General features: G+C 36.9%; 1 pseudogene; it reads right to left on the bottom strand.

The window, feature by feature from the left end:
- Window positions 1-19,591: 19,591 nt before the first annotated feature.
- On the bottom strand, window positions 19,592-101,084 carry LOC113183367 (succinate--CoA ligase [ADP/GDP-forming] subunit alpha, mitochondrial pseudogene; annotated as a pseudogene).
- Between the last annotated feature and the right edge of the window lie 43,095 nt (window positions 101,085-144,179).

Here is a 144,179-nt window from a genome sequence, read left to right on the forward strand (position 1 = left end):
ATGTATTAAAATACCTAACATAGAAAATAAGGAAAGAATATTAAAAGCTATAAGACAGGTCAATTTTAGAAACAAACCAATAAGGTTCACTTCTGATTTCCCAATTTAGATCCTAAAATGAAGGAGGACCTGGAAAGAGATATTCTAAACCCTAAAAGAAAACAATTGCCACCAAGGTTACTATACCCAGCAAAGCTCAGGTTCAAATTTAAGGGCAAAATAAAAATTTTCATGACAAGAATAAACTAAAAGAATCCATGACCATTAAACCAACACTGCAAAGATTAATTACCCAAAGATAAACTGCACACAGAGGAACTAAAAATCCCAGATTTCCCCCAAAGAGGAAGATCAATAGAAGAATAATCTACTAAATGAGAAGACAGTATTAAATATAGCAAAAAATCAAAATGGCAGGAAATCACAAATATATATCCATACTAACACTGACTGTTAATGGTCTCAACTACCAAATTAAAAGACATAGATTAGCAGAATGGATCAAAAAACAAGATCCAATTACATGGTGTTTTTACAAGAGACTTATAGGCAAAGACACCCACAGGCTGAAGGTAAAAGAATGGAAAAAAATTTGATGCAAGCAGACTCCGAAAACAAGCAGGAGTAATTGTTCTCATATCTGACAAAGTAGAATTTAAGCAACTAACCAAACTAACCAGAAGAGAAAAAGAAGACCACTATATCCTAGTAAAGGGAACAATCCAATAAAAAGATATAATGAGAATAAATATTTATGTCCCAAATGTCAGCACACCCAATTATATTAAAAAGAAAAAGTATTCCATGACATTAAATCTCAGGTAGACTCCAATACAGCAATACTGGGTGATTTCTTTTTCTTTTTTTTATTGGTTGTTCAAAACATTACAAAGCTCTTGACATATCATATTTCATACAATTGATTCAAGTGGGTTATGAACTCCCATTTTTACCCCGTATACAGATTGCAGAATCACATCAGTTACACATCCACGTTTTTACATATTGCCATACTAGTGACTGTTGTATTCTGCTATCTTTCCTATCCTCTACTATCCCCCCTCCCCTCCCCTCCCCTCCCCTCCCATCTTCTATCTCTACCCCTTCTACTGTAATTCATTTCTCTCCCTTGATATTTTTTCCCCTTTCCCCTCACATCCTCTTATATGTAATTGTGTATAACAATGAAGGTCACCTTCCATTTCCATGCAATTTCCCTTCTCTCTCCCTTTCCCTCCCACCTCTCATCCCTGTTTAATGTTAATCTTTTTCTCATGCTCTTCCTCCCTGCTCTGTTTTTAGTTGCTCTCTTTATATCAAAGAAGACATTTGGCATTTGTTTTTTAGGGATTGGCTAGCTTCACTAAGCATAATCTGCTCTAATGCCATCCATTTCCCTGCAAATTCCATGATTTTGTCATTTTTTAGTGCTGAGTAATACTCCATTGTGTATAAATGCCACATTTTTTAATCCATTCATCTATTGAAGGGCATCTAAGTTGGTTCCATAGTCTAGTTATTGTGAATTGTGCTGCTATGAACATCAATGTAGCAGTATCCCTATAGTACGCTCTTTTAAGGACTTCAGGGAATAGTCTGAGAAGGGCAATAGCTGGGTCAAATGGTGGTTCCATTCCCAGCTTTCCCAGGAATCTCCATACTGCTTTCCAAATTGGCTGCACCAATTTGCAGTCCCACCAGCAATGTACAAGTGTAACCTTCTCCCCACATCCTCGCCAGCATTTGTTGTTGTTTGACTTCATAATGGCTGCCAATCTTACTGGAGTGAGATGGTATCTTAGGGTGGTTTTGATTTGCATTTCTCTGACTGCTAGAGATGGTGAGCATTTTTTCATGTACTTGTTGATTGATTGTATATCCTCCTCTGAGAAGTGTCTGTTCAGGTCCTTGGCCCATTTGTTGATTGGGTTATTTGTTTTCTTATTGCTTAATTTTTTGAGTTCTTTGTATACTCTGGATATTAGGGCTCTATCTGAAGTGTGAGGAGTAAAGATTTGTTCCCATGATGTAGGCTCCCTATTTACCTCTCTTATTGTTTCTCTTGCTGAGAAAAAACTTTTTAGTTTGAGTAAGTCCCATTTGTTGATTCTTATTTTTAACTCTTGTGCTATGGGTGTCCTATTAAGGAATTTGGAGCCTGACCCCACAATATGTAGATCAGAGCCAACTTTTTCTTCTATCTGATGCAGAGTCTCTGATTTGATATCAAGCTCCTTGATCCATTTTGAGTTAACTTTTGTGCATGGTGAGAGAAAGGGATTCAGTTTCATTTTGTTGCATATGGATTTCCAGTTTTCCCAGCACCATTTGTTGAAGATGCTATCCTTCCTCCATTGCATGCTTTTAGCCCCTTTATCGAATATAAGATAGTTGTAATTTTGTGGATTGGTTTCTGGGTCCTCTATTCTATATCATTGGTCCACCTGCCTGTTTTGGTACCAGTACCATGCTGTTTTTGTTACTATTGCTCTGTAGTACAGTTTGAAATTTGGTATCTCTATACCTCCTGAATCACACTTCCTGCTTAGAATTGCTTTTGCTATTCTAGGTCTTTTATTTTTCCATATGAATTTCATGATTGCTTTATCTATTTCTACAAGAAATGCCGTTGGGATTTTGATTGGCATTGCATTAAACCTATAGAGAACTTTTGGTAATATCGCCATTTTGATGATGTTACTTCTGCCTATCCATGAACAAGGTATATTTTTCCATCTTCTAAGATCTTCTTCTATTTCTCTCTTTAGGGTTCTGTAGTTTTCATTGTATAAATCTTTCACCTCTTTTGTTAGGTTGATTCCCAAGTATTTTATTTTATTTTTTTTTGATATTGTGAATGGGGTGGTTTTCCTCATTTCCAGTTCAGAAGATTTGTCGCTGATATACAGGAATGCCTTTGATTTATGCGTGTTGATTTTATATCCTGCCACTTTGCTGAATTCATTTATTGGCTCTAGTAATTTCTTTGTAGACCTTTTTGTGTCTTCTAGGTATAGGATCATATCATCCGCAAATAGTGATATTAAATTCTTCTTTTCCTATCTTAATGCCTTTAATTTCTTTTGTCTGTCTAATTGCTCTGGCCAGTATTTCGAGAACTATATTGAATAGAAGTGGTGAGAGAGGGCATCCCTGTCTTGTTCCAGATTTTAGAGGAAATGCCTTCAGTTTTTCTCCATTTAGAATGATGCTAGCCTGAGGCTTAGCATATATAGCTTTTACAGTGTTGAGGTAAGTTCCTGTTATCCCTAGTTTTTCTAGTGTTTTGAACATAAAGGGATGCTGTACTTTGTCGAATGCTTTTTCTGCATCTATGGAGATGATCATATGGTTCTTATCTTTAAGTCTATTGATGTGGTGAATAACGTTTATTGATTTCTGTATATTGAACCAGCCTTGCATCCCAGGGATGAATCCTACTTGATCATGGTATGTGTATATATATATATATATATATATATATATATATATATATATATATATCTTTTTGATATATTTTTGTATCCGATTTTCCAGAATTTTAATGAGGATTTTTGCATCTAAATTCATTAGGGATATTGGTCTGTAGTTTTCTTTCTTTGAGGTGTCTTTATCTGGTTTGGGAATCAGGGTGATATTGGCCTCATAGAATGAATTTGGAAGTTCTCCCTCTTTTTCTATCTCCTGAAATAGATTGTGGAGTATTGGTATTAGTTCTTCTTTAAAGTTCTTGTGAAACTCTGCTGTATATCATCCGGTCCTGGGTTTTTCTTGGTTGGTAGTCTTTTGATGGCTTCTTCTATTTCCTCACTTGATATTGGTCTGTTTAGGTTGTTCATATCTTCCTGACTCAATCTGGGTAGTTCATATGTCTTAAGGAATTTATCGATGCCTTCACTATCTTCTATTTTATTAGAGTATAGGGTTTCAAAATAATTTCTAATTATCTTCTGTATTTCTGACTTGTCTGTTGTGATGTTGCCTTTTTCATCCCATAAGCTAGTAATTTGGGTTCTCTCTCTACTTCTCTTTGTTAGTGTGGCTAGTGGTCTATCAATCAATTTTTTCAAAGAACCAACTTTTAGTTTTGTCAATTTTTTCAATTGTTTCTTTTGTTTCGATTTCATTGATTTCAGCTCTAATTTTAATTATTTCTTGCCTTCTACTGTATTTGCTGCTGATTTGTTCTTTTTCTAAGGCTTTGAGGTGTAGTGTGAGGTCATTTATTTGTTGGCTTTTCCTTCTTTTAGGGAATGAACTCCATGAAATGAATTTTCCTCTTAGTACTGCTTTCATAGTGTCTCAGAGATTTTGATATGTTGTGTCTGAGTTTTCATTTACCTCTAAGAATTTTTTAATTTCCTCTTTGATGTCTTCTGTAACCCTTTGTTCATTTAGTAGCATATTGTTTAATCTCCATGTGATGTAGGCTTTTTCCTTTCTCATTTTATTATTGATTTCCAATTTCATTCCATTATGATCAGATAAAATGCATGGTAGTATCTCAACTCCTTTGTAGTTGCTAAGATTTGCCCTGTGACATAATATATGGTGTATTTTTGAGAAGGAGCCATGTGCTGCTGAGAAGAAAGTGTATCTGCTTGATGTTGGGTGGTATATTCTGTATATATCAATTAAGTCTAAATTATTAATTGTATTATTGAGCTCTATGGTTTCTTTATTCAACTTTTGTTTAGAAGATCTGTCCAGTGGTGAGAGAGGTGTGTTAAAATCTCCCATGATTATTGTGTTGTGGTCTATTTGACTCTTGAACTTGAGAAGAGTTTGTTTGATGAACGTAGCTGCACCATTGTTTGGGACATATATATTAATGATCGTCAAGTCTTGTTGGTATATGGTTCCCTTGAGCAGTATGTAGTGTCCTTGTTTATCCCTTTTGATTAACTTTGGCTTGAAGTCTATTTTATTTGATACAAGTATGGACACCCCTGCCTGCTTCCGTGGTCCGTATGAGTGATATGATTTTTCCCAACCTTTCACCTTCAGTCTGTGTATGTCTTTTCCTATCAGATGAGTCTCTTGTAGGCAGCATATTGTTGGATCTTTTTTAAAAATCCATTCTACTAGCCTATGTCTTTTGATTGGTGCATTTAAGCCATTAACATTTAGGGTTACTATTGAGAGATGGTTTGTATTTCCAGCCATATTTGGTTATGTATGTTGTTTAACATGATTTGTTTTTCCTCTATGCTTAGTTTTTCCTTCACTGTGCTACCTCCTGCTGTTGGTTTTCTTTGTTATTTTTCATTTCCTCTTCCTGTAATGTTTTGCCAAGGATGTTTTGAAGAGCTGGTTTTCCAGCTGCAAATTTTTTTAACTTTTGTTTATCGTGGAAGATTTTTATTTCATCCTCAATCCTGAAGCTTAATTTTGCTGGATACATGATTCTTGGTTGGAACCCTTTTTCTTTCAGTGTTTGAAATATGTTGTTCCAGGATGTTCTAGCTTTCAGAGTCTGTGTTGAAAGATCAGCAGTTATCCTGATTGGTTTACCCCTAAATGTAATCTTCTTCCTCTCTCTTGTGGCTTTTAAGATTCTCTCCTTATTCTGTATGTTGGGCATCTTCATTATTATATGTCTTGGTGTGGATCTCTTATGATTTTGTACATTCGGTGTCCTGTAGGCTTCTAGTATTTGGATTTCTTTTTCATTCTTTAAGTCTGGGAAGTTTTCTAGTATTATTTCATTGAATAGATTGCTTATTCCCTTGGTTTGGACCTCTATACCCTCTTGTATCCCAATAACTCTTAGGTTTGGTTTCTTGATGTTATCCCATAATTCTTGGATGTTCTGCTCATGATTTCTTAACATTCTCGCTGAGCTGTCTATGTTCTTTTCAAGTTGAAAAACTTTGTCTTCGTTGTCTGAAGTTCTATCTTCTAAGTGTTCTACTCTGCTGGTAATACTCTCGTTTGAGTTTTTAATTTGGTTTATTGTTTCCTGCGTTTCCAGTATTTCTGTTTGTTTGTTTTTTATATCCTCTATCTCCCTATAGAGTTGATCTTTTGCTTCTTGGATTTGCTTATGTAGTTCATTGTCAAAGTGATTTTTCATTGTCTGAATTTGCTGTATAATGTTTTCCTTGAAACTCCAGATCATCTGAAGCATGTATTTTCTGAACTCTTTGTCTGACATTCCATCAGCTGCAGATATTACCTCGTCTAATGTTGAATTGACCTGTATTGTTTGTGGTCCTTTCTTTCCTTGTCTTTTCATACTGCTCATGATTCTTTCTAGTTTTGTGAAACTGTTGTGTTAATGTTTTTCCCCTTATATATTTGTATTGTTCTTGTATAGCTCCAAAATCCCTCTTTTGAGGAGAAAGACAATATTAACAGTTCCCAATATCAACAGCACATTATCTAAGCACAAATTTTCATTCTTAATACATTTATAGTTAGATTCTAAGTCTATAGATATTGGTTTTAATTATTACTTAAGAATATATTCATTAGTTTCATAAAAGGCGTTCCATATCTGGTGGCATATAGAAAACTTAATTTCAGACGAAGGATGTTATACTTAGAGGGAAAGGAGTGAGGGTATGAGGTTAAACTAACTTAGCACCTTTGGAGAATTCTAACCAATAGGCTGGTAATTTATGGAAGAATTTTTAGATTCAACCTCCTATCTGTATTTAGATAGTTACCCTACGTATAGATAGCAAAAGTGAGGAGATTGAAAGTGGGATAGAGAGAATATGAAAGAGAAAGAAGGAAAAAAAATAACAAGGAAGAAAAGAGAAATAAGAGAAGGAAAAGGAAAGTAAGATAGAAATAATTTTAAAAAATGGGGGGGAGGTGCGGTATATGCATTTCCTCTATATTATATTACTTGGTAATTTGATTGTTCATGCACAGTTCTTGGTTTCACATATGTTGAAGTTGTGGAAGAGAGAGAAGAAAAGAGAGAAAGAAAGAGAAAAAAAAGTCTCTCAGAACTCTGTTTTCCTTGCTTCCAGTAGGTGACGTTGTCTATTCCTAGCTTGAGCCTCTGTTTTCAGGGTGGTGGGTATAGCCAGTGTGAAAGGAAATGAGCTTCCACCTGTATCTTCCCTACTCTAGTCTCTGAGGTAGAAACCAGGTGCTTGTACAGATGTTGTTTTGCGTTGATAGCTACAACCCCCAAAAGCTTGTGGGAAATATTTTGAGTTATTGCAGCTAAGGGTGGGGGAGTTGGAAACCCAGTACCTGGATCAGCCGCAGAAAGGTGTTGGAAGCCACACCCCCTTTGATGGGCTTTAAGAATTGATGGGCTTCCTCCAGACCAGCACACAGGGCAGGGCCAGACTTCCTCCTCCGGTCTGGCTTGGCCAAGCGTCTTCCTCCTCCGGGCTGGCTTGGCGCGAGGCGGGAGCCTTACCTCCACTAACCCCCCAAAACCACAGTTACTGGGTGATTTCAGTCTACTTTTATCACTAATTGACAGGTCATCAAAACCTAAAATCAATAGAGATAGTTCCAACCTAAATGAAAGAATAAATCAGGCAAACCTAACAGACATCTACAGAATATTTCACCCCAAAATATTGGAATTTACCTTGTCCACAGCTCATGGAACTTTTCTCAAAATAGATCATACTGTAGGTCACAAAGTAAATCTTAACAAATACAAAAAATAGATATAATCCACTGCATTCTATCATGTCATAATGAAATGAAACTAGAAATCAGCAGCAAGAAAATAATATAAATCCCAAAACACTTGGAGATTGAACAATATTCTTTTAAATGAAGACTGGGTCAAAGAATGAGACTAGAAATCAAGAAATACTTAGAAACAAAAACAGAAACAACACATCAAAATCTCTTGTACACTATGAAAGCTGTTCTAAGAGGAAAATTTATAGCATTGAGTGCCTATGATAAAAAAGTAGAAAGATGCTGAATAAATAAACTTGTGTTCCACCTCTAGGTCTTACAAAAAGAAAAAACTGATTTCAAAATCAGTAGAAGACAGGAAATAAGATCAGAACTGAAATTGATGAAATTGAGAATAAAAAAAAATACACAGAATCAATGCAGCAAAGAGTCAGTTCTAAGATAAGATAAAAAAGTTTGATAAACCCTTAGCCAAACTAACCTAAATAAAGAGAGAGAAGACTCAGGTTGATTAGAAATAAGAAAGGAGATATAACCAAAGACCATTCTGAAATCAAGAGAATTATTAGAAACTATTTTGGAAATTTATATTTTAATAAATTGGAAAATCTACAAGATATTGACAAATTTCTAGACACACATATCCTGACTAAATTGATTCAAGAAGATGTAGAAAACCTAAATAGATCAATATTAAGTAATTAAATTGAAACAGCAATTAAAAGTCTTCTAACAAAGAAATGCCCAGAACTAGATGGTTTCTCAGCTGAGTTCTACCAGACCTTTAAAGAAGAACTAATACTAGTTTTCTTAAATTATTCCATGAAATTTAAAGGGAGGAAACATTCCCAAATACACTCTGTAAAGCCAGTATAACCCTAATGGAGAAACCAGACAAAGACAAATGTGGGAAGAGTACAGACCTGATGAGTACAGATCCAAAAATCCTTAATAAAATATTAGCAAACTGCATTCAAAAATATATCAAGAAGATAACACACCATGATCAAGTGGGTTTTATTCCAAGGATGCAAGGTTGATTCAACATATGCAAATCAATAAATGTAAGTCACTACTTAAATAGAACTCAGGTAAGAATCACATGGTTATCTCAATAGATGCAGAAAAGGCCTTTGATAAAACCCACCACCCATTCATACTAAAATGCTGGAGAAGGTAGGGATTGAAGGAACTTACCTCAACATCATAAAGTCTGTTTATGACAAACCCAAAGCCAACATCATACTAAATGAAGGAAAACTAAAAGCTTTTCCTCAAAATGAAGAACAAGACAATGCTGTCTGCTCCTACCACCCCATTCAATATAGTCCTCAAAACATTAGCTAGAGCAATGAGGCAAGTGAAGGAAATCAAAGAGATACCAATAGGAAAACAAGAAGTCAAACTATCACTGTTTACTGATGACATGATGCTATATCTACAAGACTCAAAAAAACTCTACCATAAGATTTCTAGAGCTTATAAATGAGTTCAGCAAAGTCACAGGATATAAGTCAAACACTCATAAATCCTTTCCTGTATTCCAAAAGTGATTCATCTGAGTAAGAAAGCGGGAAGACCATCCCATTCACAATAATCTTAAAAAAAATCCTGGGAATTAATCTAACAAAGGAGATAAAAGAGCTCTACAATGAAAATTAAAGAATATTGAAGAAATAACATGAAAATAAAAAAAGACCTTAGAAAGTGGAAAGACTTCCTATGTTCTTGGATAGGCAGAATTAATGTTGTCAAAATGGCCATGATACCAAAAGCAATATACAGATTCAATGCAATCCCCATTATAATATCAATGACATTCCTCACAGAATTAGAAAAAAAACAATACTTAAATTCATTTGAAAGAATAGGAGACCCAGAATAGCAAAGCAATACTGAGCAAGAAAAGTGATGCAGAAGATGTCACAATACCTGATCTGAAATTATACTACAGAGCTACAGTAACAAAAGCACCATATTATTTGCATCAAAATGGATATGAAGACCAATAGAACTGAAGACACAGAGACAAACTCACACACAACCAGCTGATACTTGACAAAAGTGCTAAAATTATGTTTTGGAGAAAAGACATTCTTTTAAACAAACAATGTTGGAAAAACTGGATAACTATATGTAGACAAATGAAACTAGATCCCTATCTCTTACCCTTCACAAAAGTCAAATTGAAATGGATTAAAGACTTTGGAATTATACCAGAAATCTTTTAACTGATAGGAAAAAACATAGGGTCAACACTCCCTCATATAGGTACCAGTACTAACCTCCTTAACAAAATCCCCAAAGCACAAGAAATAAAACCAGGAATCAATAAGTGGGATGTCATCACTTTAAAAAGCTTCTGCACAGCAAAGGAAATGTTTAAGAGTGTGAAGAGAGCTTATAAAACAGGAGAAAATCTTTTACAGCTACTTCTCCAAAAGGGGAGACTATATTCCCTATATCCAGACTATATAAAGAATTAAAAAACCTTAACAGGACCCCCTCCTTCCCAAATAAATCAATGAATGCTTATCAACAAATTGGCCAAAGAACTAGACAAATTTATCAGAAGAAGAAATACAAATAACCAACCAACATATGAAAGAATGTTCAACAAATATAGCAATCATGGAAATTCAAATCAAAGCTACAATAAGATTTCATCTTATTGTAGAATGATGATGATCAAGAATACAAAGAATATTAAATGCTGGTGAGAATATGAGAAAAAGTATAACTGTACATTGTTGGTGGGACTGCAGACTAGTACAACCACTCTGGAAAGCAGTATTGAGAGACCTCAAAAAACTAGGGATAGAATCATCCTAAGACCCAATTATCCCACTCCTTGGTGTTTTCCCAGAAGAATCAAAATCAGCATACTATAGTGATATGTCCATCTCAATGTTTATAGCAGCACAATTCACAATGGCTAAATTATGGAATTAACCCAGGTGCCTGTCAACAGATGAATGTTTTAAGAAGATGTGGTATATATATATATATATATATATATATATATATATATATATATATATATATATGATGGAGCCATAAAGAAGAATTAAAGTATGGCATTTGCTGGTAAATGGATGGAAATGGAGAACATCATGCTAAGTGAAATAAGCCAGACTTTGAAACGTAAAGATCAAATGTTTTCTCACATTTGGAAGCTAGAGTAAAATAAAGGAAAAGAGGATAAAAAAACAGGATATCACAAGTATATGGGGAGATTAATACTGTAGAAGGAGATTGAGAGGCAGAGAATGGAGGGCGGAAAGTGGAGGCAATGCAGGATGAATTCTTAAAAAAAATAATGTTATGTGCATATATAAATACTCCACAGAGAATTTCACCTCTATGTATGAGTAAAAAGAACCAATCAAATGTGAATAAATAGATGAGTGAAAGGAAGTCTAGCAGAGTAGAGGAAGAAGAAAGGAGGAGGGGAGAGGGAGGCCAGAGGGAAAAGGGGAGATCATAAACTGAAATGGAATTCCATGTGTGCATGATTTTATTGGGATGAACCCAACTACTATGCATAACTATAAAGCTCTAATAAAAAATATTTCCTCAGAATTTGAGGCCATAGTTTTGCTATCTTCTAGTATTTAGATGATGAATCTGATGCTGTTCTGGTTCTCATTCCTATGTTAGAAACCTGGTTTTTGTTAGTTGGTTTGTCTCCAGGAAGACAAACTTTTGAAACTTCCTTTTTATTCTCCAGGTTCTTAAATTTCACAAGAATTGGTTCATGTCTCCGGCTTGGCTCTCGCTTGGGCTCCCAATACAAACTCTTGTGTCTTCCTTCAGTCCTGAGAGCCTTTCTTCAATCATTTATTCTCACTGCAATCTGCACAGATGAGACAAACTGGGTTTAAAAGGGCTGGCTGCAACACTAAGCTAGGAAAGCAGCGAAAAATCACACAACACAGACATAATTTCAAATCAGGGGCAGGAAGACTCTTTGACTTTAAGGTTCAGCTTATCTGCTAGAAAGTGAGCACTAGAAAGAGAGCATGAATGTACCTTTTCCCCCACATCCTTACCAACACGTACTGTTGTTTGTCTTCATAATAGCTGCCATTCTGACTGGAGTGAGACGAAATTTTAGAGTAGTTTTGATTTGCATTTCTCTAATTGCTGGAGATGATGAACATTTTTTTTTCATATATTTGTTGGTTGATTGTATATCCCCTTCTGAGAATTATCTGTTCAGGTCCTTGGCCCATTTATTGGTTGGGTTATTTGTTTTTTTGCTGTTTAGCTTTTTGAGTTTTTTATACACCCTTGAGATTAGTGCTCTATCTGATGTGCAAGTAGTAAAAATTTGCTCCCAAGATGTAGGCTCTCTATTCACCTCACAGATTGTTTCTTTTGCTGAGAAGAAACTTTTTAGTTTAATCCCATCACATTTATTGATTCTTGATTTTAATTTTTGTTGCTATAGGAGTCTTATTAAGGAAATTGGGGCCTAATCTGACATGATGAAGTTTAGGGCTTATTTTTTCTTCTATTAGACACAGGGTCTCTGGTTTAATTCCTAGGACCTTGATCCACTTTGAGTTGAGTTTTGTGCATGGTGATAGTTAGGGGTTTAATTTCGTTTTGTTGCCTATAGATTTCCAGTTTTCCCAGCACCATTTGTTAAAGAGGCTATCTTTTCTCCAATGTATGTTTTAGGCACCTTTGTCTAATATAAGGTAACTATAATTTTGTGGGTTAGTCTCTGTGTCCTCTATTCTGTACCATTGGTATACTAGTCTGTTTTGGTTGCCAATAACATGCTGTTTTTGTTATTATTGCTCTGTAGTATTGCCGCAGTCTTGGCTGGGCACAAAATCACGAGCCACTCACAGCTTTGTAGATTCAAACAGCAATTCTTTATTCCCGAACTTACACCGGCCTCTACACACGTTCTGGGGAAATCCAAGTTCTGCCGCACAATTCACGTCCCAAATACTTTCTGAATTCCACAAGAACTCAACGGGAACTCAGGCAGCAGGATATGCCCTATTCCCAGCAGCAATAACCTTAAACCTGGAACTGCCTTAAATCCAGATTGTCCTAAACCAGGAACGCCCTAAACCCAAATTATCCTAAACCGGGATACTTCCTAAAACCCTGCAGGATACACCCTAAACCTGGATCCACCCTCGTCCTTGAGCAGGGTCACCTTTCTCAAACACACATGCAATGTCACAGCGAATTTCCAAGGCAAGTCCATTTAACATGGGGTTCGCTGGCAAGGAAATTTCGATGCGTCATTCCTACTTGGCAATGGCCCTCAGCATAGTATAGTTTGAGGTCTAGTATAGTGATGCTACCTGCTTTACTCTTCCTGCCAAGGATTGCTTTAGCTATTCTGGGTCTCTTATTTTTCCAGCTGAATTTCATGATTGCTTTTTTTTATTTCTATGAGGAATGCCATTGGGATTTTGATCAGAATTGCATTAAATTTGTGTAGTGCTTTTGGTAATATGGTCATTTTGATAATATTAATTCTTTCTATCCAAGAACAAGGTAGATATTTCCTTCTTCTAAGGTCTGCAAATTGGTACAGCCAATATGGAAAGCAGTATGGAGATTCCTTGGAAAACTGAGGATGAAACCACCATTTGACCCAGCTATCCCTCTCCTCAGTCTATACCTAAAGGACTTAAAAACAGCATGCTACAGGGACAAAGCCACATAAATGTTTATAGTAGCACAAGTCACAAAAGCTAAACTGTGGAACCAATCTAGATGCCCTTCAGTAGATGAATGGATAAAAAAATGTGGCATATATACACAATGGAATATTACTCAGCAATAGAAGAGAATAAAATCATGGCATTTGCAGGTAAATCAATGGAGTTGGAGAAGATAATGTTAAGTGAATTTAGTCAATCCCAAAAAACCAAATGCCAAATGTTTTCTCTGATTTAAGGTGACTGACTCATAGTGGGGTAGGGATGGGGAGCATGGGAAGAATAGAGGAACTCTAGATAGGGCAGGGGGTGGGAGGGAATGAGAGGGAGCATGGGGCTAAAAAAAGATGGTGGAATGATATGGACATCATTATCCAAAGTATATGTATGAAGATACGAATTGGTGTGAACATACTTTATATACAACCAGGGAGATGAAAAATTGTGCTCTATGTGTGTAATCAATAAAAAAAAGAAAAAAAATATTTGGAAATGCCCCCCCCCCCAAAAAAAGAGCATGATCCTGTGTTTTATTTTATAGCAGGGACGTCAGAGGCAGGGATAAGGTTTCAAGTGTGGAGTCTTACTTCCTGATTTCTTGTGGTCAGCAGATTGATTGACATCTTGGCAGGTCACACCCATCTCAGGTGCTGTGTGGGATCTTAGGCAGAGCTAGAGGGGAAAACTTACCTGCATCATGTGATCAGTCCTTTGACAGGGAGTTCTCAGAGCCAGGCCTATCCCCTCATTTGGCTACTATGCACAATAGTCCACACACACAGCCAATGAACAGACAGCTCGTGACAATTTATTTTGTTATTTTATCTTTATTTCTTCTTTTACTCTTTCTTTCTGGAACTCATATCAGATGCATGTGGGTTCCTGAGGATTTATTCTCTGTGTATTCATGTTTCTTTCATGTTTTCTTTATCTTTTTGATTGATTCTATGATGTGTGATAGTTTTATGTTTATCAATCTGAGTTCCCAAGAGCACTTTTTTTTTGCCGTTTCCCTATTTTTTTTTTGAGGGTATATTATCCTTTCAAGCATCTCACTTTCACATTAGGTAGGCTGATTTCTTTGCTAATCTTTGTTCTACTCTTTTGGATTGTTGATGCTCATCCAATGCTGTCAATACTTGATCATATTTATGAATGAAAAGCAAAGTTGATAATAGAGGTAGTTAATGATAATAGAATGAATTGGACATTATTACCCTGTGTGCATATATGATTACATGACCTGTGTGTTTCTACATCATGTACAACCAGATGAATGAGAAGTTATATTGTATCTATGTATGGTGTGTCAAAATGCATTCTACTGTCATGTATAACTAATTAGAAAAAAATAAAAGAGGGGCTGGGGATGTGGCTCAAGGGGTAGCGCGCTCGCCTGGCATGCGTGTGGCCCAGGTTCGATCCTCAAACAGCACCACATACCAACAAAGATGTTGTGTCCGCCGAGAACTAAAAAAATAAATATTAAAAATTCTCTCTCTCTCTCTCTCTCTCAAAAAGATAATAGAGGTATTTTTAAAAAGTACCTGATTTAAAAAAATATTTTTAATTGAAAAAGTTACTCCACACTGAGACTCAAACTCTGAATGCAAAGAAGAGTATATGACAAAAATAATTCTTCTTTACTCAAATCTTTCATAAACCTTCTCAATTGTTGACCACTGTTACTTGTTTCCTTTGTCTCCTTCTGAAACATCTTTAAGTAGATACAGGAATATCCACCCCCATATGCTTTTTACAAAAACTGGTAACATGCTATACATGTTGTTTTACCTTTTTTGCTAAGCAATTTTATCTTATGGATATTTTGCCTGGGGGATATTTTATTCTTTTTTTAAAAATAATTGCAGAGTGTTACATTGGATCATGAAATTTATTGAACCATTTTCCTGTCGATAAGAAGCTCTTTCCATCTAATTGTTTGTATTATAAACATTATTCACATCCTTGTACAGAATTCTCTTCTTGGTGTATATTTGTAAATATATTTAAAGAGAAATTTTAAGGTCACAGGGTTTGTATGTTTGAATCAAGAATTAAAAAAGAACCTAATTCATGCTATTATATTTAATTTCCTGAATATTTAATACATGTTCCTTGGGAAAAAACCCAAAGGTACTAAAAAATGCAGTAAAAGTTAGATTTCTTTCACCTCCTTATTTGACTATGAATTCACCCAACCGCCCTCAGTCTCCACCACCATTTCCACACCTGTGTAGGTATGTGAGTGCTTATTTCCTCTTTATATTTTTAGAAGGGTAGTAGCTGACTCAAAGGTTCAGGAGAACATTTCTTTTTAAAAGTGAGTAAAATCTTTTCTGTAAAAGATTTTCAACCTTGTCTACTTTTAAATTGAACCCCAGCATTGTGCTGTGAGCCAACTCCTGAGAGTCCATCCCATTTCTCCTTCCTTCATTTAAGCTGTTCCCAGCTTCACATTTCTTCTGGATGCCAAGGGGTTTTCCAGGGCCAAACAGTAAAGATTCTTGCAGTCCTACAATCTCTGTTTCTTCATTTTAGTGTTGGAATCTATGGCAAATGACAGTAATACAGAAATGACACTTTCTTTTGTTCTGTATTTGGCACTATAGAAGGTAAATGTTGCAATAAAATTTTGCAGAACAACATAAAGAGGCAAATATTTGATAATGGAAGCGTTGTCTAGTTGGTGAAATGCTGTTTGTCTTCCTACTTTCCATTACTATTATTTTTGTTCAACTCCAGGTCTTTTGTGAGCTTTCATTCCACCATTGGTGGATAGTACTGTGTAGATGAGGTTTATAAGACACTCATCTACAGAGAGGTGTATTTTCCTTCTTGTAGCTCTAAAAGAGAATGGCATTAAGAAGCATAGCTTTTGCATCAATAAGCTAAAAGGTAGGTAGTTTATTTCGTAAATTTTCATTGTGAGTTTTTGTAAACAATGTGGAGACTTACATTAATAAATGAAGCAAGACTGGGTAGTAAAGTATTGATAGGATTTAAAAATCAGATCTGGGATTGAAAATCCTCTGTATACCTTATAAACTGTGTGACCTTGGGAAAATCAAAATAATATTCCTGGGAATTGATTTCTCCATCTGCAAATATCCATAGGATTATTGTGTGGATTAAAGAGATAATATAAGCAAAGTACTTTCTTAAGTGCTATCAGATGACATAAAATTACAGTCATAATGTTAAAGTAACAAGTGGGCAGTCTTATTAGATTCAGCAAGAATTACTTTTATTATAACCCAAATACTGCATATCATGTTGGAGTTTCAGTTTTAGAAATGTTGGATCTTTGTAAATTAATAAATGAAAAATAAATGGTTCCTTTTTCATCTGCAAACAGCCTGTTGGGACCAGAGCCGGGGGTAGGAACACAGATGTGGGGGGATGAGGCCAGAAGGACTGGTGCAGCAGACTGGGAAGGGCCTGGAAGGCCAGCCCAGAAGCATGGATCTTAGTTATTGGGTGTTGGAGATCTGTGGGGCTGTCACATTAGGAAGCTGATGCAGAATATACAAAGGTACCAACAGACTTGATAAGAGAATAAACAATTCTTCAATGGCAAAAGATCCAGAAACATATCTATTTGGAAGTAACTAAAACCAGAGACCTGCTGTTCCCAATGTAGAGACACGGGTCTCTTAAAGTTTCATGGTGACCATGGCTGCTGCTTAATCTACATTTGTGGATGAGGACGTGAGCTGAACTCTCACTTTTGTATTCTGTAGGGATTTTATAGCCTCCTAGTGCCTCCCTGCCTGCCTACCTATGCAGTAGATTCTGGATCACCATGTGCAAGAAACTGTTTTGGAGAAGCTCAGCATATCCCTGGGTCCTCACTCAAGCGACTGAGTGATATAGGGATGTAGCTCAACAGATCTGTGATAGAGGTTGCTCAGTTATTCCTGTAGGGTTACAAGAAAGGTTTGTAGGGAAGAAATGCAACATAAAGCACAATAAACTGATTGAGGAAGAGGCTGGAAGCAGGAGATTACTGAGGCCAAGTTACTTTGTCTGCAGTTGTTGGAAGGTGGTAGTTGGAATGAGGTATAATTCGATGGGAAAAAATCTGAGTAAGAATCAGCATTAGCTATAAAGGAGAAGTTAGAAGGGCTATTAGGACTGTATCAAGATTTCATACTCCAATATGTGGGAGAATGGGAACACCATAATGGAAACTGAAGAAGAAAAGATTTGAGAAGTAGGGAGAAGAGAAGCGGCAGTGTCCAACAGGTATCTGGAAATGCAGAAGGAAAGTATGCAGAGTTGGAGAAACAGAAAACAGATTTGGAAGTTTTCCATTTGGAAGCCAAAATAAAAACTTTGGTGTAATAGAAGGTTCTACATGTTTTGCAAAGGAAGAAACACTTTCCTTTTACAGAGAGTTTGTTCAGATTATACGAAATACACTCAGAGAGAGGACGTACAACAACCTATGTTGGCTTAGCCATGCCTTTTCTTCCTGTGTGCATTTATTAGGCACCTGGACAGGGGTTCTAGGTTCAGGTTCTTAGTGTTTTGAACAAATAATTGAGACATGAGTGGTTTGCAAGCAAAGCAAAGTTTTATTGAGAGCAAAAGTACACCCTGGGAGAGCAGAGTGGGTGAAGCTGCAAAGTAGCTCAAGGCCCTCTCTACACAGTGGAGCTCACTTTTATTGGGTTATGCTAGTTCTCCCCCTTCCTCCTTGGGTGGAATTGGGGTTGATTGACACCTCAAGTGACGGTTAAATCTGATATTACTTCTTTTCTACTGTGCATGAATAAATTTTTCTCTCTGACTGCCCAAAATGCATGGAGGGGGAGCAAGCCACAATGCTAATGATGTTAACTAGCAAAAAGTTAACTTTAGGTCTGTTCCTCAGGCTACTGTGCATGGCCAAGATTGAGACCTTTTCTTTCAGGGTCTTGAGTTCCCCTTGTGGTTCTCTAGGTTCCTCCCTTTAAACACAACATGGCCGGGTTTCCCCTCATAGTATGGGCTTCAGTGGGAGTGTTAGGTGGTCTGAAAGTCTGGGAGTGGTTACTTTTCTGCCTTTTCTATCCCTTCCCCATGCTCCTACCTAATACATTGATATAGGGCTCTTTGTAAAACTCAGAAACTCTACAATAAATAAGTGGAGTTGCACTTGTCTGGAAGAATCTTAAAGTATCAGTTTGCATTAGGTAGAACTCACCAATCTTGAGTAGTCATCCACTTACTTATTACCATGTACAGTGGTGGTGCTTAACTTGGGTACACATTAGAATTACCTGGGAGGTTTTTGAAAAATCCCAAGGTCAGACTCTAACCCAGACCAATTAAGTACCTCCACTTCTCTTCTACTGTTTTATAAAGTGCATCCAAAGATCAGAAACCCTGCCAATTTTCCCTTTTTGCATGCAGAGTTCAGTTGATGCTTATCTTAAACAATGTCCTTGGGAAAGCTGCCTATGTGGAGTTTTTTGTCCAGGTATCCTCTCCATGTGAACTTCCCACACGTGAAAGGCTGTGTCACCAAGGTAGTATAGAAGGGAATGGGTGTATAGATAAAGAGGAAGAATAGCTGAGAAAGAAGTGAGAGAGGAAAGAAGGGAACAAGGAAAATACTGAAACCAGAGTTTCTCCATTTCTGCTGGCCTGTGAGGGTCTGTGTTCTGCAGCCAAGAAATGTGTTGAGGCTCTTAATGGTGGGCTATGCCCTCCAGTGTTGTAGCAGACTTCATAAGCTCACTACCAAATTTTTTCTTTCTGGGTTCTTGTCTGGTGAATTTGAATAATGAAATCCACAGACTGGATGAGTGAGTGTAATTTGTTCAAGTGTGATTAGCAACAGAACTCCTGCAGGGCGAGAGGGGACCCGACAGGGGTTGCAGCTTGAATGTGCTCGTCTAGGGGTTTATATAACACTCGGGTCAACACTATTGGTCCAAACTTATGATAATTAAGTTTTGGAAGAGTACTAATGCTACTGGTCCAAACTTATGCTAATCAGGGTTTGGAAAAGTACCAATGCTATTGATCCAAATTTCTACTAATTAGTGTTTGGAAAATTCCTAACCTATCAGTTAGGCCCGCAATCCCATATAGGTCTGCTCCACTTGTGTTTTTGGTACTCTTGGAGAAGCAGGAGATTGAGGTCATGGGATGGCAGATACTTGGGTTCAGAGACGTGTTGCTGTGTAGAGATGGTTTCTGCAGTGGGAATCCTCCCTGGGCTGCTGCTGGAGCACAGATTGGTGTTCCCTGGCTCTACTCAATGCTGGCCCCACTGTGCCCCTTCACACTTCAGCCCACAGTGGCATGGTGGGATCCTCAGGGCCCTGGCCTGTGCTTTGTTGAAAGCGCTTGCAGCTTGTGCTCCAGCTGCCCAGTAGGTGGCTCTGCTGCTCCACAACCGCTTCTTCTTTAGAATTGTTGGGCTGGCTCTGCGCTTGGCAGTTGGGGGACCATGTCAATATCATGTCATGGAAACCAAGAGAGGGGACTGCTCGGAGAGTGAGTAGGCCATTAGTGTCAGACACTGATGTCAATTGCTGTGGCAAGTTAGGATTGGTAAAGATTAAGAAGTCAGAGGGTGTGGCATTGGGTTTCAGTACAGTGGTCTGACGGGAAATCATCAAAAGTTTTGTGGGTGCAAAACAAGTAAGGAATAGGGCACTGAACACATGGAGGTAGCAGGAACAGACAGATGCAATACATGCCCTAGTCTTCCAGATGTGCTTTGATTGACATACACATTATTGTCCCAAATATTGTTCAAATATTTTAAAAAATTGATTTTAAACATTTTAAATTTGGGAGGTTCATTTAAAACATAAGATTTGATTTCTCTTGAAAAACTAGGAGATCTGGTGACACAGGAACTTCATTCCATCTTTTCTTTTGGTACCAGGGATTGAACTCAGGGGCACTTATCCCTTTTTATTTTTATTTTTTATTTAGTGAAAGGGTCTTGTTGAGTTGCTTAGGGCCTTGCTAAGTTGCTGAGGCTGGCTTTGAACTCAGGATCCTCATTCCTCAGCCTCCCAAGCCTCTGGGATTATAGGAATATGTCTCCACGCCCCACCTTTCATTCCCTCTTGGCAACACTATGTTATTTTCTCCAGGAATGATGTGCTTTCTCTCCGTTCACAGCATAGCTCCAACCCCAGTAGTTACCCTGTAAACCCAGCCCACTTCCCTCATTCACATGGTCTCCTTGGCTTCTGAAGAGACACAAATTCGGGACTTTCATTGATCCAAATGTCTTGTGATTTGTCAGGGAAAGACAAAAGAGAAGCCTCGATCAACCTTTGCAGGAGAGGAGTGACAGGCAGCGGGAAGATGGAATAAAAGAAAAGCTTCTCAAAGTTAATCTGGGATAGAAAGGACACAACGTGGTGAAGTAAAAGAAAATGCATAAAGACAGATTTTTGGGGGAGGAGAGGAGAAAAGATCAGAGCCCGTTAGATTCAATAAACAAAGGTTATCACAATGGAAGTAGGTAGAAAAAGTGGCACTGGGATCTGAGCAATAGGGAGATTTAGAACAACCATAATGGGAACTAATGAAAAGAAAATTTAAACGTAGGAGTGGGAAGGTGGGGAGAACTGGCCCTGAAGAGTAATGAGTACTTAAGGATTTCTGATGACTTATTTAGAAAGAGCTTTTCCTCATTTATTTGGAAATGATGGTTTTAAAAGTAGAAAATTATATTTTGTAGCTCTTAGAGTCATCTTACATTATTTTAAAACCAGTCTTTTTCAAATATTTAATTTCAAGGGCATTAAGGAATAAGTCCCATAAGAGCCATTAGTAGCATAATAAAGCTTGACTTTCATTTGGTTGTATGTTGCAAAGTTTCTGTTCCATTATTTTTTCAATGGGAGTACCATTTTCATTAAATCATGTAAAGGAATGGTTTAAAAGCACTTCTGCCAAAATATTCAAATGTTGTGTTTCAATGCCAATATTTGTGTTTGACTGAACCCTTTCAGATAACATAAAAGCAATTTGTTTTTATTGAATGGAACAAATGTTTGTTTGTTTCTTAGGGAAATTTTTTTTGTCGTTATTCAGGTCTGCTTATTTTTAGAGATGGAAGGCATTATATGAGCTGAAATGATGTTGCATTGAAATTATCCTCCATCAATTTGTTTTACATCACTTATTTTTAATTGATGCTGGCAGCTCCTGGGTTGCTCAAGGGTAAATTTGTTTTGCTGATTTAAGTATTTGGAGATTGTTACATGAAGTCTGGAGAGCATTACAAATCCTGAGTGTATTTGAGAAGGCTAAGCCTTATAGAAAAACAGGAGGATGAAAAATATAGTTTTATGGAGAACTTTATGAATTTAAGGAGGAGATTGATTTTCATAGAAAAAGTTTACATTTCTCTTTTTTACTTCTCAGAATTATGTTACATATATAACTGGATCACTTAATTTTCTTCAAGGTGGGAAATCTTTCTATGACTTATAAGACAATCTCACAAATGGTAATTAAATGATATAATTTGGGGGATGTTGGCTCTTGGGACTTGAAGGGGCTAATTTGTTCATTCCAGTTGCCCTCTGAGTTCTGAATCAACTGAGAAATGGATATAAGAAACAGACATGCAGAATAGAATACAGAAATATACACAGGAAATTTTAGTATGGATAGTACTAGAGAATGTGCTTTGATGTTCCATTAAAATGGACTTCCTATTCTCCTCCATATGTTTAACTGGTGGAACCTTCATGAGAAATGGATTGAGCTTCAGAGTGATATTTCCCTAGCCATCTTCCTGAAGACTTGGCCCAAGCTACTGGGCTCAGAGAATCCACATGTGAGGCCGCTCAGGTAGAGCAGTCATGAACCCACTGATGCACTCACCAGGGAAAAGTGGGCAATGGACGTTAGGTCCTCAGCTCAACATGGAACTGCTTCTCCTTTGAGGAGCCAGTGAATAAGGTCCTGATTCTTACAGTGTCTAGGCAATGTTTCTGATAGAGAAGAAGTTTTTATTTTATGAGCCAGGAAGAATGTGAAGATGTGAACAGAAGGTTCCGTTTATACACTAGGAACTCCTACATATCTCCAACTAAGTGCCATACTGCGCAAAGTTTTATAATTAGAGATTAATTGCTCTGGGCCAAATATTCCTTTTTTTTTTTTTTTTGTTCCTGTGATTCATTTAAAATTAGTTTGATGGATGGAGAAAGACAGTCATAGCTGAAGTCAGAGGCAACACATTCTGGGTCATGTAGCTCTTTTACATGTCAGGGAGGATAAGGTAGCACCAGACATGGAATTAATTCCTGGCTCCTTTCTCCTTTATTCCTCCGGCTCTTCTTTTCTAATCCCTTTTGACTGTCGATGCTGAGGCAGCTCACAAACCCACTGTCTTTTGTGGCCCCTACTCCAGCCCCAAACTCATTTCTGTGTGTTAGTCCCTGGGTCACGTTGTGGTGAAGCTTTTTATTCTTGCTCTTATTGAGTAAAAGTTGCTCATGATTATTAAATAAAAAGGCAAAAATGCTTTTTCTGCTTTTGCCTTTTTTTTTTTTTTATTCCTGTGTTGGGAACAAGTTCTGGTTTGAATGGAAAGCATGAGCTCCTGGGACTGTGGGAAAATAAAGGCCACTTGACAGATTGATCTGTTGCCAAAATTTTATTTGCCTAAACGTGATGTGGTGGCTACACAAATGATGGTCGTCTAAACTAGAACTTACACTGTTTTCCCAGCAAGCCTCCTAGCTTCAAAACTGCCCTTCTCCAAGTCCACTTCCACTGTCCACTAGAAAAGAGGTACAAAATTATATGGAAGTTCAGTAAAGGGCAATCCCAAAAGTTGGGAGAGTGGTTACCTTGGGGTGAGTGGGTGGGGATAGGCAGGGATGGAATTTGGGAAGGCCTTATGGGGCCATTCAAGGGACTAGTATGTGTCTGTGTGTTTGTGTGTGTGTATTTTTTAAACTGGTAAATATTTTTAAAATGAGTGGGAAGTACACACATATTTTATTGGTCTTCTTTTCTTCCCAAATATTATTTATATATTTTATAAATTTTTAAAACATAAAATAAACATTTGAGAGTTTAAAATTATAAAAACTAACTAAAATCCAGATCACTTTTCTTCTTGGTCTCTGAAGCCTCTTAGGAACTCCCTGATTAGTAAGGATATACTTAACATCCAAGGTTGTCTTAGTCATACTCTGATAACAAGTGACAGGAATCCTACTCCAATTATTTCAACCTTCCTCCTCCCCAAAAGAAGGAGAAAAGGAAAAAAGAATTTGTTGGCTTTTGTAACAAGGAGGAACAGGTGCACAGTTAATTTTGGGTCTGGCCACACTCAGGAGCTCAAACGGTGATGGCAGTTCTCCGTGTTCTGTTGTTCTCAGCTGTTTCTCTTTACTTTGGCTTCAGACTCTCTTACTATACAAATGAGTTCCTCCACCTGGCCAGGGGAGGATGATCACATGCAGCCTGCTCATATTGTCTTCCTAACTTAGGGTCCTACCAGGAAATAAAGCAACCTTCCTGATAGCCATGTCTTACCATTCCTTTTTATGTTGTGCAATGCCAGTTTTTCCATGTGAGTATGAGAACATTTAATTTATACACAGAATCACTAAAATCACATAATTTTTGCTTTATATATGCACACATATTCTATTCTTATTAGAAGAGTGGAAACAGTGCACAAATTTAAGTTGACTGTTCACATTTTACTTCTTTTCCTCTTTTGGTATTGGGGATTGAACTCAGAGGCATTGTACCATTGAGCTACACTCCCAGACTTCTTTAATTTTAAGGCAAGGTCTGCTAAGTTGCTGAGTATCTGCATTGCTGAGGCTGGCCTCCACTTTGTGATCCTCCTACCTCAGCCTCTGAGTCATGGAAGTACAGGTGTGCATCATGACCCCTGGTTCCACTTTACTTCTTAGTTCACTCAATTAGCTTGCTGGTGAGTAAGGAAGAACTGACTGGAAAAGCAACTGGGTTGCCCTATTTTTCCCTTTTCTTCCATGTCACCATTTTTGACAAGTTTGTTTAATATAAGGAAGTAACATGAATAAGAAAGAATATGATAAAGTTATTTGGTCTTATTTTTAAAAACATTATTGCCTTCATTCTGTGTTAGAATCAAGTTCTAACCATAATAAACCATTTATTCAGTTTTTGATGGAACACACTCAATTTCTACTTACTCTGAGCCTTGTGGAACTGCCACAAAAAGTGGATCTCAATATGGAAAGCAGTATGGAGATTCCTTGGGAAACTGGGAATGGAACCACCATTTGACCCAGCTATCCCACTCCCAAAGGACTTAAAAACAGCATACTACAGGGACACAGCCACATCAATGATTATAGCAGCACAATTCACAATAGCTAAACTGTGGAACCAACCTAGATGCCCTTCAGTAGATGAATGGATAAAGGAAGTTTGCTATATATACACAATGGAATATTATTCAGCATTAAAAGAGAATAAAATTATGGCATTTGCAGGTAAATGGATGGAGTTGGAGAAGATAATGCTAAGTAAAGTTAGCCAATCTCCCAAAACCAAATGACAAATGTTTTCTCTGATTTAAGGATGCTGATTCATAATGTGGTTGGTGGGGGCATGGGAGGATTAGATGAACTCTAGATAGGGCAAAGGGGAGAGAGAGGTAGAGAGGGGGCATGGGTGTAGAAAAGATGGTGGAATGTGATGGACATCATTACGCTAAGTATGTGTATGAAGACATGAATGGTGTGAAAATACTTTGTGTACAACCAGTGACTTGAAAAATTGTGTTCTATATGTGCACAATTTTTGTAGTGCATTGTATTGTAGAATTGTAGTGCATTCTGCTGTCATATATAACAAATTAAAAAAAAAGTTGATCTCTCGGGATGCTGTATGCAAGGTGCATCACAAATGCTGAATTGTAGTGGAGTGGGCCTTCCCTCTGCCCATGTGCTTGCCTCTTTGTCTGATTGGACTTCACTTACAAAACACTACTTCAAAGATGAAGTTATTAAACATTAAAAAAAAAATGGCAGCAGCAGAGTTTTAAACCAAGCCCAGGACCATTCTAAGGACAGGAACGTTGAAATCAACAGGTCATGTGCATGAAACTGGGCCTGTTGATAACCCTTAGGGGGATTCTGATTGTCCCAGGGTGGGCCATTCATCTGCCCTTGAGCCTATTCCATGGTTCAGGTGTCTGGAGCACTCTGACAGCAGAGGCCTGGCTTCCTTGTCCACCACTGAGGCTGGAAGTAGGGCGTCTTCGCATCACCACCAGGAGGAGTAGGGGAGAACTTCCACCAAAGAGCTAGCAATGGTCAAACTATGTTTAATGTAGGGAGCATTTCATCTGCCCTCTTCCTGCCCTTCCCTTATATTTCTTGCTGGTATTTTAATCCTCAAACATTCCCCATGATGGTTTCAGGGACCTTTTCTTCAACTACTCCTAGGACTTCTAGGTTCTTGCAGGTTTGTGCACCTGCACTTTTTTTTTTTTTCGTTCTTGAAACAAGTTTCCTTTTCTCCTGGAAAACTTATACTCATTCATTAGCACTCAGTTTAAATTCATGTTTTCTGGCAGAATAGTTGGACCTTGAACATTGACAGTTCCTTTTTTTTTTGGAGTCTCTGCACTTATTACTTGTATTCCAAAGTATTTTTTTTGGGGGGGGTCTACTTTCCTCCCAGATTCTGGGTTCCTTGAGAGGAGGGATGGTGTCTTAAGCTTTTCTTCCGTGTTCAGTGTAAAGCAATTGCCTATTATGTGATAAACTCAGGATATGTGACTATGGAATAAAGAAATGAAAAGCTAGTGTTATAGTGTTTTTTCACTGGCTTATCTAATACTAATCTTGTACCCCAAAAGGATGTTTTTATAAATGAATCCTGCATTCAGGATATCATAGGATTCTTTCTCAAGCACTGTGCTCTCTGCTGCTGAATAAACTGAAGCATCTTTTGGTTAAAACTCTGAAAGGAAACCAATTAAATGCTAAACTCAGGAAAGTAATATTTCAAATTCTGTTAAATTTCCCAGAGCCTGTTTCCTAAGATGAAGCACCCTGTCTCAGGGCCAGTTCTTGGATACCAGATAAAGAATCAAGATGCGAGCTATCTGTGGACATACAGCACTGTTGTTTCCCACCTTGCCTGCTGGCCAGATCAGCCTGGTGCTTGGGGACTCAGGAGCTACACATGTTATGAATATGAGCCAGGCTATTTCTCACCTTTTGTCTCAATGCTCATCCTCAGATAATTCTGCATTTCCCCAGTGCTGTCTGGGGGTGTGGGAAAGCAAACAATATGATCCTGTACTTACCTTGAGATCCTCTTTCCCAACACTGCATTTTTAGAAGCTCCATTCCAGCACACGTCAGATTAAAGGACTGCCGCTCAAAATTCTGCCTTTGCAAAATGTGCTACAGGGAAGGAGCAGCCATTGCACAATGCAAGCAATTTACTCATCGTGGAAAGAGGGGTAAGCGGAGAGTCTGAAGTCCTTCTGAAATTGAAATGTGTAATTCCTAGGTCCCAACAGGAAGAATAAAAGTGGGACTAAAGTATATAAGAAAAAAAAGAGGTGAAACCAAATCAAAAAGTCATAAAAGTCAATCCAAAAGAATCAATGAGTTATTCATAAGGTAACAGTAGAATGTGTGAATTAGGCTGAAGAGTAAAAAGCAGAAAGTATCATTACAGTTGAGAAGTTTGAGAGGAAACCTTTCATTGTTATAACATCTCTGTTCTGCTTAGCAAAATCTTGATCCATTCCGTGTTACCAGACTTTACCTTTAATCTTTCAATCTTGGTTTTCTCCCAGGAAGCGCTATGTATCATTTTATACTGTTCTACCTAAAATATTGTTTTCTCTGGATAAATCATACTACACCTGTTATTTGCAAGTTGACATCACATTAAAGTGCAGAAATAGCTTCCCTGTTTGAATCTATTTTCTATGACTCCATAATGATAAAAAACAAGTGGATTAAAAAACCTTAAATAGAAGCCCAGAATGGTATTTATAATTAAAAGACTACTGAAATTTAAATAACACATAAGAACGAGTGAGTCATGTGTCATCTCCCATATTTCTAATCCTAGATACATTTTTGCCAGTTTATTGATTCTTAAAATGTTCACTATCCATCATACTTATGAGAATACTGTAAACCATGATTTATGTACTCTGTGAACATTATGTTTGATAGCTCAGGATGATATACCATCACAGAAAATTAATCACTTAAGTTTATATGGAATTGAGATATATGGTTAGGATATTTAAAAACTCTGTCTCAAATCATTATCTGGTAATTTTTCTAAGTCCTGAAAGGAGATGAATTCCTTATCAGCTAATGACATCTATTTTAGGTCATCCTGTAACTAACAGCCCCCAACGAGAGAAAGTCCACTAAAGAAGGCTGTTATAAAGGGCAAAAGAATGAATTTGACAAAAAAATTATAAGTGCCAGAAAAAATAGGCTGTAAATTGCTAGTAATGAATAGGTTGTTTTCCTCTTACATGGCAACAGTAATCTATCACTTCCCACGCCCTTCTCATATGAAGGGGCCTAATTGGCCTTGGATATAACATATACTAAATGTAGTGTCAGAATAACAGGTGGTTAGAAATGTGTTAAACTGCATACTAATTAAATTTATGTCCATGAATTTTTAAAACTTTAAAACATTATTAAATGTTCGCATACATTTGAAACAATGTGTGTCTTTATTTGCAAAGTGGAGGTACTCCAAATCCAACCAATGGAAAACTGTCATTGACTTAAATTGAGAATTAAAGTAAAACCCACTTTTAATCTTTTAATAGTTCATAACCAGAAAAAGAAAGAGGATTCTTAGGGGGAAAATTTTGAGGTGAGCAACTGAATGCTCAAAGGCTTCTCATAACCACATGCATGTGAAGTACATACAAGTTGAATCAAGCAAATGTTATAACATCCATCGTTCTATTAAATTTAGCATATACATGAACACATAATGCAACAAAGGCTTTCTACTTCCAAGTTTGACCATCATTTAGCTTAGTTTTTGTTTTAGACTTCTATAATTGAAATAATTTTTTTATTCATATAACCATATACAAGTACTTGCTACTGCATAGGATTGTTTTCTTTCAGAAGATACTTAGAATAGGCAGGTAAATTCCTTGACCCACTTTGTTATGAATATAGAGTGCTGGTTCCCAGATATATTGATACTAATAGGCAAAAGAGTTTTGTACTCTATTGATTTTATAAAAACACCTGGTAAAGCAAAGTTAAACATGTTTTTTTTTTAACATATAATTTCTTAAAGCCTATGATGTGACTGACGCACATGGTGACTCTCTGAGAGAGGGAGATACAGTACTTAGCATTGCCCCAAATATCCTGGATATGACAGTGGAATCCTTGACTATAATACGGAGGAATATATTGCTCCAAACCAATTCCCTATTTGTGAAGATCATTGTTTTCCTCAGATGAGGGTTAGAAGCTGAGCTTGGAATAAGAAAAGAAACTTATCTATTAATCCAGGTCAAAGGATGCCCCCCAACTCTGGAGTCTTAAATGTTTTCTCTACACATAGGATGGATCTTGGAAAGAATGGATGATACAGATTTGTATTCTGAATGGCACAGTTAGGAGTGGAAGAGGCTGGGTGAGGCGAGTAGGGGAACTTCCTCCATGCCATATTTTTGAGTCATTTTTCAGTTTCATTGATTATTTTGTAATATTTACATGCACTGCCTAATTTTTACGATAATCTATTGATTAATAATTTACTCATCAATTAATGGATGCTGCAAGCAAACCAGGGTCTGATCCTAATGGAGAAACTGAAGGACAATTCCTTTGGTTTCAGGAAGTTGAAGAGTAGCTTCCAGAATGATTTTTCACTTGGTCTCTGGGATTTTCCTGTGCCATATTAGAGCTCTCTCACCTGATCATGTCACCAAGACATATTCTGAACTGCTCTTAGTTAATTGCTACCCATTTTGTACCCTAAGATCTTAAATATTTCCTGTTTCTCAAATATTATTCCATCCCTACTGACGTATTTATGGCACTAATTTGTGTCATTGTAGTATATCTAAGCACTTCTCCCATCATGGCCCTCTGAAGGACCCTACCAAGAGCAGTGGCATAGCTGCTGTCCTCAAGTCAGGAGTGCATCACCGAGAGAATTTAAAGGCAAGAGTAAAACAGGTTGTTCTGCTTTTTTATTGTCATCATGCTCCAGTGATTCTAAAAAATTCCAGTAATAAAAATACTTCTACCTGCAGGGGGAGATGGTTTCCCTGCTTCCTAGGGACTCTCTATTAGAAACTTGTACTGGAAAAACTAAATCTAATTTATTTTTGTGTTTTATGCTTGATTCTTGTATCAATCAATTTAATTTCTCTTATGGTAAAATGGAATTATTTAAAATTAAGACTTTTACCTACAAAAATCTAAACCTAGTTTCTCATTGTACAGTCTCTTCTTGGTGATAGAAGGAAAAATTCCTATGTGATAAAAAGTATGAGGCTTAACATACATTAAATCTTGAGTTTTTTTCTTTTTGTTTGTTTTGAGAGGCAGCCTCGTATAGTAGAGTTTACTCTTCAATGTAAAGAGCTTAATTTCAGTGATGCCCTAAAACAAACCAGGTGACCCCAGGGCATTACATCTCTGGGCCTCAGTTTTCCTCTTTTAAAGTCAGATTGATGTACTTAAAGGGTATTAATGAAGAAACTAGTCAGATTACTTAATGGTCAACTGATTATGCCAAGTTAAAAGGCGATTTTTAAAACCCAAACTTAAGAAGTAATAATTGATTAATATAGCCTTTGAAGTCTTGTCCACTTTCAGAAAAATAAAGATTTAAATTCTACCAACTCCTAAATACTAAACTTTGGGCATTTAGAGATGGTCTCTACAGATTTCTAGAACTCTTAAGTGGAAAGAGAAGGAATTTTGGAAATGATCTGGAAATGCTCTTGTAGACATTAGGTCACCCCCTGTAGCCCCAAGGCATGATGTTGGCAGATGGCAAATGCTTGAGCATCAGGCTGAAATTAGATTGCTCTAAGGATTTTGCTACCCTTGCTGGCCTCTGTTCCTTGTCTCATCATTTGCTTTAAAGAAGTTTCTCCCAGATCTCCTCTTACCTTGGAAACTTTTACAGTATATAAAAACAATTGGATTCCTTGGTGGGCACAGCTGAATCTTCCCAGTTTTCACCTGGCAGGATGTTTTAGACAAGATTTGAAAAGCTCCACGGATGTCTTTTTTTTTTTCAGGGATCCAAAAGGCTGTTTTTATTCATTCTTAAAAAACAAAACTTGCTTAGCTAGTGCTAACATCATTATAGGGGCTGGAATGCAGCAGGGAACAAGTTCTCTGCCTTCGAGGAACTTGCCTTCTCTTTATGGGATGGGTGTAGCAGAGAACAGATGGAGCCAAGATGTACAGATGTATTTTTGAGATGCATTTAGAGTCCAGGCACAATACCCTTTTTATTCTAAACATGGAGTGCAGCAACGTAAGAATAATGTACTTTCAGGGGTCAACTAGTTCATATGGCATAAGAGCAATATACTTTTAGGGGTCAAAAGTTCCCACAAACATTTCCAGATGTCAATTAGACCTTATAGTTTTGACTTAACTGAGTGACCTGTCTACCTTTCAGGTCAGGCCAATCCAAACTCCCTGGGCCTGGCCCTCATCACTTTCCCCAAACCAATAATTCAAGAGGCTTCACTTCATTTTCTTTATCCTTGCTTCCCAAATCTGGCCATGTCTCAGAATCATGTAGGAGATCACTCTAAGTACCAGTTAAAATATATTTTATAAATATATATGTGTATTACATACATATATATATATATATACATAAATACTCTCTTAGGCTTGTAGAATTGAAATTTCTAGAAAACAAGGGACCTGGGAAGTGCAGGATTCACAATGCTCCAGGCGATTCTGATGAAGCTGGCTGGCCTCATTCTCAAACCAGATTTTAGGAGCCATTCACTACCAGATTACTTTTTTTTTTTTAAGTACATCTTTATTTATTTATTTTTTTATTTATGTGGTGCTGAGGATTGAACCCAGTGCCTCACACATGCAAGGCAAGTACTCTGCCATTGAGCCACAACCCCAGCCCCAGATTACTCTTTTTAATGCAAGGATTTCTCCAACTTTCTTTTCCACTTGATACATAGCACTGGGCCTTTGAGGAGCCGGCCTACCTTTCTGATTCCATCTTTCCTTGCATCCTTGCTGGTCTTCTCTGCTTCAGTCCAACCCACTTACTGACGGCTCATTAGAAAACATCTGCATTCCCTGTTTTTTTTTTTTTAAGTCTGTATTATTTTATGCTCTGCTTAAGTCCAACCTGTGATACAAGAACCTTGCACTGCAACAACCTGAGCATCGTCCTTTCTGAATTCCCTAATCTTTATCATTTGGGTCTAACTTGCCACTTGTGTTATAGTAATTTGTGACTATGGAGTCTAATTCAAATCTTAGGAGGGCTTACTGAGTGACTGGTACACATGACACGTCATTTACAGCATTTCACTAATGATAAAAGGGTAAAGAACATTTACAACTACTCCTGAGAAACTAATGCTGCTATTTTGTATTTCAGAAGATGCTTTGCAAACTCAGCAAAGACATGCCTGTCTTATTCACTAGAACAATGTTCAGTGCCCTGACATAAAGTCTATAATTATTTGTTGAACTAAGTTAGGAAAAAGCCTGTAGTATCATCTCAAAATCTTTGGTGTTGCTTTTTATTAATTGCTGGGTGTCTGCACTACGGAGAGTTTGAAGGTTTTCTTTCCACTTTTGTGTTCTTGTCATTTCTTTTTTATCACATGGTAAGATTTGAAGCTGCCCACTGGACTCCATGCCTGGTTCCTGTCCCAGAATGAAGCTGTTTGTCTTGACTTTAGAAGGTAAGTAGAGTAACCTGAATTACCCCATTATTAATGTATAAAACTAGAGGCCACCCCACAGTGGGCATTTTATCAACTCACAAAACTCACTGTGCTCCATAAAACTTGATCTTGTGGCTATCTGGGCTTGTTTATTGTTATGTGATTTAGGGCTACTTTGAGGATCTGACCCAGATTCACTAGAGGAATTTCTGTTTTATATTTTTTTTAAGCACACTGAAAAATTCTTCTGATTTTAATTTTGCCAATGTCTTACAATGTGCTCTATCTTCATTGGATATGAGTTTTCTGATAACTATCAGAAATAGGGCCTATTATGCTTGAACATTCCATCAATTCTCACAGTAAACTCTAAAAAAAAAAATACGTGCAAAGTAGTAGCTTACAAATCTCTGGATTTGAAAAGCATCTGTCTGCTGCCAATTTTGCAGTTCTAAGTATTCTTGGGTAACACACATGTCTGTGTGAACAGCAGCCAAACTTTGCTTACTTTAGTGTTGATATTTACCAGAAGCTGAAAAGTGTCCTTTGACATTTATTGCATGTTTACTGAAACATACAATGAATACAGTTTGATTTTAAATGGAGCATTGAGATTCAGGCTCTTCTACCTAGAGCTGAAAGCGTAGATCCTAATGTCTTGACTAGCACCAAGTGAAAGTTTCATTAATTAATTTATCCAATAATTATTTATTAAACAGCTTCCTTGGTCAGATACCATGGGAGGATCTGAGGTATAAAGATGAAACAAGGTGGGTATCTCAAGGGAGGTGCAGCTTATTCAGATAGACAGACCCTAAGTGGAGACACTATTGTGATAATGGTATAAAGTAAAAATCTAGTGTAGAGAGAATATAGAGAGACCCAACTTCATCCAAGACAGTGAGTTGCAGGAACAGTAGCAGTGGAAAGTGTTCAGAAAAGCCTCCCAGAAGAGGGGTTATTTACTCTAAAGCCTGGAAAAGAAGTGGGAGATAGTAAGGTGAAGAGAGGAGTTGCCAAGAACAATATAAGAATAGTGAATGCTCATAAAGCTCATTCTTATGATAAAGTCTCAGTGATGCTTGATTAATTCTACTGTTCTGACACGCATACTAGACAAGGACTGTATGATGTGCAATACCTGGTTAAAACAACTAAGTTATGAAGTATCCAAATGCTGCTAAGGAAAATTTGAATGTCAGGAGATGAAGCCGAGATTGTAAATGTTTGCAAGTAAAAAACTACCTGTTATAGACATCTCAGGACACTCATAGTCCATTCTGATAATCAATCCCTTATGCCAAATAGAAGAAAGTTTTCTTGGATATATTTCTTAACGTAGTAACATTTTAACATTATGGATCAAGTTGTACCTAATATATTACCCAGTTATAAGGAAATGCTTAGCATCTTGGGTGTTTAACAAGTAACTATTGCGCTGTCCATATGTCCACACTACTGAGAGAAAGCAATATAGAAAGAAGGAAAGTCAGGCATAGAGAAGAAGAATCAGACAGAAAGACAGAAAATAAGCAAGGTGAGTAAATTTAATGAGCTCTTTTATGAGAAATGTGTTTTAAATCAAGTAATATCATTTTTCATTCTCCTTCAGAAAGTTATATGCTCATTAAGAACTAGAATCATTTTATATGATGAGAACAATAAAGATAATGCTGACTGGAAAATAGCACATGATTTTCTCTATCCCTCAATTTGGAGCCACTAGTTCTTGAGGTGAATCCAAAACATGGTTCCTATTTGAAATTCACTTGTGTTTTCTTGCTAATTATGGATGCTGTACCAGGCTTAAGGGCCGACAAGGGACAGGAAACTAGCCTTGCAGTTGCGGTCAGATGTCGACTGGGGCTGCCGTCTCCTGAGCTAGCCACTTGACTTATATTATTGAATTTAATTCTAACAGCAACTTCTTTTTACTTGTGGGAAAACCAAGGCTCAGAGAGATTAACTAATTTGCTGAAGTATTTGAGCCAGGATTCAAATGAAGTCCAAAGCCCATTTTATTTCTTCTAAATTAAAGAAAAAAAAAAAGCCCCTCCCCCCTGAGAAAGAATGTCTGATTTTCTTTATTATTCTGGATTAGTGGCTGTCTATAAAATTCTGAAAGGTCTCATAAAGGTAAACTTACATCTGGTGTGTGGTTCAAAGAGAATTTTCTTAACTAGATGGTAAAATGTTTCTTCAAAGAGTTGCGCATAGAAACAGAACTTGAATTGCTTGCTAATGACTTTCTTGTTCACATATACTTCTAACATTAACAATTTTTTACTTTCTTTAATTGCAATTATACGTATTTCTATTCTACAAAATTAGAAATACACAAGAACACAAAGAAAAATGAAGAACCAAAAATGACATCCCACAAAGACCACTGTTTTATTAAAATGATTGTAACATTTTCTTGTAGCCTATTTCCTTTGAATATATATTCCCAAATATATATTTTTACCACATATACAATCTTGCATTGTTTTTAACTTAATACTATAGTAAAAGGCTTTTTATGTCTTAATAAATACTGGTCAGAAAGATCATTCTAACATGTGTATATTATCTCATTGTGTAACTTAGGAACAAGTATGTGAAATATTCACTTAGTAAGTCAATCATTATGACTCATGTTTAAAATCATTAGAGGCAACACATAGTATAGAAGGATTAAGTCTTTTCTTCTAGTGAAAAATCTTCTAAAATAATAAATTTCCTCCGGATTAAGACGTTTACCAAATGAGGTAAATCCACAGTAAATCTCTCAGAACGTGTTTCTTCCAGACTTTTGGAGAAAATTTTGATCTGAGTCTTTGAACTTTATTGTAATTTAAGACAAAGCATTGCTTACTTTTTTTGCTCTTTAAAAAAATATATTTGGTAGGAAAGTTTTTATTTTTTGATTTTCAGTTGCATAAAGCAAGTAATTCAAAAATTATTGAAAGTAATAAGCATATCCCTTTTCTTGACTTTTAATCAAATATTTTATCCAGGAAAACCTAAACCATTAAGATTATATATATGTGTGTGTGTGTATATATATATAATATATAATATATAGCATGTATATAATATATAGCATATAATAATTAGCATGAGGTCAAATTTTGGTTCTGCCACATAGGCATTGTGTGAATTTGAGCAAGTTACTCAAATTAGACCTCATTTTCTTGGCTTTAATATAGGCATAATAAAATTATGTACCTTAGAGGCCATCTGTGAGGATAAATTGCATTATAGTCATCCTTTGGTATCCATGGGGGATTGGTTCCAGAAACTCCAGTAGATACCAAATTTGCAGATGCCCTTTATACAAAATGAGTACATCATCTCTAAGTTATTTATAATACTTCATACAATGCCAATGCTATGCTAATAGTTGCTATGCTATATTATTTAGGGAATAATGACAAAAAAAATCTGCATATGTTCAGTTCAGATGCAATTTTTTCCCCCAATATTTTCAATCTGTAGTTGGTTGACTCTTAGAGCATGGAACCCAGGAATATACAGAAAGCTACTGTAAAACATGTACAGCATTTAGAAAGTGCCTGGTATACCATGAGTGATCACTAAATGTCAGCTATTATTGTTATCATGCCCTTATCTTTTTAGTGATCAAGATTTTTTTAAACCAGATTTTTGGTTAAAACATGCTATCTTCAGATCAAGATTCCATCTCCATGGGAGGCAAAGGTGAGAACATCACCTGAAGACAATGATTATGCCAGTCTGGTTGGAGTGGAGGTTTATTATGGGGAAGGCGAGGTACAAACTGGCAAATGTAGATTGATGGTAGTTTACAAAGAGCCTTGAAGGCTTCGATAGTCATTGGATTCTATTCTTCAGATTCCAGAGAGTTTACAGGATGAAAGAAGGACATTAATCTAAAGAATTCAAGGGTATGAATCACCAAGTTGCTTATACCACAAGTCTCCCACTTCTTGAGGTTTTAAGTTTAATTCATTTCTTTCTCAGTTGGTGTATGTAAGGAGGGCATTGTCTTCACATTTCTACTAAAACCCACGTCTCCTGGTTGTTGAAGGAGAGTTCTTGGGCAGATAGCCCAGAATCTTCTGCAATCCTTAATCACTATGAGCAGATGGCTGCTGCTTCTGTTCCTGTAGTGTTGACCTTGGGCTTCAATGCTGTTTTGAGTGATAATTCTATTCTTTGGGATCTCAAAAAAAAAAAAAAAAGAGAGAGATTTGGCTGTTATAGTAGCATGATTATGCAGGTTATAATCTTTAATCCCTTAACTATAATAAACTCTTATGAAGAGTTATTTGCTAGGCTTTATGGACTACATATTCATGCAAACCAGATGCTCTATCTTTTTAACATTGTCAGAATCCCTGAGAGTTGTGCCTAGCAGTAAGTGGCTGCCTTAGTCTAAAAGGTTAATTATTTTATCAGCTAAAGAGGTTCTCAAGAATCTTCCAGAGTGGAAATGGCTATAACAACATTTCTGAATAATAAGGAGAAACATTTCCATTAATAAAAGAGTGAAAGAACTGGGAGGCAATTGCAATGAGGTTAAAGGGTAAGAACAAAATACCAGAAGGAAGTAGTTAATCGAAAGGCTATCTAATTTTTATTATGTTTCACAGATACACTCTGTGGAGGTTTTATGTACCATCTTAGACAGAAGATGGCAGAAATTAATTATATCCAGCTCTGTATTTCCACAACTTGTTCATACCATCATTTTAGCACTTTGTATATATACATGCAAACATACAATTATATACATAGTTATTATATATAACTAGTTATATATAACATATAGAATTATACATATGAATTAAGATAAATAAATCTAACTTTATGTATATATGTTTAACTATATTCATATATAGTTATATATAATTATATGTGCATATCTGTCTATATATATTTTTTGCAGTACTGGGCAATTAAACCAAAGCCTCGTGCATGCTAGGCAAGTGCTGTACCATTGAGCCACATTCCTGGATTTTTATATCATATTGTGATTAATAATGTTATATTTGTCTTCCTCACTAGGCTGTTGCTCCTTGATGATGGGGATTAGCTATCTCTCTTCTGGTCCCCATAATCTTATATAGGCATGGCACATAATATATGGTTAGTAAATGTTAGATTTGATTCTTGTTGAATGAGAATCTGGGTTCAAAAAAAGTCAGCATAAAATAATAGATGATTGCCACCAATCAGTGACAATTTAAAAGAAAACAAATCTAATAAGGGAGAATCAGACTTAGAAATGAAATATTCCACAGGGGTATGGTCAACATGATAGGAGCTAAAATGGACCCTTGCTCCAACTCTGTAATCAAGGAATAGACTTACTAGGTAATGTTCACAAATTATGTTGTGCAACACTTTTGGTGAACAGTAGGAATAAATAAGAGATTGATGGGCTTTGTGTCATTGGTTCACTGATGTAGACTTAGGAGTGCAATAGGACTGCTCTTTGCCTGGACCCTGATTTCCTCCAGCAGATAGCAAAGAAGCAGCAGTTGAAGTAGCAATCCACTGCAGCTTTTTCCCATATCTGGAATTCCTTGGGTTCCTAGAACTACTCAGTGACAGTGTAGCTTCTGCCCTGGCTGGACTGGAGTTGGTCTGTGCAGCCCACATGGTCCCCTAGACTCATTCCTGTCATTCCATTACCAGTCTATCCTTGGATCATGCCCTATTCCGTGGCGGCATAGTATGTATTCTTCCCAGCCATGCCCTTAATGTAGGTATCAAAAATCTGTTCCTGGCATTGATAGGCAAGTGGTTATAGCTTGCCCTAACAGGCCCTAAATGAGATTCACTCAAATATGTCCACTTGCTTCCTCTCCATCACCAGCTCTCATCCCACCCACCACTGCTGTTGTGTTAATCGTGCTCACTACATGCCAGGTGTGATACAATGTTCTTTATGGAAATTGCTTCATCAAATCTTGACAAGGATCCTGTGAAGAAGCACCTCAATATTTTTAGAAGCCTGATAAAATTGGTCAGTATGAGTCCAGGGAGCAAGTATTTCCCCAAAGAGTAATAAGACAAAAAGCTAGAATGTTTTGCCATTTGTGTGGCTGACTGCTGGTGACAGAATTCACTTTTGATGCTCACTTGAGGTTTCAGAAAGGGAAATAGAAGTAAGGCGTGTTTAAACAGGAGAAAAAGATTATGATTTATGTGCTTTCCTCTTCTCATTTAAATGGTGCAGATGCTGATTTGGATGGAAGTCACGCAGGGAAACCCTGGTCTGAAATGTCATTTCCCTTCAGTCTCTTTAGTGTTATGCAGTTTGGTTGCAAGATATGCTGAAATGGAAATTTAAATGCTACTGTATTTTGAGATATATTTATATGGTGTTTTTGTAGTCTGTGCATGTACTCTCTGTTTATTACTAAATAAGCTCTATATTCATTGTTGTTGATTCAGTCGGAGACTGACATAATGACATTGAAAAGATGGAGCAAGATTATATCTCAGAGTAAAACATGCAAGGTAGAAAATGGAAACTCAGAAGTAAATACTGAAATCTGTGAATAAAGAAGCAATTTTCAGTTTGCTTTACATGGTTCTTAAGGAGCCTATCACATTTATATCTCTGTACATTATTTCTCACTACAAAACTAGTAAATGCTTGTTTAATACCATCAGATAAGGGTGATATTTTACTGAGGACTTGATTCTTCCAGAAAAGCCAAGAATCAAATCACTACCTGCCCTGATTGCAAATACCTTTTTTCCCCTCAAAGGCTTCTGGTTGTTGCTACCCTTATATAAAAGGAGAGATGTGCTCAGAGTTGTCATTTGTGGTGTTTGTCTTCAAATTATGGGCTAAAGATATGTCAGGACGTGAATGGAAATATTGTCCTCCTGAAAAAGGCGTATTCAAGTTCCACATATGATATGAAACGTGCCTACTGCCTCATAGATTCTTTCCCTGTATTAACCACCTCTTTCTGCTGCAGAATTACCTACAAAGAAATGAAATGAAACTGAATTTTATGTATAAATGGTGGGGATTTCTCTTTGTCTTTTTTCCAGGTTTGAAACATTTCTTTTCCAGACAGAAAGATTTGCTGACACCTATATCTCTAGGCTTTACATAGCTGATAAACAGCCCATGGATTATACAAACATAACTGCATTTCTGTTATCTACTCCCGACAAATTACAGCCTGCCAGGAGAACTGCCACAGCAGAGAGCAAGCATTTGGTTTTCAACTGTTTTCTTTTTCTTAAGTCTTTAAAATGAGGCCATGATTTTTCATATTCAGTTGAAATAGAAAATGCTCAGGCTCAATGCACACGAGGAAATTGCAACCTCTCTTTGTCCCACCCCCTTCCTTTTACTTGCACCCCCGGCTGCATTGCAGTCCTGCAAAGCTCTCTGGAGTGGGAACCACACGGCTGGGGGTGGAACTGCATGCCAAGCACAGCCATCTCTTTTATAGCCAAACCACAGATTCTCGCTTCAGGTCATTTTTTACATTGTATTTCGATTTTATAGAGCTGCATTCGATAAAGAGAATACAGATAACATTACTGAGATGTGTGCAGCATGACAGTTTAATGAGAAGGAAAGAAAAACCCAAAGGTTATTCAGTTACTTACCAGTCTCATTTAATGCTGTAATTTTGGAAGAGGTGGTTGGAGAAAGAAAAATTCACATTTCAAATGTGATGGTAGATCTGAGAAGCTGTCTTAGTCCCATTAATTTGGTTGATTTTCCTTGAAGAAATATTTAATAAAAGAAGATTTGTTACCTGCTTTGTTTTGTGGCAAATTTTTACTTTTTATTGTGAAATAAGATCAGATTTTTAAATAATGTTACCTTTTTGATAAAGTACATTCTTTAGACATGCTTCTACTTTGCTTGGGTTTCTAGAACTGTGGGGTGGGACATTTCCCAGAGGGAAGCCTAATCTCACACTTCCCAGGTTACTTAAGGAGAGTCTTGTCCTGGTCATGGAGAAGTCTCCTGGGTCTAGCTTCTTTTTTACACATGACATCTATCTAGGCAGCCCAGCACACCCTTCTCAATGCGCTGAGATGTATGGAATGCTCAGGGCGGGTGGGACTTAGTCCCCTGATTCTCTAAGCAACAGTTTTCTACTTTCTAGTCTGAATAATTGAAATGATTAAAAATTATGAAAACTGAATGGGTTAATGCATGTGAAAAAAATGTTCTATTACAGATTGATCACTCCAAACAGCATTTTTTGCTGTTGTTATTGAAGGAAATGAATATTGTTTTCCTTTATTTGTCTCATCTCCCTAATTGAACCTCTTGTGCAGGCCGACTCTACCTTCTCAAATTCTTCTTTTCTATCAGATATCAGGGCAAATTAAATATTTGGTTTCTTGCTGTCTCTCTAATGAGGCATTAACTCCAGGTGGGAAAGCACCATGTTATTTTTCCCAGCCCCATTTCCTCGTAGCCCAGTGCCAAGCACATACTAGCCATTCAAAAAACTCACAAATCTACTGGTTGAGTGTAAAGATGCCTCATTTTTTTCTCCTCCACTTTATCCCTCCTAAAAGGGCTGCCTTCCTGGGGACTGTAAAGATGTGGGAATATTTGGGGCAAGTGTGAGTTTCAGTCTAGAATAGTGTCATGAATTTACCACTCACCCAAATATTACCCAGTTCCACTATGGTTTCATTTCTAAACACCAGCCTTCCTTCTAGGAAAGCAGGCCAAATGCCTTTACTAAACTGTTAGATCTTAAAAAAATGTTCCAAAGGATTAGAAAATTGAGTATTTTTATTCTTGTTCATTGAAGGCAGACTTCTAGTTAAAAATGCTTGTTTCATTGCTGACCTCTCATTTGAAGCCAGTTCATGTGAAGCCCAGATTGTTTTTACAATTAATCTCAAGTCACGAATGTGAGAAGAAAATGGACAAATGCTCATTTTATTTCAGTGCATGCTCAGAACTCCTGGGGATCCGTGTAATGGACTGTGGTCTATGAATGTAGTACATTTATGATTTGATAAATTGAAAAATAATTGTTTTCACTAATATTTAATTATTTATGTTAAAATCTTAACAAAGCATAGAGCTTTTATAAACTCTAAAAATTGGTCCCTATTCTGACTCCATGTGTGATATTGCAGAGGGCTTTGTGATTTGGGGGTTTGGGGATTTAAAACTAAGATAATAAACAACAATTTTTAGTTATCCCTTTATAGGGATATAGAGGAAAATTGAAATGGTAGCAATTTACTAGTTTTAAATGAAAACATAGCCAATGAATGACACTTAGTTTGTAGTACCCAGAAATAAGGCTAGGTAGAGTAGCACTCAAGGAAGGTTGATGGGTCAGCTAAGTCCACCTGCCCTCATGGACCCCTCCAGGCACAGAGTGAAGCCTCTGTTAGTGTAACCCTATTGACCAGCGAGCACGCAGGATCATGCAGAGCTAGATGCATTCCTTAAGTCAAGTTTAAAACAACAAAGGTATCAATTGTGAATGATTGAACCCAGAACATGGAATAGATGCATAGATCTTATGATACGATTTAAGTATAATTATAATAAACAAAAATATCAAATGGTATTCCCGGGGAACACACCTATTAGTTTCTGGCCCCTCCTGACTAGGCTTTGATGCCTTATAATTTCATGTCTGTAATCACCATGGAAACTGTTTCTGCTGTGTTCTCGTTCCAGTTTCTGTTGTGGGTAGTTGTTCAGGTTCTCTACACCCTCTTTTTTGTCCTTGTCTCATTGTTTGTGCTGGAATCAGTACCCTCTTGTTATTGGAACCCTTTTTACTAATTGCAGGGAATCTTCATTTTCTGTATTAGCAGTTACTCAAAGTTCAGATTTGGTCTCTTAAGTCTTCATCATCTATAATACTCCCATGGGTTACTTCTAAAATGCTACAAAGTGTATCCAGTTTTATATTAATGTGGCTTTTTAAAAACACACCTGTAGTCTTAGTGATTTATGAGGCTGAGGCAGGTGGATTGCAAGTTTGAGACCCCTTGGGCAACTTAGTGAGCCCCCTCTCAAAAAATAATAAGGGTTGGGGATATAGCTCGGCTGCAGAGCACCTCTGGATTTGATTCCCAGTATTGAAAAAGATAAAAAGGATATGACTTTTTTATTTTCTCAGTTTTGCATTTTTCTCATTTTCATGAGTCATTGTCTCTTACCTCTATGCTAATATGGAGTGGAGGTTATGGTTTCCTTAGGCTTTTGGTAAGAAAAGTAGTTTTCACATTGGGTTTGAACTGACATGTGTTTCTTCAGTTGACAGACATGTAGACACCATTGCATGTTGGTATAATGAGATTTCACTGTTTATTAAGGGATTATATAATGTATCTGCCAGCTGCAGAGACTTCAGAATTCTCCAGTCTACACACACACACACACACACACACCCTGAATGTATGTATGTGTGTGTGTGTGTCTGTTTGAAATATTCCCATGTATAGTGAACATGGACAAGCAAGTTCAATGTTCTGCCTTGTTCTCTATGTATGAATTTTTCATAACAAGTGACTTTAAAAATGCTTTGGTAGTTTGGAGAAATTTGTCCTAGAAATAACTGCTTCCCCTTCTTTTCTGTGATTGAAAGTACATGTTGATTCGCAGAGACTTTGAAAGGTCGTGCTCTGAGTGAGAATACAAATCTATTGTGCTCATGCTGGAGTCCTGACCCCTTTGCCTTAGTGTGGTCTCCAGAGCTATAAAATGGGCTGTCAGAAGTCAATTGAGAACACCTGTTCTCTCTTGAGTGCATGCTTATGAATAGACTCCAAGTAAAATGTTAGGCGGCTTTCATTTTCACATGCCCATCTTAAGTTGAAATTCAAAGAATAGTTTTAAAAAAAAGCCCTTTACTTATCAATAATTTCAGATTTACAGAAGACTTTTAAGACAAAGAGTTTTTATATATCTTTCACCCAGCTTGGGCTAATGGCAACATCTTCATGGTACATTCATCACACTAAGAAATGAACATGGGAACAATACTATTGCTAAAACCACAAACTATATTTGGATTTCACAAGTTTTTCTACCTGGGAAAGATAGGGTTTTAAAAATAATTTTTATTTATAGATTATTTTGTTTAAAATGCTTAATAAAATTATACTCTCAAGAGATTGAACAGTGTAATAGAGACAAAATTTAGGGAGCCTTTAATTTAACAAAATTAAATAATTTTATAAAGTGAAATGTTAGAAAATTCAGCATCTTAATTTTGTTGTATGGTATCAATTATTTTCTGACTGACTTGTAGAATGAATAAAGGGTGATTTATGTGGATATTGCTTTCAAGTGCATGCAATTTTGTTTTTCTTAAAAATCAGGAATGAGGATATAAGGGAATACCTGTAAACAATCTCCTTTCATCCTGCAATCTTGGGATTCAGTGACTCTCTCACAAGCTTTTTCCGATAATGAAATTTTCACATGTGAAAAATACTGCCAGTTTTGATGAAAGCTTAAATGATTTTTATTTCTAAAGGGTGCATAGAAAGCACAACCAACAACCTGATGCATAAAGAAGATAAATACAAAGATGCAAGGGAAAGTAACAATTATTTAATTTCATTTTCTTCATAAAAAGACATTTTGTGAATCAGCCTGTGGTTTTTTTTTTAATTTTATTTGGTATCTTAGCAACATTATTATATTTTAAAACACCATTGTCTTTGTCCCATTTTGCCCTTTTGTACTCATTTGTGTTTGGTCTAGACATCATACAATACCTTAGATTGCTGACTTTTCAAATGTTCTGCTTTCATAAATACCTCAGCATTAGCTCAATAGAACATAAAGCAACCATGTGCAGCATAAAAAAAAAAGGAAAAAGGGATTTTCTCTTTAAAAAGCTCCTAATGACTCAATACTCTAGAGAGTTAGAGAAGGCTTAGTCTTTGGGGCTTCTGATAGGATTGCTTTGTTCTCATCTTTTATGTACAAAACACATATATGTGCACACACACACACATATATATTATATATAATTTATATATAAAATATTTTTGTTTCTCTATTCATATGTATAAATATATAAATACATGTATATCTATAGCTATAATTTGAAGTACTTCTCAAGCGTTAACCCCCTAAAACATATGTTGTGATTTTCAATGAGAGAAGTTTAAAATGTGAAGCTGGAAGAACCCTTATGAAGGTGAAAGTGAGGGTTATGGGTGGAACATTGATTAAAAAGTAGGTGCCTGAATATTTATTGAATGTGGGAAAGGACACTATAAAATTGAAATTAGATTTCTTCATTTGTAGATGATCTATTTGAAAGAGAGGTTTACAGGAAAAGCACGTTTTCCCATTGCTTCCCATAAAGTTCCATTTGTGAAGGTAAATTTTAAATGGTGGCAAGGGTGATGGAATGTTGTTAGGGCCAAATGCTAATTTAGGTTTTCTCACTTGGCATTCAGCAGTGCCAGAGCTGAGAGTTTGGCCTTAAATCTATGGCTATTCCCGGAATGGGAGCCTATTTAAAAGAAGGTTGATTATGAGAGGTTGGCTTATGCATTGATTTTTATGTAGGCCACTATTGTGGAAAATTTTAGACAAAGAGGTGGAAGCAGGGGCGTTCTCTGAGGCTTCCCTTCTTTGCACCATCTCTGTTGGACTGGTTTCCCACATTGTAAGGCCATGGCACAAGGGAGGAAAGCTTTCCATCATCTTTTAAGTGTATTTTTTTTTTTGTCTTTTTATCTGGAGGTTCTCTGTAGTGCAGAACTGCCACTTTGAGTTTGCAAAGGCTGATATCACCATGGTTAAGAGGACCTACTATGCAGTGCCTTGTTGCTGATGGCCAGTGACAGGTGCTATACAGAGGCTGTCACTTTTGATTAGTATTGCATTTATTTTGGGATTATAGGAGCCATCTTGTACTGGTTCTGGAGAAATTCCTTCTTTTTTCAAAGATAAGCAAGGAGGTTATTATTCATTTAGAGATAGTAAGAGCTCCTCTGTGGCTCATCTAAATAAATTTGTTAGAGAAACAATGGTGTTTAATGCAAGAACAATTCAAGTTGATGAACAAACACAATGCTATTAATTGATTTAATTTCCTTTGCTGGTGTTAGTTGGAAGTATATCATATTAGATTTGCCCCTCTGGTGAAATCAAGGTGGGGACTTCAGGGTACCACCAAAAAAGGGTTGCCTTTGGAGAGATGCTTTGCCTTTGCCAAGATGTATTTCTCTTCTCTAGGCGGAGAAGGTGTGGAGTCCTTTGGTTTCCCGAGCTTAGGGAAACCTCAAATTAACGGCAGGAAAAAAGATCACCCAAGGTCTGACTAGTCGAACAAATAATTAAAATTATAGACAACAGGCACTTTCTTAGGGTTTATTAATTTCTCACGTGTAGTTATAGTATATATTGAGAATGGAATGGAATGGAAGGGCCAACTGTAATTATTATCCTGTACCTTGCTGTCTTTGTACCTTACTTTTGGTCTAACCTTTAGCATATGCCCAAAGAGCCATGGGGGAGACAGAATTTTACACCATAAGCAGGACTGGGGAAAGCATAAAATATAAAAAGGAAGCAGATCACAATTGGACGTGTTTTCTTGATATATGTGCTAGGTATCGCTGAGTAACACATTACCCCACAGCTTAGCTGCTTCAAACAGCAAACATTCATTATTGCTCAGTGTCTGTGGATCAGGAATCCAGACATGACTTAGCTGGATGCCTCTGCCTCAGTTTCTCTTTCATGAGGCTGCAATCAAAATGCTGGATGGAAATTCTGTCTTGTCTGAAGGCTCAAATGGGAGAGGATCTGCTTCCAAATTCACTTAGGTGTCTTTTGACACGGTTCAGTCCCTCTTCAGTTTCTTGCCCCTGGGGCCTCTGCCTAAGGTGGCTCCTAGAATGGCACCTGGCTTCTCTGAGTGGGCACGTGAGGAGTAAGAGGATATGCAACATGGTAACCACAGCTTCTTTGCAACTTAATCTCAGAAATGACCTCTTATTGCCTTTTCTGTATTCTATTCAAAAAATGTATCTCTGGGAATTAAAATAGTAAAAAAGAAAAGAAAAATAATGTGTCTTTAGGTTCAGCCCACACTTAGGTGGTTAATTCCATACAGAACCTTCCAGGAGATGGGACTCATGAGGGGTTATCTTTTTTTTTTTTAAATTTTTTATTTGTAGATGAACATAATGCCTTTATTAATTTTATGCAGTTCTGAGGATCAAACCCAGTGCCTCACACGTGCTCGGCAAGTGTTCTACCACTGAGTTACAACCCCAACCCTAAGGGGGGAATCATCTTAAAGGTGAGCCACCACAGTATATTACCATTTTTCCTACTACAAAAGAAAATTGAACAAATATTACTTTATATGTTATCTATGTTGAAGACACTGATAAAGAATATGCCACCTCTGGAGTAAGGTTATTGGAGAAAACATGGTTAAAATCTAGTGGACTATACTGCTATAATTGTGTTTGAGATCTTTCTATCCCTTTCAGTAAATACTTTCACTTGTTTTCTTCAAGGTCTAGTTTAAAGTTTGAATCTGTGTTCTGTACCCATTGTATTCTTGTCAATATATTAAATATGGTCTATTTTCTATTAAATATGATTCTCTTTTTTTGTATAGTCCTACAAGGTGATTTGCTAAAAAAAATTCTGAGAATTTAATTCAGAATGAGATCTTAGTGATAATTTTTGAAAATAACTTACCCAGGTCATAATTGGAATTTCCCTTAAAGCACCTCATAAGTCCTCAGGTGCTGAAATGTCACCTCCTGAATACAGTCTTTCTTGACCACCTGAAATAGTCATCATATCCCTTTCTGGTTCCTCTCCACATCATCCTGTTCATTACCTTTCTAGCACTTCCCATTACTTGAGATCGTCTACTTCATTCTATGTTTATTTATTGTCTCTTTTGCTCACTAGAACTTGAGCTCTTTGAAGGTTGGGATATTGTATCTTTTGTTTACTTTTGTGCCATCAATGTGTAGAGGAGCACCTACTCATAGAAGGGACTTCAGAAATATGTGTCATGTGGATGAATAAGAGATTTCAAGAATCAAAGCAGGAATGAGGAGAACTGGTTTGGACTGGGAGAGCCTTGAGTACCTCTCTATCCAACCTGTCTCCTTCCTGGGTTTGTTTGGACTCCAATGTGGTTGGCTGACATCACAGGACCTCTGAACCTGAGAACGTTAGTGGAAAAATGGTGCTAATAGGAGCTGCTCCCTCTACAGTTAGGAGGCTTATACAGGTGTACTGCAATGTCTTCCAGCTTTAAAGCTGTGAATCTGGGATTGTTTATTTTGGCCACCATCACTACCACCACCACCACCACCACCACCACCAACAGCAACAGCAAGAAAAAGAAGGAATGAATGGAAGAAAGAAAATATATGGCTCTGGCAGAAGGAGCCATTGAATCTTTGCAAACAGAGTATCTTCTATTTTTGCAGGAAGGGCTGGTTCTGGAAACCCCTGAATAGTTGTGGGATGGCATGGAAAATGACAGAGAATACAAGCAAATTGCAAGAAACCATATTCTGATAAATCTGCAGAAGACAATTGCTTAAGGTTGGGATTTTAAAAAGAAAAAAAAAAATCAGTGAGGATGGGCCTGCTTTGAATAGCAATTTAAATTAAAAAAAAAAATCTTATTCTTTCCTTGCCTTGGTTTCGTTTTCACCCAGGGTGGAGCGTGACTTGATCGTTGTGTATTGTGGTTTAATACAACTCATCATCGAATTTCTTTCCCATTGCAGAAAAGTGGGCTAAAAGCTTGAGGGATTTCTCTGGCAATAATTCCCCAGATCTCATTCCTGGTCAGCACCGTGCAGCTCATTTCCATTAAGCAGATAGTCCTCCTTTTTCTTCTTTGCTCCCAGACTCATAATTCTGCGCTTATCTGCACTGAACTTCATTTGCATTTATTAGCTGGGTAGGTACTTGAAATATCTAAAACCCTTTTATCTGCCTGCTTTGTTTCTCATTATTTGCTGTCTCTTCCAATTTAGTATTAACTGCAAACTTGAAATGTTTCTTCTGAAACTGTTGTTCAAATTCTTTGCATACCAATGTGGGCCCTGGAACTGAAGTCTGCTGGGATCCCAGGCAATCACCTGGTTCTGCTGTGCAAAGCTGGAACTTCTCACATTTTACTTTTCTCACTTGACTGCCTGAGTATGAACTGTTTATGCAGACTCAGTTAGTTATCAGCCATACAGGTAAGTACTGAGCCTCTCCACTGTGGTAGATGGTGTGTTCCAGAACACAGCAATGAACAAGAAAGGGGATACTTGCCCTCATGGAGTGTGCAGCCTGTTTTGTATAATAGAGCAAAGTATGTATTATCCATGTCATTTGCCCTCCTCTCTGTTCTCCTAACTGCAGTTTATGCTTTGGGCCCTCAGTGAAGAATATCATACACACAACATTGTGAAACTCAGGATTATTTAATCATTTGCTTCCCCTATTTCACATTTTTTTTTTCCCTCCACAAATTCTCAGAGATACTTCTTTTAGATTTCAGCATCAGGAATCCTGAACCACTGTTTTTTTTACAGGGTACCAAGGATTGAACTCAGGGGCACTTCACTTCTGAGCCATCTCCCAGCCCTATTTTGTATTTTATTTAGAGACAGGGCTCACTGAGTTGCTTAGAGCCTCAGTGTTACTGAGGCTGGCTTTGAACTTGCAATCCTCCTGCCCTAGCCTCCAGAGCTGCTGGGATTACAGGTCTGTGCCACTGTGCTGGGTGGGTTTGTTTTTATATTATACTGATTCCAGAAATTCCTATTCTCTGTGTTGGCTGCCAGGTGGTTTAAATGCAGAGTTGTAAGCTACTCCCAGAAAATGAGCCAGGTCTTATCATGAAGCTTTAGATGCTCTCCTTGCCGGGGTTTTGGCCTCTAACAAGATTGAGTGTAAGTGAATAAATAATTTGTGTGAGTTTGAAATGTGTTTATGTTGGAGTTTGAGGTCTAGGTTCAGATTCCTGACCTTCCTGAATTGAGGTTCTGGGATAGGCCTGGACTGCGTGAACAGTTGTATAAATTCGAGGGAGTCACTTAGCCTTGCAAAATTATATGGTTCTCATATGTGAATCAAAAGGATTTGTATGATTAGGCCTGTAATATCCTTAGCAGTCAAACTTTGTGTTAGCGCAATAAGCTTTGTAACTATGCCATTGACTGCCTCCTTCACATCTGAGACCTCATTGGCTTCCTGGCAGAGTCTGACTCGTTCAGGGTCTCAGGCAGTGTTAGAAGACTGAGCAGAGAACTGGAAGCGAGGCTCCTTTCTGGTAAGGGCTGAGGTAGAGGTGAGGGCAGACTGGGAGGGCTACCTAGAGGTACAGACTCAGACTTCAGGAGCTAGAGAGGACATGGAGAGAAGAGGATTGTGTAGCATTTGGAAGGGGCGGGAAGGATTTAGCCAAGAGGGCATTGTTGGCTACCAGAAACTATTTGCCAGCATACTGAGTCAGGAACAGTAGTGAAATTGTCCCTGTGGAGAATGGAGATGGTAGGAGGTGAGACTGGAGAGTCAGCAGAGACTGGATACCGAAAGGTTGTATGTGTTCTGCTGGGACAATTGGACTTCATCTAAAGATCAAGGTGATCTACAGAGGAGGGATTCTAAATGTGGTGAAATGATGTGAATTGAATTGAAAATTTGGAAAAGGCCCCCTCTTACACAAGTATGGATGATAGATTCCAGAGGCTAGCTAAAAAATTGGGGAAATTTTTCTTCTAACCCATAGGAGTGTGTGTGTGTGTGTGTGTGTGTGTGTGTGTGTGTGTACACATGGAGCAGAAGTTACCCAGAGTTCTCATTTGAGAAAACTGGTGAGTTGCAGGGACATTTACCATGAAAGAGAATGCAGAGGTGTGTGTGTGTGTGGGGGGGGCAGGCTTGTAGGGGAAAACAAAGTCTCTGTTTTAGACAGGTTGACTTTGAAGAGCTACTGGGATATATATTGGGATAACTCAGGTAATTTGAGAAGTAATAATAATAATAATAGCTATTATTTATTGAATATGTATCAAGTGCCAGTTGCTTATATATGTTTCTCATTTGATACTTACAATAGCTCTGCTATCCCATTTACAGACAAATAAACAAATGAACAAACAAACTGAAGCCTGTAAAGGTTAAGTACCCTGTCCCAGGTGACGAAGCTGGTAAAGGGTGAAATCGGCATTGTGAGTCTCTATGTCTCTCCTTTAACTACAACCCCAACCCCATGCCCTGGTTTGAGTGTAGGAGTGAGGTCTGGGGTAGACACGTACATTTGACATGTTGTAGTGGCTGATGGGTGAAGAGAGAAGCCTTGGATACAGCCACAAATTGGGGTCTAACTGAAGAAAAGTCTGTGAAGGAGGCTAAGAAGTAGAAGAGATAGAAGAAGGAAGACCATAAAGGAAAACACTATCATGTAGCGTTCAGGAACACTCATGCCACCAGGCAATGGCTGGGTTATTGATGGCAACCTATTTCTTGTCTCTGAGTCTCCTAGTTTTTCTTTGAAATTTAGGATAATAATACTTAAAAAGCTTCTCTCAAGTACTGAACAAGATAGCATTTGTCAATCTGCTCCTGACTAATAGTAGATGGTCAATCATTGGTGGCTATTTTTATTACTTCAAAGCAGAAAACAATTAAAGGGAGAGTTGTAAGGACAGAGTAGCCATAGCTATCAAATGCTGCAGGGAATTAGATTGGCAAGGGAGGCAGCATAGTGTGTGGGTTAGAAGCGAGTAGACTCCAGGAGTTTTAATAAGTATGAAAGCAGCAGGAAAAAAAAATCTCCCTCAGTCATTCATCTGCTATTAATTTTACATTACAGAGAACAAATATCCCTGGTATCAGTTTTCTTCAAAATCAATCACAGTGAATTCTGTGAATTATGAATGCCAATACAAATGAAATGAAGTGTCAATCATTTATAATTACTTGAAAATAACATTGCATTGAAGGAGTTTTACAACAGTCTTATCACACAGAGCATTAAAACCTGCTGTATACTGATGATCAATGGGGGTATTTGACAGACATAAGAGGAGTGTATAATTCAAGATTTAAATCTCCTTTGTTAAAACATTCTTTCTTCCACCAGCATCTCATGGTGTCACTTTGCAGAAGCAAGCTTGTTCAGGAACCTAAAAATCAAGAGGCCTTCGGATCGAGTGGCCATTTTTCTCTTGATGGAATCCTTGACATGGGACAATATCCTTTACCTCCTAATTACAAATTTCCTCATCTGTGGAATTTTACGGATACATTTTGGATCTCCTAGTTCAAAAATCATTGAAGCTAGTCTACAAAAATCTACCATGGACCAAAAAAAATCACGTTTGAGGGCATAATTTGGCTTTCAGATCACTAATTTGCAACCGCAGATTCACATGGATCTCAACATAAATCTGAAATTTTAATTAGAAAGGATTGTGAGCACTCACTGTGTGCTCAGGCAAAATGGAGCTTTTCGCTTTAGGGGTTATGATCTTTTTTGAAAGATTAAATTTACCAATAAGAAACTCAGAATATAGGGTTCTAGGAAGAGTGAAATTATAAGGGAATTGAGATACTTCAGGGATATCCAACTATCCCTTTTTATAAGTAAGAAATCTAAACCTCAGAAAGACTCAAACTCAAAGACCCAAGCTCACAAACTGGTGGGGAACAAAGCTGTTTCTTGAAGAAGGTTTTCCAAGCACAAGTCAAGGTCTCTTTCTAGTCCCCTCTGCTGTCTGCCACAAGACAGGAATCTTCTTGCACTAATAGAGCTACTAGAGTTCAGAGCCCTGAGGGAACCATTGGGATAGGCGTTTTTCTTCCAAGATATACTGCAGTCCAGTTCTGGGGATAGAGGAAGGCAACCATTCATTTGGCTTGAAGAGAAAGGATGGGATAAAAGCAAAACCAAAACCCAAGCCAGAATTTAGGGGGATAGGGAAGAAGAGAAATCCTTTGGATTAGACAAAAGCGAATGAAGGGAAGGGAGGGGAATGGGAATAGGAAAGACAGTAGAATGAATTGGACATTACTTTCCATTTGAATATCTGAATACATGACCAATGTCATTCTACATCATGTACAACCAGAAGAATGGGAAGTTATATTCCTTATATGTATAAAAATGTCAAAATACATTCTACTGTCATGCATAACTAATAAGAACAAATGAAAAATGAATTTTAAAAAAAGAGTGAACGTGCTCTATTAAAGTACCAGGAAACAGAGACCACACCATTGACTTTGGCAGGGAGAATATAATCTAAGGAATTACCAACCAGAACTGGAAATGCAGTGGGGACCAAGGTGGTGTCCCAGAGCCAGTAACTGCAGGAAGCAGTCTTCATCTCTAGGGGGAGAGGAAAATAAGAAAACATTGGTATCAAAAGAATTTAGATGCTTGGAAGAAGCTGTGAATAGCGCCACGTCCTTCATATACTAGGCTTTTATCCTATACACACAATAATAATAAACTAGACAACAACAACATTATGCTATGATAAAAATTATGCAAATGTGTTTTCTCTTTCAAAATATCGTATTCACCTTTCTTATTCTTGGCTGCAGGTAACTGAAACTGCAGATAAGGGGCAACTACTGTATAATCATTCAACTGTATCTTTGTACAAAGCCTTTCTTTGGTTAGGTAAACAGATGCATAAAAGATTTTGGGCTGGGTGTGGTGGAGCATGCCTTTAATCCCAGTGATTTGGGAGGCTGAGATAGGAGGATGGAGAGTTCAAAGTCAGCCTCAGCCATGGTGAGGCGCTAAGCAACTCAGACCGTGTCTCTAAATAAAATACAAAACAGGGCTAGGAATGTGGTTTAGTGGATAAGCGCCCCTCATTTCAATCCCCAGTTCAAAAAAGAAAAGTATGATGGTTTTAAAAGAATATGGTTAAAGTGTGTTATTTACATGTGTAGATGAGCTATAATGAAACTCATGATTCTTTATAATTAAAATGCACTAATTTAGAACAGAAAAGAATGGATCTTTCTCAGGAGCTAATAAAAGGAAGCAGTAACAAGTCAAGTCCTGGTCAATGGGAGGCAATGGGAGGAAGCTGTTGTACAACAGAGAGGCCATGACAGAATGTACCAGGTAAAAGATGATGTCCACGGCCCACCATTCTACACGTTCACCCACTGGCTCACTGGCTTCCAAGGGAGAGATTATATCACACCACTTTGTATTTGCCCATAAATAAATGTGCAGTTGCCTTATTTGTGTCATTCTTTGTAAAACATAAAATCTTTGTGACAGGGAGTATGCTGTGCATCTATCTATCCAGATAAGAATCAGTCTCCCAACAGTTAATGCATTTTTGTCATTGTGTATTATTATTAACATCATGTTAATGTATGTCAATAGTGTATTATCACACATTATAATAATATAATGTAGATACGGAATTAACATGTATTATCATTTATAGCACGAATTGGATGCAATGCCATAAACTATCAAAATGTGGTGGGTGTCACAGAAATATACTAATCAGCTTTTGCTGCTAATCTTTCTGTGCACCAAACAATCCTCAAAAAATGTCAGTGCACATGAAATAAATAGGTTTTTTTTTTTTCCCCTCTGAATGTCACATATTGGTGGCTTCGAGTTGCTGGCTTTGCTCCAGATGTTTCACTACATATACACACAATGCAATGTTCAAATCAGGGTAAGGCCTGTCTATGTCCTCAAACATTTATCATTTCTTTGTATGAGAACATTCAAAATCCTTCCTTACTGGCTTTTTGAAATATATAGTACATTATTGGTATCTTTAGTCACCCTAATGTATACTAGACTACTAGAACTTATTTCTCTTATCTAACTGAAACTTAGTTACTAACTCTGCCCCATCCCTCTTACCTCTATGCTCCCCCAGCCTTTGGTATCCTCTAATCTACTCTCTACTTGTATGAGATCAACATTTTTAGATTCCAATATGAGGGAGATCATATGGTGGTGGTCTGGGTCTTATTTACTTCACCTAACATAATATCTTCTAGGTTCCAATCATGTTGTCACAAATGACAGGATTTTATCCTTTTTTATAGTTGACTAGTATTCCACGGTGCATATGTACCACATTTTCTTTATCCACTCTTCAGCTGATGGAAATAGGCTTATTCTATTTCTTTGATATTATGAATTTTGGAGTGCAGGTATCTCCTCAATGTACAGAGTTCACTTCCTTTGTACATATACCAAGTAATAGGATTTCTGTAGCATATGGTTCTATTTAATTTGTTGAGGAAACTCCATTATCTATAATTTACTGGTTTTGTTTCTCTGGAGAATCCTGACTGATAGTCTTATTGGTCTTGGTGTGCTACTTTTCTTTTGTTCCTTTGCCCACTTTGTAACAGGTAAAGTATGATCAAGAACATTTCTCTTTGCTGGGCATAGTGGCACACACATGTAATCCCAGCTGTTTGAGAGGCTGAGGCAGGAGGAGCACAAATTCAAGGCCAGCCTCAGCAATTTAGTGAGGCCCTAAGCAACTTAGTGGGACCCTGCTTCAAAATATAAAATAAAAAGGGCTGGAGATGTTGCTCAGTAATTGAGCACCCCTGGGTTCAATCCTTGGTACCAAGGGGGGGGAGGTTTGGAGAAAATCTCTTGTCCTAGGAGGACTTACCCTTAGTGAGTGAAGTTTTAGTTAAGAGTCAAGGATTCAATGATAAAGAAAATAGGTCAGGCCCTGAACCAGGCTCCCATATCAGCAGCATAGTGGAAGGCAAGATAATTAAGAAATGGATGAATTAGGTAAAAGGTTCTGGTTGCAGTCCACTCATAGGAATGTGTCACAAACCTAAAACACAAATACTTGAACTTATGAAATTGGTTTTGAATTCAGGTTTAATGAATTTTGGGGTCCCTTGGATTATAACCCATTAGGGGGTCTATCTTGCCCACCTCCTCTTGATACCTGATATAAACTGGCTTTTTGCTTATAGATTATTAATTGAATATTTTAATAAATTGATATTCATTGTTATGTACAAAACATTGCCCTAAGGCTGCAGTTAATTAATACATAAAGGGTACACAGTTCCTTCCCTCCTGGCGCTTATGTTCTGGGAGAAGACCCAGAGACACCAGGAGACAGCACTGATTATTTAGTTCCTTTTGTGGCAAGTGCTTCAAGAGGCTGGGGTGCTGTGAGAGCTCACCTCGGGAGAGGCTGATCTAGCCTGTGGGGTGGCCAGGGCGCAGCGTGGGGCTGGAGAGGTGCCCCAGGCTGAGGTCGTGTGTGTGAGCGTGGGAGACAGAACAGGTGAACTTCTTTTGAGGCACCAAAAGAAAACAGATGCTGTTGGAGCTACGGAGCTGGAATGAATGGAAGGGTGAGGCCCAAGGATGAGGGGTGGTCTGGAGGGCTGTCAGGGTCCTGAGGCCCAATCAGAACGGTTGTCTGTATCCTGGGGCAACTGGACAGTCACTGCAGGTGTTAAGCAGGGTGCGATGTGTTCCTTGAGGAATGAAATATTCTGTTGGGTGTTTCAGTTACAGATATAGGTAATTGTGTTAGCACAGGGAGACTGGAGTTTTTGATCATTCTACACAATTGCCCTGATTTTAGAAAATAATTTCTATACTCGTAGTGTGTATTGTTGTGTATGCATCAGAGTGAAGATGCATTTTATATCTCTATATAGAGAGGTTTCTTTGTTGTTTTTGGCCAATGCTTATAAACAAAAAGTGTATGTGAGCAAAAATGGGGGTCAAGTTTATCATTTATAAGAAATGAAGACCGCCACCACTAATCATGAATAAGCATAATTTATTAGAGAAATGATTTAAAATTTTTAGGAAGTTATGGTAAATAAGAGAAGAATATTTTCCAAAGTAATGACAGGTTTAATTACTAAATATTAAATAATATGAACAAGGAATATTTTTTTCAGCTTTATTGAGATATAATTAACCAATAAAAATGATAGGCATTTAAGGTGTACAATATGATGTTCTGATATACATATACATTGTGAAATGATTACCACAATAAAGTTAATGAACATATTCTTCATCATGGAAAGATACTTGAAAAATTTCTCTAGAGCTGCCACTTTTAGTATAAATATTATAAACCAGCCTAATATATACTGTACACTATTTGTAGTGAATGGCTGAATCATATACAGTTATAGCTAATCAAAAACCATTACAAATGTATTTATTCTCTTTAAACACTTTCATATTTCATTACAAATGGCCAATTGAACAGTTCCACATCCATTACTGTATTATATTTCCATTCAATTTACTATTAAGATTTCCTGAACAGCTACAGTGTAATAGTAGCAACTGCGCATTATAAATATTTCATCACTTCTCTATGGCAATCCATTTCTCATTTGCTTGCCAAAAGTTATGAAGTGCTCATTAAACATTGATAAATAATCTTGCAACACATGATATAAAATCTTGTGGTCTTGCAAATCAGTTTATTGGTAAACCTCGAAGTTGGTATACTTTAATCTGCATTATCTGGTCTTTGTAATTCATTAGAAGCAATGAATATTTCTGGGTTATCGGATTGGGAGAAAATAGATCATTTCCAGGGGAAGTTTCTTGTTACACAGAGTCAATTAGGTGTTAGCCTGTGAGGGGGTGAATAGGAAGAACACTGCTCTTTTCCATTTAGGAACTTATTGGAATCACAGAGAGTCTTAAGGACTGCTAAGCCCAGCTTTCATATTTTATTTATTTTGAATCTCTCATTTGTCAAGTTGGGCATCATCCTGCTCAATATTTCCAAAGTTAGTGGCTTAGATCATTCTGCTATGACTTGAAAGAGACATATAATCATTTCTGGCAAGTGAAACTCCTCGACAGAAGAATGTCTTTTTTGTATTAGAATTAGTAGAATCACAAGATGTCACGGTGAGTTGAAAGAGAATTTTCAAAATCATTTAATCTGGTGATGATTGATCTGTGCTACAATGCCTCAACCTTCCCTTTCTATGGCAGACATTACTAATTGAACTCAACTCTCTTTCCTGATTCCTCTGGATTCATCTGAGAATTGAAACACCGTCTTCCAGGCAGCCACTACTTGTTCACTATCAGAGAGACTTGGGTGAAATCTGTTTGCTGTCCCAAATCATATCCAACATCTTGTGTTTCAGACAAGGAAATAGAAGTTCCCAGAAGTAAAACCACTTGGCCAGAGTCACTCTCCTGGTTAGCGTCAAGACTAGGGTCCAAGCCCAAGACTCATGACTCCGAGCTAGCATTTATCCTATCGTTCTGGCTAAATCTTTCTTTCCAACACTTTTCTCCTTCAGGGGTCCTTTCAAATGGCAATCTTTATTTTCTTTTGCAATTTCAATGATGGAAATCATTTTTAGCTTCCTGAAGTATTGGAATTGTGTTGCTACTCTTTTTTTTAATATTTTATTTTTCAGTTCTCAGCAGACACAACATCTTTGTTTGTATGTGGTGCTGAGGATCAAACCTGGGTTGCCCGCATGCCAGGCGAGCGCGCTACCGCCTGAGCCACATCCCCAGCCCCATGTGTTGCTACTCTTGCTGGCCATTTCTTTCTTCCCAGCTTCATGTTCTTCAACAGAGGTTATAGACAAAATGTGTCTACTCAGCAGTGTAGATGGAGGTAGAAGTTTTTGTGCATTAAATGCATGCAAATCTAATTTTGGTAAACTTTTAATTTCATATTGCTTCTTTTCCCACTAGAGCCATTTTTTTAAAACTCTAAGTTCAAATCCATTTCTAATGGGCAACTTAATAAAGGTTTTATTTTAATAAGTGAAAAATTTTTAGGTAAGACAAACATCATAATTGTCTTTTTTTTTCTATTTAAAGAGAAATTGGTCATGGGTCACATATAGTTCCCTGGGAAAAAAGATGAAACCTTGGGGAGAAAGATGTTACCTTTTCTTTAGAGAAGAATAATGAAGGAACCACTCTGATTATATTTAAACAGATGCTCAGTGTGGTACCAACTTTATGGGTTCTGAGAATGGTAATGGACCTCCAATTAAAAATCACATTAACCCTCTATTGACTGTAATCCCTCCTGTCTTCTGGACATTGGTATTCCTTCTTTATTCCATGTGGGGCTTATTATCCGGAGAGAAAGTTAATAAGCTTTTTCCCAGACCTGCTTGGCCAAGAAACCTTGTTAAATTCCAAGACTAATAGGAAATGAATTGAGCTAATAAAAAGATACAGTTAAAAAATCTTGAGGAAAGACTTGAAAAGGCAATTGGCAACAGCATTAAGGAACAACCATAAGCATTAGTTATAGAGCTCATAATGAAATAGGTTTTTTAAATATATAATTTGCTTGTCCTGATGATTCATGTACACTTCCACCTTATCTGTATTAGCGCCATGATTAACTGTTTGGAATACCCTTCATGGTAACTGGGAGCTAAGAAGTTTCTTGTCAGTTAGCACCAAGTGCTGGTAATTAACTTCCTAAGGCACCTCTACTGTTGGAAAAAAATAGGTTCGATAAATTTATTCCATGTCATGTGGTATGACAGAAGCTCATGCATCCTCTGATTTCAAACAAGGTATTAGAAACAGGTAGGGTTTCTTGACAGATATTAACCCAAAATTGACATTTATATAAGACCAATTCATTTTATAACAGTGATGACTCACTTCGAAAAGGATGTATAGTAACAAACTTAGCAGGTATTTTGAGCTGACTAGGAGTGCAAATTCGTGTAATTTGACATTGTTTCCAGGGACTCTTGGGAAAGTGAAGTCTAAGTTACAGGAAGCCTGGGGACTTTCAGTTGCTATTTGTGGACACCCGGGGAGCTCAGATGAGGGAGAAATGTCATTTCTACAATTTGTAATGGGTTGGTTGGCACAAACAGCATGATAGGAATCTGAGGAAAATGAGAAAAAAGAGTTTCTTATTTTTTGAACTAAAAAGAAAAAAATGTTCTAATGCAATGTTCTTTTTTAAAGGTTAACAAAAGTAAATACTGCAAAATTCCACCCATATCTCTTCCTAAAGTGACATATCTTTTAAAATTAAAGAATTAAGTCATGGTTAATATACTTCTTAAAAAAGTAGACTTCAGTCATCCATTTCTGTTTCTTGAACCACTAAATTTTCCTCTTAATGGAGATAGCAACAGTTTTAAGTTGCTGTGTTCAGTGCTGACATGGCTTTGGACAGGTTACATAACCTCCCCAGTCTTCTGTTTTTCCCACCTTCATAATGGAGTCAATAGTACCTGACCTTCTTATTCTGCAAAGCTGGAGTATTGTGTAGGTTGAGGTCTATATAAGGAATTGGTGATCAGTGAAGAATTAGAAAGGAGTTCCAGCTAAATCTAATTTTTAATTGTGGAGGTGTACTAAATTTCTCTGTGCATTTCTTTTTCTTCCCTAATTTGCATTTCTAAGTCCCACTGTGCTTTTCGAACATTGCCTTGAAGAACGACTTAGCAATTGTGAGATCGAGAGGCCAAGTGATCCCACTGTCTCCTCCAGATATAACCTCACATTTATCTTCTTGCTTCTCTGGTATTTCTTTGTTATTTATGCCTTATTATATACTGTGCTTTAGATGGATCCCCCAAATCGGAGACTCAATAGTTCAATATCTTTGGTGAATTGGATATGTTGATAAAACAGTTGTAGCAATGGAAAAGTTATATAGTAGTTATGTTCCAGTTTTGAGATCAGCTATACATGACAAGCTTGCAATCATTGCAAATAACAGAAGTCAAAAGGAAAAGAAAACGCTATTCCCAAATCTCAGCATTCTAAAATGCAATCTTTGTAATAGTAGCGTTATTGTGATAGGGACCTGACCACTTTTTGTACTCCTTCCTTTACTGATTGCTAAGTCAAGATTGAGAATAGCAGCACTGATGGTGAGCAGCCCCAGAGCAATGTCATGTGCTCTGGCCAAGGGCATCCTAGGTGCAAGGCACGGTGTTGGTTGCTCAGGTGTGTTTCACATTCACTCCTCGTAACCATCTGTCAAGCACTCCTGTTTTATAGACCCGGGTCTAAGGCTCTGAGAGGTTAAAAAAATGTACCAAAAAATACATAGCTGGCAAATAAAGATGGTAGGATATGAAATCAGTGGGATTCATTCCTAAATTCAAAAAATTTGAAGCTCTACATTACATTGTCAACCTGCAAAAGCTGTGAGTGCCTTTTTATTTATAGTGTAAGATACTAACTTCTGTGTAACTCACTGATACTCTGGTTATCTGTATTGTTCAGACTTATTCCTTTTCCTTTTCCTTACTGGTATGACACAAGGAATGGGGGGAGGGAGGGAGAGAGGAGGAAGGAAGGAAGGAGACAGAAAACCTCATTTAGGTTGAGTTGGTTTTTGAGGGTTTTAGTTCTTATTTACTGACAGGATGATATACTTCTGTTTTTTAAAAAAATTATCTTTTCTCCTTCTGTAACCAATTTGTTAATCATGATTTGGTGATTGACTTTTGGGCACATTTCCCAGAAACTTTAAGGCAACCCTTAATAAACACTAATAAGTCTGCATGCAGAAGCAGCCTATTATTATTCATGGACAGTATTACGTAGAATTAAACTTTTGGAAACTGCACCGAACACATTCAGCTAGACATGAAAGTAAGCTGAATTTCCATTTGGTTTGCTTCTTGCTGAGCCTTCAAATTATAAAGTGAAGCAAAGCCAAAAGATTAATACAATGAAAACAAAGATTGGGAAATTAAATGACACGATGCAATTTTCTGCCTCATCGGGCTGGCACCAATAATATGCAAAGGAAAGTCTGCTTAGTGTTGGTTAGCTGCTGGATAAACGCAGGACAATCAGTCTCCTTCTCCAGGGAGGCTATTTTCTTGACTCATATAGCCATTGACTCTTCCAATTACCAGAGCCCCCCCACACGTTTTGCCTTTATCAATTTTTTAACTTGCTTCTTTACTCTGCCATGGTATTATTATTAGCATTTACACAGGTACATGCTTTTACATTATCTGAAATATTTTAGTGATAGCTTCAGGGCATACATAAAACCCCGGAACCCAATGCCCTGCTCATAATTAAATAACAATAATATTTTAGAAAGTGCATCTTTATGGGTAGTCAAAGGCCATAAATGGACTATCTTTAAATCACAACTATCAGAGGAACGTCAGCTCATGGTTGGTGTCTCACATTTAGGCTTCTATTGACATGCCACCCACAATGTGTCATTGCTCATCAATGTCAAGGGTTCTTCTAAAGTGATTTGAGTGATAAGAAACAGCTCTGAGTCAACCCTAATGCTATTTGAAATTACTTCTATCACAGTTGTATTCAAAGGCATCATATCTGTACTACCAAAATTCTTCAAGCTTCCCTTCACCATAACAAATACTTTAGAGAATCAACGTATAATGAGAAAGGGTAGTTTTGCTCACAGTTTTTTTTGGAGATTTCAGTCCATGATTGTGTGGACCCATGAACTTTTGGTCTCTGGTGGTGGTCAGGGGAGTGTATCATGGTAGGAGTGTGAGGTGCAGCAATACCCTTCATTTCATGGCTGGGATGTGAAAAAGGAAAGGGAGAGGAAGGGACCAGGATTCCACAGTTTTCTTTGAGGGCATGCTCCTGGTAATCCAAAACCTCCCTGGAAACTCCATTTCTGAAAGTTTCCCCTACCTCTAGGTAGTGCCTCAGGCTGGGGTCTGGGCCTTTAACACTGGGCCTCTGGAGGATATCCAGATCCAAACTAGGACAGTCAGCCACGCACTTCCCCCATGAGCCGAGGTCTTCAATAGAATTTTGCCTTTTTCTTCTCAAGACAAATCTTTTCAAAAGAGAAATTGGTGTGTGCATGTGTGTGCATTGGCTATCATTCATTAAGGAATCATCGAGAGTAAACTGTGCCAAGGAAATAATATTTATTACAGAGGATAATCAACTCTCTACTTGTTTAGGGGGCTCAGTTATTTCTACTCTTAAATTTCCTATATAAACTCATTTTTGGAAATTGATCTCAGACCTGTTATTTCCCCTTCAGATTTCTCAAGTGTCTTTGTATTGATTTTGAATTTCCTCTCTCAATAATCAAAGTGCTTAGAAGATGTATATTTCAAACAACAATAAATTAAAATCAAATTGCCTACTGAGAAGGGAAAGATGGCAATGAATCATATTGAGTAGAACACAGCAAAAAGAAAGGATCCTTATAGTTGCTAGATTTTGTATTGTTTCCTTTAACTTTTTTCCAACTTTTTTTTTAAGATAGACATTTGAATTTCAGAATAATTAGCTTAGGATTCACACAGTTTTTGCAAAAGAACACACTTTGTTTTTCTTTTCTGGTTGCCTTCTGATTTGTATTTGCTTACACCCCACGTGTGTTGGGATGGAGGTACTCAAAACCTGCATCAGGTCCATCTGCATTGAAGATTCTCTGATATGGTAATTTGGAAACATGATACTAAGCCTTGAAAATAATGAAGCTGAAATACTGTCCTTCTCATCCTAGTTCTTCTCATTATAATTTTTTTCTTCCTCTTAATGGAAATAAACCACCTTTACCCTAGAAAGAGAATACCTTACATTTTGTACAAAATTCTGAAATGAATTTAGGAATGACATTATTTCACTTGAGAGAAATGCACTGAAATGTGTAATCTTGGGGCCTTAATCGAGTGCATAGAGACTGAGGAATTGCTTTTTGGTTTATTATTAAAATGAAAGCTTTGGGTTTTCCTCACTGCCTTTCTTGAGACAGCGAGGCATGCATAAGTGCTCAGGTTCCGGAGTATGACTGCCTCTATTCGAATCTGGCCTCTGCCACTTACAGTTATTGGCCTTGGGTAAATGACTTCACCTTTCTGTGCCTTGGTTTCTTCAGCTGTAAGAGGGGGATCATAATAGGGCTTTTATCCTGAGGTCACTGGCAGTACAAATTGACTTAATACATACGAAGGGCTTAGAATAGTGTCACTCTTCTGAGTTACTGCTCATGGTCTAAATAGTCTTAAATAATAAAGTAGCTCAAGAAAAATAAAAGTTAATAAAAAGATGGTTACAGACCCCTAATGATTAGTAACAGTTTTCTGAACTGTGAATACTCCATTTGATTATTTTTCTTTATCTAATATTTCAGGGCGGCTTGATGCTTTCATTATTTTTTTGGGGGGAGGGAAGAAGGAATGAAATGTAAAAGTGCAATGGGCAGATTTTAATAGAATGTCTTTCCAGATGAAGCAACATTACCAGTGCTTGGTCTTTAGCATAATCTATACCTGCCGGATGTAATAATAAAATGCATTTTGGCTCTGTCTACTTTTTTGGTTCAGTTACAGAGAAACATGATATTTGGTGCGGCATCAAGTAAGAAGAAGCTTTATAAAATTTCAAGGGACATAGTGTTCCTACAGTGTTACAAATTTGTTCTCATAAAAAATGATCATATCTTGAAAATAGAAATAAAATAGGGAAAGGTTTGGGGGAAGTTTCTAAACTTTCTAGAGTATATCTAATTATGTTTTTGACTATTATTACTAAAAAGGTTTTGTATGGGATTGGTGGTAGAAATTGTTGTCATTTCCTTGTCTCTATCTGAATTTTTGCTAAATCATTTCTCTTCAATGGTCTATAACTTGATGCGACTGTCTCTGTTCTCAACCCTGCATGATTCACTCCTATTGAAACATTTTTCTGTAATGTGTTGATTTTTCCATTTCTCTAACAAAGATGGAGTTGCTGGGATTTTTTTTTCTCTTGAAAATGTAAAACTATGTTTGGAACCTCATCACCTATAGGGATAATTTTTAATGTAAAGGAAAATATATTTTGATAATGACTCTGTAAATGATACCAGTAAAATCAACACTTGCTTTTGGCACATGGAAGTATACTTTAAACCACTGTTTCAGGATACCCTTGGTGGTTCAAAAAAGAGAATATCTTCCTTTTCACTTAATTCTCACTCCATTGAAATTCAGAAACAGGAGTTAACCCCACAAGAGTAGTAATTTTCAAGTAAGTGACCACAGGAACCGCAAGGTCAAACTACCCTGGGGTTATTTAGTGATAGTTTATGAAGTTTAGACTTTTACTTCAATCAGACCATCAATTACTGAAGGGTTAAAGATGAGCTTAGGAAAGGAAGAAGAGGGTATAGGGCCATTTCCTCAAGCTCTTAGCGTTCCTGCCTGGCAGGTTGAGTCACACCAGTCTTTATTAAATGATGCATAATTCACTGATAAATTGGTTTAGCTCTGCCTGTTACAAGTCGGGCCTGAGGTTTTACAGGGGTCAGTGTAGAGGCACCGTGGCTGTTTCATGTCATTAGTTTCCAGTCAGTTGCAATGTGTAACCACTCTAGCACATGTCTTTCATTAGTGGCCACAATGCACGCTTTGTGTGTGAACATCCTTAGATGGTAAAAGCCAATTTAGAGCGTTCTCACCTTCCTTTTATGCCAGTGGATTCCATCAGACCCACATGTGTGTGGAGCTCAAGGCTTTTGTAGCAGGGTCAGCCTCATTTCCCATTTGTATTGCATCCTGCCCAGCTGATGCAGGCTAGAAGCTCTCTCTGAAGTTAATGGGTGTTGAGCACTGAATAAGACCGTAGTGTCAACCTGCCAAACTTCCTCCTCTCTGGAGTTTAGAAAGCTCTTGTAATCCCACTTCCTTTATAAAGCTTTCTTTTGCTAAATGGAAGATGGTGAGTTATTTTCTTCCATTAACTCAGAAATAAAACCCAGACTTTTGTTTTCTATCAACACATACACCCGTTACCTGCCCCCTACTGGTCCAAATACTACTAACAAAGTAATTAGCTTTTGGTCAGGTTTCTGTGTGTGCAAGTAGTTACCTGCATGTTAATGAGTCCCTTGTGATCATATATATCATTGATTACTACAAAGGTAAGACTTTTAAACTCATTTTGCAGTCCATCTCTAGTAATAATGGATGCATGGCATTTTACAAAATGGATGAAGATCATGATTTCTGTCTCATTCAGTCTCTCCACCTCATTCTTAGAATTGTCTTTTCAGTTAAGATGAGATTTGTTTGGAAAGAAAGCAGCCTATTACAAAGGGGAGGTTCTGTGGAAATATGGTTTTCAATTTGAACCAACATGTTCACATCTGGGCCCTGTTACTTCATATGCATGTAATATTCTCGTGTGATTCTCCAAGTTTTTGTTTTCTCAGTGAAAAATGGATTTTATAATACTGATTTCTTGGTGTTGCTATTGGCATTAAATGAGATATCGTATGTAAATGTGCCCAGCAGTGCCTGGCACAAGTTGGTACCATTCATTCATTCATTCATTCATTCTTCAGGTGTTCTGAAGGTCTGCTATGCACTATTCTAAATATGAAGAATGAAAGACAAATAAGAAAAAAAGAATCCTTGCAGTGACATGAGAAAAATAAGAAACTTAATAAATAAGTATTCTATATTATATGTTAGACAGAGTAAGGGCTATGCAGAAAAACACAGTAGTGTATGTGCACACAGAACAGTACCAGTGCCACAGAATGGTTAAGGAAAGGTGTCCTTGGAAAAATGGCATTTGAGCAGACTGGGAAGTGAGCAAGCAAACTGTGTGGATATGGGGGAAGATCTTTGAGAAAGGTGTGTACTGGGTACATGCTGAGCTCGTGTGATTGGGGCCAGAGCAGTAATTGAGACAACAGGGCCTTGTCACTTAGTACCCTTGACCATTGTGAAGATGCTGGTTTTTTATATAAAAATGTAGGATCATAGGGTCATTAGAGGTTTTGACCTGAGGGATGTTCTGATTTAGTGTCTTAAGTCTATCTCCTGGCAAACAGACTTTGAAGTGTATAGTTGCATGCAATGGATTTATTTTTAGGAATGTTTTAGAAGAACACCTCTGAGGAAGTGAAGCAGCAGGATTGGGTAGAGGGAGGAGCTGAAACAGGATACAATCGCAACTGAGGTCTCAGCTGAGCAGCAGAGAGTCTGCCCAGCTGGCAGGTCCCTTCACAGTTGTCCAAATCCAGGCAAAGTGTAGGGCTTTTGTATGCTGACATCACCAGGAGGAAGGGGCATAAACACCAGGAAGCAACTCCCTTTGGCTGAGGGAAATTCCCAGAGGAGCGTTCAAGTGTAAGGGATTGCACCCAACACATCCAGTGGCTGGTGTAGCAAGTGCCCAGTCCTGGGTGGGGGATCTAGGTGAGGCCCCACAACATCCACTACATTTAGATGTTATCAAGACCAGGCTGGCTGCTATGCTAAGGATATGCCATAGGGAGATAAGATTTGCTGATGGATTGAATATAAGGTGTGAAAGTAAGAAAGGAGTCCAGGATAATTCCCAGGTTTTTGGCCTGAACAACTGTGAGGATAGAATTGTTGTTAAGGAGTGTGGGGAAGACTGTGAGACTTGCGGGTTTGGGGGAGGGGGAGTGAGGAGCTCAATTTTAGACATTTGAGTCAGACGTGCCTACTAAAGATCCAAGTGGGTGTGTTCAGTAGGAGGTTGGATATACGAGTTTTATCTGGGGAGGTATTTTTGTAGTTCTTGACATATACATAGTATTTAAGATGGTGAAACGGGATGAAATCACCAGATGCAATAAATAGACAAGAGAAGATCTAGGGAGGCTCCCTGAGGTCTGACCTCCTTTGGTCACCCTTATGATTAGTGTTAAGTTTCCTCCTCCAAAAGAGAAGATCCTTTGCCCAGAGAGCTATGGTGATTGTCTTACAGAGGGCCAGTGGTAGGCAGAACAATGGTCTCCCAGAGGTGGTCATGACCTAAGCCCCAGAATCTGAATATGTCACCTTTCATGGCAAGAGAGGCTTTGCAGATGTGATTAAGAATCTTGAGATGGGAAGATTAACCTGAATTATCAGTGTAAGCACAGGGTTTATAAAAGAGGAAGGTGAGAGCGTCAGAGCTGGAAAAGGAGATATGACCAAAGAAACAGAGGTTAGGTATATGCTTTGAAGATGGAGAAGGAGCCACAGAACATGCAATGGAGGCAGCTTCCAGAGGTTGGAAATGCTAGAGCCTTCAGAAAGAATGCAGCTCTGCCAATACCTTGATTTTAGCCTATGAAACACATTTAAGATTTTTTTTATTGATTGTTCAAAACATTACAGAGCTCATGATAAATCATCTTTCATACATTTGACTCAATTGGGTTTTGAACTCCCATTTCTACCCCAAATACAGATTGCAGAATCACATCTGTTACATACTCACATTTTTACATAATGGCATATTAGTGACTGTTGTATTCTGCTACCTTTCCTATCCCCTACTATCACATTTAAGATTTCTGATTGTCAAAATAGATTTATGGTGTTTTAATGTTTAAGAAAATCGAAATTTTTCTATTATAGGATATTTGGATATCAGACTCAATAGAGCAAAGTGGCTGAGAGTGAGTTTTGAAATCTTGGAGTACTAAGTTTAGTTCCTGGTTTTGGCCATGCAAGTTACTTGGGTAAGTTACTTTTCTCATCTGCTATAGCATCAACAGGAAACTATTGAGGTACATGCAGTTTCATTGTCCAATAGGAGCTAAATGGAGAATTATAAATAGATACCTTTTAGGGTCTGAAATGCTGATGTTTGCTTATAAATAAAAATGCTTCTAACTATATGTGTTCTCTATCTCCTTCTCTCTATCTCTCCCCTCTTCTCTTCCCCTCCATTTATCTCTTTCCTCCCTCCTTTCATCCGCCCATCTACCCATCCAACTATTTATATATCTGATAAATTAAAAGAAGTATAGTTGTTACAAATTGCCCAGTTCACTAATGTAATTTTACTACTTTGTGAATATAAGATTTATACCACATTGGCTAAAAACCACAACCTCCCTTTTCAATAAATCATTTACAACTCATGGTTGAGGGGTACAGATGGATAAATGTAATTATCTACAATTCAATGTATATTTTTTTGTTTCCATTGGATGTGCTTTGTGATTTCTTTACAGTATTTATGTTTGTGTTGGGGTCTGCTCTGAAAGACATCCATTCAAATGGTGCTTGCTGAAAGTACAATGTGAAGTTCATTAAAAATTATCTTGGTTGGCCTTTTAACTTAATTTAAATCAGTGAGATTTAGTTCTATGATTAGATTTTTTAAATCTGTTTTTTTTAGGCTGGGTGATTAAAAATGGAATCCTTGTTTTATTTTTTAAACTGTTTATATTTTTAAAAAACATTAATATTGACAATTGTACTTCTTTGCCTTCTGAGAGAATTGAAATTTTTCTATTGTGGGATATTTGAATATCAGACTCAATAGAGCAAAATGGTTAAGAGCATGAGTTCTGAAATCCTGTAGTACTTAGTTCCTGGTTTTGGCCATGCAAGTTACTTGGGTGAGTTACTTTTCTGATCTAAGGCTCAGTTTCCTTGTCCATAAAATGATAACAATATCTTCCTCATAGGAGTGTTCCTCATGGATTAAACAGGGAGTGTATGCAAGCCCAATCCTTGGAACATAGAAAGTATTCAAGAAACAGTGGCTTCAGTGACAGCTGTCATGAACTTTTCATAGCAGCTGAGTTAGAAATAGAAGCCTCCTCGTCTGAGAATCGTTCTCATTTATGCCCCTGGTGCTCTTTTATTTTAATAATCCATTTATCAAGCCATTGGTATTCTGCTGCCAAAACAATTTATAAGCCAATTAACCCTGCTGGCCGGACACTTTTAACAGCATGACATTGTCATATGTGTCACAGATGGCTCAAGGGAAGAAGAGTTCACCACCTCGAGAGGCACATTATTTACCAACTCCTTTGCCGTAAAATGTGCTACATCTGTGGAGCATCCCTTGGTGATATTTTTATTTTACAGCACCCTGCATTGACCATTTTGCAAAATAATGATGCTCTCCTTATCAGCTCATCTTCTGCCAGTTGGTAATTTATCTGAATGGATTCTTTCAGCATCAATATACAGTACAGGTGTAGGTGAGATATGGGCTGTAATAACAGTGGACCACAGTGTAGCAGACAGGATTTAAAGTACCATTGATTATAGTGGTGAAATAGGTACTAGGCAGAATCTGCTATTTCCTGGAAGGGAGAACATCTGGAACTATGTACAAATTGTTCCCAGAAGAAAGTGAACCTTTGAATTTGTGTTAAAATCTGCATGCTGCTATTTATTTGGAAGTCTTGCAAGTATGCATATTTAAATCTGTGCTTTGTTTATGTCTTAGAGTTGGTGCTTCATAGAAATGGAGTCTCCTATAACATAATCAGGTATTTTGTAACTTTGGGAGCAGGAAGGAGACTCTTAACTCCTTTTAAATCTCTTTTTTTATTTTTTCCATACCCAGAGCAATTATTCTATCAAGATGTCTTTATGGAAAGGTTTAATTTTTATCTGGTCAGCCCCTTGGTCCCACTTCTTTAAATAATTTAAAAAATGTTTTAGTTGTTGATTTATCTGTATTTTATTTATTTATATGTGGTGCTGGGAATTGATCCCAGTGCCTCATTCATGCTAGGCAAGCACTCTGCCACTGAACTACAACCCCAGCCTCCTTTAAATGATTTTTAAAGTCCTTTAGGAAGATGCTGAATATGTAAGATCACCTGTATGTCCATTGTCCAGGATTAAGTGCAAAGCAGAGATTTTAAAGAATGATGGTTTGAACTGTCATTGAGTTGAGAGGAAATTGTAGGGAGAGCAACAATGCATGTGCTGTTGAGGGTGAGTGGGAAACTGCAATACAAAAACCTCAAAATTTTTGTATCTTGTCTCTTTAGTGGCATGAAAACCTCTGTTGAAGATATAACATTAATTTTGCTGTTTCTACCTTTCTCCCCTTACCTTTTATATAAACTTACTGCTGGCATGGAAAAATGGAATGGGGATATTTTCCTCGTAAGTTTAAAATATTCGAGCTTTCTATGTCAACTTTGATGTTGTGAGGGGTCCTACTGGTCATTGTCACAGATGATGAAAGCAATCTGGCTTCCAAATATTTCTGCATAGGATTTCAGTAGAGCTTTATGCATAACATTTAAATTATCCTTAAGCCAATTCCAATGATTAGTTTTATTTTTCTAGTATTCTTAGCCCCCTCCATTTCCAACCCCCACTTCCAACCTTTTCCCAGATTTCCAAACATAGATTCCTTGGAATAGGCAATCAGATATGTTCCTTGGATTTCAGTTTTCCTGAAGAAATTGATCAGATCTCCTATCTTACACGTTCCATAGCCATCCTTTTTTTTTTCTTTGGGTTTGTGATCACATTTGATAGAGCAATAGATTCATGAATGACGATTTTGAGACTTAAAGAATGGCTTCTTGCTGTCAAGGCAAAGGATAGTGACTTAAAGCATTTGCCAGCTTTTGGCTATGAATTATACAACTACACATGCACATTTAGGGCTGCAGTGCAGCTTCTGTGGGTAACAGAGCTGCGTTCCCGAGGGAGGAGGCATCGTGGCTGTACTTACTGGCTGGATGGATGGAGTTTCCTGTGCTCCAAGGAGACTCTGACTTACTTCTCGAGACCTATATGCATGATTCTCTTGGTGAAAAGAAATTTCCTAGAAATGGGAGTCTAGGGAGATAATAACTATTCTTTTATGCTGCGGAGACTTGGGTGAATGTTTAGCAAGGCTGTTTAAATTTGTAACTTGGGAGAAAAAGTTTTAAGGCAGCTTTTGTTCAGTTGCAAATATAATTATGCATTTGACTAGCAATCAAGGTATAAGTAATCTACTTTGAACATTTCGTAATTAGTTGAGACATAAATACTGGATCAAGGGTTTCAGTGAGAGAGTCTCCTTTGAGTTTCAGCCTTTTCTCTTCCTTTGATACAATTAAAACACTCCTAAATATACTGAAGCATATGTGCATGTATAAACACAAATGCTCACATAAGTAAGAGCATCATATGCTATGTCCAACCTCAAGAAAGGCTAAAAATTTAATGAACAGTGCAACCCTGTCATGAATTCTGTTTTCTGATGAGATAAACAATGACTCTTAATTAGAAGCTAAAAATTTTAATTAAGATGATTCTGTAGTAATTATCCCTGTTGTCTGCTTCACTGGATTTTAATGAAAAAGATTGATTAGGTATAAAACTAGTAGCATAATTAAACATTCAGGGTTGTACTGGCTGCTGAGGTGAAAGTAATGTGATTAAACCCTAAAGTATATTCCTTAACAAAGTATCTTAGACTGTCAAATCTGGTGCAGTGTCTGCAAGCTTTATTTTTATGAATAGCTTCAACACCCTTAAGTAAAAACAGATTCAGCTACAACTGGTTCTTTTATGCAAAAACATTTATTGAGCACTTACTATGTGGCACAGTAATAACAGTGGCATAAAGCATGATCTTTGGAATTAGATATACTTGTTCAAAGTCTGTTCTTTTATTAGGCAGACTTGAGACATTGAAAAAAACACCTTAACCTCTTGTTACATTAGTTGAACCATCTGTAAAAGAAGATAAATAATATATACGGGGTTATTGAATTTGTACATGAATCAGTGCACATTCCTACCACAGTGCCTAGTACTGAGTATGCACCTCTATATACATAGACTATCATTACAATTTGAATCAGTGAGTACAGTCTGTAGACTCCCAAAGGTTACAAAAAAATCTAAGGCAAAGAGAAAAAAATGTTTACAGGTGAATTGGGACTTAAAACCATGATAATTAATTTACTTTGCAACAGAAATAAACAGTTGTCAGAAGTTCAACAAGTAAATATTTCCAAAAATAGAGAACACACTCTCTCTCTTTTGCCTTAGCAATCCATTTCCTGGAAACACAGGCAAATTGACTGCTAGAATTGCTTCATTTTCTTATTTGCCTTAGAATGCAGAACAAATTTCTGCATCTTCCAATTCAAGTTATCTCAACCAGTCTTTGTTGGCTGAGCATATTTTGTGCAGAAGCTGGAGTGAGTGAAGAATGTGTGCACAGAGTTGGATGGATTAATCCCACATAACTTCATAGGCATGTCCTAGCCTCCCAACCTTGTTCTCCTTGGCCCTGTGCTGTAACACCTGAGCCAACCACCCACAGACTGTGTAAACATAGTGTGTGTGACTAGGCATAGTGAAGAAATTCAGAAAAATTCAGGTTGCTTGACATTAATCACTAAATACTTAATAAGGCACTGAGGGAGTTTCAGGCAACTTGGACATGAGGTGATCAAATGTATATGCCAATGATATCCTAAGTCATCCTTGAATGCTTAGATTATGAGTGCTGCACTTAAATCCGGGAGGATCTGGGTTTAAAACTTAGATCCTTGATTTATGAGTGGTGTAATCTTATGCAAAATATTTATCCTTTGTGAGATCATTTTATTATCAAAATAATAAACTATGTGAGATTAACAAACAAGTCATGCAAAACATGACTCATTCCTACATTTGTCCATCTATCCACCACTCAATATATCCAAAAACAGCACCCAGCAGTGGAAATTCAAACATGAATGAGATACACTCATGCCTTCAAGAAGTTTCAGTTGAACAAAATGTAAGTCAACAGAAAATTACTATTGGGCCAACAGTATGCTTTGAAACCAGTAGAATAATGTAATCCAGACTGAAGAGGTAGGACATGCTTTCTGGAGAGATTGATACTTGATCTGGACCATTAAGGATGAATGAATTAGCTGAGGGATCAAGGTAGCAAGGGCATCCTGAGCAGAGAGAGCTGTTTGAAGGAAAGCCTAGAGGTGTGTATGAAAGAGAAGAGTGGGCAGGGAACTGCACTGGCAGGGATGGAACATCATAAGATTTTCCTTGAGGCAGAGGGAGTGGCAGAAGATGATAGAAGTGTTAAGTATGAACGCATGAACATCCAGAAGGCCTTTAGGTATCAGAAAATGATTTTAGCCTGGTGTGTGCTATGACAAAATTTATATTTTAAGAAAATAATTTTGATAGTACAGTGGAGGCTAGATTAGAAGGAGTGTCTATTAATGAAAAAAGTTGAGAGATACATTTATTCAATAAAAAATTATTTCTGACTCTGGTATCTATATATATACCAAGCTGTTTATTTTTTGTTTGCTGAAAATGTCATGTGAGACATGAATCTGCTCTCAAGGCCATCACAAAAATATGTGACATACTTAAACAGTAAAATGTCACAGGACTGTGTGATAATTCATGGTTGACAAGGCTGTTGTGGTTAACGCAGGTGAGAAGTGATGAAATGCTGTCTAATGTGGCAATGGAGGTGAGGGGATAGATAAACTTGAGAGAGAGTGAAGAGGTTTAATTGGTAGGACTTATTTATGAATGGGCAAGTAATTATAAATCTAATAGACAGGATCTTTCTCCTGGGCATCTTGGACCAACCAGCTTGTGGTGGACTTATTAAGCCCCATCAGAATTTTATGATTCCACTAAACTTGAACCTGAGACTTCTACCACATATTTGGGAACTCCTTGTGCCTTTGGGGAAATACAGAGAAATAAGAATTTGTTATTGGACAGTTTATTTAATCTTACCAAAGAGAAATAATGCTGCCTGCTTTTCATAAAAACAAAGAAAAAGTACCAAAATCTTAACTATTTTTAGTAGAAGTTGCTGTGGCCAGCTCATTAATATTCTTTCATGATTATATATTGAAAGTAATGAGAATGGCTAGGTGAACATTTAGAGTGTAGATTACATAATGATGAAGCAAATACACGTGGATGATTTCACCAGAAATCTAGAGAAGATATGGGTATCACCTTGAAATAGAGGTTTCTGACTGTCAGTCAGCCTGTGAAGCAACCTGTCCAATTTATCTTTGAATGCAGGTGCTGAACTTGACACTGGGTTGCTATGTTGATGATGATTCTTTGTGATTGTGCATATGGTGGATGTATTCCAGTGGGGACTCTCTTGACCTTTAGAAACAAGATGAATGTTGCTGTGCCAGGCATATTGCCCTATTGTGCTATGTAACATTAGAGCCACTCCCCCCTGCTAACTGTGCTTTGGTACTTACTATTCACTCTCTCACCAATCCTGAATGATTTGTTGAAGAGAATTTCCTTTTTCCAGTATATGTTCTTGGTGCCTTTGTAGAACTGTCAGTTGAATGTGCACATATGGACTAATTCCTGGATTTTCTTTCCTGTTCCACGGGTCTAAATGTGTATTTCATGCTTGTATCATGCTATTTTGATTACTATAGATTTGAAGTATGTTTTGCAGTCAGATATTTTGATACCTCCAGATTTTGTTTTTCATTTTGTTGTTGTTTCTTTTCCTTCACTAGGGATTGTGTGAGCTATTCTGGTCTTCTGTGGTTCCATATTTATTTGTGATTTTTTTCTAGTTCTGTGATGAATGCCATTGGTGTTTTCATGGGGATTGCATAGAAACTGTAGAAGAATTTGGATATCATGAACATTTTTACAACATTAATTGTTGCAATCCATGAACGTGGTATAGCTTTACTGTGTGTGTGTATATGTGTGTGTGTGTGTGTGTGTGTGTGTGTGTGTGTGTGTCTGCTATGATTTCTTTGATCAGTATTTTCTAATTTACATTGTAGAGATCTTTCACTTCCTTGTCTAAATTTATTCCTAGTTTTTTTTTTTTGGTTAATATGATTTTTTGGGATTTCTTTTTCATTTAGTTCATTACTGTTGTTTAAAAATGCTACTATGTTTTATATATTGATTTTTGTATCCTGCAACTTCACTAAATTCACATATCAGTTTTAACAGTTTCTAAGTGGTGTGTTTAGGCTCATGTCACCTACAAAAGGGGATAATTTGACTTGTTTTTCTACTTTAGATGGCTTTGATTTATTTCTTTTTGCCTAATTCCCCTAGCTAAGACTTCCAGTAGTATGTTGAATAGAGTGGTAAAATTGACATTCTTGTTTTGTTCCAGACCTTCAAGGGAATGCTTGCAGTTTTTCCCCATTTATCATGATGTAGGCTGTGATTTTGTCATATATAACACTTGTGTTGAGGTATATTCATTCTAGATCTAATTTGTTGAAGGTCTCTATCCTGAAGGGATATTAAATTTACTGAATGCTCTTTTCTGCATGTGTGGAGATAATCATGCTTTTTGTCTTTCAATCTGTTGATTTGCTGGATTATGTTTACTGATTTGCATATGTTGAACTATTCTTGCATCTCTGCAATAAATGCCACCTGGTCTGGTGTATAATCTTTCTGATGTGCTATTTGGTTTGGTTTGCTATTATTTTGTTAATGATTTTTGTATCTATGCTAATCAAGGTTACTGGCCTACAGTGTTCTTTTGTTTATCACTGACAAAATAAACTTAAAAGGAGGAGAGGTTTACTTTGGCTCATGATTTTGGTCCATGGCCAGTGGGCTTGATTAATTTTGGGCCTGTGATGAGGCAAAACATCATGGCAGAGAAGATGCTCACCTCATGACAGTTAGGAAGGAGAGGGAGAGGAGGGCGAAGGGAGAAAGGGAGATGGGTGGGAGGAAGGGTCCTAATATTTCCTTCAAAGGCATACCCCCAGTGACCTAACTTCTTTCTTCTACGTGTCACCTCCTAAAGGTTCCATAACCTCCCACAGGTTAGCAACCAAGTCTTTAAAACTCCTTGGGAGACATTCCAGATACAAACCATAGAAAGGGTACACATTCTTCCTCTCTGTCTGCTGCCATTTCAGGTCTCCATGTCTTATAGGGTTCTTGTCTTTCCCTTGCTCAGTTCCAATGCTCTCCCTTGGCTACTCACTTGGAAGGCAGCTGTTTATTTGTTGGTTTGTTCTTTGTGGAGGAGGAGAAGGAGAGTGCTGGGTACTTCTATTCATCTAACTTGGAATATTAAGATGAATTTTCATTAGATTATAATGACATGCTTGTCATGATAGAGTCACACTAAGGAATCTTAGAGTTAATTTGCAAATTCTTAACATCATTATAGCCAATTTGCTATTACCTGGCTGGTGGGATATTATAATGTATGAATTTATATTTTTCATATCTGATGTCAAGGTTTAGATGTGAGGTGTCCCCCAAAAGTTCACTGTATTAGACAATGTGAGAGGGTTCAGAGGGGAAATGATTGGCTTGTGAGAGCCTTAACCCAATCAGTGAATTAATCCCATGATGGGATTAACTGATTGGTAACTGGAGGCAGGTAGTGTGTGGCTGGAGGAGGTAGGTGTCTGGGGGCATGGCTTTGGGGAATATATTTGTATCTGGCAAGTGGAGATCTCTCTCCCTGTCTCTCTGCTTCCTGATCATCATGTGAGCTACTTCCCTGTGCACCACTCTTCTGCTGTGATGTTCAGCCTCACCTGGAGCCCTGAGGCATGGAGCCAGCCTTCTATGTTCTGAGATCTCTGAAACCATGAACCTTCAAATAAACTTTCCTCCTCTACATTTGTTCTGGTTGGTTCTTTTAGTCACAGCGGTGAAAAAACTGACTAAAACATTTTATTATTCCCTTTTATTTTCCTCCAACATTAAGCATTACATATATTTTAATCAATAGCATAATATTTCAATTAGGTATATTTTATTTTTAATAGTCTTCAGATCTAAATTTACAACTTTCAGGAATTTGAATGTTTTATAGTCTACAGTTGCAGTAAACATTATTCATCTTGTCAATAAAATAATTTTATGTTATTGTTCTGAATATGTGAGCTTTGGTAAACTCCTTCTTACAACTACTTAAAGGAGCAGCTTCTGAGAGAAGTTAATGAGTGTATTTACTTATTTCTCTGATTGTGATTTTCTCCCATCAATCTAGTTTGTGATGTAGTAAGGACTATGACTGGCTTTCATTACAAAAATATGTACAATTGTTAAAAACAAAATAAACAAAAAGCACCAAAACAAACAAATAAATAAATAGCAAGCCACCACCCCTAAAAAAAAAAAACCAGCTAGAAATTGGAGCCATAGAATGAAAAACTATATATATGTATATGTAAATTATATACTAAATATGCAGTTGCTGGTCTCTACATGCAATGGAGAATGTTTTTAAATATGGTTGCAATAGTTGGAAGGGGCTATTGCTGCCATCTTTCTATGAATAATTAAGAGATCAGAAATATGATAAATTTTGGAAAATAATCAAAGACCACAGACCAAAACACAATTCATATTTTCCTGACTGGATAAAGGAGAACAGAAATAACATAATATTTTTAAAATTGTGACCTTGGAAGCGTGTAGATTTTACTGCCTATTAATGGATAATGTTCATATGTTTATTCTAAAGAATTTTTGAATATTTAACTCATAGTTATTGTCTTTACTGAAGAAGCTTGTTGATACAAATCAAGCTCCCCTTAAAAATTCTTAGTATAAATGTCAGATAAATATTACTACTAAAACTGACATAAAATGAAAACTTTCTATTGGTAAAAAGAAAATGTGTATATTTTATTTGTTATGATAGTACTTACCTGAGAGCTTAAAAATGAAACAGTATATATGTAAGTAAAATTATAATAGTTTGTAAATGTCAAGAGACATTGTTCTGCATTTTTACAAACAATTTCAATATGTTTCTTAGTAAACTGTGAAATGATATGCTTCCCAACAGCCTCTTGTGAGAAGGTACAAATGCATCGAGGACTTTCACTTGTATTGACAGTGAGTGAGTATGCTGTAGAAACTTCCTTGTTGACAGCTGAGTAATGACTTGGAGCTAATTTTATTGTTTCTGTTCAGAAAGAAATGAAATGAAAAAGATCTTTGTGAAACCCTTCATCTTTGAGATTCAAAGAGGGAATTATAATAAGTAGGAGCAGGTTTTATCTACAATCATCATAGTAATTACACCAATGGAACAAAATGCAGAGTGTGAGATATCATCCCCTTCATCCTGCCAGGTTTCACAGCTGCTGGCCCATCAGATCCACCCAGTGTGAAAATAACTCAGAAAAAAGAAATAACAATGGAACTAAAAGCCAAGTGCTTACTAAATCACTATTCAGAAGTATGCATCCATCACCTAGTAAAGTCATTCCTTTAGAGAGCCAACATTAACCACATGGGGCTTGAGAAAATGGTACCACAATGGCAGTGATGCAAACTTTTGATTATTTCATTCAGCAACTATTTGACCAATGTTACTTTTTCAGGCATTTTTCTTGGTGTTGGGTTATATAATGGTGAACCAAATGGCTCAGGTCCTGTCATTCATAGAGCATAGAGACTTTGGGGGGGAGAAATCTATAGTAAATAGCAATTACTGTATTCTAAGAAGAGGAGTGTTAAAGAAGCACCTAGTCTAGATTTGTACATCACAAAGGTGCTCTGAAAGAAGTGCACTGCAGATTAGTATCACATGCAGCCGTCACTATCATCAGAAGAGTTTATTCTATATTGGCTGGACAGAAGCAATAGGAGTTCACTCCTCTGGACATGAAGGAAGAAGCATGGAGGTAATTAAAAACCTGCACTAAAAATTATCCTATGAATAAAAATTCTCAAACTCATGAAAAAATATGATGCTATGGAAAATACCTAAAATGAAAATGAAAACCAAAATCAGAACATGAACTTATATTCTGACTAATTAATTGTAGAGCATCTGAGAAAGACTTTGAAATGGTTGTTAAAAATATGGAAAATGTGAGACAAAACCAGAGGGGAATAAAATAATATACTGGTCAATGTGAAAATAAATACAATCAAATACCTCAGAAATAAAAATGTAATCAATGAAACAAAAAATGCAATATATTGGGCAGACTCTAGAATAGACATAGTCAAAAGAAAATAATAAACTTGAAGATAGTACGGAAGTGCTCATCCATCATTCAACATAAAGAAACTATATGGAAAAGATAGTTAAAAAGCATGAAAGATTGAGATGCTCTAATATTCACTGTATACGAGTGACCAAGGGAGGGGGTAGGATGAAAGACATATTAGAGGATAAGCATGTGAAAGATAATTGTTTTTTATTTATTTATTTATTTATTTATTTATTTATTTTTTTTCTTTTTTTTTTTTTATTGGTCGTTCATAACATTACATAGTTCTTAATACATCATATTACACGGTTTGATTCAAGTGGATTATGAACTCCCGATTTTACCCCGTATACAAATTGCTGTATCACATCAGTTACCCTTCCATTGATTGACATATTGCCTTTCTAGTGTCTGATGTATTCTGCTGTCTGTCCTATTGTCTACTATCCCCCCTCCCCTCCCCTCCCCTCCCCTCCCCTCCCCTCCCCTTTTCTCTCTCTACCCCTTCTACTGTAAATCATGTCTTCCATTTGTATTCTCTTGACTTACCCCTCCTTACCTCTTATATGACATTTTGTATAACCCTGAGGATCGCCTTCCATTTCCATGCAATTTCCGTTCTCACTCCCTTTCCCTCCCACCTCTCATCCCTGTTTACTGTAAATATTCTTCTCAAGCTCTTCGTCCCTACCCTGTCCTTGTTTACACCCCTTATATCAAAGGAGTCATTTGGTATTTGTTTTTTAAAGATTGACTAGCTTCACTTAGCATAATCTGCTCTAATGCCATCCATTTCCCTCCAAATTCTATAATTTTGTCATTTTTTAATGCAGAGTAATACTCCATAGTGTATAAATGCCACATTTTTTTTATCCATTCATCTATTGAAGGGCATCTAGGCTGGTTCCACAGTCTTGCTATCGTGAATTGAGCTGCTATGAACATCGATGTAGCAGTGTCCCTGTAGCATGCTCTTGTTAGGGCTTTAGGGAATAGACCGAGAAGGGGAATAGCTGGGTCAAATGGTGGTTCCATTCCCAGCTTTCCGAGAAATCTCCATACTGCTTTCCAAATTGGCTGCACCAATTTGCAGTCCCACCAGCAATGAACAAGAGTGCCCTTTTCCCCGCATCCTCTCCAGCACTTATTGTTGTTTGACTTCCTAATGGCTGCCAGTCTTACTGGAGTGAGATGGTATCTTAGGGTAGTTTTGATTTGCATTTCTCTGACTGCTAGCGATGGTGAGCATTTTTTCATGTACTTGTTGATTGATTGTATGTCCTCCTCTGAGAAGTGTCTGTTCAGGTCCTTGGCCCATTTATTGATTGGGTTATTTGTTATCTTATTGTCTAATTTTTTGAGTTCTTTGTATATTCTAGTTATTAGGGCTCTATCTGAAGTGTGTGGAGTAAAGATTTGTTCCCAGGATGTAGGCTCCCTATTTATCTCTCTTATTGTTTCTTTTGCTGAGAAAAAACTTTTTAGTTTGAGTAAGTCCCATTTGTTGATTCTATTTGTTAACTCTAGCGCTATGGGTGTCCTATTGAGGAATTTGGAGCCCGATCCCACAGCGTGTAGATCATAACCAACTTTTTCTTCTATCAGATGCCGTGTCTCTGATTTAATATCAAGCTCCTTGATCCATTTTGAGTTAACTTTTGTGCACGGCGAGAGATAGGGATTCAGATTCATTTTGGTGCAAATGGATTTCCAGTTTTCCCAGCACCATTTGTTGAAGATGCTATCCTTCCTCCATTGCATGCTTTTAGCCCCTTTATCAAAAATAAGATAGTTGTAGTTTTGTGGATTGGTTACTGTGTCCTCTATTCTGTACCATTGGTCCACCCGCCTGTTTTGGTACCAGTACCATGCTGTTTTTGTTACTATTGCTCTGTAGTATAGTTTGAAGTCTGGTATCGCTATACCACCTGATTCACACTTCCTGCTTAGTATTGTTTTTGCTATTCTGGGTCTTTTATTATTCCATATGAATTTCATGATTCTTTTATCTATTTCTACAAGATATGCTGTTGGGATTTTGATTGGCATTGCATTGAACTTATAGAGAACTTTTGGTAATATCGCCATTTTGATGATGTTAGTTCTGCCTATCCATGAGCAGGGTATGTTTTTCCATCTTCTAAGGTCTTCTTCTATGTCTTTCTTTAGGGTTCTGTAATTTTCATTGTATAAATCTTTCACCTCTTTTGTTAGGTTGATTCCCAAGTATTTTATTTTTTGGGGGGATATTGTGAATGGAGTAGTTGTCCTCATTTCCGTTTCAGAGGATTTGTCGCTGATATACAGGAATGCCTTTGATTTATGCGTGTTGATCTTATATCCTGCCACTTTGCTGAATTCATTTATTAGCTCTAATAGCTTCTTTGTAGACCCTTTTGGGTCTGCTAGGTATAGAATCATATCATCTGCAAATAGTGATAATTTAAATTCTTCTTTTCCTATTTTTATGCCTTTAATTTCTTTTGACTGTCTAATTGCTCTGGCCAGTGTTTCGAGGACTATGTTGAACAGAAGTGGTGAGAGAGGGCATCCCTGTCTTGTACCAGATCTTAGAGGGAATGCCTTCAATTTTTCTCCATTCAGAATGATGCTGGCCTGTGGCTTATCATAGATTGCTTTTACAATGTTGAGGTATGATCCTGTTATCCCTAATTTTTCTAGCGTTTTGAACATAAAGGGATGCTGTACTTTGTCGAATGCTTTTTCTGCATCTATTGAGATGATCATATGGTTCTTATTTTTAAGTCTATTGATGTGGTGAATAACATTTATTGATTTCCGTATATTGAACCAGCCTTGCATCCCATGGATGAATCCTACTTGATCATGATGTATAATTTTTTTGATATGTATTTGAATCCGATTCGCCAGAATTTTATTGAGGATTTTTGCGTCCAGGTTCATTAGAGATATTGGTCTGTAGTTTTCCTTCTTTGATGTGTCTTTGTCTGGTTTCGGAATCAGGGTGATGTTGGCCTCGTAGAATGAATTTGGAAGTTCTCCCTCTTTTTCTATTTCCTGAAATAGCTTGAAAAGTATTGGTGTTAGTTCCTCTTTAAAGGTTTTGTAAAACTCTGCTGTATACCCATCCGGTCCTGGGCTTTTCTTAGTTGGTAGTCTTTTGATGGTTTCTTCTATTTCCTCTATTGTTATTGGTCTGTTTAGGTTGTCTATATCCTCCTGGCTCAATCTGGGCAGATCATAAGACTCAAGGAATTTATCTATGCCTTCACTATCTTCTATTTTATTGGAGTATAAGGATTCAAAGTAATTTCTGATTATCTTCTGTATTTCTGAAGTGTCTGTTGTGACATTGCCTTTTTCATCCCGTATGCTAGTAATTTGGGTTCTCTCTCTTCTTCTCTTCGTTAGCATGGCTAAGGGTCTGTCAATTTTATTTATTTTTTCAAAGAACCAACTTTTAGTTTTGTCAATTTTTTCAATTGTTTCTTTTGTTTCAATTTCATTAATTTCAGCTCTGATTTTAATTATTTCTTGCCTTCTACTTCTTTTGCTGTTGTTTTGCTCTTCTTTTTCTAGGATTTTGAGATGAAGTATGAGATCATTTATTTGTTGGTTTTTTCTTTTTTTGAGGAATGAACTCCAAGCAATTAATTTTCCTCTTAGAACTGCTTTCAATGTGTCCCAAAGATTCCGATATGTTGTGTCTGTGTTTTCATTTAACTCTAGGAATTTTTTAATTTCCTCCTTGATGTCTTCTAAAACCCATTGATCACTCAGCAACCTATTGTTCATTCTCCAGGTGATGCTTGATTTTTCCTTTCTTCTTTTATCATTGATTTTCAGTTTCATTCCATTATGATCAGATAAGATGCATGGTATTATCTCTACCCCTTTGTATTGTCTAAGAGTTGCCCTGTGACATAGTATATGGTCTATTTTTGAGAAGGTTCCATGTGCTGCTGAGAAAAAAGTGTAGCTACTTGATGTTGGGTGGTATAGTCTATATATGTCAATTAAGTCTAGGTTGTTAATTGTGTTATTGAGTTCTATAGTTTCCTTATTTAACTTTTGTTTGGAAGATCTGTCCAGTGGTGAGAGAGGTGTGTTGAAGTCTCCCATGATTATTGTATGTTGGTCTATTAGACTCTTGAACTTGAGAAGAGTTTGCTTGATGAATACAGCTGCACCATTATTTGGGGCATATATATTTATGATTGTTATGTCTTGTTGGTGTATGGTTCCCTTGAGCAGTATGAAGTGTCCTTCTATATCCCTTTTGATTAGCTTTGGCTTGAAATCTATTTTATTAGATATGAGTATGGACACTCCTGCTTGTTTCCGCGGTCCATATGAGTGATATGATTTTTCCCAACCTTTCACCTTCAGTCTATGTATATCTTTTCCTATCAAATGCGTCTCCTGTAGACAGCATATTGTTGGGTCTTGTTTTTTGATCCATTCTACTAGCCTGTGTCTCTTAATTGGTGAGTTTAAGCCATTAACATTTAGGGTTATTATTGAGATATGGTTTGTTCTTCTATCCATATTTGTTTATTGATGTTACTAAACCTGATTTGTTATCCTCTTTGACTACTTTCCCCCCTTTACTGTCCTACCTCCCATTGTTGGTTTTCAATGTTGTTTTCCATTTCCTCTTCCTGTAATGTTTTGCCAAGGATTTTTTGAAGAGATGGTTTTCTAGCTGCGAATTCTTTTAACTTTTGTTTATTGTGGAAGGTTTTAATTTCATCTTCTAACCTGAAGCTTAATTTCGCCGGATACACGATTCTTGGTTGGAGCCCATTGTCTTTCAGTGTTTGAAATATGTTATTCCAGGATCTTCTAGCTTTCAGAGTCTGTGTTGAGAGATCAGCTGTTATCCTGATTGGTTTACCCCTAAATGTAATCTGCTTTCTTTCTCTTGCAGCTTTTAAAATTCTCTCCTTATTCTGTATGTTGGACATCTTCATTATAATGTGTCTAGGTGTGGATCTCTTATGATTTTGCACATTCGGCGTCCTGTAGGCTTCTAGGATTTGGGATTCTGTCTCAATCTTCAATTCTGGGAAGTTTTCTCGTATTATTTCACTGAATAGACTGTTTATTCCTTTGGAATGGAGCTCTGTGCCTTCCTGTATCCCAATGACTCTTAAATTTGGTCTTTTGATATTGTCCCATAATTCTTGGATGTTCTGCTCATGGTTTCTTAGCAGACTTGCTGAGCTGTCTATGTTCTTTTCCAGTTGAAATACTTTGTCTTCATTGTCTGATGTTCTCTCTTCTAAGTGATCTACTCTGCTGGTAGTATTCTCAATTGAGTTTTTAAGTTGGTTTATTGTTTCCTGCATTTCTAGAATTTCAATTTGTTTGTTTTTTATTACCTCTATCTCCCTGTGAAATTGGTCTTTTACTTCCTGGATTTGTTTGTCAATGTGATCTTTCATTGTCTGATTTTGCTGTCTCATGTCTTCCTTGAGACTCCAGATCATCTGAAGCATATATATCCTGAACTCTTTATCTGATATTCCATCTGTTGCAGCTATTACCTCTTCTAAAGTTGAGTTGACCTGCATTGCTTGTGGTCCTTTCTTTCCTTGTCTTTTCATACTGCTCGCGTTTCTTTCTGCTTGGTGCAACTGTTGTGTTTTGAAATTTACCCCCTATTTATTTATGTTGCTCTTGTATACTTGAAAAGTCTCCCTTGCAAGTGCGGGCGGCGGCTGTGCCCCTACTCCTATTGGGGTGACGTGTCTACCACACTGGCGGCTCTCTGGGCCTGTTCCGGGAGTGGAAGGCGGCTCTGCTCTGTCCCTATTCCAATTGGGGTGTCGTGACTACAATGCTGGCAGGACGCTGGGCCTGTTCCGGGCGTGGGCGGTGGGCTTGGCTGGCGGGATTCCACCTAATGGCAGTCCCTAACCTCCCTGCTTGCTAATTAATGGCTTCTCTGAGGCGCCACGCCTTCAGTAGCTGCGGGGCAGGCCGCGCGAATCAGTTGGCCTGGATCTCCGGGGTCCTGCTGCTGGCTGTTTTGATGTTGCAAGCTGTTGGAGAGTGGTGGTGTATTCTTCAGCTTTCCCGGATGGTGGCCGCTGACTGCCTGGATGGAGTGTCCACTGTTTTGATGTTGCACTCTGAAGGAGAGTGGTGGTGTATCCTGCTGCAGGCTGCTGGGATCCCTGGCACTCTATCACTTTGATTTTTTCTGCTTGCCCCTCCCCCAGCGCTGGCTAGCCAGGTTTCCTTTTGGCTGCTACTGGGAGGAGGGGTTGGAGGTCAGGTGTCTCTGGTTTCCCCCTAGCCTGTATGGAGGCTCAGCTTGATACTCCCTCTCCCGGCAAGCCTAGGAGAGATTTTATGCGAATTCCCGCTGTCTGGGGGGTGAGCTGAATGACACCGACCTGTTTTGATGTCGCACTCTGAAGGAGAGTGGCGGTGTATCCTTCAGCTTTCCCGGATGGTGGCCGCTGACTGCCTCGGCGGAGTGTCCGCTGTGGGGGATGGGACTGTACCGCTTCCTTCCCCTTCTGAGAACCCGTGCTCGGCCCAAGGGTCCGTGTGGGCTTGGCTGGTGGGATTCCACCTAATGGCCTTCCCTAACCTCCCTGCTTGCCAATTAATGGCTTCACTGAGGCGCCACGCCTTCTGTAGCCGCAGGGCAGGCCACGCGAATCAGTTGGCCTGGGTCTCCGGGGCCCTGCTGCAGGCTGCTGGGATCCCTGGCACTCTATCACTTTGATTTTTTCAAAAGATAATTGTTAATAAAATTTCTCAAATTTAAGATTTTTACCCATCATGTACAACCACTAGAATGGAAGGTTATATTTCATGTATGTATGATACGTAGAAATACATTCTACTCTCATGTATAACTAAAAAGCACAACCCCCCCCCCAAAAAAAAACCCCAAAAAACAACTCAGTCAGCTTTACTCTGGATCTAAGAAAATTCCAAACCAAAAGACACTGAAAAGTTGATATCATAGGGATGCCAAAAGATCTATTGTATAAATACCAATTAAAGAACGTTAGGGTCCCTAAATGAAACAAAATTCCAAGTAATAAAAGTATACAGAGATACACTTGTAAAATATTTTACAAATAAATAATCTACCAAGTTGTCACAATGATCAGCAAATGTGTATATAACAAAGTGCCCTCCAATATATAAAATAAGAACAAAAAGGAATAACCAACAAATCCTCAATTATAACAAAACTGATAGATTGAGAATATAAAAACAAGTAAGATCAAGAGCTAAGAAGCATTGAGAGAAAAAATTCTGTTTGCTGTCATCTCTGTATGTGAAATCTATTCAGACCTCTATATCATCTTCAACAATAGAGATTATTTTTTCTAATTTTTTGAACATAAGTCAGTAAAAACACAAGTTGAAGAGTTGCCAGGTATTTAGAAGTTTTCTAGCTGTAAATTCTTTTAACTTTTGTTTATCATGGAAGGTTTTTAATTCATCATAAAATCTAAAGCTTAATTTTGCTGGAAATATCAAAGTATATTTTCAAGTAACTTATGGGTTAAATAAGAAACCAGAAGAGCTGTATTAAAATAAAAGTACTGTATATAAGGAGTGGAGCAAGATGGTAGCTGAGTAAGATGGTAGCTATTGGTAGCGTCAGCTCCCCACAGGCACCAGTTTGAACAGCTATTCATACATCAAACTACCTTCACAAGAGTTAAGGAAGCCTGTTGAGAGACCACCAAGCCAGGTGAGAGACCACTGAGCCTGGCTGTAGTGAAGTGAAAGGACAAAACACATTGAAGAGGGCAGGAAAAAGAGTGTTTTCCTATAACCACTCCCCCAACTTCAAGCAGCACAGAGAAAGACATCTCCTGCTTATGGGAGGGACAGGGAGAATTAGGTATATTTCCTAGATTTGAAGCCTGTGCCAGGCCTGCTATGGTAAAACTAGATGCTTGAAAGACTCAAACAATTCCTACTCTAAACCAATACTTGTGGACAGACCCACTGGAACTGCAGGAGCTGGATAGTTGACTACCTCCAGCACTCACTTCCAACCTTGGGGAGCAGAGAGGAGGCAAGGCTCCACTTTCTGGGGTCCAGGACATGGAAGCTATCATAGGACTTTGTTTTGGAGCTCAGTGAGACTGAACACCAGGCAGAAGCCAAAGTCTCCATATCCACATCAGGGCTCATGGATGGAGCCTTAAGGCTGATATTGCTGGTTATTGGGGAAGGGTTCTGCTTCTTCCCATGTTGAAGTATAACATCAGAGAAGCATGCCAAGGCAAGTATAAAGCAGGGTTTATTTAAAAAGGGGTAGCACAGACTTCTCCTGGGATAGAGAAGGGGGCTATAGCTGGTATCCCAAGAAGTGAGAGAGTTCTGCCTTTTATTATATGTCCTAGGCTTCCTTTATTCTCCTGCTCTCTTCCCTCTTATCACTCTCCTTCCTGCTTAAATGACTAGGCCCAGGAGATGCTCCTGTGTCATGGCCAAAAGATGAGAAGCAGAAGGGCTATAGGGGCCAAGGTGGAGTGATCTGGGCAGAATGGGGGAAGGGGCAGGGTTCATTAACATCTTTTATAACTCCCTATAGGGAGGGACAATCCCTGGGACAGGTTACTTTAGCAAAGGTTAGAGCAGGGGTAGTTTATCTTTTTTTAAAATTTATTTTTATTCTAATTTGTTACATATGACAGTAGAATGCATTACAATTCATATTACACATATAGAGTACATTTTTTCATATCTCTGGTTGTCTAAGTCAAAGTTATTGATTGTATTATTGGGTTCTAGAGTTTCTTTGTTCAGTGTTTGTTTGGAAGATCTATCCAGTGGTGAAAGAGGTGTGTTCAAGTCACCCAGAATTATTGTGTTGTGGTCAATTTGAAATCAAAAAGAGTTCATTTGATAAACATACATACTCTATTGTTTGGGGCATGTATATTTATAATAGTTATGTTTTGATGGTGTATGGTTCCCTTGAGCAGTATGAAATGTCCTCCTTTTTCTCTTTTGACTAAGGTTAGCTTAAAGTCTACTTTATTTGATATGAGGATGGAAACCCCTGCTTGCTTCCACAGTCCATGTGAGTGGTATGATTTTTCTCAACCTTTTACCTTCAATCTGTGTATGTCTTTTCCTATGAGATGAGTCTCTTGGAGGCAGTATATTGTTGGGTTTTTTTTTTTGTTCCAATCAGCTAGCCTAAGTCTTTTGATTGGTGAGTTTAGGCTATTAACATTTAGAGTATTATTGAGGCATGATTTGTATTCCCAGCCATTTTTGTTACTTATCTTGACTTGGTTTTTCCTTTGCTTAGCTTTTCCTTTAGTGTAATACCCACTTCTTCTGATTGTCATTGTTGTTTTTCATTTCCTCTTCAAAGAATATTTTGCCAAGGATATTTTGTAGTGCAGGTTTTCTAGCTGTAAATTCTTTTAACTTGTTTATCATGGAAGGTTTTTATTTTGTCATCAAATCTAAAGCTTAATTTTGCTGGATATAAGATTCTTGGTTGGAATCCATTTTCTTTTAGAGCTTGATATATGTTGTTCCCGGGTCTTCCACCTGTCAATGTCTGGGTTGAAAATCTGCACATATTCTAATTGGTTTTCCTGTATATATAATCTGATTCCTTCCTCTCGTGGTTTTTAATATTCTCTCCTTATTCTGTATGTTAGGCATTTTCATTATAATGTGCCTTGGTGTGGATCAGTTGTGATTTTTGTGAATTTGGTGCTCTGTAAGTCTCTTGAATTTGGTTTTCCAATTCATTATTCATGTTTAGAAAATTTCACTGTGTGGTCTACATTCTTTTCAAGATTATATATTTTGTCTTCATTGTTTGAGGTCCTGTCTTGAAAGAGGTCTACTCTGTTGGTGGTTCTCTCCAATTGAGGTTTTAATTTGGTTTGTTTCCTTCAGTTCAAATATTTCTGTTTGGTTTTTCTTTAGAACCGCTATCTCCCTATTGAAATAATCTTTTGCTTCTTGTATTTGCTTATGAAGCTCTTTGTTAAAATGATCTTTTGCTGCCTGTATTTGCTCTCTTATATCATCCTTTAATTCACAGAACATTTTAATTATGTACAGCCTGAACTCTGTCATTTCATCTTCTCTGTCATTTCATCTTCTGTGCTGGCCATGGATTCTAATATTGTGGCATCTTGATTTGTTTGGGGCACTTTCTTCCCTTGTCTTTTCATGTTGCTCATGTGTCTTCCTTTCTAGCTCTGTGGATCTGAGCATTACTGTTTTTACCCTGTAGGCTTATTGTGCACCTGTAGGGTTCCAAAACCTCCCCTTCGAGGGGAAGGACAATGTTAACAGATCCCAATATGAACAAAACACTACCTAAAAACAAATAGTTGTTATTAAGACATTTACAGTTTGGTCACACGGTACAGAAATGATGAATTTAATTATTATGTACAAAATAATCAGTAGGTTTGTAAAAGGGTTTACAGTTTCTGATGGTGGACAAAGAACCAGGGGTGAGGTTGGAAAGATATGCTGAGGAGGTATGAGATGAGGCTATAGAGTTATTATATCTTAGGAAGTATGAAAGAGAAATCTAAAGAAGGTTAGTAGCAGTAGAATAGAGAGGTAGTAATTTTGGGTAGACAAGTAAGAGGGAAGACATAAGTACATAATACAAACACACATATATATTAAGAAAGATTAGAAAATGGTAAAAATTGGAGAGGAAGAGGAAGAGGAAGAGGAAGAGGAAGAGGAAGAAGAAGAAGAAGAAGAAGACCACAACGACGATGATGACGACAACAACAGGCAGGCAGAAGAGGAGGAGGAGGAGGAGGAGGAGGAGGAGGAGGAGGAGGAGGAGGAGGAGGAGGAGAATATACAACACAACTGTAATATTTAGTTGTCTCAGTCCTCATTATCCTAATTCAGGCAAAGTACATGGTTTCACATATGTTGGGGATGTGAGGGTGGGAGAATAGAGAGGGAGAAGGAAGAAAAAAAAGGAAAAAACAAGGATTGTTTTGGTTGGAGATCAGTATCTTTCCGGCTTCCTTTCTCATCCAGTAGGTGGGGTTGTCTGTTCTTAGTTGGTATCTCTGCCCTCAGGATGGTAGGGGTTACCAGGGTGTGAGGGTTGGTCTTGGATGTAGGGTACCTGGAAGTGGGGTATGACACCGACTGGCCCCATTGGGAGACTGCACCTCAAGGATTTCCTTTTCGGGTCTGTTCCTGTGACATGGGCACCAGATCTTATCTCCTCTTCTTGCCTGTAGACCTCAAAGTTCCTGCCTTCTAAATTAGTCTCTAAAGTGTATCTCTCTCACTCTCTCCTTTTCTACTTCCTAATCAGGAAAATATCTTTCTGGGGGTCTTCTGTGTTGCACTCTGATGACTGTTCACACGTTTTGGAGGGCTGGTTTGAATTGGGCAGTCACTCTGCCGAGTTAGCGTCTGTGGGGGACTTGGGGGGGGAATTAGAAAGCTATGGGGACCTGGCTGTCTGGTGTTCCAAACTGGTAGTTGCCCCCACTAAAGATGGTGCTGGAGGGAACCCAAGATGGAGGCTGCTGCTTTCAGTGATGGGGTGTCGGGTCGGGTTGTGGGAGCCAGACGATGGAGTTGTGCAATGCGTTCAGAGATGAGTTCTGTGGCATGCTATGTTGTAGCTGTTGGCTTTCTTCAGAGCTTGTGTTGTCCCAGGTTCAGGCAGGCTACCATTAGTAGGAGACTATGGCAGTAGCTGTCAAGAACCAAGATGGAGGCAACCTGGGGAGCCCTGTGTTAGTAGATGGGGGTCCACACAGGAATGGCAGCCAAAGTTCATGCGCCTGGGTTGCAGCTGAGTGTCCTTCATGGGAGCAGCATCAGAGAATTCTGTGCTGGTGCTGATGCCAGTGGTCCCACTAAGGCACCTGGCAGACCTGTGTGGGTAAGTAGTCTGGAGTCCTTTTCTAATACTGAGGCCTGAGGCCCTGCATGGCTATGATTCCTGAGTGAAATCAGCTGTGGAGGCCTCCCTCGGGCCTGCCATCTACTGCACGCCCCCCCCCCCCAGGTTATTTTGATAAGAGTGGAGGAAGGGCTCTGAAGGCATTAGCATTTCAATCCCTCAGGGGCAATCTCCAACTTCCCAGACCCAAATTGGCCTCCATTCTTTGATCCAACTCAATTTACCTGTTTATACTGGCTGCCTGTCTTTAATGCTGGCTTCAAGGCCTGTCCTAGAATCACTGAGAGACATGCATGATGGGGGGATAGCCTCAAGTTTTGACCTGCATCAGTATCAGCCTTGGACTAGGTCTTAAGCACCAGTTCATCCCAATAGTGTAGGTCTCTGTGGCTGTGAGACTCAGGTGTGACCCAGATTATCATCAGCCTTCATGTCCAAGGACTGCCTTAACCAACCATATCTCAATCTTGGGTGGCATAGTATGGAGCAAGGTTTCATTTACTGAGGATAATTAGAGCAGGACTTTGCTTTGGAACTCAGTGCTGGGCAGATCCTAAGGGCACCCATTGCCAGGCCTGTGCCCATAGATGGAGTTTCTGGAATAACCCTGGTGACAGACAGAGACACATGACCCCTAGTCTATCAGACTTCTCTTCCAGCCAGCATTACTTGTGGCTGGTTGCAGAAGTCTGGGGCCATGAGTATGCCTCAGCAGTAAGCAGCCCATAGAAAGTGTGGACCTTGGTTCTGCCCTACTGCTGCACTGATCCTGGTGTGCTATAGGCTTAAGGTGGGATATATATTTGTAGCATTGGTGGTCACAGGAGTGGCATAAGAGCTTGAAAGTTGTCCTGCTCCATTGATTCTGCCCAGAGCTAGGCAGAACTTAATCACAGGTCAATGACTGTGGACAGGCATCTGGAAGAGCCTTTGGAAAGATGGACTTCCTGTTTTAGGTATTCCCCTGGTTCATCCTGAAAAGCAGGACACTTGTGGATTTGGGACACACCTGGGCTTGGGTTACCATCTAGTACTGGAATAGTGAGAACTTACCAAGAGGGTACTTTTTATTAACCTGAACTTAGGATGCTATCTAGTGGGGAAATAGCAGAAGTGACTACAGGCTCAGATAAAATAAGCAGCTTGCTTAGAATTTCTGGAAAGACACGCACAAAGCCAGATTATGAAGACTAGAGTAAAAATATCTAGTATGTCAATGTCCAGATGATGTTGCATCCCCACAAGCATGAAGAACTTCTCAGGAAATCATCATGTCCCTGAATGATCAAAATAAGATGCCAGAGACAAATCAAATGGTAACCAGTACAGGTGAACTGTTGGAGCAAGAATTAAAAATAGTTGTTTTAAAGAAACTTCACCAGCTTCAATAAAAGACAGAGAAGTAATGTGATACTTTAATAGGGAAAATTAACAGTGAGATAGAAGCAATTCAAGAAAATCAAATAGAAAATTTTGAGATGAAAAATATAGTAAGCAAAATTAAAAATGTGATAGAAGGCATCAGTAGAGAATGTATCAGAAGAATCAGTGAGTTTGAAGAAAGGCTATTTGAAAATATATAGTTTGAGGAGAAAAAGAAAAGAATGTAGTAGAATGCAAAAAAATCTATAGGAACTTTTTGTTTGTTTATTTTCTTTATGACCATGTTAAGTTGTTATCACTTCAAAATAGCTGTTATAATCAAGTGATAGCTTTCGTCAACCACAAAGTAACATCTACAACAGACAGACCAAAAGTAATAAGCAAGGAATCAAAATACACTACTAGAGTAAATTACCCACAAATGAAGAGTACAAGACAGAGAGACAGAAAGAAATGAACTATAATAAAATGAGAAAACATATCACAAAATTATGGTAGTAAGAACTTATCTATTCATAATTACTTTAAATGTCAATGGATTGAATTCTCCAATAAAAACACACAGAGTGGCCAAATGATAATAAAGCAAGACCCAACTGTATGTTGTTTGCAAGAAACTCACTTCACCTTGAGGGACATATGTAAACTGAAAGTGAAGAGATGGTATAAGATATTCTATGTAAATAGACCCTTTCTCCCCAAAGAGCAGGAGTAGCCATTCTTTAACCAGATAAAACAGACTTCAAACTAAAAGCAATTAAAATAGACAAGGACTGAATAGACACTTTGCAGAAGAAGAAATACAATTAGCCAATAAATATATGAGACAATGTTCAACATCTCTAGCAATTAGAGAAATGCAATTTAAAACTACAATGAGATTTCATCTTAATCCAGTCATAATGGCAATTATCAAGAATACAAGTAACAATAAATGTTGGCAAGGATGTGTGGGAAAAGGTAGACTCATACATTGTTGGTGGGACTGCAAATTGGTGCAACCACTCTGGAAAGCAGTATGGAGATTCTTTAAAAAGCTTGGAATGGAACCATCATTTGACCCAGTTATCCCACTCCTTGGTCTATACCCTAAAGACTTAAAAACATCATACTACAGTGTTAGAGCCTGTAAACAAGTCTGGATGGCCCCTGGCATTTTGCCAGAGGGAGTGGTTTATGAAGTAACGCCAGCGAGCCATTAAGTGTGGGGATTCCTTATTGGTTGACTGCTGTATCGAGTTTATGTTAATTAAGATAAGCTGTGTGGAATGTATATATACCGCTCCTGTCCTACAATAAACGGCTCCTACTCCTGCTGTATCAACGTACACAAGTTTTTCGTCACCCCACCGGTTATTTTGCCCAGCCAGCAGGGCTGCGGCACTACAGTAATGCAGTCACTTCAATGTTTATAGTAGCACAATTCATAATTGCTAAATGTGGAAGCAACCTAGCTGTCCTTTAATAGATGATCGAATAAAGAAACTGTGGTACCTATACACAATGAAATATTACTCAGCCTTAAAGAAGAATTGAAATTCTGTCATTTGCTGGTAAATGGATGGAACTGGAGAATATGCTAAAAGAAATGAGCCAAGCCCCAAAAACCAAAGGCTGAAAGTTCTTTCTGATATGTGGATGCTAACTCAAAATTAGCAGGGTGGAGGCGGGTGGTGAAGAAGAGAAGTTCATTGTATTAGACAAAGGGGAATGAAGGGAATGGGGTGATGGGAATGGGAAAGGCAGTAGAATGAATTGGATATAACTTTCCTATGTTCATTAATGAGTACATGAGCAGTATACAACCACAAAAATGGGAAGTTATACTCCAGGTATATATAATGTGTTAAAATACACTCTACTGTTATGTATAACTAAAAAGAACAAACAAAAAGTGTAAAAAAAATAGATAAGAAAGATCATTATACATTGATGAAGGAATCAAACCAGCAAGAGGAAATAACAATTCTAAATAAATATATAAGCACCCACTATGGAGCATCAAGGTACATAAAGTAAATAATAATAGACCTAAAGGGAGAGATAGATACCAATACGATAATTATAGAGGCCTTAATGGCCTACTTTCAGCAATGGACAAATCACCCATCTAGAAACTCAACAAATAATCAGAAGAATTAAATAGTACCACAGACCAAATGGACCTGATAGGCATCTACAAAACATTTCAACCAACAGTTGCAGAATACATATTGTTCTTGTCAGCACATGAATCATTATTCAGAAAGATCATATGCAACACTATGAAATGGACATCAACCAAACCAATTTTTAAAAATTGAAATACCAGCTAGTATCTTTTTCAAATCCAATGAAAGAAACCTGACACCAGTAAGAAGAAAAACATCGGAAATTATACAAATACATGGAAATTAAACAACTTAACTGTTTTTACAGCTAAAGTTTTTTATTGATGCATTATAATTATACATAATAGTGTGTTTATTATGCCATATTTGTACATACACATAACATAATTTGATAACCCTAATTTTCCAGTACTTTCCCTTTCCCTTCTTTCTTGCCTCCCACTATCCACTTGCTCTACTCTACTTATCGCCCCTGTATTAATTATATACATGCACAATCATATACACACACATATGATTCATTTTGGTATATTTGTTCATGAGATGGGAATAGCATAATTTGTTAGATTTAATTCTCAGGTACTTCCCCATTTCCTTCTCTCTTTCCTCTCTCTTTTTTTCTTAAATTAAAAAAAATATTATTGGTTCTTTTTAGTTACACATGACAGTAGAATCCATTTTGATATATTGATAGAAGCATGGAATAGACCTTCTTCTAATTCCCCATTATTGCAGATGTACATGATAGTGAGATTCACTGGGGTGGATTCATATAGGTACATAGGAAAAATTATGTCAGATTCATTCCACTGCCTTTCCTTTTCCTATTTTCCCTCCCTTCCCTTCATTCCCCTTTGTCTAATCTACAGAATTTCTGTTCTTGTCCTCCCCCCTCTTTCTCCCTCCCTCTTGATTCCCTTTCTCTATTCTATTTGTCTTTCTTCTGTTTTTGAAAACAACTTACTCTTGAGTATTAAATAAATCAAGAAGGAAATCAAAACATTTCTTGGAACAAATGAAAATGGTGTCACACCATCCCCAAACATGAGATACGGCAAAAGCAGTAATAAGAGAGAAGTTAATAGTAATCAAGATCTATATCAGAAAAACAGAAAGACTTCAAATAAACCACCTATCACAGAAGCTCAAGGAACTAAAAACAAACAAACAAACAAACCCAAAATTAGTAAAAGGGAGGAAATAATAATGGTGAGACTAGAAATTAACCAGAGACTAAAAAATACAAAAGATCAACAAAATGAAGAGCCAGTTCTTTGAAAAGATAAAGAAAATTCATAAGCCCTTAGCTAGTCTAACTAAGAAAAAGAGAGAAAATACTCAAATAAAATCAGAAATGAAAAGAAAGACAACTAATATCAAGGAAATAAAAAGAACCATTAGTGATTTTTATGAACAACTACACATCAACAAATTTGATAACTTAGAGAAATAAAAATTCCTGGACTCACACACCAAACCCAGAATGAATGATGAAGAAATAAAAAACCTGAAATGGCTAATCCCAAGCAACAAGATTAAATCAGTAATAAAATACTGTCTGTTAAAGAAAAGCCCAGGACCAGATGGCTTCACTATTCAAAGAATATAAATTCTTCGTAAAGTATTCCAAGAATTGAAGAAGAGGGAATCCTTCCAAATACACAAGGCCAGCATTATACTGATACCAACACCAGACAAGGACCAAACAGAAATAAAGCGATATGTAAACCAATATCCTTGATGATCATAGATGCAAAATCCTCAAAACAAAAACAAAAGACCCTGAAAAACTATCAACTGATTCAATAGCACACTAAAAACATGATCAAGTGGGATTCATCTCAGGGGTGCAAGGATGGTTAAACATGTGCAAATCAATAAATGACACACCATATCCCAGAATGAGGAACAAAAGTCATGATCATCTCAACTGGTGTGGAAAAGGCATTTGGTGAAACTGACAGGCCCAAATTAAGAACACAAGAAGTATGATAACGAAAATATATATTAAATATGTAACATTATATTGAATGGGAAAGGTTGAAAATTTCTAACATCTAGAACAAGACAAAGGTATCTCTTTTCACTGCTCTTATTCGCCAGTAATGGAAATCCTAGACAGAGCACTCAGGAAAGTGAAAGAAATAAAGGGCATCCAAATTGAACATAACCTTATATAAAGAAAACCTCAAAGATAGCACCAAAAAAACTATTAGAACTAATGAAAAACATCAGTAGAGTTGTACGATACAAAATCAATATGCAAAATCAGTGCCATTACTGTACAACATTGGTGAATTGTCTGAACTAGAAATCAAGAAAGCAATCCCATTTACAACAGCAACAGAAACCAAATGTCTAGGAATAAAATTTAATCAAAGAGGTGAAAGATTTCTACAATGAAAATTATCAAACTACAATGATAAGGGCTGGGGTTGGAGCTCAGTGGTTGAGCACTCACCTAGCATGTGTGAGATGCTGGGTTTGATCCTCAGCACCACATAAAAAAATGAATAAAAAATAAAGGTATTGTGTCCATCTACAACTGAAAATATTTAAATAATTGATGAAAGAAATTAAAGAAGACACATACACACACACATACACACCCACCACACACACAAATGGGAATACACCACATGTTCATGAACTGGAAGACTCAAATTTGTTAAAATGTGCATACTACCCAAAGTGATCTACAGATGCAATACAATCCCTACCAATATACCAATGACATTCTTCACAGAATTAGAAAAAAAAATGTTAAAATTTATATGAGACCATAAAACCCCCCGAATAATAAAAGCCATCTTGAACAAAAAGAGCAAAGCAGGAGTCATTATACTACTTGACTTAAAAATACGCTACAAAGCTATAGCATTCAAAACAACTTGGTAGCCTGGTGTTGTGGCACACATCTGTAATCTCAGAGGCTCAGGAGGCTGAGGCAGGAAGATTGAGAGTTCAAAGCCAGCCTCAGCAAAAGCGAGGTGCTAAGCAGCTCAGTGAGATCCTGTCTCTAAATAAAATGCAAAATAGGGCTGTGGATGTGGCTCAGTGGTCGAGTGCCCCTGATTTTAATTCCTGGTACCAATCCAAACCAAACAAAAATCAGAAAACCAAAACTAAACCAAACCAAAACAAAACCAAAAACAAAATAAACAACAACAACAAACCAAAACCAAAACCAAAAAACCCAACAACTTGGAATTAATGTGAAAACAGACATAGAGCAACGGTAACAGAATAGAGAGGCTAAAAGTAAACTCACACATCTATAGCTAACTGATTTTTAAGAAAGGTGCTAAGAATATGCACTGGAGAAAGGACAGACTTTTCAATAAATAGTTCCAGGTCAATTGGGTATCCACATACAGAAAATCAAACTAGATCCTTACCTCACTCCAGTTATAAAAATCAACTCAAATGGAATAAAGATTTAAAGGTGGAACATGAAGCTATGAAACTACTTGAAGAACACATGGGAGAAATGCTTCAGGATTTGGGGCAAGGATTTTTTTTTTTTTTTTTTTTTTTTAGATGAGACTCTGAACCACAGAAAACAAAAGCAAATGTCAACAAATGGGATTGCATCAAACTAAGAAGCTTCTACACAGCAAAGGAAACAATCAACAGAATGCAGAGAAAACCTAAAAAATAGGAAATTTTTTTTTTGTAAATTATACATCTGACAGGAAGGAGGTTGATATCTAGAATATGTAAGATACTCCCCAAACTCAATAGTAAAAAACCAAATCACTCTATTAACAATGGACAATATATCTAAATTGATATTTTTCAAAAGAAGATATATGTGACCAACATATATATATAAAATTGCTCAACATCATTCATGAAAGAAATGCAAATCAAAACCACAATGAGATATCCTATCAACTTACCATAGTAAGAATTGTTATTATAAAAAAGACAAAAGATAATAAGAGCTTGTGAGGATGCAGAGAAAGGGAATAGTGGCACAGTGGTGGGAGTGTAAATAGTACAGTCATTATGCAAAACAGTATGGAGGGTAACATATTAAAAATAGAACTACCACATGATCCAGAAATTTCACTTTTGGATATATAGTCAAAAGACATGAAATCAATGTGTCAGAGACACCTGTATCCTCATGTTTATTGTATACCTAAAAATGGAGAGAACTTAAGTGTACATCAACTGATGAATGGATGAAGACAATGTGGTACATAATGGGACATTGTAAGAGTGAAATTCTGCCATTTGCAACAATGTGGAGAGAAGTGTCTCCTTATATTAAGTGTAATAAGCTAGAAACAGAAAGATAAATACCACATGGTCTCACTCATAGAAGTTGAGAGTAGAATGGTGGTTACCAGAGGCTGGGGAGAATAGGTTAGAGAGTAGTAAGTAGTTCTGGTGTGCTATTGCACGGCAGGGTGACAATAGATAACAATTAACTTCTGTGTATTTCAAAAAGTTAGAAGAAAGCAGTTTGAAAGTTTTCTATAAAGAAATGATAACAGTTTAACCAATTTTAAATATTATACAATGTATACATTTATTCAAATATATAGTATCCCATTAATACATATAATTTTTAAAATATTTTATGTATCAATTAAAAATAAAAAATATCAAAATTTATGGGAGGATCTAATGAAGTATTTGAGGAAAATTTACTAAAAAGGAGAAATTTAGAAAAAAAATGATTCATGTTCTATCCTGGAAACTAGAAGAATGTAAATAAAATAAATGAACACAAAAACTACAACATGAAACGATAAAGATGAGAGCAAAAATTAAAGAAATTATAACCCCCCCAAAGCACAAATCAACATAATCTAAAACTTATAATTTGAAAGAGCTAATTCAATAGACAAATTTTTAGCAACACTGATTGAGAAAGTACAAAAAAGTTCTAAATAAACATTTGAAATTTTTCTGAGAATATAAAAGAAAATATAGATCATACATGGTTATATAAAAGAGAGGTTAAAGGGCTGGGGCTGTGGCTAAACTGTCGAGTGCTCGCTTCGCATGTGTGAGGCCCTGGGTTTGATCCTCACCACATAAATAAAAAATAAAGGTATTATGTTCACCTACAACTAAAGAAAATATATTAAAAAAGAGAGGTCAAATATAAATAAAATTAAAAAATCACTAAATTGTTTAAAAACCATGAATGAATACTATGAACAACTTATAAAAATGAAAATTTAAAAAATGATTTTCGTGAGAAAAAATATTACCAAAATTGACCCCAAAATAAAATGAATAACTACTAAAAAATGTAGTTAATAATTCAGTTTTCTTTCTCTCAAAGATACAAAGTTTAGATGGTCTTCCAGATTAATTTGATTCTGATATTTAAAGAACAGAAATTCTTATTTTACATATATTCATCAGGAACAAAAGAATAAATTTACTAATTCATTTTTTTTAAAAAAATTCAAGTAGTAGATTTATTGGCTGTTTCTATTATATAATAGGTAAAATATGTCAATTTAGGACATTCCAAACCTTGTTTTGGCTTCCTGTTATAATGAAAGATCAGTGTTAGGCACATAGGCAGAGAATCAGGGATAAGAGAAGTAAATTGATGCTGGTTCACTTGTCTATCATGAGTCATTCTGCAGTTACTGGGACCGTTTCATTTGTTTTTTCTTCATAGGATAGCGTCTTTCTCTTTCCAAATTCCTTGTAGATGTTGGTTCCTCGGTGTGCAGGAGATACACTGTGTACAACTTTGGCACTCTGAAGGGCAAGAGGTCTTCCCTTTAGCTATGTTTTTTCCTCCAGCAATGATTATCCCTGGGTAATCCTTTCTCCTGTCTGTAGGAACAGTTAAACTAGCAATGAGGGACACTACAGGCTTGGCATTTGGACCTGAATTGTGTGGCTTCAAAATTCTACAGCATTTTTTTTTCCCAGCATAACAACCAATTTTATCAATCAATAGGATCTCTTCTGTTGGTTGAATCATTCAGAAAGATTTCAAGGCAGTCAATAAAATTTGTTCCATTAAAATGAATCCCAGTGGCTTGTGAGGCTGAGGCAGGAGGCTCACAGTTCAAAGGTAGCTTCAACAATTCAGCAAGGCTCTAAGCAACTTAGATAGATCTTGTGTCAAAATTAAAAGTAAAAAGGGCTGGGGATGTGGCTCAGTGGTTAAGTGCCCCTGAGTTCAATATCTGGTACAAAAAAAAAAAAAAATCCCCCAACGCCATGTACAAAGTCTGACCCTTCCCAATTGTGGTATCTCATGAACTGCTTCACAAGTCAGGGCACCAGATCTGGATACAATACCAATTCTTTTTTCTTGTAAATATGTCCAGGCATGAGGCCAGTTTTGCATTCTCCAGGAACAATGGCCTGATTAGCCTTGTCCTTTCCCGGGACAGCAGCTTGTGATTGACTGGTACCCTGTCCGGTTGTGGGAAAACTTCATAATTCACACAACCAAGGGCATTTCTGCCTTAACAGCTTCATCAATGGCAGTAGCAGCAAGAGGAGGAGGGATATAAGTGACAGAAGCTGTCCCTTCTGTCTGTTCTGTCCTTCATAGGATTAATGTCAGATAAGCCCAGATGTGTCTTGCTCTCTTTCCCGTAGTGATTCCGCCAACAAGTTTAGTGTCATATTCCAATGCCTGCTGGGTATAAAAGATGTCCTGTTTACCAGTGAAACCCTGGCAAATAACCTTTTATATTTTTACCAACACAGAGATGTTTCTGGGAAGCTGCCTAGGAACAATGTGGAAATCCATTCTGTTGGAGGAGGAAGGTACATGACAGGAGGTGAGCCATGGCAAGGCAGCTGCTGCCGGGGACCATGGTAGTGGTGGCAGCTGCCCAACTGATTTTCATAAGCTGAATCTATGATGTGCAAACTGAACAAGGACAATAAAAGAAATACTGATTGTATATGCAGTTCTCTTTTAATCATGGATGCAAAGGACAAAAATGAAAATTAGGAACCTCAGAGGAGACTATGTCCCCTGACCTACACTTCTATACAAGAGCATTCAAACCTTTTAGCCACTCTAACTTCCCTTTTAAAAAAATTCCAATTTAGCAGGGAAAATGAAGCTCTTAGCAAAAAAAAAAAAAAAAAAAAATGTCATAGAAGGGCATTATACTTATGCAGTTTGTGTGATATTTTAGAAGTTTATCCCAAGAGAAAAATGATGCTGTGAAACCATTGTTCCAAAGCATCAAGGGTCCTCCTAGATCAGTTAGGATGTCTGGGAAGATGAGAAAGTAGTGGCCAAGTTTTTCTCAACTACTTTCCAAAAAGAGTGTGTCTGACTAAACAAGATTTAGATTCCAATCTGTAGACACTAATGGAACACTTACTGTGACTTTTATCTACCAATATAAGCAGTTTTTCTTGAAAAATCAAAAATTTGAACAGCCCTTATTATTATGATCACTTACGGTAATATTTAGCCTCTCTTAAGAAATATGAGATATCAGTGGAATTGTGGTTTTGTGTGACTATCTGTCTTCATCCATTCTCTTAGGTGCAAAACTCATTTAGAGAACAAATTCAGTGAGAAAGACTTTCCTCTTGAAATATTGACTGTAATATGTAGATTGATATCTTAAAAAACCTTTACTATCATGGGCTGCCCTAGTTCAGGGCAGTTGCCTCATTCATCTTAAGGATTGCTAATTCTTCTGGCTGAGGGTCCTTTCAACCTTTAAGATAATTAACTAATAAGTCCAAGTCCTGGATGGAGGCCAAGTGAAAGACTTGGATTTTTATTTTCCTTTTTTATTATTAGTCCTTCGGTGGAGGTAGAGAGGGCAGGGAAAGAGATTCTGAGTAATGAGTGGTTACTCTATGCTTATTATTAATTTTTCTTTCCACTCTCTTCTCTCTCTTTCCATTTAATTTGAATTTTTATTTCAACTTTGGATGTAGTATTGGATGGTACCTTCTGTTCTAGTAGATGTTTGTTTATTCATATGAGATGAAAAAACATTTCCATTATTTTTGTTTCCTCTATAAAATTCCAGATGCTTCATGATCAATTGAAAGTTTAAAATTCAGAACATTTTATGCGAAGTAGAAAGATAACTTTCTTTTAAAAATGTTCAATTCCTTTTAAATCATGACTTAAAATAGATGACCATAGCCTTTTAAATTATGTCTTTTCTCCTCACAGTGAGCTGGTCTGTTTTGTCATTGATTCTCTTGAAGCTTCACTCTCTTGGAGAGTTTTGTGTCTGCACCTTTTCCTAGGCTTCCTTTAGTTTTCACTCTCTGGTTCTTCTAATCTCCTGATTTAAAAATTCTTAAAATGTACTCCCTGATCCATTTTCCATGTGAATTCTTATGTTACATAGGTACCTTGATAAATATGTGATTCTAATCAGTTTTGCGTGATTGAAATGCTAAACATAATCATTGAGATCCTGATCTGTGCCCAACCCTAGGGTAGGTGTGGAGGACACAAAGATGAAGTAAGCCAAGGATCAGTCCCAGGAATTTACTAGTATAATAGAGAAAACACAGAGCTGGGGAGCAGAAAATGGCGCCAGACTCAGGTAGGAGGAAGTTTTGGAGAAAGTTAGAACCAACTTGTTTCTTAAAGAATGAGGAATGCTTAATTTAAGTAGGAGAGAGGAGTTAGGTAGAAAGTATTGCAGGCAGAGGAGACAGCCTGAGCAAAATGGTGAGAGACACTTGAGATTGGAGAGATTTGAGGAATGGCACCAGACTTGGTCTTTCTAGATTCTAAAGGGTGTGAGGCAAAGCTGCAGAACCAGAAGAGGGCCAGTGACCTCAATTCTCTATGCATGTAGTGATTCTCAAACTTTGAGGCTTGTTTATCCTTCTACTGCTCACATAATATTCACAAGCATTCAGCCAGGAATATCATATTGCATTAAAAGGAGAGGGTGTCCTTGATGGAGACATCATTGTGAGAACTATTCTTCCTATATGATTTTATTTTGGGACCTGTCCTTTCTTAAGAATTTATTTATGATTCTTGGAGGGAAAAAAAAGAATTCTCAAGTAACAACAATATATATAGATGAGAAAGAGTTCCTGTGTTTAATTCAGGTAGATTACCAGATATCTTTCGTAGTTAAAACCAAATTTAATTCTTGTTTTAAGAAGCTTTATCCAAGGTAATCGATGCAGAAAATTACCACAAAGGAATACTCCCAACATAATTCTAATAAAAAGTTTTGACTTACATACTTAAAATGAGGTTCAAGTATATTTTTGTGAATTGTATTCCTTATTTTTAGGTCTAATTACAATACTTAGGACCTGAAATCAGTTTCTGGGAATTAGGGACACACTAAAATTTGGCACAATTTGTAGCATTTGGTCAAATGGGCTATTTCACTTATACTTTGACATCAGCTTTTAATGCCTATTTCAATATAATTTCTGGTATCTTTGGTGAGTATGTAACTGCATTGTATAACATATTTCAATATGCAAAAATGCCAATAATATTGTTTAATAGCTTAATATTCACTTTCATGAATAACCAAACAAACTAGATGTGGCCTGGTCAAAGTATCTTTATGCAATTTGTCACTTGAAATATGAAGTAAAACACAGATCATAAATTGAGAACTATTACAGTTAACTTTACATGAAACCATCAATTAATTTCTTATAGCCAAATAAATAGAAAATACATAGATAAATAATCTGAATTTTATAGTGTATGAGAACTAGATTACTTTAGGAAGATAATATCCTTTTTGACCCAAAAGGCATTTAAAAAATTACATAGTAGCATAAGACAAAATTAGGAATTATATCATAATTCTAATAATTGAAGATTCTTTTTTTTCCTATATAGATTGAACCCAGGAACTTGTGCATGCTAGGCAAACATTCTACCACTAAGCCATATACCAGTTCTATAATTGAGGATTCTTATTTTAAAATATATCTTTAATATTTAATATGTAGTCACTTAAATCCATTAAGGCCCTGAGACTTTCAAGAAAAGTCCTTATTAGCAATTTTTCATATCTGATAAGGATAAATTAAAGTCAGAATTTGTCACTTTAAATTTCTTAAATTGGAGTAATTCCAGAATATGAACAAAAATAGGTATAATAAGTTACTTTATTCAGATTTAATAAAGAATATAGAGTAGACAAAAAAGAAGAAAGGGTAATAGGACAATGAGGTATTTCAAAAATATCAGCCAACCTTGTTGAAAGTGAGCATTTTGTTTTTTCACAAGTTTGCTATAGTAAATGACCTCAGGGCAAAATCATGCAATTGACAGAGCTGAAAAATTATCACTTTTATATTACTTTACACATTGTCATACTTTGAAAGTTGGCTTTTTAAAAATAAAATTATAATAATACAAGTTTTAAAATATAAATTAAATTTGTTTTATATTCTAGGAGTTTACTTTTTGGTGGTGATACATTCAGTTTTGACCAAATATTGATTTTAATACTGAGTCACTTGATTTTTGGCCAAAATATGTATTCGGTGTTCTTTATTAGGATTATAATTATTTCTATTTAATAATGTTATACCTATTTGATGTAGGAATGAAGTTTATGGAAGCTCAACTTTCAAATGTTACCTGTCAACAAAACTAGGTCATAAGTGTGGATTTGCCTATATCTTCACAGAAACCTTTCAAAGGGATTTCACGGACCATGGCACCAGGTCTCAGAGAGATCAGGTGCTTTACTCGAGGACATACTGAAGTAAATAACATGAATGAGATTCACACCCAGATCTATTAGCTTTCAAAGCTTGTGTTCTTCCCTCTACTGCATCCATCCTCTATCTCTATTGATGTTGATCTCACTGTATTTTAAGTATTGCTAGTATATCTGCATCCTGATACACACAGAGCAATGACCCTATCTTGTTCGCCTGGTTGTACCCAGTATCAAGCACAGTGTTTGGCACATAATTGAATCCTATTAAATTTTGAATAAAGTAATGCATTAGATACATGATGTATGTGGGGGAATATCTATTTCTGTATTTTCAATTTATAGATGAGGCTACTGAGACTCAGAAAGACTGCTATCTTCAACTTTACATGGACTATTATTAGTAGAGAAGGATCAGGTATTTTGAATCCAAGTCCATCATTTACATATACCTTTGATGTTAAAGCCCATTGTAAATTATAAAGCTCATTGTAAATTAGAGAGGCTAATGCATATTTCATATGATCATAGCACTGATTTGATGTAATAAAACAAAATAATAACTTCACTTAGGAAACAATCTTTTAGGACCTTTCTTCTTTCTTTCGTGTCTCTTTTTAACTAATATACCTTAATAAGCTGAGTATTCTTCTTTAATGTCAAAGAGTGTCATTAACTAGGCACAGTGCCTGACCCATCCTGGAGGATACTTAGTATAGTGAATGAATTATGGTGCCAGCTTATTCTTGCTCAGATCATCCCAAGTAATTAGTTTCATGGAATGATCCTAGTCAGCACATTCACACCCCTGTCTGCTCATTGCTAGCACTTCAAGGAATGCTTGTCATATAGGATAAGTACAATTTGGATAAAATAAAATTAGTTCCATACATCATGTATTCAGTTAAACCTCTCTACAGCCATGCCTCTGAATTTATGATCTTGGGAATACCTGACAGTTGACACGGTGGTGGCTAATGATAGCAAATAATTGCATTCAGACTTCCTCGTCTGTCTGGACTGGGCCATGGGGTTCTTTTGCCTCTAACTTGGTTAGGGTTGGCCACTGACCCTTCTCGCCGCCTCATCACAACAGAGGATCCAGACAGTCTGTGCTCAATATGTGTGCTGTTCAGAACAGTGGCCACAAACTGGCTCTTGAGCGCTTGAAATGTGACAACTCCAAATTGAGATGTGCTGTAAGTGTAAAGTCTACACCGGATTTTGAAGACTTGATTAAAAAAATAAAGTAAAATACTACATTCATATTTTTTCTATTGGTTAAATGTTGAAATGATGATTGGATTAAATAGAATACATTGTTCAAATTAATTACACTTGAATGTGCCTACTAAAAATTTTGCTTGGCATTTGTGGGTCTCATTGATTTATCCAGTTCCTCCCTCTCCCTTCAGCCCAAGGTGAGCTACTGCTGGCTTCTTGTATTTTTCTTTGCAGTTTTCCTATACCCTACCTACTCCTTAATTTCGTAATTAATCTTTTTGTAGATAATCCTTCCTGGAGTTATACCTAATGATTCTGTTTCCTATTGGGACTCTGATGGATACAACAACTCCGTGACACAGGCAGGTAGATGATCAAATTAACGATGGCCTCTACATTTGACTTAGAAATCTCCGAGAAATAAACATTATTGATCTTCTCTTCTCTTGTCTAAAATTTGTATAGAAACTCTTAATGTGAAAGAATTTTTATTATTGTTCTTAACATTATTAATATATTTCCCACCTTCCTCAACCTTTACTTTGATTAAACCTGTACCTTCAGCTGGAATAGAAAAATCTGAAACTGACTTTTCCTTGTACAGAAAGTCCATGACTCAAAAGTATTTTACTCAAAAAGTAACTTCTTTTGTATTTTTCTGGCCATTAATATCCAAAACACAGATACATAGATAAGGAAAAAAAAAGGTTCTGGAGGATGGTATAACAATACTCATAATAGTACTACTAACAATGATAATGAAAATATTTTTGCATATGTGACTTATTTCCGCTTATTCTAAATCAGATCAAATTAAGTGTGAGTTGCAATAAACTGAGGTAGAAGAGGATACAAAGGATAGAGGTTGGGATAAAATTAAGTTATTTCTCAATTCTTCCCTTTAGCAGCAATAATAACACATATTCTATAGTATCTTTTTTTTTTTGGTACCATATATTGAACTCAGCAGCACTTGACCACTGAGCCGCATCCCTGACCCTATTTTTGTATTGTATTTAGAGACAGGGTCTCATTGAGTTGCTTAGAGCCTCACTGTTGCTGAGACTGGCTTTGAACTTGCAATCCTCCTGTCTCAGCTTCCTCAGCCACTGGGATTATAGGCATGTGCTACCACGTCCAGCTCTATAGTATCTTTTGCGGAAGTAAGTAAGGACCATTCATGATTTAGTTCTCAGTTGGAGAATACAAATCATGATTCCAGTAACACCAACACTTTTGAAAATACTTTTTAGTTTATTTTTATCATAATAAATTTTTTACAGAGGTACATTTTTTTTTGTTTCTAGACTTTCCAAATATTTTTTTGAATATTTTGTTTTTTAGTTAGAGGTGGACACATGTCTCTATTTTATTTTTGTGTGGTGCTGAGAATCAAATCCAGTGCCTCACGCATGCTAGGTATGCGGTCTACTTCTGAGCCACAACCCCAACCCCTCCAAATGTTTTTGTAAGGAAATAGTCCTTTGTTGTTGTTTCAAGTTGACATAGTAGGGAAACTTCTAGGTGTGAAGATATCTTCCCTTTTCAGGGTCCAGTCATTTCTTGTCTGTGTTCTGAGATACTCAAAGTTTCCACAGCATACGTGAGAGCAGAGCATGCAGGAAGGAGGCCATGGGGGTCCCCCTCACCCCTTCATGTTGCTTCTGTCTCTTTAAACCCAAGAAGCTTCCATTTTACACACTTAAGAAAAACCCAAATGAAAACAAGTTTAGCTTTGCTTAAAAACTAAAAACAAAACAAAATAAACAAACAAACAAATAGAAAAACAAACTAAAAAAAATCTCTACCATGGGGAGAGCTCTTCTCTTCTTCCTTTTCCACCTTATTCACTAAAACATCCCCTGGAATTGAGGGAATAACGAACTCAATCAGATTCCTTAGAGAGTTTAAACAATGAAACTTAAGATCAGTGGTAGCAAGACTCACAGAAATGAAGTAGTAAGAAGGAACTATGAAGCCGAGAGGAGAACAATGTGAAGCCATTGAGCAGGAGAAGCTGATTCAGAGTTTTGGACTCATCAGTTGTGGCACCCAGTACCCATGATGCCCATCTCTCCCATCTCTGTCACTCAGTGATGGCGTCTTGATAACTCTCCATGGTGGAGATTTTTGCACAACAGAAATTGGGTAGCTTCACATTAGCCATGGTGGGAAATTTTAAGCTATGGGAACTGGAAAGACCTTCAAATCAGGGCTCCCTGCTCCCAGAATCCATTGTTCATGATTTATTAGTACACCACTCTGTAGAGCACTTGAGCAGCCAGTGATGGATGCCCATTATGGGGTGGCTACTGGAGTTTTCGTTGGGTTTCCAGAGCCATTTTGGCATATGCAGAAGTATTCTCATCTCTGTGAACTGGATGGAAAGTGCTCTGGCTGTGTGTGGACATTATCTTCCTGCCTTCCAACATCTAACACTCCACTTTAAGCAGTCCAAATAGCTGTTTTTGTAGCCTAAGAGATTTCATGGTCTTCATGATGCCAAGCAACTGATTTAACTGATATTCACACCTCTATTGGTTGCCTTGGCATCATTTCTCCTTTTTTACCCTGGGTGGTCCAACCTTTTGTAAATTCAGTATGGATGTATTTGTATCCGGATCCAGTTATGAAACTCGCAGGATTTCCTTCATCAAGTATAAAAGCCAGCAGAGCTCTCTTTTTGAACAAGCAGTGTTAGTGAGTTTCTCGCTGTGTTCATTTGCAACCTGTGAAATAGTCTTCAGCATGCCAATGTGTTCTCTGGGTTTGTCGCTGACAATTGTTGCAATGAAAAAAAAAATTGCCAAAGTTGTGTTGGTGGTGTTGGGGATACTGTTTTCCATTAAGAAAGCCAGGCCCAGCGTTCTGAATTCATTTTCAGGTCTTCCCCTCTATGAGGGCTCCTGCCTTCTGTCTACTGTTCTCGTTCCTCATTTTGTTGAGTCATGTCTGACTCCAAAGCTTTCCAGTTCTCAGAAGTCTTCCCCAATATTGCACTAGGTGCAGCTATCCCTACACATGGCTCTTCTCTGTCTCCTTAATGCCATTCCATTCGCCTTTTTCAATGTGTTCATTTTCCCTGTATCTGTAAGTTGTTATTGTGCCAGTTAAATGACAGATTCCTTGCTGATGGAGAAAGTGCTTTTCCTTTTTTTAAAAAAACTTTTTCTGCTTTCTATGTTTAATGCTCAGTGTATAGTCTCTTTTAATAAGACAATTGGAAGAAAATATTTGTAATACCTCTTAGCACTTATTTTGTACCTCATATAAGCAAGACATACATTGTTTATTAGCTTATTAAGTTGTTACAGCAATTCTTGGGGTGGATATAACCACCCCTATTTTACAGATGAGGACATTGAAATTCAGAGTAGTTGAGTAACTGCTTAAGTGACATCATATAGCTAAAGCAATTGGGAATGTATCACCACCATTCCACCTTTAGAAGATTGGTTTTCTTTAGTTCTCTTTAGGTACAGATGATTTGCCCTGCAGACAACTACTATCCTATGTAAAAAATAATAAAGGGTAATTAGGATAGGTGTCTGCCCAGTGTTGGGTGTCAAATGACTTTTTTCCATGATCAAGCCTCCTTTGTCTCTTCCCTTTTTTCACAATGAATGACATGTTCCCAGGACTGCCCTTAGATTGGTACAACTCTACAAACTCAGTTAACTTCCACTAACATATCCAAGGCTACTTCTGGACCCAGAGTTAGTCATACTGTCTCAGCAGGGTACCCTAGGGATAGACTGGAACCCAAGTAGATCTGATTCTGTATCCCTCTTGAGACATTCTTTTGCCTTCTCTGGTGCATATGGGTTCAATTAAGCTGTAGAACTCTTGCCTAAAAGTGCCCCAGGGCTCCTGGCTGGGCCCAGATCCAGGAAGATATATATCCTCATAGGCAGATGACTCTTGCAGACCAGCACAAGTGTGTATGTGTGTGTGTGAGTGTGTGTGTGTTTGTGTGTGTGTGTAGCCCCCCTCCCACCCCATAAAGTTTCCAGGATAGTGAGGATAGGCTGCTTTGGGGTGACTTTCATGTCAAAAACAAGATGAAGAACCTGTGTACATGCTTTGATTATATAATAAACAAACATAAAATTTCCTCTTCTCTCCCCATCGTTGTAAATCTTCATTGATAAATCACTTTATGTTATGTGAGTCCATGAATTTTGTAATATCTTTTTGAATCAGATTTTTATATAGGCAGAGTAAAAAGTATTGGCCTGGGGCCTGCACAATCTAGGTAGAGCCTTGCTCTTTAGGGAAGAAGAACTGGCTCTCTCCTTATTCCTCAATAGAAAACAGATTTCTATGTATTTATTGTGATTTCCTTTTGACATTATATTTTGAATTAAAAAATGTTTGGCTTTTGAAAATAAGACACTCTGGCTTTCAGGAAAATTGTTTCTAAAGTGGAAAAAAAGAGTTAAGAATAAGAATATTGAAAATAAAAAGAGAGAAATGTATCTTATTACAGTGTATCATATCACGTTATAGTATTACAGTGGAATGTAACGTCGCACATACAGTGAATTGTGTCCTTTTATTGAATTACAAGATTCAAACCAAGCTAGTGTGATTACACAGCTTGTGTGGCTTCAGCCTCTTGACGTGGATGTAGAGTTTATTCTAAGTCTGTGAATAAACACATTGTTAGTCACCACTCAAAACAGATAAATTCTTTGAAATGATTTAATGAGTAGAAAGAGCTCATTAGAAGGTTCACGCTAGTTAGCCAAGAGTTGCTCAGTGCTTCTGCCATTGACAGTCTGGGGCAGACAATTAGCAAGAGAAAGGCAGGGCAGCTTTGCGGGGAGAGAAGACTCCAGGTTCAAATCCCTGTCCCACTACTGACTTATAATGTCACATTGAGTAAATCAGGGAACTTTTCCTTTTTTCTTCTAAATTTTTTAATTTGTTATACATGACAGTAGAATATATTTATGCACTTTAATCTATCATACATTGATGTGATATAATTTCTTATTTTTCTGAGTGTACATGTTGCAGAATCATATTGGAGATATATATATATATATATATATATATATATATATATATATATATATATATATATATATCTCAACAGTAATAATGTTTGTTTTATTCTACTCTCTTTCCTAGCCTCACATTCTCACACCGCCATCACTTCCCTCTACCTAATCTAAGGTAATGCTATTCTTCCCTAGTGCCCCCAGCCTTATTGTGAATTAGCATCTGCATATTAGAGAAAACATTGGCCTTTGGTTTTGTGGGATTGGCTTATTTCTCTTAGCATGATATTTTCCAACTCCAACCATTTACTGGCAAATGCCATAATTTCATTCTTCTTTAAAGCTGAAAAATAGTCCATTGAGTATGTATACCACATTTTCTTTATTCATTCATCTATTGAGGGACACCTAGGTTGGTTCCATAGTCTAGCTATTGTGAATTGAACTGCTATAAACATTGATGTGGTTGTGTCACTATAGCATGCTGATTTTAAGTCCTTTGGATATAAACCAAGGAGTGGGATAGATAGCTGGGTCAAATGGTGGTTCAATTCCCAGTTTTCCAAGGGATCTCTGTCGCGACCCCTCGCCGGCAAGGGAAAAAACACAGGATTCTTCTTTCAGCAGTTTACTCAGGACCTTTGAATCATGATGAGAAGAGAGGAACAAGAGAAGAAAGAGCGCGCCCGGAGTCTAGTAGGTGCAGCACAGTGGAAGCAGGCCAGAGCCCAGCCCACAGCCCAACAAGGAGTTGTTTAACAACTCTAACCGCTGAGTCATCAGAAGCAGGAAGCCAGCGCCATTTTCAGGGTGCGGTCGCCGGCTCCCAACAGATCTCCATACTGCTTTCCATTGTGGTTGCACCAATTTGCAGTCCCACCAGCAATGTATGAGTGTACCTTTTTCACCACATCCTCGCCAACATTTATTGTTGCCTGTATTCTTGATGATTGCCATTCTGACAGGAGTGAGAGGAAATCTTAGTTTTGATTTGTATGTCTCTAATTGCTAGAGATGTTGAACACTTTTTTCACATATTTGTTGATCAATTCTATTTCTTCTTCTGTCAAGTGTCTGTTCAGTTCCTTAGCCCATTTACTGATTGGGTTATTTGTTTTTTTGGTGTTAAGTTTTTTGAGTTCTTTATATATCCTAGAGATTAATACTTTATTGGAGGTGCCTGTGATAAAGATTTTCTCCCAATCTGTTGGTTCTCTCCTCACATTATTGTTACCTTTGCTGAGGAGAAGCTTTTTAACTGGAATCTCTCCCATTTATTGATTCTTGATTTTACTTCTTGCACTTTAGGAGTCTTTTTAAGGAAGTCAGATCCTAGCCTGATATGGTGAAGATTTGGGCCTATTTTTCCTTCTAAGATGTGCAGGGTCTCTGTTCTAGTGCCTAAGTCTTTGATCTACTTTGAATTGATTTTTGTGCAGGGTGAGAGAGAGGTTTTATTTCATATTGCTACATATGGATTTCCAGTTTTGTCAGCACCATTTGTTGAATAGCTTTTCATTTTTGGCACCCTTGACTAATATGAGATAACTGTATTTATGTGGGTTTGTCTCTGTGTCCTCTATTGTGTACCATTGTTCTACAAGTCTATTTTGGTGTCAATACCATGCCATTTTTGTTACTATAACTCTGTAGTAAAGTTTAAGATCTGGTATTGTGATGCTTCCTGCTTCACTTTTCTTACTAAGGATTGCTTTAACTATTCTGGTTCTCTTATTTTTCCAAATAAGTTTCATGAATGCTTTTTCTAATTCTATGAAGAATGTCATTGAGATTTTATAGAATTTGCATTAAATTTGTATAGCACTTTTGGTAGTATGGCCATTTTGACAATATTAATTCTGCCTATCCAGTAACATGGGAGATCTATCCATCTTCTGAGTGTTCTTTAGTGTTCTGTAGTTTTCATTGTAGAGGTCTTTAACCTCTTTTATTAGATTGATTCCCAGGTATTTTATTTTTTTGAGGGTATTGTGAATGGAGAAGTTTTTCTAATTTCTCTTTCATTGAATTCATCGCTGATGTATAGGAATGCATTTGATTTATGGGTGTTGATTTTATATCCTGCTACTTTGCTGAATTCATTTTTTAGTTCTAGAAGTTTTCTGGTGGAATTTTTTGGATTGTCTAGATATAAAATCATGTAATTAGCAAATACTGATAGTTTGAGTTCTTAATTTCTTTCTTTTGTCTAATTGCTCTGGTTAGAGTTTCAAGGATGATGTTGAATAGAAGTGGTGAAAGAGTACATCCTTGTCTTGTTCCAGTTTTTAGTGGGAATGCTTTCAATTTTTCTCCATTTAGAATGATGCTGGCCTTGGGTTTAGCATATATAGCTTTTACAATGTTGAGGTATGTTCCTACTATCCCTAGTTTTTCTAGTGTTTTGAACATGAAGGTGTGCTGTATTTTGTCAAATGTTTTTTTCTGCATCTATTGAGATGATTCTTGTTTTTAAGTCTTTTAATATGATGAATTATGTTTATTGATTTCCATATGCTAAACCAACCCTGCATCCCTGGGATGAATCCCACTTGATAGTGGTGCACTATCTTTTAAATATGTTTTTGTATTGGACTTTCCAAAATTTCATTGAGAATTTTTGCATCTATGTTCATCAGGGATATTGGCCTGAAGTTTTCTTTCCTTGATGTGTCTCTATCTGGTTTTGGAATCAGGATGATTATTAGCCTCATAGAATGAGTTTGGAAGGGTTCCCTCCTTTTCTATTTCATGGAATACTTTAAGGAGTATTGGTGTTAATTCTTCTTTGAAAGTCTTGTAGAACTTGGCTGAGAACCAATCTTGTCCTGGGCTTTTCTTGGTTGGTAGGCTTTTGATGGCATTTTCTATTTCATTATTTAAAATTGATCTGTTTAAGTCATGTAAGACCTCCTCATTCAGTTTGGGTAGGTCAAATGTCTCTGGAAATTTGTTGATGTCTTTGATATTTTCTATTTTATTAGAGTATAAATTTTCAAAATAGTTTCTAATTATCTTCTGTATTTTAGACATGTCCATTGTGATATATTTCTTTCTTTATCTTATATTTTAGTAATTTGAGTTTTCTCTTTTTTTCTTTTTATTAGAATGGCCAGAGGTTTATCTATTTTATTTCTTTTTTTCAAAGAACCAACTTTTTGTTTTGTCAATTTTTCAATTGTTGATTTTGTTTTGATTTCATTAATTTCAGCTCTGATTTTAAATATTTTCTGTCTTCTACTTCTTTTGGTATTGATTTGTTCTTCTTTTTTTGTAGGGATTTGATATGTAGTGTCAGGTTATTTATTTGTTGACTTTTTATCCTTTTAATGAACACACTCAATGCAATAAACTTTCCTCTTAGTACTGCCTTCATAGTGTTCCAGAGATTTTGATATATTGTTCTCATTTACCTCTAAGAATTTTTTAAAAATTTCATCCTTGATTTCCTCTACTATCCATTCATCATTCAGTTGTGTATTATTTTGTCTCCATTTTTTATAGTAGCTTCTATTTTTATTTTATTGTTGTTTTCTAATTTCATTCCATTGTGGTCTGATAGAATGCAGGGTATTATCTCTCTCTCTCTCTCTCTCTCTCTCTCTCATATTTACTAAGAGCTGCTTTGTGGCATAAAATATGGTCTATTTTAGAGAAGGAACTATGGGCTGCTGAGAAGAAAGTATATTTGCTCATTGATGGATGAAATATTCTATATATGTCTGTTAAGTCTAAATTATTGATTGTAATATTTAGTTCTATAGTTTCCTTATTTAGTTTTTGTTTGGAAGATCTATTCAGTAGTGAGAGAGGTGTGTTAAAAGTCACCCAGAATTATTGTATTGTGTTCTATTTGACTCTTGAAATCAAGAAGGGTTTGTTTGATGTACATAGATGCTCCATTGTTTAGGGCATAAATATTAATAATTGTTATGTCCTGCTTACATATACTTCCCTTAAGAAGTATGAAATATCCTTCTTTGTCTCTTCTGATTAACTTTGGTTTGAAGTCTACTTTATCTGAGATGAGAGTGGAAACCCCTGCTTATTTATGCAATCCATATGAGTGATAAGTTTTTTTCCCATCCTTTACCTTCAGCTTGTGGATGTCTTTGCCCATGAGGTGAGTCTCTTGAAGACAGCATATTGTTGGGTCTTGATTTTTAATCCAATCTGCCAGTCTATATCTTTTGATTGATGAGTTTAGGCCATTAACACTCAAGGTTATTATTGAGATATGATTTGTATTCCCTGTAATTTTGATTTACTTCTTGTTTTTGATTTGTCTTAGTTTCTCATTTGGTTGAATGTCCCTTTAGTGTAGATCCTTCTTTTGCTCATTTTTACTTTTTTTTTTTGTTTTTTTCACTTCATCCTCATGGAATATTTTGTTGAGAATGCTCTATAGTGTAGGATTTTCTAGTTGTGAGTTATTTTAATTTTTGTTTATCATGGAAGGTTTTAATTTCATCTTCAAATCTGAAACAATTTTACTGGATGTAAAGTTCTTGGTTGGCATCCATTTTCTTTCAGAGGTTAAAAATATATTACTCCAGGACCTCCTAGCTTTGAGGGTCTGGGTTGAGAACTCAGTTGAGATCCAATTTGGTTTCCCCCTATATGTAATTTGATTTTTTCTCTCACAGCCTTTAAGATTTTATCTTTATTCTTTGCGTTAGTCATTCTCATTATAATGTGTCTTGGTGTGGGTCTGCTGTAGTTTTCTACATTTGGGGTCCTGTAAGTCTCTTGTATTTGATTTTCCATTCCATTCTTTAGTTTTGGGAAATTTTCTGCTATTATATCATTGAAAAGATTGTGCATTCCTTTGGTTTGTATCTGTGCTCCTTCATTTATTCCAATAACTCTTAAATTTGGTCTTTTCATGTTATCCCATAATTCTTGGATGTTCTGTTCATGGTTTTTTACCATCTTCTCTGCATGGTCAATTCTCCTTTCAAGATTATATATTTTGTCTTCATTGTCTGAGGTTCTGTCTTCCAAGTGGTCTAGTCTGTTGGTGATGCTTTCTACTGAGTTTATAATTTGGTTTACTGATTCCTTTGTTTCAAGGATTTGATTTTTTTCACAATCTCTAAATCTTTATTAAAGTGCTCTTTTACTTCCTGTATTTTTTCTTTGATTTCACTCCTTATACTATTCTTTACTTCGCATATCAATTTAGCTATATATAATCTGAACTCCTTCTTGAACATTTTTTCTACTGTGTTATCAGTGGCTTCTGTTGTTGAAGCATCTTGGTTTGTTCAGGGTGCTTTATTCCCTTGTTTTTTTCATGTTGTTAGTGTGTTTTCCCATCTAAAAGTATGGATGTAAGTCAGGGTAAATTCTACCCTGTAGACTTATACTAAAAGAATAGGTTTCACCAGTAAAAGTTTCCAGCACTTCACCTTTACTGGTGAGACCGATACCAAAAGTACCCAGTGTACACAATATATAGCCTTAAACCTAATAGCTCCCTCTAAGGTGTCTAATGCTTTCTCGCATGAAACCAAAATGATGAGTTCAATAACTATCTATAGTACAAACAGAATATTTGTTAAAATGATTTACAATCTCAAATGGTGGATGAGAGAACAGAGGTAGTATAGTATGCAGTATTTGCAAAGGAGGAAGAGAGAAGCTAGAAGTAAAAATTCACAGGAAGCGCAGAAGAGGAGCCAACAGAGATTGACTCTTGTTTGGAGAAAAATTGGAAAGAAAATCCAAGAATATATACAAGACAGGAAGAATACGAACAAAGAGAAAAAATTAAAGACATAAGAAAACAACAAAAATGCAAAACACCATTCATATATCATTGTCCTCCACACACTGATGCATAAAAAACATCCTGTTCTAAATATGGTAGAGAGATTAGCAAATAATAAAATAAAATAAAATAAATCTTGCTGGAAATTTGAACTGTTTCTGTCAGTGTTCAACATCAGCCCTGTCTCTGATGTCTCTAAACCTGTTTCCTCGCCTGTAAAAAAACATAAGAAAGACTGGTCCATTTCTCATATGATTAATGTGAAGATTTATTAAGATGGAGCAACTCAGCCTTGGCTTGAAAATTAAATTACTTTAATGTGCATTTGTAAAAGGAAGTTTTGATCACCACTCTGCATTCTTTGCAAGCACAGGTCTGGGCTTCACTTCATCTTTGCACACTGCACTCAACTTTGAGGTGTGTGTAGCACACGCTCATTGTTGCTTCATAAATGAGTGATCCAGTCAATTAAGGAGGATGAGCAAGTAGGAAGTTCAAGCACAATGAGCTGAAATTTCTTAGTAGTCAACAGAGTATAAATGTTGAGCATGCTATCAGTCTTATTCTGCCTCACACAGGGGACAGGAGAACATTTGAAACAACACTACAGGGAAACAATCAGCAAGATCAATACCATGAAAAGCTCTAAGTTTAACAAATAAATTTCAAGAATGAAAAAAAAGATAGTGGGTCCTAGATCAAAGAAGGGTAAGAAATGACCCCCAGTCACAATATATGGAACTTACTGAAATTATTATTTTTTATTTATTTACTTTTTCTTAACAAATAAAAAATGTTTACATTTATTGTGTACAACATGATATTCTAAAATATGAATACATTGTAGAATGGCTCTATGGAGCTAATTAATATGTATATTAACTTTAAAGAAAAATTTAAAAGATATTAGTCAATTTGGGAAATTTGAACAGTACCTGTATATTTGTGGACATTAGGTAAATACTATGAATTTTTAAAGTACTATGGTATTGCATAAACATTTTTGGAATATATGCTGCAATATTTATGGAAGAATTGTTGTTAAATATGGGATTTGCTTCAATAATCTAGGACTTGGGGCATTGGGTGTTATTTTAGTCAGCTTTTTCTCTTCTGTGACTAAATGACCTGACCAACACAACTGTGAGGAGGAAGAGTTTATTTGAGGGCTCACGGTTTCAGAGATCTTAATCCATAGACAGTTGGCTCCATTCCTCAGGGCTCCAGGTGAGACAGGAACAACATGGTGGAAGAGTGTGGCAGAGGGGCTGGGACTAGGGCTCAGTGGTAGTGCACTTGCCTAGCATGCATGAGGCACTGGGTTCGATTCTCAGCACCACATACAAATAGATAAAAAATAAAGATCCATCAACAACTAAAAATATATACATATATATATATATATATATATACACTAAAAGAAAAGAAAAGTGTGGCAGAGGGAAGCAGCTTATATTGTGATCAGAAAGTCCACTTGCCAGATACAAATAAAAGCCAAGTCCCAATACCCACCTCCTTCAGCCACATCCTACCATTTCAGTTACCACTCAATTAATCCCTATCAGCGGATTAAATTGCTGATTGGGTTAAGTCTCTCACAACCTAATCATTTCTCCTCTGAATCTTGCATTGTCTCACATATGAACTTTTGGGGGACACCTCACATCCAAACCATAACAGGTATGTTATAGCTAAAAGAAGATTGGCCAGGATTACTATAGCAGGGTGGTGCCTATAATGGGGGTTTATTATGCTTTTTCCTCATCTTTTGTGCATGTTTGAAATTTTTCATAATAAAAAGACAACACAAATTTTTAAATAATGAAAGAAAGGAAAAAAAATAGAATGATCTATTAAAAACAAGTGCTCTTTTCATGAAGTGGGCCGGGGATGTGGCTCAAGGGGTAGTGTGCTCGCCTGGCATGCACAAGGCGCTGGGTTCGATCCTCAGCACCACATACAAATAAGATAAAAGATGTTGTGTCCACTGAAAACTAAAAAATAAATATTAAAAAATTCTCTCTCTCTCTCTTAAAAAATATATGTATACATGAGTACATTAAATAAAGGAACATGAGACATTGAACTCCTTTTGGGGAACATTTCCTTTCCCCTTAAGATTTTCCAATATCCTGTCTCCAGAAGGCTGCTGTAAATAACTTTAGGCACCATCCCTCTTGATCCCCACCTAATAGATAGTACCCAGTGTCTCTGCTGCAATCGGGATGTATTGATTGCAGGACATGTCCTGGATGGTGAAGTTCCTAGCCTTTGTTTTCCCCTCAGCTTGTGACCACAGACTTGTATGTGCATCTGAGCTATTAAATGTGACTCTGGCTGATCACGGGGATTCCTAAGGGTAGGTTCCTGGCAGAATCCTCATTTAATTTTCTTCCTGTATACTGGCATTATTTTCTAGCTCAGTCTATGATGACTGAGGCAAGAAATTGAGGTTTCATCCCTACTTGAAAACTGTGTGACAGTAAATAAGTCACCTGATGTCTATCTTTAGTTTCTTATTTTGGAATTGAATGTAATAATAACTAGTACACATGGCTGTGGCAGAGCATAATAACATACTGATTAAAAAGCCCAAAATTGGCAGGGCAAAATTTCACACCAAAGCATGGTGTTATAAAATGTTCACATGAGAAATGCATTTATTATTGAAAAGTGAATCAATGAATATTTTCTGTAATTTTAAAGAAAATAAGGGCATCCTTCTTGGTTAATTATCTTGCTGAGAGGAAATAAATTACAGTTCCCTAAGGCCCAATCAGTTTTGCCCAGATTAGAAGACTCTACCTGTGCAACCCCCAAAGATAAATTATGTTCTTAATAATTATAAATCATAATTAAAATTGAATTTTGCCAGAGGGCCTTGGTAAAAGGTTGGTCTTTCAGAAATGAATTTCTTCCTGAAGTCATAGTAAATTAATAAATATAGGTAGAAGATGAGTTAGAGGTGCTAAATATTTAATAGAAAATATTTACTGTTTCTGGGGGTGTAGTTCAGTGGTAAAGTGCTTGCCTAGCACGTACCGGAGCCCTGAGTTTGATCTCCAGTATCATAAAAACAAACAAAAACAAGAAATGTTTGCTGCCTTTTGTTTTCATAATATTATATAAATTTGATGATATTGACTATTTTTGAATGAATTTGGTTTATTTTCATGTTAAATGGTAAGAAAAATCTTATTCTATTATTGACAAATTTTGACTGCTGAAACATCTTTTTAAATAATATCTGTGCCATATTCCTTGTTTCATTTTGTGCCATACAAAACTGTTTTAATTTTAAATACTGAGATTTAATAATATACATATATAGTGAAAACCTTTTGACGTACAATTCTTTACATAAGATCTATAAGGCTTAAGTTTACATTGCATTTAAAATATATATATATATATATATATATATATATATATATATATATTTGTAGCAGTTTTTTGCTATTATTGAAATAGTTCTCTAATTTTTCCACTGATGTACAATACTTTAAGAAAATAAATGCAAAGTATAGGTGGTACCCTTCTCTCAGGTTTGTTTCCTTTAGATAGGGTAGAAGACAAGGATGATGATAATAGTAGTCCTGCCTTAGCCCCAAGTGATACATTTCAAGAGCCCTAATTAATGCCTGAAACTGTGGTTAGTACTGGACCTTATGTACACTGTTTTTTTTTTCCTGTATACACATACTGTGATAAAGTTTAATGACAATTAGGTATTGTAAGAGGTTAATAATAACAACTAATAATAAGACTACCACTTTATGTAATAAAAGTTATACAAATGTGGTTTCACTCAAACTATTGTACTGTAGATCTTAGCAAACTCAGTGTACCATTTTTTTTCTTTCCTTTTTAAGTTGAGAACTTCAACTTGTTTTTCACTTAAAAAAGGATTTTAGGACTTCTCTTTGGCATATGTGAATTGCCAGCATCATTATTCTTGTGCTTTGGGACAATTATTAAGTAAAATAAGAGTTATTTGCACACAAGCATTATGATAAGCATTAGTCAATCTAATAACTCAAATGATACTAAGTGGTGAACAGGCAGGTAGTGCATACTGCATGGATACATTGGACAAAGGGATGAGTCACATCCTAGGTGAGGTAGAGAAGGATGGTGTAAGATTCCACCGTGCTACTCAGAATGGCCCACAATTTAAAACCTGTGCATTGTTTTGATATTTTTAGAATTTTTCATTTAATATTTTTGGACAGTGGTTGACTTGGTAATAGAAATCATGGAAACCAAAACTGGATAAGAGGGTACTACTGTAATTGTGAACATTCTGACATTCAGTTGTGATGGATCCTCTTAAAATGTCTCTGTGCCCATGAAGCTACACTACCTTCTACTACAACCCAAGGTCAGTGTGAATGACTGAGGCTTCACTGTTAACATCTGTTTTAGGCAAAAGAGAAATTAGATCTTGGGTTGAGTCCAGGGCACAGAAAAAAAAAGTATGTTATCAAGTGGCACTGAAAATAACATCATGCTGCTTATCATTCACAATTTTTTTATTGCTACCAAAATTCTATAATTGAATACAGTGTTATAACTGGTTAAGGTCTTCTGCAAGATGGCTGAATGTGTTATGAGTAAATACAGAATTTATGATCAGAATATTTAGGATGTTTTGCTCTTATAGAATATTTCACAGGTCTTAGGGGAATGGTGATAATGGAAATCATTCTTATGAGTGCTTTGTAGACACAAACAATACCATCACTGTTGCTATTGCTGATGTTGCTGCTCAAGAGTTTTTTTTTTCTCTTTGCTGGAATGTAAATTCCAAGAGAGCAGGGATTTTTATCTACTGCTTGATCTCTAGTGCTTAAAACAGGGCTTGTTTCAATAAATATTTATTGACTGACTGCTACAGGGGTAATTACATATTTAAACTAAATACTAGAGTGAGGTAGCCTGAGGTAGGCATTACTTGTAAAACAGATATGAGCACAGGTTTCACTTAAAATCCATCCACTCATGCCCTATATTAAGTTAAAAAATTTTGTGAACTATGGGACTACACTCAAGAAAGTTTGTGGATGATATTTAATATGTTTGCAATACACAAATTAAGTCTTGGGAGTTTTTGTTGTAGATGAATGTTGAGAAGAGCACCAGTTGGAAGGAAGTGGTTTCTGAGCTGAACAGCATAGCATAGAAGGGAAGGGTTTATGGAGAAGGGAATAATTGGAGAGTGAAAGAAGCTGGATGAAGGCTGAAACTGACTTGGGGAAACAATGGAAGACTAAGTCTGAGAAACTCCATGATAGATGGTTGACCCACCAGGCAAGAAACTTAATTCTGATTCTGAAGGCAATTCAAAGGCATAGGAGAGCTTTAGATATGTAAAATCGTTACAGCAGGAGATTACTTTGTAGGCAATATTCTGAACTGATTTTAAAAGTGAGGGAGGAGAGGGCGATTATCATAATAGAAAATATGTTTTTTATATGTGAAGACAACATTAACCTGTATTGCAAAGTTGGGTTATTATTTCAATCCTAGTATATCACCAAAAGTTGAAAAAATTGCTTCTACAACAAATGTGAAATAGCTGTGTTGGGCAAACCACAAGTATTAAATCCAGGAAACAGAAATTGGCTATCTTTCAATATTTGTAATGAAAAATATAACCGTTTCTTTACTTTTTTCCAATCTTAATAAATCTTTACTTGAACTTCTCTTTAAGATTTTTTTTTTCATATCTACTTTCCTCTGTAAGTTTTCAAGTCATGTATGAGACCAAAAGTATTTGAATTAAGTTTCTCTGGGGAATGATTAGAAAAAAGGAATCAAACACAACTGTTTTTTTGGCAGTGTACCACTTTGGTCCTCTGATAGTTTTGTGCTATTCCCTTCTTACATTGAATTTCTTTTAGACTAGTCTAAAAGTTAAAAAGTATAACTTTATACTTAAAAAGTATAAGTCTAAAAGTGTGAAATCTGAATGGAGAAAAAAATACTTAGAGTATGGTAGTGTATGCATTGTAAATATAATTACTCATTATAAATCAGGAAAATGGGCTTTTCATTGTTTAACATTTTCCAATATGCACAATGAACCAAGAGCTATCATTTAATGGATACTTGTACATAGGGGTTTGCAAGCATCACTTCTAGTCCTACTAGTAGTTTAAAGAAGTGTTCTGGACCCTTGTCTTTGGGCCTTTCCTCTCCAATCCCCTCCATCCTAGCCTTTAGTGTAGGTTATATCAATACCTCTCTAATTGTTAAAATTTTGGAATATAAAACCAGGTATACCATTTAGAAACTAAACTATGTGCTATAGATATGAACTATTAATAACTATTATAATTTATTTAGCTATAAATACCATGCATTATGCTAAGTGCCGGACATAAATGATCTAGTGAATCCTCCCTGAGGGTTGAATCCTCACTGAAATGTGAGATCATCCTCATATGATGTGATCTCACAATTTCAGATGATGATGAGTGATTCTCTCAAGTTCATCCAACTGGGTCCTGAAAGCTATCTGACTTCAGAGTCATACCGTCAGTACTAGGACAAATGGCCTTCCATCATAGCAACTGTTCCACTTGATTTGTTTTGTCCCATCTGGCATCTCATAATGGAGCTGAGCCATCATTCAATCAGCTTGTTGTGCAAGTGATGAGAAAACAGTGGTCCAGAGAGGTTCAACAACTAGTCAAATATTACCTGAAGATACCACTGGGAAAGAAACTGAGGTTTCCTCACTTTCCTTCCTGGTTTCTTCTCTATTTACACTATTATTCTTCTGTCTTTATATTGGTTGAATGAAACATTCTTGGGATTATCATTTTTTTTTATAAAATAATGAAACACTATGAAACTCACAAGTTACCAGCATTATTTGAAGTCTGTTAAATGGGATTCAGCATGTCTGTCCTGGTTCTGCATTCTTATCATAGAAGCATAGATTTAAAACAGAGTCTGAGGCCAAACATTCGTAGCATCCCTCAATGGGCAGAAAGTGGCCAAGATTATCAATACCAGAAAATATGTCTAAAATTTTCACTGAATTTTGAAGACATGGCAAATTCTACAGTGTTTCAACTTCCTGATTACTTTCCTTTAAAAGCACTTGTATCTGACTCAGCAATCAGTGAATGCCACTTATTGACCAGAGTGGTCAACCCACTGAAGCAGGACTATGTGAAGGGAATTAATGGCTCTGTGGACATGGGAGGTACTGTGCATGTGCAGGCACTCACTGTATTCACTGCTGCATGGTTTTCATGCACAGAGATGCAGAAACAAAACTAAACAAAAAGGTGGAACATATAGTTCAAGTGATACTTTATGTAGACCTGGCCAATGTCCATTTATAATGAGCAGGGCTGTTTGTAAAATGCTATCACTAAATGATATGGTTTGGATGTGAGGTGTCCTTCAAAAGCTCACATGTGAGAAAATGCAAGAAAGTTCAGAGGAGAAATGATTGGGTTATGAGAGTCTTAACCGAATTAGTGAACTAATCCCCTGATAGGGATTAACTGAGTGGTAATTGAAGTGGTAGGGTGTGACTGGAGGAGGTAGGACTTGGGGTAGTGGCTTTGGGGTATATATTTTGTATCTGGAGAGAGGAAACTCTCTATTGGCTTCTGATCGTGATGAGAGCCACTTCCTTCCACCATGATGTTCTGCCTCACTTCGAGCCCCAAGGAATGGATCCTGCTGTCTATTGAGACTCTGAAACCATGAGCCCTCAAACTTTTCCTCCTCTGTAATTGTTCTGGTTGGGTCCTTTTAGTCACAACAATGAAATAGCTGACTAAAACAACAAAGAATGCTTTGAAGACAGAGTTAATTTGGGAACTGTAAGAACGATGACGAAGGATGATATTAATTAGTAACTCATAGGAAGTTTCATTATCCATATTTCTGCTCTGGAGAGGGTATATTTTTCATTTTGCTTGAACTCTAAGAAAACATTTTTTCTCATAGCTGAGAATACAGAAAATCTCCAATGGAGTCAGAGGGCATGGCACTGTGATCCCTCTGTCCATTCCTGTGTAAAAAGTGAAGCAGGCAGTATCAGATAATGGTTTTTGCTCTTTAGCAATCAATGCAGTGCCAGAGACCTGGGCATTCAAGGCAACTTGTAACATAGAGAAGAAATCAATATCAGCTCAGACCAGCAAGGGACAAGCACAGTGTGTGACGCACAGAGGGGCTCAGCAAAGACAAAAAGAAGGGAGATTAATTAACACCAAATTCAAACTGATTTTTCTCACAGCCATGTTGAAAGAATAGTTTTCACTTGTTATTCAGCTAGGAATTGATATCAGGCTATAAATTTTTTACCAACTGTAGAATGTTTCTTTTCTTTTCTTTTCTTTCTTTTTTTTTTTTTTGCAGGTAGGTGATTATTCCTTAGGTGAACTTAGACATAAATGAGTCTAACTCTTGCTCCTTACTATGGGTGCAAGAATTTCAGTAGCTCCTATAGGAAAGATGAGAGATGGATGTCTGTCTTGGTCCATATTTGATTTTTCAGGTCAAGATTTTAATGTTTAAAAGTGTCACCCATAGGTTGGCAATGACTAGTATATAACTGATACTTATGTGAGGTGTGCTATACAATATAAACACAGACATTTTAGATACAAAGAGCTTAAAATTTCTGGGAATTATTTTAATTATACCAGAGCAATATTCTTTATCTGTTAATATTATCTCATGTTCCCCCAGTCTCTCTTATTTTCATGTATCCACATACATTATTTCTCAATGTGGCTAATATGGTCTCCATTCCAATTTGTCCTTAAATATTCTAGGATTAAAAAAAAAATCTCTATTGTGTTACTCCTAATGTCCTTTCTCTCCCCTTATTACTTTATTCAAAGACACAGAAAACAATATCTGACCTACTGTATGTTTGAGAAAAAAAATATTTGGATAAAAACTCATTACTACCTTAATTTACTTTTGAAAACAAAAAACTTTGGGTATTATGGGCACCTACTCTGTCTTCACACCCTGGCATGCTTCTCTTCCTGTGCTCCCAGATCCAAGGAGAGGCTGTGAATGACCACAAGGCTAATTTCTCACTTTAATGGGATGAAAACATGTGTGTGGATTTGTCCCTTTTCCTTTAAGAGAATCTGCTTGTCTCAGACTCCCTTTCTTTCCTGTTCAAGAAGCTGGAATCTTGGTGCAACTGTTCCTGACTTCAACTTCCAAATAGGACAATGGTAAATATTTACAAATTTCCCCTGGGTATTAATGATTGGGATTCAGCCCCCTGAATAATAAGTTATTCTAGATTTTAAACATTATACTTTATGTGTTTTTAAATGTAACGAGTGTTAATTAATAATGAATCTTTTTTCTGTGATAGAGTTGTACTAAAAGTTTCAGAGATTTTCTTTTAAAAAAGATATAATGATGAATACCTGTTTATTATCACTATGAACCAATATATAGTGGCAAGAGTATATGCTTTATTAGCATATAGAATAATTTTACATGATGTAGATATTTGACAACAGAAAGCATTAAAAGGTAGGAACATTACCATGATGGGAACTTCATTTCAAATCATTAAAGAATAAGATATGGTCACAAAAATTTGATATTTAAAAATCATCATTAAATAAGATATTTAAAGACACACAGAGCGTACTTGCCCTCATAGTCTTTCTCTTTGTTTTGTGACAAATAAAGAAGTTGTAGAAGACTTTCTTTCACATTGCATTGACCTTGCTTAGACTGTCAAATGTGCCTTCAAAAGCCCCTCAGGTTGGTTATTAGGGCATCTGTGTCTTCACATAAGCTAATTTCCTTTTTTCAAGGGCAAAAATATTTTGCCTACTTGCCCATATTTTAGTTTTGCTGTTGAAATTGAATTGCTTTGTCTAATTCAGATTTTAGATCGGTTTCTGATTTTATGTTGGAGTATTCCACAATACTCATATCTTTCTCTCTTTGCATTTCTTGTCATATAATATTTAAAAAAGGACTTTAGCCTATAGGGAACATTCAAACTCTGGAAAATGTCAGCCAACATGATTGGAGTAGTATTCAAATAATGTCACATTCAGCTTTCCCAACAAGGTTAACAGCCCTCCATTAAAGCATGTGTCAAAATTGCCAGTTTAAAGGCCTATTTTGCTTTCCAAACTTGTTATTTCATGCAATACCATTCATAAGATTTATGTAAAGTATACTGTTAGGTATAAATGGAGTTAAACTTTTTTTTCCCCCCCAGAAATAAATCATTAGCAGCAGGAAGGGCCAGGAGCACACACTTATAACAGGCCAATGACTATAAACAGGACTGCTTAATAGCTACCACTTTTCCTTTGGAGTCTTTTCAAACCAGTGATTCTATATGTTAATAAGTTTGAATTCTCATGGGAAAGTTATGATGCTTCCCCTAGTTTTCTTCTCAACCAATTTTTCTCAGGATTGGGAAAAAGATACATATTCCCCAAGAAATGCCAGCATTTCTGTAAGCTTAGCAGGTGGCAGAGTAAACAAAACTCCTAAATGATTAGGATCAAAGCTGCCTTGCTACCCCAGAATGGCTGGGCAGTTACTTGAGAGGGAAAAGAAATTGAGCCTTATTTAATCCCTTTTATTTCTGAGCCTTTTTGTTACGGCAGCCTAGCCTGTGATTTAACTAATTCAGAAATACTCTAAATGGTCTACTCCCAGAAATACATGAATATTTCCCTTATAGCTTGTCAGAAACTTAGTTTTATTATAACTTTGAATTGAACACATCTAAGAGATGGTTTAGTTGAACTACCTACTCATCTTATTGGTAAGTTGAGTCCAAAGACAATGACTTGGTAAGGGACATTTGGGATTTTTTTTTTTCAGATTAATAAAACATGTGATCCAGCAATCTCACTGCTAGACATATCTCCAAAGGAAACAAAATCAGGGTTTTGAAAAGATCTGTATTCCCACATTCACTGCAGTAGTCATCTTCCTTCCTTCCTCTGATCTGCTAGAATACCCCAACCAGAAGTCAGGAAGTCCAGATCTATCACTAAAATCCATAGCTGTCAGCCTCTATCAGTGAACTGATAGGACAAAGGGACAACATATCCCAGAAATAGAAACAACCTAAGTGTCCATAAATGGATGATTAAAGAAAAATATATATATATCACATTTTCTTATATATATATATAAAATACAGAATATTGTTCAGCCATAAAAAGAATGAAATCCTGTCACCTGTGGCAATATAGATAGAACTGGAGATCATGATTTTAAATAAAATAATACATCAAGCACAGAAAGACAAATACCAGTGTATATATGAATCTTATGAATGGTATTGCATGAAATAAATAGGTAAATAAATATCAAAAAACCGTATGAGTATTTTTTTACATAATGTAAAAAACAAGTTGATTTCAGAGAAATTGAGAGTAGAATAGTGTTTACCGGAGCTGGGGAGAGAGGGATGAGGGGAGGTTTGCCAGTGTGTACTTAGTTACAGTTAAATTGAAGTAAGAAGTTCAGTATGCTCTTGCACAGTAGAGTGTCAGTACAGGTAATGACAATGAACCGTATAGTTCAAAAAGCTTTCTAGCGTTTTGATTTTGAATGTCTTGCTTTGTTTTCAAAGATTTTGAATGTTTTTGTTATAAAGAGATGATAAATATTGAAGTAAGATACTTTCACACTGATTTAAATATTACATAGTTGCCCCTAAATAGGCATCACTTTTATGTTTTTAGGTACCTGTTAAAAATGTAAATAAAATGCAATTAACTTAAAAAATCATTCTGTATTAGTTAATACATAGGTCTATGCGAAATGTCTTCGAATATAAAGAATGAAACTATAATTTCTTTTGTACTATTTATAGTGGTACAAATTAAGTGTTCTTTCTCCCATCATAATGTTTCAAATCTTGATTATTTAATTTTGGCTCAGTGTCTAGAGATGTTTGTGCAGAATGGAGTTAGGGGAATGAAAGTGATCTAAACTATATGTTGAGCATCTCCATGTGTTATTTAATTTAAGAAACATCATAAAGACTGTGTGAAGTTTCATTAGCCCCATCTTACAGAAACAGAATCTGAGTGGTTAAGAAACTATCCTCAGGTAGCATGATGTATGGCAGAGCTGAGATTTCCCATGGGTATTAATGATTGGGATTCAGGATGAGAAGTCATCTGAAGTATGGCAGAACTGAGATTTTTAGATAAATAGATACATAGGTACAGATAGGAAATATTGACGAAAAGTAATATAGTTAAAAAAAATTGCCAAGTACTTTCCCATGATCTTGTTATCGTATTTGCTGATGTTGGTGTTTACAACAATTCTTCTTCACTGCAAAAATACTGTACAAACTAGAAAATGGGGTGAATGGTTCTTGATATTTTAAATAATTCATTGACTTTAACCTTTGGATACTGCGAAGTTTTAAAGTACACAGTTAGTAAAGAAGTAAAAAATTATTTTGCACAACCAAAATTCTAGGCAGTTTAGAAGAAAATGGGAAATAGAACTATGACAAACGACAACTGAATTTTAAACGAATATGAGACCATTATAAAGCAATATGGATGTTGGTCATCCTAAGTTCCGTATTAAGGTCGTAGTAATAGCACTGTGTTTTATGAGCCCGTGTGGAGTTAGCAACATCATCTCCTTAATCTTAACTTTGCTTCAAGCAAAATAAATCTTAATGTTGTAAACAGTATGGTAACATAACTGTCTTATTCAGTTGAGATCATTTTTTTTCACCTATATGTCACTAATATCTTTCTGTGGCTAAAAACAAAAAGAAAAACAAAGGAAAGAGGGAAAAAAAGAGATGCCCTTCCATTTTGTCAGAGTGGTCAATATTTCTATGACTGTAGAATGACTTGTTGACAGAAGCTTTTGTACTTTTGTTGGTGCAGTAAATTATCATGCATTAGTGCATAAATAAGCCAGGCTACATGAATAGGGCAATTCTGCATATTTAGGTCTCCTAATTGCTAGATTGCTGGTTAATGTTTGAATGTTACACTTCTGCATTTTAAGAGGAAGCAGGCACAAGAGACATACCAGGAAAAGCTCAGCATTTTTGGAAGAAAATCAAGATTGGAGAAAAATGAGGAGCCTCCTGAGCCATGGTTTACTGGGACACATTCAGGAACTGTTCTTTTAAAGGTGTGAGAGACAAGATTTGAAGCAGTTAGGAACCTCAAAAGTCTCAAGGGCAACTATATAAAGAAAAGCAAATATTAAGCTAGAAAAATTTGTTTTAAAAAAAATTTTAAATTTTTTATTTTTGGGGGGTACTGAGGATTGAACTTGGGGCATTCAGCCACTGAGCCACATCCCCAGCCCTATTTTGTATTTTATTTAGAGACAAAGTCTCACAGAGTTGCTTAGCTCCTCACTTTTGCTGAGGCTGGCTTTCATCCTCCTGCCTCAGCCTCCTAAGCAGCTGGTATTATAGGTGTGCATCACTGCACCTGGTAAGCAAGAAGAATTTATTAAAGGGATAGATTTTGATTTGTATTTAGAATTCACTATTTCATTTGGTCCTTGAGGTGAATTACATGACTTACAATTAGAATATGCACGTTACTTTCTTAACAAGAAATTATATCTTTGTAGGAAAAAACTCATATATATGAATTTTAAATTTAACCCCCAAGTCTTTCTGTACCTGACTGAAGAAACTCTATGCATGGATTCTAAGATTTCATGAACTGACCTAATCCACTATGTGACAACTACTGAAATTGCAGGCACAGATGGAATTCTTCCAATTAGGCAGGTATCTTTTGGTTTGTGAAAAGCAATAATAGTAAAGAAAAGATCTTTCTAATATTGATCTTTATCATCAATACTATTTTTTGCCTTTGTTTTTCCATTAGGGAAATATTTTATTTCATTGGATTTTTATTAGAATCTGAGGGTTTTTTTTTCACATTTTTGGATTTTTTTTTCATGTTTCCCATTGTACTGGGAAACAATATCATTCTTTTTTTTTTGGTGGTGCTAGGGATTGAACCCAGGGCCTTGTGCATGCAAGGCAAGCATTCTACCAACTGAGCTATATCCCCAGCCCAAAAGTATCATTCTTTTAGATTTTAAAATGAGGACAATAAGATTAATATTTTAATATTAAGCTAGTCAAATCCATAAAAAGTAAAGTGATTAATTGTTTTTGATAATGAACCAAGAAGTTTAACTATTTGAAGGGTTTAGAAATATTGCATAATTTTCCTATGTATATATGAATACCTAAAGTGAATCTCTACAATCTGTACATCCAAAAGACTGCAATCTTAATTAGAATAAGATATAATTTATGTTTGCGTAAATATGTCAAAATAAACTTTACTGTCATGTATAACTAAAAAAACAAATAAAAATTAAAAGAGTTTAGAAACACCTCACATTCTATATTATAAAGTGTGAAATGTCAGGCAAGTTTGAGGGCAAAGTGATTAGAATGCAGTGTCAGAAAAGTAGTTGTCTCTGCTGTCTCCTTTCTGGAGGCAGGCACTGCAAATAAATGAACCAGGGTTAAGAGAGGGAGATCAGCAAACCTTACAGGAAAGGGAGGTCCCAAGAAACAGAAGTTGGGAGTCTGTATAGCGATTTCCTAAGGCAGGATAGGGATAGAGGGCCAGAGAACTTGGTGGGCACTCATACAAGAGAGGAGAGAGGTGCTCTGTTGTGGCACTGTGATAATTTCTGAGGCCTCATAGTGGCCATATGTCTGAAGATTAGATTCCTCTTCTTGTCTGTCAGTCAGGGTCTCAACAAAATAGAGATGACTCCTTCAAACCACGGTGACTAAAGGAGGATTCCAGAATCTGAGATGAGAGAGTCATGTGCATTGAGAGAGTCAGTCGGAGGCAGCCTCAGAGAGAGGAAGCAAGGGAACAGATACTCCAACCTCATCCTTCTTCTTCATGCTAATCTCCTGCTGGAGTTCTGAAATCAGACGTCAGGAGGTTCAGAATCTACTGATATAATCCGTGGAGTTCAGCCTCTATCAGTAGGACAAAAGGGGGAAACAGAATATTGCAGGTGTTATGAGTGGAGAACAAACGCTCCTGGTCAATGAGAACGTCTCCTTGAGTCCTTAGAGGAGGTGGCATCATTTACATGTGAGCCTGAGAATGTAAGTCATCTGGATGAGTCCTGTCAGTTCTACTGCTGTGATGAAGCTTAGGTCAGATCAGAGTAAGATCTGACCTGAGATCTTAGAGAGCTCAGGCTTCTGAACTTAGGAAATGGGGTCATCCAGTTATTCCCTTGGTGCACTTAAGTCTTGACAGAGACGTCCTGTTAGAAACCACATATAGTAGAACTTGTATCATTTTTCTTAAAACATCTCATACCTAGCTATTTTTTGGGAAATTTTAGTATTCTTTGATCTAGGTGGCTAATAAAGCAAGTGCATCAAAGTAAAAATAATAAATGATCTATTTTTGAACTATAATTTCTGCATCCATAAAACATGAAATTACTTTCATAGATTTTTTTTTCCAACATGCCTCCCCCAATTCAGAATATGAATTGACTTTTATAACTGTGCTCTAAATGAGAAATTGAATAAAGAGCCCATTTCTTCATAAAATGCTTTCATAATCTTATATTCTGCTTTAATGACATCATTGTACATTAGAAAGTTCACAAGACACTCAGTGTCTTGCAACTGTAGTATTCATTTGAAAGGATCATTCTTGATATTAAATTAGATTCAAGTAGACTATTTCCCTGGGAGGAAATTACTTCTCCAGTTTTTAGGTGTTCATTTGGTGGTAGACAGGTTTTCAAAAGAATTTGCCACTATGACATTCTCTAGCAAAATCAAAATTAAAATTTCCAAAATTTGAATCTTAATTTTGAGTCTCATAAATGTTATGGATAAAATAGAGGAAAATACAAATTGGAGTTCACATATTCACTTACTTTTACTATTGCTAACCATACCCAAAGCACTGTGTTAGGGACTGGGAATGCAGAGATGGAAAACAGTGTGCTCTTCTACTACTCAGGGTCTAGTGAAGGGAAAGACAGATGAAAACACAATCATTGCACCTGACCAGAAGAGTAAGGAACATGTGCAGAGGGAACTCTTTCTCTTCTTATTCTAGAAGTCCATCTAATGGCATGAATTCTGATTTTTTTATTATAGACCTACAGTTTCCTGAAGGTTTGCTCATTTTCTTTAGACAATTTTATTTTTGTTGTTCAGAGTGGGTAATTTCTATGGTGTCAACTCAAATTCATTGATTCTTTTTCCTGTCCTCTCCATTCTGTTGAGTCCATGCACTAAGTTTTTATTTTGGTTACTGTATTTTTCAGTTCTAACTCCATTTGGTTATTTAAAAAATTATATATTTACAGAGTATTGCTCTGAAATATGTACATATTGTGAAATAGCTAAATCAAGCTAATTAATATACATATATCACTTCACATACTTACCATTTATTTCTATTTAAGAAAACAATAAATCTATTCTTAGTCATTTTCAAATACAGGGTACATAGTTATTAACTATAATAACAAGTTGTACAGTAGATTTCTTGAAAAAAATTTTTTCTAGCTGAATTTTTATATCCTTTGAACAACCTTTCTCTAGATGACCCAATTCCCAATTTTTTTGGAAGTCATCATTCTATTCTCCACTTTCCTGAGTTTGACAATTTTGGATTTCATATATAAGTGAGATCATGGGGTATTTATGTTTTTGTACATGGCTTATTTCTCTTAACAAAATGTCTTCCAGATTCATCCACATTATCACAAATGACAGGATCCCCTTCTTTTAAAACGTGGAACAGTATTCTGTTGTATATGCATACCATATTTTCTTAATCCATTCATCTCTGCATAGACACTTAAATTGATTCCAAATCTTGGCTGTTGTGAACAGTTCTGCAGTGAACATGGGAGGATGCCTGTTTCTTCAATATATATATATATATATATATATATATATATATATATATATATATATATATATTTCATTTTCTTTGGATATCCTATAGTAAGGTTACTGGGTCACCTTTGTTTCTTTTGATGTGCAGAAGATTTTAATTTGGTGTAGTCACATGTGTCTTTTTTTTTTGCTGTGATTTTGGAGTCACATCCAACAGATTATTGACAAGGTGGGGTTGTGGCTCAGTGGTAGAGCACTTGTCTAGCATGTGTGAGGCACTGGGTTCAATTCTCAGCACCACATAAAAATTAAACAAATAAAATAAAGGCATTGTGTCCATCTATAACTAATAAAAATATTTGGAAAAAAAGATCATTGACAAAAACAATGTCAGGAAAATTTTATCTTGCTTCATTTTAGTAGTTTTGTAGTTTCAGATCTATGTTTAAGTATTAAATTCATTTTGAGTTGATTTTTATTAATGGTATTTGATAAGGATCTAATTTTATTCTTTTGCATGTGGTTATCCACTTGTCTCAACATCATTCATTGAAGAAACTTATTTCTTCCTCATTGTGTGTTTTTGGAAACTTTGTAGAAAACTAGCTGACCATAAATGTATAGATATTTTTTTTCTGGGTTCCCCATTATGTTTCATTGATTTATGTGTTTTATATCATTACCATGCTGTTTTGATTACTAGAACTTTGTTTTAGATTTACACATCAGGTAGTGCAATGCCTCCAGTTTTGTTCTTTTGCATCTTTGTTATAAATTCTATTTTTCTGTTGTTGTTGGAAATTACTTTGCTTATAATACATTTTCTCATTTGTTTCACATATGTTTGTAATTGCTCTTCAAAACATTTTTATGATACCTTTAAAATCCTTGTCAACCAATTCCAACACCTGTGCTGTCTTAGTGTTGGCATCTCTTATCTTTTCTTATTCAAGTTGTGGTTTTTCTGGTTCATGGTATGATAAATGATTTTTATTGTATTCTGGATATTTTTGGTCCTACATCATGTTACTCTGGATCTTATTTAAATATTGTTTTAGAAGACCTCTTCTCATAACAGGCCAGTTGGGGGAGGAGTCACTGCCTCATAACTGCTAGGTGACGTGGGAGTGCTGCTTTCCACTTGATTTTCTGCCATATCTTGAAAGGCCATTATTTCAGGTACCTGGACTGGTGGGGAGGGGATGGAGAAAAGACAAGCAGACACACAAATAGAGACTAAGCCTGCTGGTGGATCACCGAAACCTTGGTAGGGAAACAGTAATCACCAGCAAGCTTGACACATTTATTATATAGGTTTAAACATCAAAAGGATTTGTGGTGAGAAAGTTTCTTCAAGATAAATAGAACTGAAGTTGAGGGTATAAGCAGCTCAATTAGAACTATCAGCTTGTGCCTATTATTCTCTATCCTCAGGCAGCTGGTGTTTGAACCCAAGGTTAAGAACTGATAAATCTGTGGCTAGCACATGATTTCCCTTTGAATGGAGTGTCACCATAGCAGCTGGGCAGGCTCAAATTGACGTCTTCACACTGAGAATTCCCAAGAGGGGCATTGTTGTTTCTGTCGCTGGACAGCTCAAGGTCCATCATTCATTCACTGTCCTGTTAGCTTTCATTGGTACTCTGTTGGGAGAAATAACTAGGGGTTCTCTAGTAAAGTCAGCTGGCCTTGGTAGTGTAGGCTCCACACTAGGCCACTACTGCCCTCACCCTATTTGGGAGGGGTTGGGGTATGTCATTACCTCTCTCCACTTGACCTCCAAAGACACTGTGGGGGTGGTCCTCACTACTGCTGGAGGGTGGCTTCTTTGCCATTGGATGAAGGTGGGAGTCAAATATGGCCTTCTATGACATTTACCATGGGAGAGGGACCCAATTACCAACAAATGGGGATGAAAGTCCTGACTCCTATTCAGTCTTCTCTAACACCATACCCATGGCAGCATGGGGCACTTTCATTAGGGCCTGCCTGTGGGGAAAAAATAGGCTCCTCGCTCATTCTTCACTGACTGGTCTGTAGTCAGTGAAGGTTTTCATGCTCTTTAGCTGAAGTGGAGCTATTATTTTCTATCAGTTTCCTGTCTTTCTCAAATTCCCTTTCCTAGTTCTTTGGCTAGAGGACAGGTTTTTTTCTGGGAGACTCTTTTTGTGTGCACTCACTGATGTTTCTGAGTTTCTGACTTCTCCAACTCCAAGTCTGGGATATATAATACAATAAGAAATCCCAGAGAACTCACCATGTGTCAATCCTTGGGTCCCAAGTTCCCTAACCAACTTGTGCCTTTACCTTTCCTCTGGAGTCTTCTTTGCTCTACTGTGGTGGGAGAAATGGGGAGAAGTTCCTGATGACATTGTTTTAAAGCCTAGATTCAGCCATGCCTGAAGCTTCCCTTGGGCTTTTCAAATACAAAAGTCAATATATTTTCCTTTCAATTAAGTCACTTTGAATGGGGTTCTGTCACTTTCCAGCAAGGTTTCTTAGGGCAGGCAGAGCCTGAGGCAAAAAGATGGCATGTGACTAGAGCATTATTGTGTTGGAACAGAGGTCTGTTTGGTATCAGTCCTTGGGCTTCCTCTCAGGTACACTTTTTTTTTTTTTTTTTAATGGTGTCACTTATGACACTCAAAGTTTTGAGATCTGAAGTTGCTGATTGCATTCTGGGTTTCTTCAACTATAAGATTATTTTCATTCCATCATATTGCAAGCCAAGTAAACAAGGGTGGGGAGATGCCCCAGATGCTGGAGCATCTCAGGGTATTGAATAATAATTTTTCAAACCTGCAATAAAATATAGTTTCCAATAAAATTGCATTGCAAAAAAAAATAGGAGAGAAACAGAATGAGAAGAGTCCAGAAAAAGGTCAGAAGCAGATCCTAAAGAATTTGTGGTAGAAAAAGTACTAGACTGATGTGAAGTGAATGAGAAGGTGGATTATTTCTTGAAGTGGAAGGGATTTACAGGTATGATCCTTGCTCACCTGAGGAAAATTGATATCTCCTAGAGTTAATTAAAGACTTTCTGAATTCTCAGAAAGCTGGTTAAGAAAAAGATGGTACAAAGAGAAAAATCTTTATCTGAGAGTGACCCTGAGGATAGCAAATTGAAGAAGAATGGAGATGTTGCTGACAAACCACGAGGCTTTGCCACAGGTCTTGATCCTTAATGAACAGCTGGTGTCACAGACAACAGTGAAGAATTAGCATTTTCATGAAATGGAAAGATGCAGATGAAGCAGGCCTGGAGCTGGCAAGAGACAAATATGAGGAACTAACTTGGTATTCTTGTCCAGAAAATGATATTCAATAACAAACTTCAGTACTTAATGTGAAACAATAACTTCATTCTAGTGAAAATCAAGTTTGATATGTTCATTTTGAGCTAGAAGTATTGGGGAAGTTGTTGGGTTTTGATTTTTTTTTTTCATCAATAGCACTGCTTACTTTGAACAAAAACATAAAAGCTGTGTGTGGTGTAAAACAAAACAAATCAAGACTTGCGATGAGTAAAAATCTCTACCCTAGCAGCTGGGATAGAGTCTATGCCTGCATCTACCAGCAATGGTGTGATTTAAAGTAAGTCATTTGTTCTCTGTGCCTCAGTTTCTATTGCCATAAGTTGGAGGGGCAAACTCTAGATGGTTTGTAGAGTTTGCATCAGCTCACAAAGTTTCTACACCAGAGGAAAGTGGGGCAAAGCATTTTACAGTTGATTTCTCTGTGATTTAGTATAAAATACTAGAAAATTAAGGTTGACATTATTTATCATAACTTCACTTGGAATGCAAGGAAAGGTTATTACTGTGCTAGCACAATGGAAGGTGACATTTTCCTGCAGAGTAGAAAGAAAATAAGCAAACAGGGAGACGCGGTGCCCATCTGAGGTCCTGGTTGTGCAGAGATGGCGTACGAAGGTTAAGAGCTGTCAAGCGCATGGCTCTTTGAGTCAAAGTTTAAAAAATTATGCCGGAGATGATGTTCATTTAAATAATTTAATGCAGAGAGGAAAATGATCAAGACAGAATGCTAGATAGAAATTTCTTATGCTATAATTATTCACAACAGTAATGGCCTCAAAAACAAGAGTTGCATCTTTCTTTTGGGTGATCTTCTTTTGAAAAATTTCTTTGATATCAATGTAAGTCTCAACTTGTCTAGGTGGCCCTTCTACATACTGAGTATGCACTCAGTGGTAGAAACAAATGCTGGTGAAGGAATTTCAAAAGCATGTGGTCTTGTCTCTAGAATTTCTTGGGGCAGACTCCTGTGAGGATAAGGAAGAGGAGTTTGCCTGTGTACACTACTTTCCCACTTCCTGGCTCATCCAGTGCCTACTTCTGCAAGCCAGTATTCAGTCCCAAGTTAAGGAATGAATACTTGGAATGTGTTTCATCGTGTTTCTTTTTCTCCTGTTTCAAAGACAGAAAGGAAGTTATGAAACCCATGGAATTTAAGGTGAACAAAGTGGCTTACGTTGAATTTGTGGTGAGTTGGAGTCGTTGTTATTGCAGTTAAGACAGCCTGTCCTAGTTTATAAATTAAGTTTTTTTTCCCCTAAAGGAAGGAATTAATTTTTGAGTTAAGAAAAATACAGTGGGAGTTTTTTCCTTCCCAAAATAAGCCAGGGAAGTTGTATCACACTCAGGCAGCTTTGGATTATTTTCTCAGGTCCTATTCCTTGTGGCCACCCAATCTGGTAGGCATGATGCTCATTTCAGTTACAGAAATCTTTAAGCTAAACACTCACCTGTTTCTTTCCTGCCTTGTTAACAAGCTGTCATTCAAGGCTGAATGTTACAGACTGGATTTATTTTTTATTTATTTAAAAAAATTGCAGTAAAATAAATCTGCTCATTCAAGAGAGTACAAACAACAACTTAATTATTTTACATTTTGGCCTTTAAAAATAAGATTGGCTTTTATGGCAATTACTGGTTGGAACAGATATGTAAATGTGATGGCTAATGCAGTGACAATTTATATTTTAAATTATTTGCTTCCTTATAATTATGGAACTGAGTGGCAAAATTGCTCGCATCACAGCTTCCTGTATATTTCAGAAGGAAAGTCACAACAGAATAGGCATTTCAAAATGTTCTAAAATGTATGAGGTTGCTTTTATCTTTATTGGAATGAGTAACTGTATTGAATGATTTATATTTTATTATTCCTTATGGAAAGGTAGAGAGAGTTGTGTTTGAATAGGAGGATATTTGGTTAAAAATTTCAGATGAAGTACAACATTCATTTCTTATATTGTGATAGGATTCTTCCTTCTCTAGACTACTCTTCCTTTTCTAGACAACCAGAGGTTGATTCACAAATGCATGGCTGTTGTCTTCCCATTGTCATGACCCCATCTGTTGTGGTATGCGTGGCTTATAGCATTTCTGTCAAATGCCATAAAAATGTCTTCCTTCTGTGCACAAGAAACCAAAGCAAGAATGAAACTGCTGGAGCTAATAATGATTTGGGATTAGTGATTTTAAAAAAGTCACAGGTTAATCTAACCAAAGTTAACAGTGTAGGTGGAAATCAAAGTTCTTGGTACCATGGTGGGGTGTTCAAGCTATCTTTCATTTCAGAACCTTTTGAGAGGATTTAAATGTTCTTTTTTCAGAATACAATTGATAGTGAAGAAGGTTCCTAGGTTGTCAAAGATGTTTTCATATCTTTATTAGCAAAGATGTTTATCATCCTATTCATCATACCCTGAAATGGTCTCCCATCATATATATATCTATATATATATGTGCAATGAGTTATAAAAGAAGGATATATTGTATAGACTGGACCAGTGTTGGAAGGCAGAGGAACACAGGGGCAATCCATGTGGGTACAAAAAGCAACATTAGACAGGATGGAAAACAAAAAAATGTGAAGGAGATATAAGAAGGCATCTGGCTAAAAACTAGGTTAGTTGCCTGCAAGAGTTTGGATCTGAAGTGTCCCCCAAAAAGGCCATGTGTCAAAGCCTTGTTCCCCAGCCTGTGATGGTATTGGAAGAGATGCAGTGTTTAGGAGATAGGACCTAGTGGAAGGAAGTTAGGTTACTGGGGCATGACCTTGAAGGGAATACTGAAACCCTGGCTCCTTCCCCTCTCTCTCACTCTCTGCTTCTTGTCTGTCATGAGGCAAGCAGCTTTGTCTGTCACGTGCTCACACTATGCTGTCCAGCCTTACCACAGGGCCAGAAAGGATGATGCTCACTGACTACACCCTGTAGCATCTGAAATCATGAGACAAAAATAGACCTTTTCTCCTTTTCACTTGATTTTTTTTTGGGGGGGGTATTCTATTACAGAAAAAGAAATCGGACTAACAGGTCCTTTCCCATTAACCATCCGAATCAAGATCTTATCGTCCTTTGGATGAGTCATTTATCTCAGGAGAGGAGACTCAGCCATCAACAGCTGTGGTAGGTCAGTGGTTTTCTATAAAGCAGAAGCAAACCAGTCCCACAGCAACCAGAAATCATTCCTGCTATCTAGCAGGAAAAATGGTTTGGCTGGAAAAAGCCATCTTGGAGTCAAGAGTAGTTTTACCTTATGATCCTTACTTGAAAGGAGAGAGAAAACAAGAGCATTTGCAGTTGAGGGGAATAAACATTTAGGCTAAATTAAAAAAAAATTGTTTTCTGGACTTTTCTATTAGATTTCTCCTCTGACTGTTAAGTGCATGTGCAATGTAATATTTTCTATTAATTAGACATTTCAGTATAACAGCATACAAGATATTTTGTTGAGCATTTCTGAGATGATTAGGAATGCTAGATACAATCTGGTGATGTTTTAGGACTTTCTTGGAGAAGATTCCGGAAATATCATATAGATTATGTATGGATATATTCACTTTATTTATAAATTGCAATCCATTTTCTTTTAATAACTTCATCCTAAATATGGCAAGTGGCAAGATTATCATATGATTCTTCTTCCTTTTTGGGGAAAAAAAATTAAATCTGTAACTCAAATACTTCAAAGTTCTCTTGAAAAAAATTTGCAAATATATTTCTTCTTAGGTGATAACTGGAAAAGTGTCTATAAATTACTATGCTGTATTAATGTGAAGTGGAAAGGTAAGGTCTAAACATGCCAGGGACATTCTACTGAAGAGAAAGCTAGGTTAGGATTTGACTGTGGCAGGAAGTTTTCTTGTTGCTAAAGAACTATTTGATCTTTTTGGCCATCTCAAGAATTGGAAACTGGAATTTTTCACAGTGAGTGAGCATGAGAGCAGTGTGCACCTTTCCTTTCCATTCTGTGGACTGTCTTTTGAGCCCTTTGTGAAACATTTATACCCCTTTGGGGAGAAAGTAAAGAGAAAGTAATGAAAATGAACACAAATTGGTCATGTTGACTTGGGTGGTATTTGTTAAAACAACAGATCATCACGTATCCAGATATTTCTTTGTCTCAAGTATTAGATAATGAAATCAAACAGTATAGAATTGACCTCGAGTTATGAGATAATTCCCCCAGTTAAATGTGAAAATAAATTTCTTCAAAGCACCTTCATGCTTCCATTTTTCCAAGGTGAGATGGAAAGAAAACACTGAGCTTCAGATATTTTAAACTCTAAATATTTTTTCATTTTCACCCATCACTAGCTCATGTTGTGGGGTTTTCTGTTATTGTTTATCTGTTGTTATATTTTGTAGAATGAAGTTTTATTGTTTGAATGTATGATTTTATCAAAATATCTTATTGGCACATTTATATTGACTCCCAAATAGTTTGATACAGGTGATAAATATACATGACAAAAATTTCAACAGGTTTTATAAATTTCCAACTATGTACACTTTCAGGACCCCATGCCTACCTACCCTTAAGTTCCCATGAACCTACAAGAACAGCTTCTGGTAACAAATAAGTATCAATACCCAGACACAAAGAACAGGGCAGTTGTGTTAGTTCATTTAAAAAAATTGAATGTATTTCTATGCATTCATTTTTCTTAAACCGAGGTCTAAAACAGGAATTAAAAATCCACAGCTTCAGGGAATCGAGAATTAACACAAGTGTATTAAAGTTAAGTTTTTATGGTAATAAAAGCACATGTAATACTTTACTTTTAACTCTAATGATTATTAAGTACAGCTGATCCTGATCTTAGCAGAGATTAAGTAATAAGGTAAAGCCTGGTGTGGGAGGGGTGGGAAGACAGCTGCCACCTGGTACCAGGATTGGTGCCACAAGGAAAAGTGGGTCCAATGTTTCCAACTCTTCCAGTTTCTTTAGTAGAGTCACAGTTTTTTTTTTTTTGGTAAAGCACCTCATATTCTACACATTGGCAATATAAAAATGGATGAAAAATGTTTTCTGAATATTGCATGTGCCAGCATTCAAGAAGACAAACAAATGGTGTCCTCAGATTTGGTCCATGTCACCCAGTTTGAAACTTCTGGTCATATGGTGATTAATTTGAAACGTTTTTCTCCTGTCTCATGCAACAGTTAGATACAAATCTTCTGGTTGGACATTTTGCCTGCACAACCTTTAAAATACCATGTTAACAATAGTGCTTATGAACCAACCACCCTGCTCTTGGCCAAGCCTGCTCCACTCTCAGACTCCCACCCAGCACAGTATTCTGTTCAAAGTCAATGACATGGCTATGACCTATTTGGACATTTATCTTCCTGTATTCAGTTACTAGTTCCTCCTAAGTATTTATTGACCTTGCTCTCTGTTAAACCTCAATTTCTGCTTATCATCTATTTCTGTGATTATTCTAAACCATCCTAATGTCCTCCTGGTGGCCAGAGTGATCCATTAAAAAGTGAAGATATGACTTTGCCCCTCTCTTTCTTAGATGTATTCAAATGGCTGATCTTTAGCTACAGGATGAAACTGAGCCTAACCTCCTTAGGTTGACAAATCCTCTCTGTCTTTTTGCTACTCTCCCAACCCTTGTCCCACCATCTCCCACTTTTCATCCTGTTAACATGAAACATCTTGCTCTTCTACACCACAATGCCCTTTCCTGACTTTGTGCATGTGCTCATGCTGTTTTCTCTTTCTGGAACCTCCTTTCCATCTTGTTTGTGTGATTCACTCTCACCTGTCTTTCCGAACTCTGCTCAGGCAACATGTGGTACAGCCAGCTTTCTTCCAGGCTCGGCCTACTGTGTATGCTCTTCTCATATGTTTATCATACTTTGTGAACATGACCTGTTCATCTACTAGGCTGGATGTTCCAAATGAAAAGATCCATGCATTATTATCTTTGATTTCTGTGTTCCTAACCGAGCTCCTCGTCAAAGAAAAGCAAGCCAAATATGTTGGTAAAAACTGAAATGACCTGAGCAATCCCAGAATCCCCTGGGGAAGCAAAAGAAGAGTAAATCAGTGTGTAGAGTGGGGAAGTAGTTGATTCAGCTAAGAGAGTGTGTTTCATGTGCTGTACACACACACAAACACACACACACACACACACACACACGAGCCAGTGTACAAAGACTAGAAAATTGGTTGGTTGGTAGAGAAAAAATTATCGGCTTTGGTTTTAAAAAGTCTGTTCCTAAGAAGCCTGATGCTTTCCCCTGAGAGGTGTCAAGGAAGGTATGAGTAGGACAAAATGTACCTGGTGGTTTTTACTTTCTTAAGAGCTGCTGCCATGCAACTTTCAGTCGCATCCAGTGGCAACAGTTCTTAATTTTTAAGACTTTCCTTGGGCAACCTGGCAAGGACTCCTGAAGGCATTATGGTGGTACTTTCTAAGAGGTCTTTTAATCTACTTGTTCTCATATACCACCTGCTTTTAGGACAAAGTCCTAGAGGGGGTGTTTTTGTGAGCTTTTTTTGTTGCTGTGACCAAAAGACCTGACCAGAACAACATAGAGAAGGAAAAGTTTATTTTAGCTCACAGTTTCAGAGGTTCAGTCCATGGTTGGCCAACTCCATAGCTCTGGGCCTAAGATAAGGCAAAATGTCATAGTGGAAGGGTTGTGGAGAGGAAAGCAGCTCCAGGATGCATTCCACTCACCAGAGACAAAAATATAAACACCAAAGGTATACCCCCTAGTGATCTACTTCCTTCAGTTACACCCTGTCTGCTTATGTTTATCACCCATATAGTCCCTATCAGTGGATTAATCCACTGATTAGGCCACACCTCACATAATCTAATCATTCATGTCAAAAATTCTTGCACTGTACCATGTGAGAGCTTTGGGGAGAAACCTCATATTTAAAACATAACAGTTACTCTGAAGATTTCCCCGGGAAACCCACAGACATATGGGTGGTAAAGAGGTTTCACCTTACATGCCAATTCTAATTGAATGGTTGTAGCTCCAGGGAAACAAAGTAACCCAAATCCTTATCCACAAGGAG

Source organism: Urocitellus parryii, chromosome 8 (genome assembly GCF_045843805.1).
Source record: "Urocitellus parryii isolate mUroPar1 chromosome 8, mUroPar1.hap1, whole genome shotgun sequence".
Taxonomy (NCBI): domain Eukaryota; kingdom Metazoa; phylum Chordata; class Mammalia; order Rodentia; family Sciuridae; genus Urocitellus; species Urocitellus parryii.